The sequence below is a fragment of the Pipistrellus hanaki genome (assembly GCF_964339955.1).
Source record: "Pipistrellus hanaki genome assembly, chromosome: 2".
Classification (NCBI taxonomy): domain Eukaryota; kingdom Metazoa; phylum Chordata; class Mammalia; order Chiroptera; family Vespertilionidae; genus Pipistrellus; species Pipistrellus hanaki.
Window position 1 is genome coordinate 190,069,665 of NC_140504.1, and position 121,896 is coordinate 190,191,560.

The window sequence follows — 121,896 nt, forward strand, 5'->3', positions numbered from 1 at the left end:
AGCTGATCGATGACTCTCTCTCCGTCTCCCTTCCTCTCTGTACAAAAAAATCAATAAAATATATTAAAAAAAGAAAAAGAAAAAAAAAAAAAAGAAAAGAGGCAAGCTCATCTTGCTCAGAGTGAAGATGAGAAGAGACAAAGGAGGAAGAGTGAAAAATCATACTCTTTGAGTGTGAGGAATTGAATACAGCAGGGAAATTTGTGGTCATTAATTTAAAGTGATTCTAGTCACTTAATTCCCAGCCATGTTTGTATATTCTGACTTAAGCATAGAGTAGGAGATTGGCTGGTCTTCACTATGTTAGTCAAGTTTGAAGGGATGGAACAAAAGGGTAATGGGTTTTTGCAAGGAAGTGAGTATAATGATCATTACTAAGCTGGTTAGGAGGGAAGTGAGCACGAGGGGGGAGAGAAAAGTGAAAATCTGGCAGGTCAGGGTTTGCAGGTCTTGATGAGGTTGAAAGAATGCCTGCGTGTGATATTGCAACAAGGAGGCTAACGTTGGATTTGAGATCTTTACAATTGTGCTTCCTGAGATTGTGCAATTATAGGAGAGGGCATCTGAAGACAAGAGAAGGGAAAACTCATTGGTAGGGAAGAAATAAATAAGGGAGAAATCAATAAGATTTCTGACGGATTATGCTTATGGAGGTTGAAATCATAAAGTAAGGTACAGGAGGTGAGATTTTCCCACCTGCCACCACTCCTCTTTGTTCTCAGTTCATGAGAACAAAGAGGAGTGGTGGCAGGTGAGAAAATACGATAGTGAGAATTTGAAGGGGATTGGGTCTTTGAAAGTGGAAGGGAGGAGAAACAATACTAAAACTATTTATGGTGCTTGCCTGCTTGTAGGCAGTCATGTTTAATGTCACATGGCCCTAGGCTCATAGCAATAGTGGACTGGTCAAGGGATGAGCTCTGACCTATGGGCAGCCAATCTGTGGACAGAGCTGTCAACGCTAAGAGTTCATAGAATTCTGTCTTGAGATCTGAATTATGAAACAAAAAGAATTTGCCAGTTGATATAGCCAGTTGATGCAGAGAATAAAAGAGGACAAAGGTCACCTGGATGGACCTTACACAGGCTGGAATGTCGAGGGAATAGGGTTGAAAGCTGAAGATGCCAGACAGGAAGAATGTATCAGATGCATCAAAAGAAGCAGAAAGAAAGGAAGAATGTAGCAGATGCATCAAAAGAAGCAGAAAGAAAGGAAGAATGTAGCAGATGCATCAAAAGCAGCAGAAAGAAAGGAAGAATGTAGCAGATGCATCAAAAGAAGCAGAAATGGGAGTAGCCATGCTGGGTTAGTTCCCAGCCCTCTTATTATGAGGTAACAACTTTCAAAGGTTTTTGAGCAGAGAAGCAACATAATCAAATCTGGGGTTAAGAGTATAGCCTCTTGCCTGGCTTTGAAAGCATTAGCTTTGTGATCTTGGGCAAGTTACTTAACCTTTCTGTACCTCAGTTCCCTCATCTGTACAGTGGGAAGTATAGCACTGCCCTCATAGGGTTGTAGCGAGGATCACACGAGAAAATACACGTAATGCATTTTGAACAAGGCTTCCTTTCAATCTTATTTTCTTCAGTTAAACGGTTCAAGTGTCGCTTCTTTCTCAAACTTTCCCTCATGCCCTTATTTATCCCTTGGCTTCTAGGCGGGACACCCTCTTTTCTTGGTCCTCCTTCTCCGTTGCCTTGCTGGTTCCTCTTTATCTTCTTGATCTCTTCTCTCTACACTCACCTCCTAAATGAGCTCACCTGGTTGTTTTATACTCTTCAGTACTTTAAACTATCATTTATTAGCTGAGAGTTCTCATAAGTTTATCACCAACTCCAACTTCTTCCCCCAACTCCAAGCTTCCATGATTTCTTATTTGGCATTTCCATTTTAACTTCCAGAGGCAATTTCAAACATAGTTTCCCCAAACTGACTCTTATGCTACCCCCCCTCCCCCAAAAATCTGTTTCTCCTATAATCTTCCACAATCAATAAATGGTAAATCCTCCCAATGTTGAACAAGCTAAGGATCTTAGTATCATTCTTGACTCATTTTCATGCCCTCCGCCAATCCATCAGCAAGAACCCAGAATGTGGTCTCTTCCTGCCATCTCCATGTAACTGCCCTGATAAAAGCACCTTTGTCTCTGGCTTGGGTTACCTCTTCGGCTTTCCTTTGTGAGAATTAAATGAGTTATTACCTGTAAAGCGGTCAACAGTGTCTATCACATAGGAAGCCCCATTAAGTGCTTTTCAAATACAGTGGTGCCTCGCATAAAGAACGCCTCGCACAGCGAACGCCGCACATAACGAACTTCATTTCATGATTCATACAACGAACTTCGTTTCACACAACGAAGTCGCCCGAGCTTCCACGACCGCTTTGCCCGAGCTTCCACGATCGCTGCCGATGTATTGCATCCTTCCGCGCAGGCACTGCAGGCAGTCGTTAGTCACTGCGCTTAACTTAAGCACGTATCGCGGCAATCGTTCTTCATTACGAATTAAATCACGCACGTATCACGGCAGTCGTCCTTTTAAGTTAAACTCAATACACTGTATCCGGATTCAGCTGAAGCAAACAGGATCAACGATCTTTACTCCGATACTCTTGTCCGTTATTTCCGGCAGATGTTGGAGAAAAGAGAAAAACAAACGACTTTGGACAGGTTTTTCATGAAACCATCGGCCAAAAAGCAGAAAATGGATGAAGATGTGCAAGATTCGGTAGACTCTACTTAGTCTGTCTTAAAATTAAAAAAATGTGTTTTTTTTTTAAATTATGTTTTTAGATGTATCTAAATAAAAATAATAACAAAAAATTTATCTTTTTTATGTCATCTTAGCATATTTTATGCTACAGAACGAATTATTTTTTTTAACATGTATTGTTATGGGAAAACGCGTTTCACATAACGAACTTTTCGCATAACAAACTTGCTCCTGGAACGAATTAAGTTCGTTGTGTGAGGCACCACTGTAAATAAAACATGCCTTGCACACAGAACTAGCTCTCTCACAGCCCTAGTCCCCCTACAGTCCATTCAGAACACAGCAGCCTCCTGATCCTTTTAAAGCCCAGGGCAGAGTCCCGCTACTGCCCTCTGCACCTCTCTGAGTGGTTCCCACCCTCTCCCCTTGCTCAATCTGGGACAGCCACCTTGTCCCATCGGACTGTCCCCATTGGGTGTTTGCCCTTGCTTGTGGCTCCTTCTGATTAAATATTACTATGTTAGGCCTCCTCTGGCCTCATTTTACTCTGATTTTTTCGCCACGTTTCCAATCACCTGACACTCTTATCTGTTTATAGTAGTTGATTGTCTCCCTTGCAATATTCGAGATCTGCAACAATGACTGTCTTGTTCATTACTTTATCCCTAGAGCCTCCTACTTGTATACAGTAGGCACTCAATACTTACTAAGTGAAAAGAATCCCTTCTCTGAATTCCCCAAAACAGGTCTGAATCATTCTTATGGGACTTCTATCACCAAATTAGTGGCAGGTTGTACTCTACTGAGTCCTCCGGGTTAGCAGAGAGTGCTAGGACATGGTAATAATTCCTGCCATTTATGCAACACTACAATTGACAATCCCCTCATAGGTGACCGGATTTGATTCTCAGAAGAGAGCAAGCTAGGGAGAGTAGGGTTAGCAACCCAGGCCTCCTGCCTTCTAGAACGAGCTCAACGAATATTTATTGGATGAAGAGGGGGAAATGAAAATATCCGAATCATTCTGTGGAGGCAGCCCCACTGGACAAATGGGCTGGTTCTCTGTAGCACGTGTAAAAATACAACACGGAACATTTATTGAGCCCAGTTTTCTAATCATTTTCTGTGTCATCCTCATAGCTACCCTGTAGCTGGTAGCTAAAAGGACATTTTTTATGTCTTGTTCACCTTTTATCTCTAGGTGCCTCAAACAAGGCCTGGTATATAGTAAGTGCTCAAGGCTCTTTCTTGTTATTATTACCTTAAATTCTCACCTGAGGGTATTTTTTCCCATTGATTTCTAGAGGGTGGAGGCAGAGAGAGTGAGAAACATCGACCTGGGAGAGACACGCAGATTGGTTGCCTCCCCCACGTGCCCCTACTGGGGCTGGGGAACCTGCAACCGAGATACATGCCCTTGACCGAGCATCGAATCCCTGACCCTTCGGTCTGACGTTCTAACCATTGAAACAAACTGGCCATGGCCCAAGGCTTTTTAAAGAGATCGGGGCTCAGGTGCAGCGACTTGCTCCAGGTCCCACACGCAGCAGCACCGGCTTTCCATTTCAGGTTCACTCACTACACTCTCTCTGGGCTGGGCTGGGCTGGGCTGGGCAGGGCAGGGCCGGGCCGGCGGATGGCACCAGTTCCGGGTCCGCGGCGGGAGTGAGCGCGTGTCCCGGGTGGGGCGGGGCGGGACTGACCCCTCCCAGCCCCAGCGCCTTCCGCATCCGCGCTCGGGAGGTCCGCGGGCACGGGTCCTCCGAGGCCGCCCGCTCCCGCAGCCCCGGGGCGGACGGTCGGGTCTGGGTGCGGGAACAGTCCTATCCCGGTGCCAGCTCCAGCGCGGACCGGGCCGCCGCGCGGGGCACCCACCGAGCGCGGCCCGCCCACCCCGCGGGCCGCCGCGCCCGGCCCCGCCCGCAGGCCCCGCCCCCCGCAGACCCCGCCCCTCACTTCCCCGCTCGGCGCCCCGCCCCCCCCGCGCCGCTCTCCATACTTGGCGATCGCCGCGGCCCTGCGCGCTCATTGGCCGAGAGCCGGCTGCGTGGGGGCGGGCCCGGGCCCGGCCGGGGCGGGGAAGGAAGGTGGCGGCGGCCCGGCGCAGGGGGGAGGGGGGCGCTGACCCGGATGTTCACTCCTGGGCACCCGGGGAAGTGGAAGCGCCGGGCCCTGCTGCTGGGGGGAGAGCCACAGACGCCGGGACCGGGACCGCCGCCGCCGCCGCCGCCATGGTAAAAGCCCGACGCCGGCCTCCCCCCGCCCGCGGGCCCCCGCCGGAGCTCCCGGCCCCTTCCCCGCGCCGAACCCGGTCCGTGGAGGGTGGGTTCTCCCGGGTGGGGGAGGGGCGGGGTCCCGGACCTCAGGTGGACACACCATCCCCGCCGGCTACGGAGGGGCCGCCGGCCCGGGCGGCTCGGTGGGCAGCGCGACCCTGCCGCCCCTCCCAGTCCCCGCCCTGGGCGTCCCACGCTCCACCTCGGGGTCCAGGCTGGGCTCCCTCCATAGCTCACACCGGACCCTCCTGGACCCCAGGCCAGGCACCCCCTCCGCTGACCCAGGCGTGCACTTCCCTTCTCTCCATGGCCTGGGCTAGTTCCCCATGCCTCCTCCCTGTAGCCTGGGCTAGGCCGTCGTCTCTCCCTCCCGTGGCCCAGGCCAGGCCTCTGTCGCCATCCTCTGTGGCCTGTCCGGACCCCGTCAACTCCTCCAGGGGCCTCAGCCTGTACTTGTTTCCTCTCCTCCAAGCTTCAGCCTGAATCTTCTCCCTCTGGTCATTCGTCTGGACCTCCTCCTCCTCCTCCTCCTCCTCCTTCTCCTCCTCCTCCGCCCATGCCTCCGCTTGGACGTCACCCCACCCCACTCCCCATGATCCCCTTCCCAGGACTTCTCACCAGTCTTGAGAGTTGCCCGCGCCACTCCCGTTCAGTCCTGGGGTTACCCCTCCCTCCAGGGCCCTGCTCCCTGCCCTGCCCCGGCCCAGGTGGTCCCCCCCTTCCCCCTCTATGCCATCTCTGGGAGGCGAGGGGAACTCTCCAGCCCGGAGTGGGGAGGGGGGTGGTCCCGGGGTTGTGCTTACTCAGGTTCGAGGGTTGCCCCTTCTGGGAAGCCGTCTGGGAGGGAGCGGAGGAAGGGCGGGCATCTGTGCCCGGAAGGCAGCGCGGCGCTTTGCGGGCCCTTCCGCGGGCGCGCGGGTGCGGCGCTTGCAGAGGGTCCTGCCGGCGGCCGGGCCTGAGTGAGCGGAGGGTGAGGGTGGGGGAGCCGACGGGACAGGGGTGAACGCACAATCCCCCTTGTGATGAGGCCGCAGCCCTGGGGGGAGCCGACGGGCCCCGAGGGTCGGGGCAGCATACGGCCTGGACACGATGCACGCCAGCAGGCGCAGCCTCCCTTTCCCCCTGAACTGTCAGCTCGTCAGGGTCGGAACTGCTGATTATGGAGGTGTCTTGGATCAGGTGAGCTGGTCTTGTCTCGGAGGGAGAAGCTAGCTCCACTCGTGGTGTTTGTTTTGGTAATGAAGGCGGGCGCTCTCTTGGGCCCTCTGGCTGGCCCTGTGGTTTCACACGGGCTCGCCCATGTGCACCTGCTCTCCTGTGCACTTGTCAGCCTGTGCAGAGCGGGCCCAGCGCCTCGGCTGGAAGGGCCGGAGGGCTTCTGCCTCACATGGCCAAGGAGCTTTGGGAGAGGGCGCCGACAGAGAGCTAGCTCCGTGTCCACCTGCTCCTCCCACCCAGGCTGGGCAGATATTTGCATGTGGACTTTGGGCTCCAAAGGGCTTTGAGGATATTGGTTCCTTGTTTAATTAAGGGATGTTGCTGTTAAACGAGGATGACTAATTCAGACTGTCCAAGTTTTTTTCTTGATGCCTTCCTGTACATTCATTAAAAGCGTGGCCGATGCCACTTTCCATGCCGTTGGACTTCTCTTCATTGGCGGAGAACTGGCTGCAGGGGGTGGTGGCCCAGCCCTGGGCCTGTGTGGAGAAAGGCCCTTCTTAACAGAGTTGGGTGAGGACTTTAAAAGTGGAGTGAGGTTTTGTAAATGTTTCTTAGGACAAAAGCCGGGGAGAGTGGGTGGGGTTGCCAGGTGGGGCTACTCAGAGCTGGGAGGGGCATCTTGCCTTAGCCCTGGGCGCCAGATCCTCCAAATGTGATGGGAAAATGCCCTTACATGACCCGGGAGGCTTCTCCAGAGGTCCGAGTTGGGCCTTGTTTGGACAGTCTGCAAGGACTGTGGGAGCGGTGGAGGGAAAGGGCTCCCATATCTTGGGGGGCTACAAGCTTCACCTATATCAGTTCATTTAGTCCACATAGAGCCCTCTGAGGAACTGCTGTTTCCATTTTACAGGAAAAGAATTGTGCTGAGACTCAGAGGGTTGGATAACGCAATCAAGGTGCTGCTCAGTCAGTGGAAGTACTCTAACGTGGCAGGCTCTAACTTTATCCTTCCCGTTGTCCCAGGCGGCCTCCGTGTGGGAAGATATAAAGAATACTGTTTAGAAAACATAATAATGGGGTGCTCAGAGATGCAGCATTTACATCGTCCTCTGCTCTACCAACTGAGCTATTGAAGGAAGCACAGGAACGTTTATTGACTATGGATTGTGTGCTGGGTCCTTTGCACGGGGACCGCGTTTAATAGTGAAATAGTAGTACGGTGATGCGGGCATAGTTAGCTGGGGCCAGAACGGGAGCTCTTTGAGGGTAGGGATTTTTGGCTGTGTTTTCCTTGGCTCTATCCCTGGCTTGGAGTGCTCTTTTTTGGGGGGGGTGTCTATGTCCATGAACTTAAGTCTCTTGGGGTTCATACTCAGTCTGTCAATGACTTGTTCTTAGTACAGCTCTCAGTTGATAAGTAGTTTCTGACTGCTTATTGTCAAATTTATCCTCTACCCGAATACTCTGACATAAACTGTGTAGACATAATAATGGGGTGGACAGAAGTGGGGGTATGGGGTTGCAGCATAGGTAAATGAATTAAGAACACTGTGGTTTTTAAACGAAGAGCAAATAGCTAGATTTCCGTTATCCATGGAGGAAAATAGCGGTTTGAGAATCTGAAATGCATTGGACTTTGGAGTAAATTCCATGATTTTTATTGGCATCAGTTAAGAATGCATAGGCAAATAGAATTTATATGCATTCTCTTAGCAGGTAGTAATCTTACCACTGTAAGTGCTTTATAGTTTAAAGCATTTTCCCTTACACAGCTCTAGCTTCTAGCTTAGGAATTATCCTAACTTGGAGTTCTGATTCTGGTACTGGTGGTGGGGCTGTCCCCAGGAAGGGGCAGGTGAGGCCCCCTTATGAGTTGGCTCTCTGACTAACAGATGGTTGTGCCTGACAGAAGCTGATAGGTGATGCCTGTCATATTATTACAAAGTGAAACAGTATAGTTAACACTAATGTGTCTTGGCTGGTCTGGGTAGATACATCCCTCATGGATATATACTGCCCTGTTCATTTAAATCATTGGCCTCTGTTTGGTGGAATGTTTGAAAAAGTAGCCAACGATTGATAGTTTGAGATTAAGGAGGTGATAAATCATACATCCAAAAGCAGATATTCTTGTATATAACTTGGAAGTCCTGTATTTCTCTTACGTTCTGTGGGGAAGGGAGGGGACAGATGACTGACAGCACAGAGAAATGGCTGGGGAGGTGCATCGACCATTGAGACGCCCGTTTCCCAGTTGGGGAAATGTTTGCCATTAGGCAAATGCAAGTTAGCAATTGCAGAAGTGTGTTGGGGCTACCTGAAGCTACAGGATGGCATTAACTCACCATATACTTCTCTGTGCTGCTTTATGTGCTGAGGACACAGTGATGAGCAAGACAGGTAGGGTCTGTGCCCTCACAGCTTCCATTCCTGGGGGTGGAGGAGGGCACATTTCATATGCCTGCAGTCTAAGGAGGAAGAGCCTTGTTTAATGTAATTATAAGCACATCTGTGTGAGATATGGCAGGAGACTTAAGAGAAAGTTGGGGATTGCACCAGGCTTCACTCCCAGATCTTTTGGAGCGGTACCTGCCCTCGTCTCTGCCATCACTGGGGAAGTGGATTGCACATCATCTGTTCCTCTGCAGAACAGAAGCTCTCCCATCCACGAAGTCCTACCCTTCTAACCTAGGTAGCTACCATTGACAGAGGGTCTATTGTGACCCAGAAACGTGACTAGGTTATACCTTATCCTCCGTTTTACTTACAAGGAACCTGAAGCTTGAGTGAGAAGTTGAGTGACCAGTGTGAATGGCAGGCTGGGACGCAGATCTGGTTCCACCTGACACCTGTGTGGACGCTCACTGCGTTCCTCAGAAACAATGAGCCCGGGCTGTAGGGGTGCAGGGTTTTGTCCCATTTCTCCTTGCAGCAGATCCCAAGGAAAGTAGGGTGCAGAAGCCCAAAGGATGCAATGGCAAGATCACCTGTATTAGGACCAGCTAGAGCAATGCTATTCCGAACCTGGCCTTTACAGGTTAATGCTTCGGTGTAAGGAGGTGGACATGGCGTTTGTATAACACCAGGTATGTGCCATGCACTGCACTAGGAGCTTTAGCTTAGTGCAGTGGTTGGCAAACTCATTAGTCAACAGAGTGGTAAACCGAGGCTCGTGAGCCGCAGTTTGCCGACCACTGGCCTAGTGTGTTCTCCTGCAACAGCCTGGCCATCAGGGTTCAGCATAATTTAGGAGGGAGGCAGCATAATTTAAGAAGTTAGGACTTAGGAGCCAGACTGACTGCCTTGGGATAATAGTACCTCCTAATAAGGCTTTTGTGAGGATTAAATGAGATAATAATGCATGTCAAGTACTTCAAACAACATCTGGCACATAATTATGTGAGTATTAACTATTATTCTCATCACCATTTTACAGATGCGGTTCAAAGGGGTATGTGGTTAGTCCCTCGGAGGAACTGGGTTTTCTGACTCCCAAGCTAGTCCCCTTTCCTCCACTCCTTACTGCCTACTGAAGGCTTATTTCAAGTTTGCTTGGCTTTGGGCCATGCCTTGAAGGAAGACTTTCCCTAATGGAGCCTGAGGCTCTGCTTCACCACAGAAGTCAAGGCTCCTTGTGCCCTGGACACCACCTGTTGCCCAGCCTGGTGCTAGGTGTCAGGGCTATCCTGTGCCTGGTGGAGCCCCCAGGCTTGGAAGAAGAGGGACAGGACTGGGGACAGCATCTGGGAGCTCTGTGAGAGCAGGGACCTTGTCTGCTTGGTTCTCATTCACTGCCCCCACCTTGCACTGGTCGCCTGTGCTTGGTAAGCGCTTCCTGAGCTCTGAGGGAATGAGTGGTGTGAGCAGAGAGGTGGCTGCGTTTTGTTTGCTGCTTGCTCCTCAGAACGTGGGCCTGGCAGATTTGGGTTGGAGTCCTGTCTCTGCCACTCAGTATGTGACCTAATCTCTCTTTGCCTCAGTTTCTTCTTTTTCAAATTTTTATTATTATTAATTTTTAAATTTTATTTGAGAAAGAGATAAACATTGATTTGTTGTTCTACTTATTTATGCATTCATTGGTCAAGTATGTGCCCTGCCTGGGGATGAACCCAAAATCTTGGTGTATCAGGAAGTGAAGTCGCTCTTAACCAACTGAGCTACCCGGCCAGGGCCTGCATTTCTTGAGGGTAACATTTTATAGGGATGCCAGGCAAAAGAAATGAAATGTGTAATGTACTTAATCTGGTACCACAGTAAGTGGTAGCTGTGATCACTATTTGCCTTATTCTGCTTTCCACAGAGGAAGGGACACAAATAGAAGCCATAATCCCTGTCCTCTAATCCAAAAGGGGAGGCAAGATGCATCGAGAAAGTTAAGTGCAGCAGCAGGAAGGAAGTGGTAATAGGAACAAGGGGCCACCCCTGCCATCTCTGCAGGCTTGACTTGCATTCCACCTCCTCCAGGAAGCCCTGTAGACCAGCGGTTGCCAACCTTTCAGACCTCATAGACCACCAGTTGGCGACCGCTGCTGTAGACCACTCCAGCCCACACTTGTGAAGGCCGGGGAAACCTTGCCCAGGCAGGGAGCATGGCCCTGGGTGCAGTCAGGAAGAGGCCATTCTAGGTAGAGGTCTGGAACCAAAAGCAAGGTCAGGGGTCTGGTCTGCCTTGTGAGATTGGGGACCAGCCATGGAGGCGACAGAGCGAGTTTAGGGACCTCAGTCTGGGAGTGAGTTGTGGAGCGCCGGAGTTGCTAGGCTAAGGGGTTTGCATTTGATCTGAGACAGTGTGGAGCCAGTTACATATTTGACAGGGCAGGTAGAAATTTGAGGAGGCTGGCAGAGAGGCGGTATTTTAGGAAGAGTCATCTGGCTGGGGTTTGCAGGAATGATCCGGGAAGTCAAAGAGGCTTTTGCAAGCATCAGCTGTGCGGCTACAAAGGTCCCGGCCACTGTGCGACTGGATATGGAAAGGAAGGAATGGCTGAGGAAGATAGGGGCAGAATGACACGTTGTGATTTACCACCTCTGGGGCTGAGTGTGACACTTCTGTCCCCAGAGGGCCCATGAAGGCATTCTGATAAGATGGTTTATCATTGACCAGCAACTATTTCTGGTCATTTTAAATCCTAAGATAGTGGTGTCTGCAAAGCCTGATATCCTACCAACGACTGACTGGGGATTTCAGTCTGGATAGCCCAGTGATCCATCTGCCCAGTCATTCTCTATCTGCTGGGGCATCAGATTTCTGCTCATTTTGCACGGCATGAGCGTTGAGCTATGAATCAGGAGGTCATGCTTTGATTCCCGATCAGGGTATATGCCCAGGTTGCGGGCATGATCCCTGGTGGGGGGTATGCTAGAGGCAGCTGATCACTGATTCTCATCATTGATGTTTCTCTCTCTCCCTCTACCATCCTGTCCGAAATCAGTAAAAATATATTTTAAAAAATTTGCACGGCATTAGCCTCTGGGCAAACAGATGTGGAAGCCGCCCAGTCTGCTGAGGGGGACAGCGACCAGAGCTGCAGAGTGGAGGTGCTACCTGGCGGCTGTAACAGACCACTTTTTAATGCCCAAAGCAGTCCTGTGAAGCAGTTCTCACGTCACCCTCAGTCCACAGGCGAGGATACCAGTCCTTCCTGGGTAGTGACTCGCTTGTGCCCTGGACACCAGGCACCTCTGTCTCTGGTATTTTTTCCGTTAGGTCGCCATTCGTGGATGCTCTTGGGCAGTCAAATAGGCCTGTTAGAATGTGAGTCTTAATGCTAAATGGACGAGGCAGATGGAGCAGGTAAATCTGAGAGTGCGACCGACTTGGACATGAGTACAGAACCAGGGTGGTCAAATTCCAACACAAGTGGGCGTGGGGGCCGCTCCATCGCCTTTCCCTTTCCCTGCCCCTCCCGTCCCGATTTCTCTGGAAATCTGTGGGGAGGAGCCTTCACCTACAACTTCCCAGTGATGAACGCCCTGACCAGTAGTCATATTTCTTCCAAGGCAGCAACCCTAGTGGTTCCATCCACTTGTCCTAGAGGGATTATTGCGAGGATTAGGTGAGTTTATGTGCAGAAAGTGTAGACTCTGCCTGGACCTTTGTAATTACAGCAGAGTGTTGGTTGTTATATGATTATTTTATCAATACAGACGGCTGATAGGTGGTGTTTCATTGAACCTCCCAGCCAGCCTGGAAGGCAAGCGATAGCCCCTTGTTCTGCTAAGACCCCCCAAAGAGGTAGAGCCCTTGCCCAAGGATGGCAGTCTAAGGGCTCCCAGCCCAGGGCTTTCCGGCTGGAAAGTTCTCATTGCAGATGACAAGCAGTTGTTACCACTGGCTCAGACCCTGAACTTCTCCAACCCCTGCTTTTACTGCTCTGTGAAGCTTCCTCTTTTAGCACTCAACTCAGCACGACCCTTCTGAGTTTGGATCTGATCTGAAACCATTATATTATTGAACATTATTTGGACTTAACTGTCTCAGAGGTTTCATGAAAAGATTTAGGCAGAGGACTCATTACATTTACCAAGTGAAATGTCTTTAATTAAAACTATTAAGGTCACGAAATGATGCTTTTGTGCTTACCTTCTGGGATATGTGAATAGCGAGCAGTCTCCTGTTGGAATTGAGCATTTCCTGGGGATTCCCAGTGCCCTTTCTCTTCCCATTCGTAGCCATGATTGATAGACCATGATTGGTAGACTGCTCACCTCTGATGCTGCTGCTCAGGCTTCTCCATTATGAGGCTTTGGCCCTGATGGGATGTGTCTGGCTTCGCTTGGACAGGCTTCCAGGATACAATTTTGTGCTGAGAAACTAAAGGAGGAGCTTTTATCCGCCACACACTCCCAGTGAAGTCTGGTTTCAGGCCATTGCGACCACTGAAGGAGCTACTCTTGAATGTTCCCTGCCTCATATCTGACTTTTCTTTGCTTCTCTGCTGAGTATAGCTTACTGGAGACTCCCAGTCAGTGTGGGTCCCTGGGGCTGGATGCAGACCCGCCATCGAGGAACATAGACCCTGACACAGCAGAGGCCAGGGTTGGCCACTTAGGTGCTTTGAGAATTTCTAAGTGCACTGTCCTTTCTTGTGTATTCTCCTCCAGACAGCTCCCATCTTGAAATCTCTGTCAGCCATAGTGGGTGTGGACCCCTGGTGGTCTCTGACTTGTATCAAGTAGAACACTCATGGACCAGAAATTGGAGGTGGCCTGAGGAAGCAGTCTTCATCCCTTACGTTATGAAGTCCCTCCTGGATGCTCTCTTAGTCACAGCAATAGCACCTTCCTTCTGCCAGTGTCTCTGCTGGATACTCAGTCACTGTCTCAAACTCTCTCAACTCCACCCCTCGGAAGCTGTCTCCTCATTGTGGAGTTCAGGAAACCGTGGCTCAGAAAGGCTTAGTGACTTGCCTAAGGGCCCCCAGCTAGTTAGTGGCAGCTAGTTAGTGGATCCAGGTCTATCCCACCCAAAAGCTCATGCTTATTCAGCTCCTCTGTCTTGCCTCTCATACACACAAACTCACCAGGATGCTTATTTTATGGATGAGGAAACTGTGAGAGGTTCACCTGTAGGTCTGTCTGACCGCAGTGGCCGAAGTCTGGGTTTAGGTTAGAAGTTAAAGTTTGTGGGATTTTTTTTTTTTTTTAGTTTGAATTGTTAAATGAAAGCAGCCGGAACTTTCTGAGCTGTGGTCTCTTTTTGGAAAGAAACCTGCTAAATCTTCAAGTGTTAGACACGCCTTAGGCTGCCATCTGTAGGGCGCACCTTTGCTTTCTGGGCAGCACAGTTATTCTTTGTCACATCCTCGTCGTTGTGACAGCCCCTTCTCTAACGCTGTTGGTTGTTGAATGAATGGATGAATGAATGGATGTATGTCTAATAAGCCTTTAATAAATGTAAGGGCTCCTCCTCCATTTAGGTTGAGCCACATGAAATGGCTGTTTTCTATGTCAGAAATTGTTGAATATCAGCAGTTCATGTAGTTAAGCCTAAAGCAGACTAAACACTAGGGCGGGTTGAGTCTGGTGTGAGACTTTCTAGTGGTGTCCAGATCTCCTTTGCACTTAAGCCCTTGGCTTCTCATGAAGTCAGTGTGAGCTCCTTGTCAGTCAGTGTCCCTTCAGGTAGGAAGGACAAACATGGAGGGTGCAGAGCGGGTCTGCCTCCAAGATGAGGTCAGCACATTCTTCATGCGTTCAGCCACTGCTGGCATCGAGACTGTCTGGAGGGGCTGGGGATGGCGGGATCAGGGCTTGGGGGGAACAGTGATCTTAATTGCACTGGCATTCATTGATGACTCTGTACATGACAGACACTGGGCACTTGGCCCGAAGTCACACAACTAGCCATCCTGGGAGCTTTTGAGAGATCCTAGGCAGTTTTGATTCTAGAGTTCAGGGGCATGAAGGGCAGGTTCTGGAGCCAGACTGCCTGGGTTCAGGTCCAAGCCCGTAGTCTTGGGCAGCTTCCTTCACCCTCTGCCTCAGTTTCCTTGTCTCACATTGAAGTGGTGAGAATAAAAGTGTCTGGATTTTATGAGGATTAAATTGAGTTAATACATGCAAATCCAGACACATGGTAACAGTAACTATTATTATTATTAAAAATATATTTTTATTGATTTCAGAGATGAAGAGGGATAGAGAGAGCGATAGAAACATCAATGATGAGAGAGAATCATTGATTGGCTGCCTCCTGCACACTCCACACTGGAGATCGAGATCGAGCCTGCAACTTGGGCATTGTGCCCTGACTGAGAATCTAACTGTGACCTCCTGGTTTGTCGATGCTCAGTCACTGAGCCATGCCAACTGGGCTTTAAAATATTTTAAAATTTATTATTATTTTTAGTAACTATTACATACTGTGATTATTTTTGACATGGACTCTTTTTATTTATTTTTTATTTTTTATTATTTTTTTTTAATATATTTTATTGATTTTTCACAGAGAGGAAGGGAGAGATATAGAGAGATAGAAACGTCGATGAGAGAGAAACATTGACCAGCTGCCTCTTGCACACCCCCTACTGGGGATGTGCCCGCAACTCAGGTACATGCCCTTGACCGGAATCGAACCTGGGACCTTTCAGTCCGCAGACCGACGCTCTACCACTGAGCCAAACCGGTTTCGGCTGGACTCTTTTTTTTAATTAAATTATTATCTGTGTACATATTTTAACATTTCCTCCCCCCCCCCCCCCCCCCCATACATACTGACATGGACTCTTAGCATGCTGTGAGAGCCAAGAGAGACTGCAGGTGTGGAAACGGTTGGAGAGAGTGTGGACCTCGTGTTGATGCTCTGTTCTGAATTGGAGGCGTTGCTTTTCCCACAGCTCAGTGGAAAGCCTTGTTGGTTATGGGCCTTGCAGAGCATGCACCTGCCTCTCTGTGAACAAGTTGTTTCAAATGGCACTGCCAGGTTATAATAAAAGTCACTCTTCTGGAAAATGGCTTAATTTTTTTCTTTCTCTTGGTATGAGTGGCCAACCCTGGAGTGCCAGCTATATTTGGTACCCAGGGCCTTTGAGAGGAGCAGGACCTGGTGCTAATCAGTGACCCTCATCCCAACCCCCGGGCCCCATGTCCTGTGCTTATTATTATTATTATAATTTTTTTTAAAAATCAGTTTTCTCCTTTTTTTGGAGGTGGCAGATAAGTTGTCAGAGGTACTGTACTCTTTGTGACCCACCAGAGACCTGCAAGATTCTGCTGCCTCGGGCATGTGTTTGATTTTAAGGCATGTAGAATGTTTGGGTACATGAAGGAAGCAAGATAAAGAAAATGGTCAAAAAACAAAACAAAAACCAATTGTTGGAAGGTGGCCTGGTATAGGATAGTGGAAGGAGACCCCTGGATATGAATCCACTGGATCTGAATCCCGCTGTATGGCTGCTTCTGTACTGTGTGAGCTTGAACTAGGTACGTCATCTCTCTGAGCCTCTACATCCTAATCAGTAAAGTGGACATAATATTATTCCCTTCACAAGGTAGTTGACAGTATTAAATAAGAATAATGTGAACGAAGTGCTGTAGCTCTAGCCTCATATGTGTGCACTTCATACATGCTCATTATTATCTGTAGGGATTTCATCATTTGTCATGCAAATGAGTACCATCCCACTGGGAAGAAAATTGGATTGAATCTAAAAAAAACAACAAACTTGTAGTAAGGACTACCATAAATATAAGATGTAGGTATAATGATCACTCTAAGGCAGCAGTCGGCCAACCTTTCGGACCTCACGGACCACCGGTTGGCAACTGCGTCTCTAAGGAGAGGCTCTGACGTGCTGGCTTCTAGGGTGGCAGTCCTTGGGCACAATGCTTAGAGGATTTATCATGCCTGCACTGCTTCAGCCCCTGTGTAATGAACACTATAGACACCATCTCATGAATCTTTACCATAGCCCTGATCATGCCCCCATTTGCAGATGTAGAAATGGAGGCCCAAGAGGTTCAGAGGAATCTGGCTCAAGGTCACACAACAAATAAGGGGCAAGAGGAGACCTTTAAATGGGTCCTTCTGATTCCAAAATGTATCCCTTAATACACTCTGGAAGTTGGCCCATGGATGTCGTTTTTATGTATATAGGAAAGTGCTTTATGTTGGTGGTTCAACAAATGTTCTATAGCATTTTTTAAACTTTTGCAGCTCAAAGCAGGCTATTTGTTAAGTGGCTGTCCCCAGTTTTGCTTTGGTAATTTGGAGCACATGTTAAAATGTAAGAATGAGCCGAAACCGGTTTGGCTCAGTGGTAGAGCGTCGGTCTGTGGACTGAAGGGTCCCGGGTTCGATTCCGGTCAAGGGTATGTACCTTGGTTGCGGGCACATCCCCGGTGGGGGGTGTGCAAGAGGCAGCTGGTCGATGTTACTCTTTCATCGATGTTTCTAGCTCTCTATCTCTCTCCCTTCCTCTCTGTAAAAAATCAATAAAATATATTTTTAAAAAAAAATGTAAGAATGAGCTTGCAGCTTCTCATTTAAAAGGGAGCCTCATTTCCCACACAGTAACTTCTAACTGTGCTCAGGGTTTGGAATCACTTTTAGGCTTTGAGTACTGTAGGTTTTTGTTTTGTTTTTTCCCCCTTTTCTGCCCTCCCTCCTCTTCTCTGTATACATCCAGGTGGCCTCTGAAATGAAGAACAGAATATGGGGTTAATAGTTGTCAGTGACCATGCTAGCATTTGAACTTGGGACCAACTTACTCCATGCCCTGGCTGTGTCTTACTTGCAGCGAGGGCCAGAACTAAGCAGAGAGGCCAGAGTTAGCTGCTTACATAGATAGCCAACAGAAAACTAATTAGTCCAGTCCCAAGAGGTGCAGCCGCACACACACAGAGGTTTTTTATCTCGGAGCGCTAGGCTGTGGATGTCACCACCTGCTCACAAATGGGCAGGATCTCCACATCCCAAGTTCATGGCAGCCTGTGCTACCTTTCATCATATTTGGCAATAGTTGAGATTCCTGGGAAATGGGTCCAGTCTTCACATTCCCTTAATCATTTTAATGTCTTCATTCCTTCTTTTAAATAACTTCCTCCAGAGGCATTTATCTGGTAGCTAGAATTCCCTTGTCCTTTGCCTACGATGAAACTGGCTGGATGGGTGTGTTTATTTTTCTCCCCATGTTGATAGACTATGGTTTCTGGGCTTGTTGAATTCCAGATGGAGAGCACACTGAAGCATTGTGGGAGTTTCCCCCAGGATCATGCTTTTATTTTTATAACCATGGTATTTGTTTGGTACATATTGATTGTTGAGGAAGCATTTCCTGAGATAACGGACTAGAACTGGTTGCTATGGTCCCTAAGGAAGGGCCCTCCCATCATATGACTAACGGGCAGAAAATGGACACATAAATAGTGTTGGACCTTTCTGGGATGCACTCCGAGTGCTTTGTGAGGCTTGACTGTTACTCCAGCACCCCTGGAGGCATTGTATTAACAAATAAAATTCTGGGAGTTGAATTCCATTACATGCCTTATTCTCTAAGGAGAGAAAACATTATTTCCAAGCCTCAGGTGATGGTCTGGTTGGAACAAGCACAACCAGATTCCAAACCACCTGAAGCATTCAGTAGGCCCCCAGAGTTAATAAGGAAAGGAAGGCAGTAACATCCCTTTCTATATACTTCCGTTGGCACTTCACATGCATTATCCTGTAGCGTCCCCACTGTCTGCAGGGGATTTGTTCCAAGACTTCTTGTGGCCCGTAGCTGGTTTGGCTCTGTGGATAGAACATTAGTTTGCGGACTAAAGGGTCCCAGGTTTGATTCCGGTCAAGGGCATATGCCCAGGTTGTGGACTCCATCCCCAGTGGGAGGCGTGCAGGAGGTAGCCAATCAACGAGTCTCTCTCATCATTGATGTTTCTATCCCTCTCCCTATCCCTTTCTCTCTGAAATTAACTAAAAAAATAAATATATACATATATAAAAGACTTCCAGTGGATGTATGAAACCAGGATGGTACTCAACCCTATATGTGCTATGTATTTTTCTATACAAACAGGGTGGGGCAAAAGTAGGTTTACAGTTGAGTATGCTAAACAGTTTATTCTTGTATTATTTATTAAATATTTTTCATATGAACTACTGTAAACCTACTTTTGCCCCACCCTATACATACCTTTTCATTTAAAGGAAACTCTTATAGCTTCTCTTTGTCATATCCGAATTGCTAGCATTACTACTCTTCTGCTTTGGGGGTCATTATTAAGTAAAATAAGGGTGACCTGAACACAAGCATTGTGATACCTCGATAGTTGATCTGATAACCAAGATGGCTTCTAAGTGACTAATGGGCGGGTAGCATATACAGGAAATAGTGGATAAAGGGATGATTCACATGCAGGCAGATAGAGCAGATATTGGAGATTTCATCTCACTACTCAGAACAGCAGCCATTTAAAACTTATGAATTGTTTATTTCTGGAATTTTTCACTCAGTATTTTTGGATCACAGTTGACTGCAGGTAACTGAAACCATGGGAAGTAAAACTGTGGGTAAGGGGAGACAACTGTATTTTTAGCAGTTTAGTTCCCATAATTCTTCTAGCATGGGATCTTATGAATTTAGGATCCTGTGACATTACGTAAATTATAAATTATATAAATTTAGAAACATATGTAAATTGCTAATAAGTTGCAGAGCCAGATGCTCTGACTTTAAACCTTATGCCTTTGACCTCTGTTTTGTTGTGGAATTTTTACTGCTTAAGCAGGGCCTGTGGCTTGTTTAGATCCCACCGTGAATCAATCACTAGGCGGGGGGGGGGGGGGGGGGGGGGGGGGTTCTGTGCCTAACACTTTAGAATCTGGACTCCACACTCCGAGGTAGGCCACTGTTTGATCTGCCACATAAACTTAGGCCCGTTTGGAAGCATACCGGTATTTGAACGTGCTTCTCCAGATGCATGAAAAGACCGCACTTTCCAATATGATGCTGTGAAAGAGCTTTCTGGCAATTGGGTTGACCAATCCAGAAAGCTAGTGCTCTGCGGAGGGACAGGTCTGGATTCAAACCCACGCCCCTTTAATCTATAGCTCCTCTTTTGTTATAATGTACATAGGAGACATGAATTACAGTAGCAAATATCCACAGAAAAGGTGGATGTCCTCTTGTAGGTTAAAAAAATGATCTTATATCTGTACACCGGGATGTATTGTAGCCCTTAAAATGTGAAACATGAAGACTATATAGCGATGTGGAAAAGGTTTGTTGAATAAATGGAAAATCAGTTTCAGTTGTCATAAGTAGCAAGCAAAAATTGAAATAAATGTATGTAACTATCGATATAAAAGACTTTCCTCTGTGGGCCACGAGTGTCTGGCTTGTTTCTGTCTCTGGGCCTCAGCTTGCAGCATCTCCCTTCTTGCCTTCCTCCTTTCTGCTGGTGTCTATTCCACTTACCTTCCAGCACCTGACTTCACCAAACCACCTCTGACTGCCACAGCTCTCCACGTCTGTCTGCCCTTCCATCCACCCATTCTTCCAAAAAAAACATTTAATATTGGTATGTGCTCCCATTGGGCTAGGCATAAAGATACTTTCCATATCTACAAGGAGACTGTTCAGGTGGGGACCGTCAGACAGAAGAACCTGTGGAATGGGAGGTAATTGATGGAAGGGTTTGTTTGCTGTTGCATTAAAAAAGGTGTCTGGCTGAGGGGGTTCAAGGCTGGGATCCCAGAGGGCGGTGTTTTGTTGAAGCCAAGATGAGAGGACTCATTTGTCAGGAGGCTGAGGGGTGAGTATAGATATGGCAGGAAGAGAGAAGAGCACATGCCAGAAGTCGGGTAACCAACAGTAATTTAGGGGAACCGACAGTAATTAAAACTCATATGAATCTTTAACTTGGTCATGTGTCCTAGTTATCCCGAGAGCTAAGAGTGCCAAGTGGCTCTCCTGGCTCCTGGAGGGGGTGCCAGCCTGCTGGAACCTCAGAGAAGGTGATGGTGGTGGGTGTGGTGGCAAAGAGGTTCGCTTTCTAGGTCTGGTTTTATCAAAACTGCTTGTTCTTTGTACCATTAAAGGAAGTGAGTGTGTGACTATTCTGGGCTTAGGTGAGTTCACATGAGTATTTTGGCATGAGAAATAAATTGTAAAGGAAATTAGTAATTGTGTAATAAATTGTGTAATTGTCATGTCTTTGGAAAACCACAGGTGCTTACTGAATCTTTTTTTTTTTTTTAATACATTTTTATTTCAGGGAGGAAGACAGAGGGAGAGAGAGATAGAAATATCAATGATGAAAGAGAACCATTGATTGGCTGCCTCCGGCATGCTCCCAACTGGGGATTGAGTCCGCAACCTGGACATGTGCCTTTGACCAGAATTGAACCTGGGACCCTTGAGTCTGCAGGTCGATGCTCTTATCCACTGAGCCAAAACCAGCTAGGCTGCTTACTGAGTCTTAATCGTCCTTCTGTGTAAGTGAAGCTTGGTGAATGGGCCTCTGACCTGTTTTGAAGAATGTTCAGTTTACTGATGGGGGGAAGGGGGAGACAGTGGCACAAGTTATAATGTTTGGTTAGAACATATTTTATTAAAGCCCTTTTTGCTTTTACCTTCTCTGGTCCCCTAGTCTCCTAAATTCCAACACCCCCAATAATATATTGCTTTGAACTTTTTATAAGAATATGCAGATTAGTATAAAAAGGAAAGCTAATGAATTCTTCCTTCTTATGTTCTGGTAGTGCTATTAGCAGACAATAAGGACTTAGAAAACTAAAACTGTTATTTAAGAACAGAAATTAGGCTTCGGTTAAGGATGTCTTCGCTTTTGTTCACTAGAACTTTCTGTGATGATGGAAATGCTCCATCGGTAGCCATTAGCCATGTGTGGCTCTTCAGCACTGGTGTGGCTAGTGGGATCAAGGAACTAAGCATTTAATTTTAGTAAATTTTAGTTAACTTAAATTTAAATAACCACGGGTAGCTAATGGCTACTGTACTGGACAGTGCAGGTCCCGATGGGTGTTGACTCCCATTGAGAAATTGTCTTTAACTTATTCTGGAGCCATAGGGAGTAATATCATTAAGCGGGGCTATTTTAAACAATTTCTATGCAAATTAAGCAAATATGTCATACTAGAGACCTGGTGCACAAAATGTATGCACTGGGGTGCGGGGGGTCCCTCAGCACAGCCTGCACTCTCTCACAATCTGGGACCCTTCAGGGGATGTTGTACTGCCAGTTTAGGCCTGATTCCATGGGAATCCCTGCAAGATCGGGCCTAAACTGGCAGTCAGACATCCCTCTCGCAATCTGGGACTGCTACCCTGTTTCCCCAAAAATAAGACAGTGTCTTATATTAATTTTTGTTCCCAAAGATGCGCTAGGTCTTATTTTCAGGGGATGTCTTATCTTTCTATGCGCAAGGTCTTATTTTTGGAGGATGTCTTATTTTCTGGGAAACACGGTAGCTCCTAACCACTTGCCTGCCTGCCAGCCTGATTGCCCCTAACTGCTCGCCTGCCTGCCTGCCTGCCTGCCTGATTGCCCCTAACTGTTCATCTGCCTGCCTGTTCACCCCTAACTACCTCTGCATGCCTGCCTGATTGCCCCTAACCACTTGCCTGCCTGCATGATCATCCCTAACTGCTAGCCTGCCTGCTTGATCACCCCTAACTGCCTGTCTTGGCTCCTGCTCCCCATGGCTGTCATCTCTGCCTCAGTGCCTCGGCCCCCACCGCCTCAGCTTTGCCCAGAAGGTGGTTTGGAAGGATGTTCAGAATGATGTCCAGGAGGTGGTTCAGCTGTCTGGTCTGATTAGCATATTATGCCTTTATTATTATAGATAGTGTATTATTTATACACTATATTCAGTAGGTGCCCACTAATTTATAAGGCATTATGATAAGTGGATAATCAGAAGTTATTTAATACTAGAGGCCTGATGCACAAAATTCGTGCAAGAGCATGCTTTTGCAGCCCTGGCTGCCTCAGTTGGCCCTCACAAGCCTGGCTTCATCCAGAAGGTGGTCTGGAAGGTGGTCCGGAAGGTCTTCGATGGTCTTTCCACTGTTTGGCTGTTCGGTCAATTTGCATATCACACTTTTATTATTATGGATACTTCCTTGGGCATCAGTTTCTCCATCTTTAATGAGGGTATTGGGCTAAGTGGGATTTTTAAAGTCCTTTCTTGTACAGCCATTTTAGTGATTTTGATTTTTGTCTTTAATAGCAATAGCACTTATTTATTGAATACTCCTGTGTGCCGGGGAGAATATTCAAGGCATTAAGTAAATATGTTAAATCTCGTTTAAATGTAATAATTTAGTCTTCATTTGTTCCAGTGAGACTGTGTCTTCATTTTGTAGATGCGGACATTGAGGCTCAGTGAGGTTGAGTAATTTACTTGTAGTTATGTTGCCAGTTAACTGTAGAGTTCAGGTGCCCACGCAGGGATGCCTCATTCCAGCTCATCTTCAGTTAAATCTTTGTTTATGCAGAGGCTATTTTAAAAATAGATCTATCTTCATAAGCATTTACAACTCTGGTTTTACGTAAAAGTTCAATTATATTTAAAAGAAATAGACTTCACTGTAGTGCTCACCTCAGGAGTCAGTGGCTGTGAGTGGTTAGGAGTGAGGAGAGCAGGTGGCATGGGTGGAGGCCAGCTAATCTGGCAAGCCCATGTCCTCTTCCTCCACCATATCCACGAAAGGTTTGTTTGAACACGCTCCTACTGGGATGCTGTCTGGATGCCCAGGCTCAGCTCAGGCTAGGCAAACCAGCTTCTGCCGGGGCCTCCAGGGAAGGGGTGTGCCGGGGGAGAGAGGCAGAGGCAGAGGCAGAGTGTGGTTCTAAGACATTCTCTTGTTCCCATGTGCCACAAGGTAAGAGACCTATGGCAAGTCCACCAGTTTGGAGCCCAAAAGTTGACTCCACTTGCTCACTGGCTGGCAATCATGTGCAAGTCATTTCCCCTCTCAGAGCCTGTGAGGATCCATTCCCATATCCAGCAATAGTACTTCTGGAGACTCGCCCATAGCTCACTCTGTTCTGGTCCTGGGAGTCCAGCAGTGAATAAGAGAAAGCTCCACTTCATAAAGCCTGCGTTCTGATTGCTGATGAGCTTACTTTTCTTCCCTCCTTGAAATAGAGGTGCCAGTCTCTAACCTACCTCGTGGGCTTATTTTGAAGAGTAAATGAGATACCTGACTAGCACGCAGCTCCTGGCGCCCCTCCCCAGAGATGGTCCCCTCCCCAAGGCCAGTCCTCTGCATTTTGTGGGCCTTTTCCTAGAAACTTTGGCTTCAGTCTGCAGCTGCCCTCTTAGCTGTTCTGAGGGGAGTACCCTCGTTAGCTGCGCAGTAGGACACATAATATGGTGAAGCACCTAGCACAGTGCCCGGCCTGTGCTGGTCTCCCAGTTCAGGGTATTTCTTTCTCCCTCCTTTTTTTGTGTAAAGAAATACTGCCACGTGGAAGCTATGAAGTAGGGGCAGGAAAGCTGAGTGAGGAGTGGTAGGAAGTTTTTAAAAGAAGTAAATCAAAGCAAATATCTTATTCTCTCTTTTTAAAAATACTAAAATTTCATGTTTTTCTGACTACAGAAGTACTACTTATTCTATTTAAACAACATACAAATATATCACTTGGAAAATGAAACCACTCCTTAACTCCGCCCCCAGAAATACTACAGAGTTTGATACATTGTCTATGGATGTATCTATTTATCTATATCTATCTATCTATCTATCTATCTATCTGTATAATGTGTTTAAATGTATATTATTGATTTCAGAGAGGAAGGGAGAGGAAGAGATAGAAACATCAATGATGAGAGAGAATCATTGATCAGCTGCCTCCTGCACGTCCCCTAATGGGCATCTGGCCCACAACCTGGGCATGTGCCCTGATTTCCTGGTTCATAGGTTGACGCTCAACTGCCAACCAGGTGCACATGGTTTCATCTATACTCAGTCTGCATTTTCTCTCCTTCAGATTCGTTTTCTGTGCACAGGAATCAGGGGACTTTGTTAAATAAAATTGCCTTGTCCTGAGGCCAGAAAAGGGAAGCAGACATCCTCTAAGACACTGGCCTGGAAAACGTAGGTCCTGGTTGAACTTGGGAGGAGACCTTTGGGAGTGTCCCAGCAGAGGGAGCGGGGAAATCCAGGAGGGCAGAACTTCTCCCCACCACACGCTCTTACAAAACCCTCCAATGGCTGCTTTGCATCCTGGCTTTCCTGACCCGGTGACAGCTTTCTGCACTTTGAATATTTAACAGAGTGCCATCTCCACATCGGGGAGGAGAGCCTGCCTGTTGTTCTCAGAATTGGGCTTCTGAATAAGGTGGAGCTGACCTTCATTGGCTGTTTTGTTCTATCAGCTGTTTCACATCCTCTTAGAAGGATCTCTACTTTTAGATTACAGAATTATAAAGATTGACATTTAAACTGATTGGCTTGCTTGCCCACATGTTTGTTATGTTTCTTTGTATCAAAGAGTGCAAGGTAGTATAGATTAAGGACAAATGCTCTGAGTGCCTAAAATACTTAAAACTTAATTATAAAACCGTAAAGTTGAACCATATGAAATTGCCATTTTTGTAGGCCAAAATAGTTGATCAAACACTGACAACACCAAGTGCTGAACAGGAGGTGGAGGAAAAGGACTTGCATTCTTTGCTGGTGGGAATGCAAAATGGTATAGCCATTTTGGAAGACAGTTGGCAGTTTCTTTGAAAACTGAACATATTTTACCATGTGATCTGGCAATTGCACTCCTTGGTATCTACCCAAAGGGGCTGAACACTTCCACCCAAAAACCTGCCTACAAGGTTTTATAGCAGCTTTATTCATAATTGCCAAAACTTGAAATCAACCAAGGTGTCCCTTCGTTAAGTGAATGGATAAACAGTGGTACATCCAGACAACGGAATATTGTTCAGCACTAAAAAGAAATACGCTGTCGCCCAGCCAGCATGACTCAGTGGTGGAGCGTTGACCTGTGAATCAGGAGGTCACAGTTCGATTTCTGGTCAGGGCATATGCCTGGGTTGCAGGCTCAATCCCCAATATGGGTCATTCAGGAGGCAGCCGATCAGTAATTCTCTCATCATTGATGTTTCTCTCTCCCTCCCTCCCTCCCTCCCTCCCTCCCTCCCTCTCTGAAATAAAAAAGAAAAGAAATAAGCTGTCAAACCACAAAAAGACATGGAGGAAACTTCATGCATATTACTAGGTGAAATAAGCCAGTCTGCAAAGGCTGCATACTGTGTGAGTCCCTCTGTGTGACATCTGGAAAAGACAACAGGATGGAGACAGCAAAAAGACCAGTGGTTGTCAGAGGTAAGGGGAGAGGGAGGGGTGAATAGGCAGGGCACAGGGAATTTTTAGGGCAGTAAAATTATTCTGTAAGATCCTCTGTGGACACATGTCACTATATACTAGTATACCGTCCAGACCCACGGAATGTAACCAGGAGTGAACCCTAATGTAAACTGTACTTTAAGTGATGATATGTCAGTTCGGGTCATCACTTGTAAGCAAAGTACTGCTCTGATGGGGATGTTGATCATGGAGGAGGCTGTTGGGAGTTAGTGGGAAATCTCTATATCATTCACTCAATTTTGCTGTGAACCTATTGTAAAACTGCTCTAAAAAAGTAAAGTCTATTAAAAATAATTTGTATGACCTAAGACTTCTTCCCATTACTGAGAAGTCTTCTGCCACTTCTTGATGGCTTATCAAAGTTGAATGTTTTTGTCCACATGTGTTTGTTAATTTCACTTACTGTCATTTCTCCCCACCTTTGAGCCACATGTGTGTATGTGTTCTTGTACCAAATTAGGGAATTATCAGTAAGTAGTGTTGTAAGAACAGAGCTCTCCAAGTGTACACGGAGGATTACACAGTACCCTCTGAGCCATTGTTTAGGGAATTAGGGGTGCCTAATTAGTGTGGATCAAGGCAGGAAGCAAGTGCTATGGGCCTTGTCTGCAGTCCCTCGGGCCCGTGGTGATTTCTGTGCCATCTTCTTCCTTCAGCTGTTCCGTGAACTCAGCTGAAATTCGATCACATTACAGTATGGTTAAGGGGCCTAATTAGCCATAAACCTCAGGAAATTCGAAAATTAAAGAGTCCATTAATCCCAAGGCCCCTCCCTTTGTGAATGGCTCTAATTCCCCTTGGTTTGCTTGATTTTCTTGCTGTGCTTTAGTTCCAACAAGACTTGGCTAGAGTGACGGCCTTTTTGCTGGAACTTCCTGCCTTTCTGGGGTTAAATGTACCCTTTAAGCTGCCCCCCCCCCCCCCCCCCACACACACACACACTGATTGAGCTAATCTCTAAGTAATAGCATGGAATGCTGGTCATTATTCCATTTCCTGGATGAAAATTCTCAAGAGGGCTTTAAGGTGAGTATAATGGCCCTTGTTAGTGCCTCTTAAACCATCTTGTGACCCGAGGAACAAAGATGACCTGTGCAATTGCACCTCTCGCTGATGTCGAGTTTCAGACTAAGCACTCCCATTCCTCTCCCTTTAAAATATCAGTGGTCTTGGGTTGCAGTTTTTGTTCCTGTGGTCTGAGCAGTTCTTTTCCTGGGCTGCCCTGTTCCTCCTTCTCAAGGAGACCAGGGGTCAGCCTAGGGAAATACCCAAGGTTCGAGGATGTCGGTACTGGATGGGCTGATGATTAAAGACAGGCTGGACCGTGAGCTAGAGTCCCTTTTTCTGGGTGGTTCTGCATTCCACCTAAGACCATTTATTTATGAATGTTTAGGGAACTCAAGCCTGGGATCTTGGAAAAATCTTACTGTATGCCAGCCTCAGAGTGAAACTGGAGATGTATCTCGTGTGTGTGTGTGTGTGTGTGTGTGTGTGTGTGTGTGTGTTTTCCATATAGAATACCTGATCCTGCCTTGGATTTGCAGCTGACCTTCTTTTGAGAGGTTTTAGGAGTATTCAGAGATTATTTTTGTATTTATTTTTTTTAATGTCTTAGAGTTTTTTCTTCTCTCTTCAACTCATTTCATTTACCATAGCAGCAGATTATTGGTTGCCTTAAGATTAGAAACTTTAAAAAAATGATGAGCCTTGTCTATAAGAACCTATAAGATATAGGAAATTAGTCTTCTCATATATATATATAACTTGCTCAGAGTGTGTGCCGTCTTCATGGCTTGAAAACAAAGAATGTGTTAGCCTTTGTGGTTACCAGCACGAGAACCTGAGATCTGCCAGCCCTTTTGGAAGGATTTAAGATGAGCAGCACATTTGGGCTTTGGGGCTTTTTCTCCAATCCTTAGCTCCTCAGTGACTTTTGTAGAACAGGATGGCAAATCCCCAGGCCCACCGAGGCAAATACGTGACCTGATGAACTGGCCAGGCCAGAGAGACCCAGGGCATGGCAGGGCTGTGGGCGTTCTACCTGTCCTGAACCATCGTGTGTTATAGCATCAGTTAAACCAGGCATGTCGAAGACTGACTGTCCCAAACCATGATGTGGGGGGGTCCGCGAGGGCTTCCTGCTTGTCTGGCCCCCTTCACCTGTTGGGCAGACCCGTTGGGTGGCACAAAGAACCCCCTCAGATTGGCCTCTTTAGTGAATAAAGTTTACTTATCGAGTTAAAAAATCGAAATGGAAATAGACTATCCCCAAGTCTTCGGTGGTCGGAGCCCTTGGGGATCCCGGGCCCCCTGATGAGCAGTTGCTGGTGTTGAATGCTTTTGTAACCACACTCCACTCCAGTTAGCATGTACTCAGCACAGATATGGTCTTTCATATTTCTTAGATGCTCATCTTTGTTTCCTCTTCACGGGGCCCCGGACAGGAGGCGTAAATTGCCTCCATCATTCCTCAGTCGTGGGAGCCCACCTGCTCCTCCTCCGGACCTGGCCCTGGAAATGGCTCGCAGGCCGGGAGCTGTCAGCTCCCAGGCCCTCTGCTTCCCTCTGCTTCCGGGCTGCTTGGTCTGCAGTTTGGCTTCCTCTTTTCAGTAAGGTTCCGTGAATTCATATGTGAACCCACCCACTCAGCCCCTCCTCCTTCCCTTTCCTCAGAGTTTATCTCTCTCTCTCTGGCTTCTGCTGATGTCTGCAGTTTCTTGTCGGAGGAGCTGTAAGCGGTGGTGGCCACTTTAAAAAAAGTCACTGGGAAGAATGGTATTTTCCCCCAGAATGGTTCTGCCTTTGCCTCCAGCCTCTAAGCTCCACTCCTTGAGGGCGTACTTTTAATAGAGGATATTGGGATGAGTTTCTGAAGTGCATCATTGAAGCGTTTGCCGTTGTGGTAAAAAGTGCAAGTTTGCATGCAGTCAGACGGCCTGGCGTTCCCGCGTAGCTGCCGCGAGGCCTTGGACAAATTCCCGCAAATCACGGGGCCTGCTTATCAGCTGGACCATCAGGTGAACTCACCAGGTCGGGGGAAGATTGTGTATAAATGGTAACACACACAAAACATTTAAGTTCCTAGTGATCGGATATAACTTTCTAAAATAAAAGCATCAGGGAACCCCCTCCATATGTCATTTGCTTAACCTCCTGTGGAAAAGAGTTTTTAAAAAATGAGGATGTAGCACTAACTGCTTTGGCTCAGTGGATAGAGCATCTGCCTAGGGACTGAAGGGTCACAGGTTCGATTCCAGTCAAGGGCATGTACCTTGGTTGTGGACACATCCCCAATAGGGGGTGTGCAGGAGGCAGCTGGTCGATGTTTCTAACTCTCTATCCCTCTCTCTTCCTTTCTGTAAAAATATCAATAAAATACATATTTTTTAAATGAAGGTATAGCTATTGTAGGGTGAAACAGGTGAGTGACCTTATTGGACAGAGTATGTACCTATGTGGCCAGTGCTTCTGTCCTCATCCCCCCCTGGGAGTGCGGATGGAAATTGTAAACACACAGAGAGGGGTCGCCAGATTTGCCTGTATTTTTTACAGTTTCTCTCGTCAGGGCTTCCCTGATTCCTTCCTTCATTTCTAAGCTTTTATCCAGCACCTCCTTTGAGAGCCTGACTGACCCTGGGGAAACCAGTGCCACTGAATACGGGGCCTGCTCTCCAGGAGTCCCTGTCTCCGGTGGGAGACAAATCTGTAATCCAGCGAAGCAGCGAGAGGTAGCACACCTCTTGGTCAGCAGTGCGGATGTTGGAGCTGGCTGCCTGCTTTCGAGTCCTCATGTCTTGCCCTTTGTTTCTCACTTTTCTTGTTGTTTAGGACAGTGGTCGGCAAACTCGTTTGTCAACAGAGCCAAATATCAACAGTACAATGATCTTCTGAGAGCCAATATTTTTAAACTTAAACTTCTAATGCCACTTCTTCAAAATAGACTCGCCCAGGCCATAGTATTTTGTGGAAGAGCCACACTCAAAGGGCCAAAGAGCCGCATGTGGCTCGCGAGCCGCAGTTTGCTGACCACGGGTTTAGGGAATGAGTTAATGCAGCTCACGTGCTGCTTTAGCTGTCTGGTTCCCAGGAGGGGCTCGGTAATTGTTTGCTATTAACACTGTAAGAGGCATTGATTCGGCAAATACTCACCCATATGGTGAATGACACGAGTCCCTGCTTTCTTGGGATGAGACAGATCATAAACACAACGGAGCATTTCCAATAGTGAGTGCCGTGAAGAAACAGAGCAGGGTGATGTGCCAGGACCTGAGAGGAGGGGAAGGTCCCAGGGATGTCCCCCCTCCCCCCCCTTCCAGGTGAGAGAGACTGCTGAGAGGGAGCCAGCACGGGGCGATGAGGAGGGGACAGCTGGTGCCGGCTCTCACGTGGAGGGGTAGGAAGAAAGGTGATGAGGCACCGTGCTGGCAGGGCCAGATTACTGATGCCTGTGCACCAGGTTTGTTCTTGTGGCAACAAGAAGCCATAAGGGCTTTCAGCGGGGGAATACTGTGATCTTACTTTAAAAAAAGATTATTCCAACTGCTATGCAGGTCAAGCAAGGATTGTGAGAGGCTAGGGTAGAGGCAGCAGGGAGTGGTTAGGACACCCAGAGAGAGAGGGTGGCGTAGTGGAGTGGACAGAAGTGGGGTGTGTTCACTCCTAGGACTTGTAGGTCCAGCCGGAAGGTGCCGGGGTTTGTCTGTGGTTGAGTGATGCTCACCCTCAGGAATAGCCACCATCAGGCCTCCGATTTAGACGTGCTGACTCCACTTCCAGTGCTCTTCCCACACCTCCGCAGGCCTCACCATCCTTGCTGTTCATGAACGTCCGCCTAGGACCAGGAGCCAGCTTGCTGCCCCTCTTATCGATTTGTTCCATGGATAGTTATTCCCTGACCATGACTTAATCACTGTGCCAGACCCTGATGATACAGAGGTGGCCAAGAAAACATCACTGTTGCTCTCCTGGAGCCTCCGGAGATAAGCTCTGCATAGATGGCCATGGTTCTCAGGGGGAGGTATGCTGCCACAGAGGCTAGAATAGGGGTTCGACATAGGGATGGCCAGGAAGGGCTAGGCTTGAGCTAAGGGAATAGCAGCCCTGGCAGAGGAACAGCAGGTGCAGAAAACCCTGTGGCAAGGAGGTTAGTGAGAAGAAAGGCCCAAACAAGACTGGGACCAAAGATCAGGGTGAGGAGTGAGAATGGAGAAATGGGCAGGACCTTCCTGCTAGGCTCCAATGCGGGTTTTGTCTTCATCCTAGGAGTCTTTGAGGGTGTAAGCAGTTGAGGGGTGATCAGGTTTGAGTCTTGAAAAGCTTGCTCTGACCCAGGTGTGAAGAAGGGAGGGCTGGGGCAGGTGTGGGCCAATCAGAAGACAACTCTGGTAGACCAGGTGGGACAGGCTTGGCAAGGGGAAGGCTGATATTGGGGTTGGAGCAAAATAATAAAATCATGAATTTAAATGCTTCATAGTTGCCCTGCCAGCGAGGTTCGGTGGTTGAGTGTCGACCTATGAACCAGGAGCTCACAGTCCGATTCCCGGTCAGAGCCCAGATTGTGGGCTCAGTCTCCAGTGGGGGGCATGCAGGAGGCAACCGACGCATGGTTCTCATCATTGACATTTTTCTCTCCACTCCCTTCCTTTATGAAATCAATAAAAATATTGTTTAAAAATGTTTCATAGCATCATTACTGGCACATAGTAAATGCTTAGTAAATATTAGCTATTATCTACATGTATTTGATAGGCTTTGGTGGGAGAAAACCCTGAGGTTGGCTTTGGATATGTTGAGGCCTAGGTACTTCTGAGTCATCCAGAGAAGTGGAAGCAATAATAACTAGAGGATTTGTATTCGAACTGTCCTGGGCAGAAGTGTGCTCACCGAATAGTCCCAGCCTGGTCTACACACTGGGGCACTGACTCCGGAGCCTCTGCTCCCTCTTCTGTAAAGTGGGGATGGTATTACCCACCTACCCACTCTCTGAGGAGGCGCTACACACACGTAGGGGTGTTAGTTTTATTTTATCTGTCATTCTGTGTTCCCCTCCTTCTTCCCCCCACGTAGTTGAAATCAAGAAAAGCTTTCCTTGTTTTGCCAGTTACAGGGCTGTGCACTTCCACCCTTACATGCTTCTTGTGTGCCACCTGTGGCAGCGAGTTCTTTTTCTCTCAACCACTGTCTTTCTCTCCTTGTTCCTCTCCTATTTCCGTCCTCTGCCCCCTGCCACTCCCCTTCCTTGTGCCAGGACCCCTGGGAACTCATGCTGACTCTGGGGGTGTTTCTGAGCAATTCTGCTGCTGAGGTTGATGAGTTCTGGCATTATCATGTTGTCAAGGCCTTACATAAAATAGCAACAGCTGGAAATAATGAGATTGACAGTACCAGTCCCTCCGCAGGTGCATACCAGTTTGCCCTGAATGTGGCACTTATCGGGCAATGATAACTTTTGCAAGCTTTCTAACTTAACATTCGTTTCTTGGCACCAGATGAGAGCAGTCCTAGCATGCAGGAATGAGTCATGTACTAGCAGAGATAATTCTTACAAATAATAAACATCCCTTTCTATTATTCCAAAGACAAACATTGGTGGTGGTGTCATTGGGGCTTTTCATGACCCTTTGTGCACTCTGGCCTGGTCTTTTCCAAAACAAATGTGGTGTCTGCATCTTAGATACCTTTCCTCCCCTGCCCCTTTATCCTTCAGAAGTAAAAGATTTTCCAAAACAAGGCTAAATGTCAGCTGACATTGCAAATGTGTAAAAGGATCGTTTTTATGGTCCTTAGCTTCCAAGGATTCTTGTGCAAACTGCTTTTTTTCTGGATTCAGTTTTCTTGTTTGTGAAATGATGGGGTGAACCACAATTAAGTACCCCTCCTCCTGTTTCAAGATGGACCCAGTTGAGGTAGCCTTTGCTTCTAGATTCTAGAAACACTGCTGAAGTGTGTAGAAGTAAAGTGGACATTTTGTACATCAGGTCTACACCCTGAGGGACCATATGATGAACTTGATTAAAAATCTTAAAAAGTAAAAATTCTTCTGATTAACCCTTGCAGGAAGTCTTTTGGGAGGTTGGGGAGGGACTGGAATGCTCATGTTTGGTCTCTTAAAGCGGGGCCCACCTCTGCCCGTGAGTCAGGATGCATTGTCAACGCTTGGTTCTGCTTCGAGGTGGCTCACTGTCGGCCTCTGAGAAGAGCCCCTTTTGGAGCGCTCCAACGTCCAATGTCGCAAATGGACACTTACTCTCCACTGGTCCAGCCCGTGATCCACAGCAGTGCCATCACTTTCCCAGCTGAGCCTCCTGAGGTTGGGCTTTTTGTCCTGTTGGGACAACTTGAAAAAGTCTGCCTTACCACTCTCTCACCTAGAATCAAATATACCAAGATGGCGACCACCGTCTTTTCTCTTGAATTTAGTGTTGGAAAATAGACTGTTCCAATGTATGGCATAAGGGGGAAAGGGAGAACTGAAGCTTGCTCCCAAGACCGTCAGCATCCGTTTGTTATGAAGTTAGTTAGGCTGAGTTAAGGGCGGTTGGGGGATAATTGAACCAGGTGGATCAGGTTTGTAGTGTGAACAAAGACACAGACCTACACTTTTTTTTTTTTTAATATGTTTTATTGATTTTGTACAGAGAGGAAGTGAGAGAGATAGAGAGTTAGAAACATCGATGAGAGAGAGTCATCGATCAGCTGCCTCTTGCACACCCCCTACTGGGGCTATGCCCGCAACTAAGGTACATGCCCTTGACCGGAATCGAACCCGGGTCCCTTCAGTCCCCAAGCCGACGCTCTATCCATTGAGCCAAACCGGTCTCACTGTGAGTCATGCTGTGCTCCCTTCTCCCTGAACCCTGGGGAATCTGAAATAGTTGAAAAGGAAGGCAGTGGTCAGAAAGAGGAAGATGGTGCCAGGAAGCCCCAGGTGGTGGTGGTACGATCTTCACCTGAACTTGGTCTGTGAGTGAGGCCTTGATGAGGAGGCAGTGTGGGCCTGGAACTGGGAAGCTTGGTTTGAATCTCCAGTCAGCCTCTTCAGGCACCGTGGCTCTGGACAGGCTCCTGAACCGCATTTTCTTCCTTTTGCCCACCAGCGAGTTAGAAAGAGGTGGCTCAGTGTGTGCTACATGCCAGGTAGGTGGGCATCAGGAAGTAGCAGCTGTTGTTATGAATAATGTCTGGGGCCCCAGGAAAGGATGTCATTGTTTTGATGTCAGATTTTGTACCAGGAGCTCTACCCCTGCTCTCATTTCACCCTAATACTTCTTTGAGGTTAGGCAGTGTTATTCCCATTTCACAGGTAAGAAACGTGTGGTGGTGGTAGTGGTGGTGGGATTTAAGTAACTTTCATTCTGTCAGGGACTAATTTTTGGGAATCACTAGTTCCAACACTGTCTTTCTCTAAGGACTTGAAAGTGATAATAGTGGTCTCTTTCTGATTTTGTAAATTGTAGAAAATTAGCAAAGTATAAAAAGAAATAATTACATTAATCCCACTACGTAAGACAAAACCTTTGTTATGTTGGAGTATTTCTCTCTGTCCTTTTATGATTATAATTTAATTTATGGCAGATGAATACATAGATACTGTTATGTACATGTTATGTTGCTATGTTATATTACATTGATTATTATATTGTACAGTATTGCATGGTACCTAAAAACATGGCTCTGGGTCCATACTCCAGCTCTATCAGTCACTAACTTTGTGATCTTTGCTAAGGTCCTTAACCCTCTGTGTATCTCAGTCCTCTCAGCTAGCCTGCAGGCACTTTAGACAGATTGAATGAGGTCATATATGTAGAGCACTTAGAGCAGTGTCTGGCACACAGGAAACCTTTGTTGGCATAACTATTTATTTTAATCATAATCACTATTTTCTTTATAAAACTGATTTTAGCTGTTTTGTGACATTACATTGCATAGACATATCATAATTCACATTGACAACCTGCCTATTTATTCATTTTCTTTAATGTACTAGCGAGCAGCTTGGAAAGAAGGTCCAATATGCTGGCATCTTCAGTGTGAGTCTTTGCACAAGATGTAGGAATCCTCGGCCTGTTTCCTCCATTCCAGTGCCAGGCTTTGAGTCACATCTTGTCAGACCATTGCATTTCTTTTTCTTGGCTGTCGTCAGCTTTTCAAGCAGCAAGACCCCACTTTGTTCTTTTACCCCCGGTTCCGGCTTTGGAAAGTGTGCCCTTTAGTCCTGCTCCACGATACAAGTGCACTTTGTGCCTGTCTGCCTGACATCGACTGTGGGGTCAGGAGGTGCTGACCATGGAGCTGCTGGGGCTTGATCTGCAAATGAAAACCACCTGGCAGCGCTCAGGCCAGATGGAAGCCAGATGGGAGAAGTCAGAAGTCAGGAGGGGGCCCTGGGCAGCCTGGAGCAGCGTCCGAGCGTCATGTCATCTCCAGCCCTTACCTGTCATCTCCTCCGGTGTCCAGAGAGTTCCAGGATACAGGGTTTCCCACTCAGCCACGGCCATCCGAAAAGAGGTGACCGCAGAACCTGGAGAGGTGACATGCAAGTCAGATCTAACGGAAGAAGAGGAGCAACAGGTGGCTAAATGACCATCAGAGTGGAAATTTTAACTGTGATGGTGAAGGGAGATGGTAGGGAAAGTATGGAGCAAAGTTAGCGGGATCCACACGGCACATGTTAGGAGAGGATTTTGGATGTGAGCAAGATCAGTGGTTCAATGACAGACACTGAAAACAGCCCTCCCCCCCTCCCCCCAATACCTTAGCTGAGTGACAACTTACTGCAAATTAGGGAGTAAAATTACTGTAGGTAAGAAGTGGCAAAACACTGTCTTTCTTTGGTCCACATGATCCCAGCTGCCACCAGGTTTTGATTAGGCTTCAGAGAGGGCAGAGTTTGGGAGTGTTTACCTCTGGGCTTTGTAGATTAAGAAGTTTGCTGAAGTGAAGTAATGTATTCTTTTCCGTCTCTGAACACTCTTCAACTTGGCAATAAAGGTAGAAAAATATGAATCGAATACCCACTAGAGTGGGAGGGAGAAGGGAGGTCGGTAGCCCATTCAGATTGATTTACAACCAAGAATAAAGCTCTACTTTGGAAAGAAAAAGCCCTCTCGTAGATGGAAAGTACCAGGAGAGAACATCGACATTCTGGGTCTTTACTGTAGCCTTTGGCGCCGCCCCAGCCTTCCATTCCGCACTAGTTGCGCACTGCCCTGCCCGCCTGTAAGCAGCTCTGCCTCCCCATCTTACATTTGATTTGATTCTTTGGAGATTATTTGGTTTCCCATCTCTGTGGACCATGGCCCTGCCCCCTAACACTTATTTGATTGGCTGACAGGTTGACTGTCTGCTAGCCCTCCAAAAAGGTTGCTTTGTGTGCCCAGCACCATCCCCTTCCCCCCAAGTCAGTGCCTGGGAGGCACTCATGCGCCCCATCCACTCCATGGCAAAGGAGTTTGCACAGCTCCCTCTGTGTTATCTGTCTTCACCCTTCCCACATCGAAGAAAGCTTATTAGAATGCAGCTGTGAGCGTCATAATGAGAGAGCTAGCATCGATTCTGTTCTAATTCTTAAACATAAAATAAACTTTCTGCTTCAGCTGTGATTAGTTGCGAATAGCTTAGGTGGCATCAGTTATTAGTGGCGCAGCATTCTGGTTGAGGCCACTAAGCAGGAGCAGAGAGCTTGTGAACGAGTTAGCTGTGCACCCTCCTCCACCAGTTCTCAGCTGAACACTGGCTGGACTGCTCTGACCCTGAAATTGGGGTGCCAACGCAGGGGCATGCTTGTTAAATTGTTCTGCTAGCTACAGAGCATTTAGCTGGACTGCTGCATCCAGGGCTTGAGTGATTTCTTTAGAGTCCTAGAAGGGTATGAACACTTTAAAAGCTTCTGATACAGTTGCCAACTAATTTCTAAGAGAATAGTATCCATCTACACTGTTACAGGCATGCAGGCTGCTTTTCTGTTCTATAGTCATTGTGCTTTTTCTGTAATACCTAATCCATTCCCCTTCTCTTCCCGATGGCTTATTGTCATATGGTTCCTTTTAGCTCTGGCCTATTTCTTTCCACCTTTGAGTCCCACCAGGGCGTAGCATCTTGCCACTGGTGGCTTTAAAGTTTCTGTTGAATGGGAACCTCATTCTAGGTTTTCCTGCCCACAGGGCATCCTGAACTTTGTAAGGTGTTTGGGCACCTGGTCAGTGCTTTGTCTCTACCATTTATCTTTGAGGCAGGCCTGGCCAGTGCTGTCCTGTGTCCTGGGTCCATTGGAATTGCCCCTCCTCCCCCTTACCTGATGAGTCTGTCCATGCCGGCGGCTTGTCGGTGATTCCTGTGGGGCCACTAGCTTCCTCTGGTCCTATCACATGGTCTTGTCATGTGCTCATGAGAAGTAGGAGAGCCCAGGGCTGCCTCCCCCATCCTCTTAGCCGCCCAGCACTGTTAGTGCCTCCAGTCCTGGCACTGTTGTGTTCAGTTGCTGTATGGAGGTATAATTTGCATGTCCTAACATTCCCTGGTTTTAAATGGATGATTCCATTGTGTACATTTTGGAGTAAATTTACAGAGTTGCAGAGCTATCTCCATTGTCCCATCTAACAGCATTTTCCCACCCCTTGCAACCACTACTTTTTTCTTTCTGGACATTTTCTATATATGGAATCATACGTATTGTTTTTTAAAGAAATTATTTGATTCTAAAAGAATGCTTGTTGGAAAACATCTGGGAGAATGGGAGCCAGGTCATTATTAGAAGTTACCTTTGGGGAGTAATTGCCTCTGGGTGGCGGGGTCATAGGGGGACTTTCTGTGTCTGTAACGCTCGCATGTGTTGTAGAAAGCCTGTGTTACATTTATAATCAGAAGAAAAAGGAAAAGGGGAAAGCATGTTTCACTTGTAGAAAATGCAAAAAAAGGTTTCAGGAGGATGAAAAACTAACTTACAATCCTCCTCTCATGGATAAAATCACTTTGACTTTTTGTGTTTTTCTTCTTTTTCTCTTTAGCCCATTTTTAAAATGTAGCTTTCAAACTTTAAATTTTGCATCCTGCTTTTTCTTAACTGAAATCACATAAGATTTGCTTCTCACTTACTTAAAACACCTTTGCCAGCTTTCTGTTAATGACCCTGCAGTGTTCCTCTTATGGTTGTACCGTGGTTTCCTTCCGCTGGGCATCAAGGTTGTTTCTACTTGTTGCTCCTTTCAGTAATACTGAGAGGAATGCTTGTGTAAAAGCTTTGTGTAAGGCTGTTGCAGAATTCTGGGCCAGGGGTTTGCACCTGAAAAACATGTTTTCTTCCAATTTGGAACTGTTTTTGCAAAATTGCTTTCTAGATTTCTTCTCCGAATTTCACCTCCTTCTTGAAAGTGCATACTTTGGCCCTGAGATCAGAGCCAGATTTCCAGGAGATGCTCCTTTGTGTCAGGCTGAGGTGTGAGGTGGGAAGTGGCTGGGAAGTGCGTGAAAAGCCCACCCAGCACCTGCGAAGACCTAAGGAGTTAGGATATAGTTTATTTTAGCAAAATCTCAGGTTTATAATCGAGACAAGTGTAGCCTTGTTCTGTTTTCTGGAAATAATCCCTCCCCCCCCCCTTTTTTTTTTCCTTAAGTATTTTGATTTCAGAGAGGAAAGGAGAGGGATAGATAGGAACGAGAGAGAATCATTGATCAGCTGCCTCCTTTACGCCCCCTAGTGGGGATTGAGCCCTCAATCCCGTCATGTGCCCTTGACCAGCAATTAAATCGTGACTTCCTGGCTCATAGATTGACACTCAAATACTGAACCACACCTGCCAGACTGGAAATAATCCCTTTGTATTCATCCCTGGTTTTCAGTGAAGTTTAGTTTGTGTACGTGATTGACGGTGGGGTAGCATAGGCACCTGTGGGAGCTCGGTCTGGGGTGTTGGAAACACCGTGAGGACAGCTCCAGAGGAGGGACATGCAGACTTCAGGAGAGAGAGGGCACAAAGATGTTTACACATAATGTCCGTTTCCAAGTGGACACTCTTGCCAAAATGTATCAGTGATCAAAAATCTGAAGAGCCCTAGCCAGTTTGGCTCAGTGGATAGAGCGTCAGTTTGCGGACTGAAGGGAGTTCCAGGTTAGATACTAGTCAAGGGCACAGGCCCGAGTTGCGGGCTTGATCCCCAATAGGGGGTGTGCAGGAGGCAGCCATTCCTCTCTGAAATCAATTTTAAAAGATAAATACAAAACACACACACACACACACACACACACACACACACACATATATATATATATATATATATATATGATCAGAGGTTTTTAGCAGAGGGGCCTGTGAACCCACCAAATACCTTATTCCAACTTTAGTGTGTATGTGCATTTCTCTGGGGAGAGGGTCTGTGGCTTTTATGGCTTTATCTCTGGCCTCACAAGGTAGGAACTGGGAACAGCCCCTAGAGCAGTGGTTCTCAACCTTCCTAATGCCTCGACCCTTTAATACAGCTCGTCATGTTGTGGTGACCCCCAGCCATAAAATTATTTTCGTTGCTACTTCATAACTAATTTTGCTACTGTTAATGAATCGTAATGTAAATATCTGTTTTTTCCAATGGTCTTAGGCGACCCTGCGACCCACAGGTTGAGAACCGCTGCTGTAGAACTGTATTAAAGGGTCGAGGCATTAGGAAGGTTGAGTAAGGGGTTTCTCTGGACCGAGTGCAAGTGAGAGAAGGTTGCCTAATGTCCAGTAAAAATTAGATTCATATAGGGCTTGAAGCCTGCAGAAGCCTGGGTTAGAAGGGGCTTAATGTAAAGGAGTATTGATTTAAATTTTTATAAAACTTTATGGAAAATTTCAAATAGATAACATAATGAGTCCCCATCTACCTATCCACACACTTCCCTAGCTTAAATGAGCTTGAGTCAGATCCTCTTGTTTAATTTTAATGAGCAGTCTGGGTCTCTCTGAGATAGAATTCTCCTACACTCTGTACTGAGCTCTAAACAAGTTTGATTGCTGCCGTTTGCTTTTGAGAATTGTTGGTTTAAAAATGCTTTATCCTTTTTTTAATGCTAAAAAGATGATGTCTGTTCATTATCATTGGAAATCACAAACAAAGCTCAGACTGGAGCCCCCGTAATGCCAGCATGTGGAGACGGCTGCTGTGAGGAGTTTGAGGGGCCCCGTGGATTCCTCTCGTTCTCGTGCAGCTGGAGGCTGCCGTTTTCTCCTCCTTGTGTCCTCGGTCCTCCCTCATCAGGCCACCCCTCACCCCGCATCACCAAGGCCTCCGCCACTTTGGAGCTTGGGGAGGGCCTGAGTGGTTCTTTCTTTAGTTCTAGGGTTCTGGGTGTGTTGGTGACACATGGGGCGTGTATTGTGAAAAGGGGTGAACAAGCCCATCACCACCCTCTAATCAGTGGCTTGTTCTTGTAAACATGCTGGGCGCTCAGGGAGGGAAATGAATGTGCTCTGCCTACTCCCTCAGGGCCACTGGGCTTCTCCTTCTGCCATGAAACGCTTCTCTCCCCGGCTGGCTGGGCAACTGAGCTGATCCCAGAGAAAATGCAGTGTTCCTAAGCACACTCCCACACTCACATACTTCCATGGCAAATTCTGAACTCCATGGACTCAGGTGTGCTTGGGTCACCATTGGGCCATGTGTCCCCACCCCTGTGAATGCAGGAGGGGAGAGACCCCAGGCCGTGGTAGGGACACAAGCTGCACAGCCAGGACAAGCAGGGCGAAGTAGCTGGGATTCACCCCTTTAGAGTTTTCTTTCCCGCTTTTTAGTATATTATGTATGTTGTCTAATTGTATTATCTGTTCTTGGAAAGTGTGGTTTGTCATGTGATAGTCTGTTTTAGGATGAACTAGAGTAAATTAGTCGAGTTGGATGCGGTAATACCAATGCAGACTAAGTCCCTGCACTTAGGGGACCTCAGCTTGGCTGTCAACCAGCTTCTCCTCACGTTGCCCATCGTGCGCATACCACACACTCCAGCAGAGCGGCGGCTCCTTGCTTTGGATCCCGTGGTTGCCATCCAGAGAGTTGGCATCAGGCTGGACTGTGAGGAAAGTTGGCTGAGCTGCCAGGATTAGATTTCAGGAGACATGCTTAATCTACATAAGAGAGCAAATAGTTTTTGCATCATCTCTCCAGCATCTATTTCTAACACATATTCATTACACTCTATTAAAGTGTTTCCTGAACGATTATGCCTGGAAGTACTTTCTAAGCAGTTTACTGGACTTGTCACTAATACATGTATGTTTTACTTCAGCCGTTGGCAAAAACTGGTAGCAACTCCCTGCCTGGTTGTGCTCTGCCCTGTCCTGCTTTCCTTTTCCTGGGCAAAGGATGCGATGGCAGCGGAGAAGCTGCCGAAGTACTAGATGTTAGGACCTCGATTCTCCCAAAAACAAACAGAACAACAGGCTCCAAGCACTGACTCTAACAGGAATAAGATCGAAGATGAGTGGTGCATAGTAAGCACCCAGGGAGTCAGTGGCATTGACCACAGGAACACTTACTGGTGAGTGGTCTCAGGACTGAGTCGTAGGTAGGGCACGGGCAGAACTTGGAGTGTTTAGCCAGCAGGTGAGCTGCCTTGTGAGGGAGGACAGGATGGCTTGCTTCCGATGCTTGAAGGGATGTTACAGGGATGTTTGTGGCCAAGAGCTTGCGCATCTTCGGGATGGCTCTAGGGGACAGAAGGCTTGTCGGTGGGTAGAAGTGGAAGGTATAGGGACGAGCATCTCACAGCCAGTGCTGTGTGCCCTGGGACCTGGTGGGTTTTCCTCCTCTGGTACTGACCAAGCAGAGGCTAAAAGGTACAAGGCCTTAGGGAGTTTGTCAGGGGAAGTGGACTCTGAGGTCGCTACATTTCTGTGTTTCTTTAGTCACTCACCCTTCACCGGCTGATGCCATGGTTTCCCATGGATGGACATGTGTGCAGTTGTGCTGTATGGGAAAGAGGTTGCAGTTGTCTAGGATGGCCTCATGACTTCTGTTCCCGTCAGTGTCGAACCGTTAGGTGAACAGGGCAGTTCTGGACTTGACCTCACCTTTCCGCGTGGAGTGTTGGGAACACCTGCCAACAGACTCGCCCTTCCCCGTCTCGCCACTGGGCTAGCCAAAGGCCAGAGCCTTCTCTCCCACAGGCATGCCTTCAGGGTGTGCCACCACCCTCCGCACCTCCTTGAACTTTTGTGGTCTTGTGAGGAACTCGCTGAGTTTTACATCCTGCAGAAGGAATCCTGGCTGGTGAATAAATCTGTTTTCCATCATCAATTGGAAATGGATTCCTACCCCCGCGTCCTTGCTCTGGATTTAATTTTCCTACAAGAATCAGCTAAGCCATTTCCCCCAGGCAGAAGATGTCCCAGCTTTGTCCAGCTGCCCTTACACTGTGGGTTGTAAGGAAAATCAAAAGAGAGTGGCCAACCCTTGCTGATGACCTTGGAGGCTTTTGGAGGCCCGTCTGCCTCTGGTGCCTACATCACCTCTCCCGGCATCTGTTTCTAGCACACATGCATTACACTCTGTGGTCAGGCACATGTCTGTGCTGTTATCTCCTTTGAACAACGCGATGCGTTTCAGTGCTGGAATCCTAGTCCGTAGGCAGCAGGCTTCTCTTACGCAGAGTATCTGTCACTGGTGAAACAGCAAAGGAAGCTGGGAAAGGGAGAACAGATCTGGGTTCCGATTCCAGTCCCACGTGTCAGCTCTGCTGAGTCCTGTAGCCTCAGAGGGCCGTGGGAAGCCCCAGTGGTCATTTTTCAGAGTGCCTTGTGCTGCTCAGCACGGAGACACTTGGGAAAGCCTCCTCTTTCCACTCCGCTTGCTCCGGGTTTCCTGAAGTTACTTCCTAATTGAATTTTCTCATTAAAACCTGCTTTCCAGAGCTGCAGGCCAGCAGTACGCTTCTGAGGCCGCAGGCGACTGGCCAGCTCTCTCTCTCTCTCTCCCCTCTCTAACTTTATTGAGGTATAATCGAAGAACACTAAGCAGCATACATTTAAGGCGGACAACTTGATCGTTTTTGCTTGTTTTATGATAACGTGTAACATCTGCCTCCCTGCGCTCCATTCCTCCTGCATCTCATCTGCACGCCCCGGCTCTCCAGCCTCAGCAGCAGTTCCAGCTGGCAGGGCTGTCACAGTGTTTCCGTAAGCATTCCCACGATCCTTCAAGTGAGGAGCGTGACCTCGGCACCATGTGCCCCGTCCCCTCCCTGACGTAGGCGGAGGTGGGAGGTAAGAACAATACTTGGATGGATGGATTCCCCGTCTGGGGCACTGCCGGAAAGCTGAGCATTCGTAGGCCATCCAAACATTGGCGCTCTCCTGGGATTCAAGGGTCAGGAGGGGAAAGTGAATTGATTTCTACCTTCATGTTAGAGGAACTTGCGTAGCAAAACAGCCTCCTCTGCTTTTCTAAGCTCTCCTGTGGTGCCTCTCATTCGTTTTGGTCATGGAACTTATGAGCTCAGTATAAGGAAATTGGCAAACTAAAGCAAAGATGTTTGCTCTTTGTGTCCTGAAGCTCTCCCGCTGGTGAGTTTTGAGGCTGGCTCTGCTGAGGTCCCTGGTAAACAGCTTACTCCCTCTCCCCGGGCTGGTGGGAATCCGGGGAGAATGCATTGCTGGTTTTGGAATACTAGAAGGGTGTCTTGCAGTGACAGTATCGGGAATAAGTTCACTGCCCATTGTGTTTTGTTCCTGATCACTTTTCCAGCGGTAGAGATTCTCCGTTTCATTTCAAGTCTTTCAGAGGGCGGACAGCTTCTCAGGCTGCCGATTTTTGCATTCTGTATTTAATCATGTGACCAAGAGACAGGGAGGAATTGCTGTTACTCTTTATTTCCTTTACTGGAAATTTGCAGCATTCCACTCAAAAACATCTTTAGGGAAGTGCGTCTCCTTGGGCTCAGTGGCATACTGCATGGCTTTGACTGCAATGTAGGTGAGGAACTTACTGATCTGGGTGATTAGGATAATGACACCCCCACTTTGAGTTGGTTAGCACTGTGTCCTTAGATTTCTCCCTGTTCTGCTCTAGAAGCAAGCTGTGAGGGCCAGAGTGGCATTTCTTATATGCCTGGAAGACCTTACTAACTTACGGTCCCACATTACAGGACTCTGTTTTTTTTTTTTTTTTTTTTTTTAATAATATATTTTATTGATTTTTTTTACAGAATAGAAGGGAGAGGGATAGAGAGCTAGAAACATCGTGAGAGAGAAACATTAATCAGCTGCCTCCTGCACACCCCCTACTGGGGATGTGCCCGCAACCAAGGTATATGCCCTTGACTGGAATCGAACCTGGGACCTTTCAGTCCGCAGGCCGATGCTCTATCCACAGAGCCAAACCTGTTTCAGCTACAGGACTCTGCTTTTAATGAGAATTTATATGCCTGGATGAGAAACAGTTTTATCTACCCTGGAACAGGAAAACATTATTCTGAGAAATCAAGCACTTGTATTTGTAAAGAATTGTCTTATCAACCATCCTTGGCGTTCTGCTTTGTAGAGGTATGTGCTGAAACAGGCCCAGGCCAGACCACGCAGCCTCAGCTAGCCCTCCTTTGATCAGGCAGTCATGCCATCCGGCTCCGCAGGCCCCGAGGACTTCCTGGTGCTCACAGTCGCCGCCATCTGTGGACGCACAAAGTCCAGCACTGTTTTCTAGAGGTTGGCAGAAAGCCAGAGGCCTTTATTTTTAAATTTTAGATTATATCTACCTTTTCCCCCCTCTCTTTCCTCTGTTGACTTAACATGTGAAATTTATGGAGCAATGACTCTGTCCCAGGTATGTGCTAAGGGCTGTGTAAGGATTACCTCCACTTGGTTCTTAAAATAACAGTATGAAGTATGTGCTCTTGTTATCCTCATCTTATAGATTGGGAAATCTGAGGTCAGAAGAGTTCAGTAACTTGTCCAGGCCCATACTGCTAGAAACTGGTAGAGTCAGAATTTGCATGCAGAGAGCCTCTCTCAAACCTGTGTCCTTAACTGGAGTGCCACACCACTCCCTCATCTGCCAGTCAGTTGGGCAAAGTGGATGCTGAGTAACCAGCTCCCCATCTTTTATAGACCAAGAGGTGGCCGTGGTTCTTAGGACGAGAAAGGGAGCAGCGGGCTGGCTGCCAGACAGCACAGGGTAGTGATTAGGCATGTAGGCTGCGGGGTCAGAGAACACATGTAACCTCTCCACACAGCGTGTCACCGTCTTCATGCCTGACAGAATACTAGTACTTACCTCTTAGCATTGTTTTTAAGGTTAAATGAGATATTGGCATATACAGCTCTTAGATCAATGCCTTAATAAGTTTTAGCTATTATTTATATTAATGGAATTTAAGCCCTTAAGTCTGAGTCTGCTGTGGAATAACAGCGCAGTGGAAGTTGCCTTGTTGGGCACGGCCTGGTGTAGGTGGTAGTTTGAGAGGGTGGTAATAGTACTGTTCAGTGTTTGGCTGTAGTTCCTGCTTATCAACAATATATTGTAGCATTGGAACTTGCTGCTTCCCTTTCTGGCATCCTTTTTGCTCACTGAAGGACTGTAAGCCCCCTACTCGCCACAAACTTTCATGAGACGCAGCATTCAGCATTCATGATAGGATGGAAGGAAAGAAGGCTTTGAGCTTCAGAAAAAGTCTTGTTGGCGAGATGTTCACTAACTCTAAGGAAACTTGTCTGTTGATGGAGGAGTGGTGCTATTGCTTGTAAAAAACCACTGTCATGTAGCCCAAAAGAACCACCAAGCAGCAGCCTTGACTGATTTCATTGTCAGCCTCTGGTTCCATAGCTCTTCACTTGCATGCCTTCAGGTAATGTAACAGCGTTAGTGGAGGTGTTTTCATCCCATATAGGAACATCTTGTGCCCCCTGTTACTACTGTGTCAGAGCATGGTGAGCATGCCTATTTTTTTTTTTGAACACTTAATACATTTCAGGAGCTGTGCTAGTTTTTTGTCTTTTACATACATGTACTTTATACTATTGTCCTCAAAACAACACTGCAAGACAGGTGGTATTATTATCATTCCCATTTCTCAGGTGAAGGACTTGTGTAGCACTCCACTGCTAGGAAGTGACAGATGAGGATATAAATCCTTGTCTGCCCTACTTCCAGTGTTTTTGTTTGTTTGTTTTGTTTTGTTTTACCACCCCTAGACTGGCAAGGTAGCCTGTGTGAGGTCGTAGATATATAAGGACCTCATTGCTAGGCATCTCCTTACCTAGTGGGGTTCTGGCACCTGGAAGTGGGGCATCTTTGTGACAGGTCTTTGGTTTGATTTACGAATTTATCACAGATTGTAAAACGTGGCATTGTGCTCTTCTGCCGCCATCATATATTAGAGCTTTGGTGTTATGTTTGGGGGTGCCCGGTGGCCAGTGCTGGTTGCAGGAGTCTGTTGTATCTAATGTGTGCCCATGGTAACTGTGGAGTGTGGTGCCATAATACGCAGCGGCCATTGAGCTGGATGGGGCAAGCAGAGACTGGGGGGTCTTCCCCCTTCGCGGGCATCTGAAATAGGAGCTCAGGACCCAAGAAGAGGAATGGCCTGAATGCTCTGCTTGACGCATAAACATTGTGTTCTTTTTCTTAAGCCTCCCTTTGGAGATAAGTCACAGGCAGCACTGCCCACCTCCTATCAGGGGTCCTCAAACTTTTTAAAGTGGGGGCCAGATCACGGTCCCTCAGAGAGCTGGAGGGCCGGACTATATGAACTACTAATCCCCATTGTAACACCTCGGCTGCGCTCACTGCCCAAAAAACCTGGCGGGCCGGATCAGACTCCTCCCGCGGGCCGTAGTTTGAAGACCCCTGTATGAAATACTTAGATGGATGGAGCCTTTATTTTCCCCTCAAATCCTTTAAATGTTTCTGCTTTCCCACTAAGACTTGCCCATTTGCACTGTTTGCAGGTGGGACCCCCACATTTTTGGAAGCCATGTGCGGGGTGTGATTGGTGTTAACCTGTGGCCAGATGTTACAGATTTCATCCAGATCATCTTATAAATCAGTTTGGGGGAAGGTTTATGTGAATTGGCTTCTGTTAGGACAAAGGGAATTTACTTTTCTTAGCTGTTGTCAGTGAACATGTAGATGATGTTCTTTCCAAACTGTTCATTTATTTTTTTTTAACCTCTTATTCAGAATACAGGGACACTCTGCTTTCATGTTCTTTGACTTTTGAGAAGGACTCCTTGAATTTCTTGTTGTGCCATCCAGGTAGACAAAGACAGCATGTATGGCATGCATTGAACATGTCTCAGAATTGCCCTTAATAATGTGTCTGACTACCAGTTAACAAAGTGGAGGGGTTAGCCACTTGTTACATGAAACCAGCTGGGATCCTGTAGAGGCAGCAGCTGGAGACATCTGTGAAACATTAATGATCAGACCATAGGTAATGGCGCCTTGCGGGTCATCCGAAGGGGTCCGGGAAACGTCTAAAGAAGGCTTCAGTGTTTCTGAGAAATCCACCCGTCACAGTGTTTGCGAGAGTGAGTCTGTAATTTAAGGTGCCAGGAGATGCCAGCATTGGGGAGTGGATAGAGCTGTTGATAATTTGCCCAGCCTGGGGGAAGATGCTCACTGCCCCTTTCTGATGTTGTGAACTAGCAAGTTGTTCTCCAGAAGTCATTTGCAATTAATTTTATTTTAGGTTGGTTGTTTAACACTCTGTAGGGACTGTTTGGTCAAAGGAAGCAGACCTGCGAATTTGTCCTTCAGCGGCCAGGATCTGGGACAAGTCACGTAACTTTTCTGAGCTGTGGTTTTCTTGTTTGTAAGCTGGGGTAATAGTGCCCATCCCATGGAGCTATTTGAGAGACTCTCCCAAAACCCACAGGTTTACGGTATGCCCTTAGCAATGGTTAGTTTCTTAACTTGCCCTTTCAAAATCTGTTTGCATTTTGCACACTTAGTATTTTTAAAAAAATATATTTTATTGATTTTTCTTACAGAGAGGAAGGGAGAGGGATAGAGAGCTAGAAACGTCGATGAGAGAGAAACATCGACCAGCTGCCTCTTGCACATCCCCTACCGGGGATGTGCCTGCAACCAATGTACATGCCCTTGACCGGAATCGAACCTGTGACCTTTCAGTCCGCAGACCGATGCTCTACCGCTGAGCCAAACCGGTTTCGGTGACACTTAGTAGTATTCTTGATAAAAACATTTAATTTGGAAAATAAAATTATATAGATGAGATATAAGTATTCTTTAACATAGTTTAGCTATATTCTTAAATTTTTGACTTATGATTACATAATCAAGAAATTTGTTTTCTGGTCCTGTTTCATTTGCTATTTAGTGATATGATTAGTCTTAGTTATGGATAAGTCCGGGTCTTGGTTTTCTTTATTTTAGAAAGAAGTTGCTCCTGCCCTAGTCAGTTTGGCTCAGTGGCTAGAGTGTTAGCCTGCAGACTGAAGGGTCCTGGGTTTGATTCCAGTCAAGGGCATGTTTCAGGCTTGATCCCTGGCCCTGGTTGGGGCACTGGCAGGAAGCAACCAATCAGTGTCTCTCTCTCTCAGATGTCTCTCTTTCTTTCTCTTTCTCTCTCCCCCTTCTCCCCCCATTCCCCTTTCACTCTCGAAAAAGCAACGGAAAATTTTCCTCTGGTGAGGATTAATAACAACAAAAAGAGAAATGGCTGTTTAGATGATTTCTCAAGTCTGTGATTCTGGAGAGGTAGAGGGAGGCACACCCAAGATAAAGCTCCCTCGCCCAGCTGGCTCCTCATCAGAGCCAAGAGCAGTGCGTGAGAAATCTGGTAGGCAGCATCCGGGGAAATGGATTTGTCAGTTGTCATCTGACCCGGGTGTTTCCTTGCACAGTCATCCCCTCTGCTCTGCGTGGCAGAATCATAAAAAGCAGCAGAAGTTGCTTGTAGGTTGAATGCTGTTAGGGAGCCAGGCTTCAAGGCTTGGGACAGGGGTCAGCACGCTTTCTGAGATATCAGTGAGGTGGACAAGGGTGGAGGATGCAGGAGGAAAGGGTACCTGTCTATAGGGGGAGCAGAAGAGCACCAGATAAGACATGTGCTTCATGCGCCTCCCTTGCTGAGCAGTGACGCTGCCTGGCCCGTTTAGCGTGTGCTCACACAGTTGTGTCTCCCTCATACCCTGATTGCTAACCCCTCGCAAGATGTTTGCTGTTCCACCCAGTTTACCAGGTAAACTTTGATCCCGGAACACAGAGAAACTGCAGAGATCTGTGGGCCATAAACATTGAATTTGCTATCCTTTTTCTAACCCACGCTATAGCAATGAGCTCCACCTCCTCAGCGTGATTCATTTTGGGTCTTTCACTCCCTGGAGGGATGTGTAAGGGAAAAATCAGCTGATGGCTGTTGTAGTACTCTACACAGAGCCTGCATGCAGGCTGCTAAGTTTTGCTCCCAGATAAATACACCAGGAAAAGAGGCGGTTGGAAATTCTCATTGCTGGGTGGGGTGTGGAGGTAGTTTGGGACTCTGGTAGGGCAGTCCCATTTGTCTGGTTTCGATGGCCTCAGCTGGGATGGGAACACCAGTAAATAGGGAGAAGGTGAAAGGGTGGAAATATTTCTTGGTCTAGAGCAGTGTTTCCCAAACTTTTGACATAGGTGTACCCCTTCTATAATTTTCGTAACGCTGAGTACCCCTCGTACTCATGAGAACGTAGACTTAGGCGCAGCTAAGCACGGTGCAGTGCATATCCCCACCAAACTCCGGTGCAACGCGTACCCCCACCAAACTCTTCCCGTACCCCTGGGGGTACGCGTACCACACTTTGGGAAACACTGGTCTAGAGAGATGGGTCAGAGGGCTTCTGGGAGAAAGCTGAACAAGGAGAGAACAGTCCAGAACAGAAACACGAAGGCTAGATGGTGTGTGTGTGAATGTGGAACTTGGTCAGCTCTCACTCCTTTCTGCCCAGAAGGTTCTCTCCCTTCCTCTCCTCTTGGCTGTCGGGGCTCCATTAGTCCCACGCACTCCCCCGTGAACAGGGCAGGGCACTGTGTGGGGTGAGAGTTGTGGAAGTCTGCCCTTCTTTGTTGGTGCTTAATGACTTGGAAACTGAAATAACACCCCGCCTACCTTTCTAGAGACTCCTGGCAGCCTGAATGGAAAACCTGCGTCAAATGAGCAAAATATCAGGGAGGAAAGGGCCCTTGAGCACCCAGCATCATTTATGCGAACAGCCCAGCAGATAAGCATATGCTTTTCACTCAGGGAGAGTCCTGCCCTTTATGGCAGTTGGACTATAGGGACCCCTCTCGGGTCAGACGCTGCCAGACACATTACCTCATTCTCAGTGGCCCAGCAAGGTGGAGTGTTGTTAGGCCTATGTTGTAAAGTTTTAAAAACAGAGCTCCGAGGGATTAAGTGGTGACTTGCTTAGTCCCACCCTGCAGGGTGAGTGGGAGAAGAAGAATTTTTATGATTAGATCACATCTGTGCCATGAGAGTCTTAGACTTTGAGAAAGGGATGAAAGCTGTGCACCCTTAACCTTGAATAAAAGCGCGTGCATGTGCAGGCCCATACTCCCCCGTCCCCCACCCACCAGCCCCCCTAGCCCCCTTCACACACTGTCAGGGTGCTGACAGATGTGGGGCTGTGATGCTGGTCCCCAAGTTATGTTAGGAGCCTGCAATTTATTCCTTCTCACAAAGTCCTTTTAAAAAAAAATTTTTTTTTTCTAATTCAGAATCATAGTAGATTAGAAGCAACCTATTAGATGAGGAGTGTAGCTGACAGCCTGACAGGCAGAAAGGTTTAGGAAGCAGATACAGGGCCATGTCCCAGGATGCATGATCTGGAAAGTCCCTGGGAGGAGTTCCCAGCTCCTCAGCGACAATGGAATAGCTGGCATGTCGCTTGTTCTGAGTGTAGAGTACGTTGGTGTCGTCCTTCTTTCCTGCTGTTACCTTCTACTGTCTTCTTCCGGAGGTCACGAGCCCTGGAAGGCTGGGACAGTTCACCTGTGTCCCCACTGCCTGCCCCGTCACTCACACAGCTGCTCAGTGCCTGAATCACGTGGAAAGATAGCATGAGGTATAGTAGAAACCCCTCAGATATGGGTTCAGGTGTTGATTTTGCCACTGGCTACATAGACCTGACACAGCTTTCTCTGAACCTCGTTATTCATCTGTAAAATGAGGAATGAGGGTTCAAGGTTTGGGTGAACTTGAAAAGTCCATCCAGATCAAAATGTCTTGATCCCGGCAGAATATTTTGTAAAGCAGTGACTTGAAAAGTGAAGACATTTTCATGGTGACCAAAATGGCAATGACTCGGCCACCGCATTGTGTACTGTAAAATGGTTAACTTAATGTTGAGTGGTTTTCACCTCAATTTTTGAAAGATGACATTTGCCCAGCTCTGTAGACTCCAGAGGGTTAAAGGAGACTTGACTTGACAGATGGTCTTACGCTGTGGCTTTGATTCACTGGGTAAAGGGTACTGGGTTTTCCCAGGGGAACAAAAAGTCACCCGAAGGGAATGCTTGCGTTTGTGCTTGGTGAGCCATCGCCCCCTGTGCGGCTGTCATCACTGTGCCCCTCCCAGAAGATGCAGTCAGAGGGCATTCGGTGGCAGGAACACTTCCTTTTTATTAGTACAAACTGCAGTTTTCCAGAGTGACCAACAGATGAATGGTCGTCTGGACTGGCCAGTGAAGCTTGCTCCAAATAGCCCCCAGCACAAATTGTTCCTCAGCCACATGGCAGAAAGCAGATTCAACTTCTAAACAAAGTTGCTTGTTAGGTCACAGATTATACAAGGCAAACCATGCTGAGTTAGACTTCATAAATTCGTGATAAATCAGCCTGGGCTCCAGCGAAGTTTACCTTCGTGTTCTCTGTGAAGTATTTGCTGAGCCTCTGGGGAATGTAAACCAGTAAAATCCCAATGAACTTGACAACGAACTGTAAAGGCCCTGAAGCTTTGGTCGGTTGTTTACGTGTAGACAGATGCTATTAAGTACAGATCTGCCACAATCATTCAAAGCAGGACTTCTGCTCTGAAATCCGAGCAGTCAGAGTTACTGCTTGTCCTGAAAATCACAAGCACTGTTTTTTAAAAAGCACACTCGTGGAGTTTCCTCAGAAAATTAAAATTGGAACTGCCATTTGACTCAGTGATCCCACTTCTAGGAACATATCCTAAGAAACCCAAAACACCAATCGAAAAGAATGTATGCACCCCTGTGTTCGTAGCAGCACAACTTTCGGCGGGGGGACTGCCCCTCCTTATTCTTTGACATCCTAACAAGGACTCGATTTTGTATTTTATTTTTTATTTTTCTTTGCCATATGAGTTTTGACTACACCATCAGTTCCTGAAGACAGCTACTTTGTTATGTTCACCATTCAACATCCAAAACAGTTTTTTGTCACCTAGGAAACACTCAAATAATGACTAATTGAATGAGCAGAGGATTCTGGAGTGAAGTGAAATGGTCCTTCTTTTACTATTTGCCTTTCAACCTGGAAAACACCAGTGAAGGTGGAACTGGTAAAGGTCATTTTCTGGAGCAAGTGTCCAGGATCGGTGAGGATTTTGAAGGAGCCATCCCATGGAGAGCCCTCAGTCACAGGATAACAGGATACAAAACGAATAGGAAGCCACTGATTAGAAGTAACCAGGGCAGGGAATCCCAGGGGAAAATGGACTCATGAAGAAGTCCAAATCAGTGTACTATGAGCTGTGCCTCGTCACTGCACCTTCTGTGTCCCATTCTTGTACACTCCGCACAGCCTTCTGTTTCTTTGCTGTTTTGTGGGTGGTTCCTTGAGGATTGGAACTAGGTTTCCTTCATTGGGCCTCCTTCAGGGCCTGGCCCACAGGGCCTGGCACTCAAGGCATGGTTGTTTAATTGAAACCTAGTTGTAGGCCTTCGGGGGGCTATGGAAGGGCAGGTGGGACGCTATGGGTGCATCTGCACTTACAGTGGTCGACAAACTCATTCATCAATAGCCAAATATCAATAGTACAATGATTGAAATTTCTTTTTAGAGCCAAATTTTTTAAACTTAAACTTCTTCTAACGCCACTTCTTCAAAATAGATTCACCCAGGCCGGGGTATTTTGTGGAAGAGCCACACTCAAGGGGCCAAAGAGCTTCATGTGGCTCGTGAGCTGCGGTTTGCCGACCACGGCTCTAGGATATGGGACCCATCCAGAAGGACTTTTAGCAGCCGTCCAGCCCAAATCCTAAGCCACAGGGTTAAGTCGTACAGACATCAAGCGACAGGGTAGACCTTAGACTCAGCTTATGAATCCCATTTCTGTCTTTGCCTGTTCTGTTTTTATTTTTTAGTTATATTGGGAAAATATTTAGTGAAGTAAAATAGTGAAAATGAAACAGAGTAGAGAGCCTAGAAATAATTTATGACACAGAAGCCAAGAATGCACAGTGGGGAAAGGATGGTCTCATCAACAAGTGGTGTTTGGAAAATTGGACAGCCACATGCAGAAGAATGAAACTGGTCCCCAGTCTTATGCCATACACAAAAATTAACTTAAACTTTTTCCAGCTGATAACCATAAAGGAAAATATCAACATATAAGATTTTAGCATCATGATATGAATACCCTCGAACCCAGCATTTTATGCAAGATCTACATGAACATCAAATTTTGTTTTTCCCCAGTGCCTTTTCCTCTTAAAACTAATCTTTTCACTCTTCTGAACTTTATATTTACCATTCCCTTGCCTTAGCTAATAAGGAAAAAAAAAATCCTTGCTATAGTCTTTTAAAATACACACATACACACAAGTGTGTTTATATCTAAATTCTAGTTCAGTATGTCTTGTTGAACTTTATAAAAGTGGCAGAATCCTAGGTGTTCCCTTGGGACCTGCTTCCTCCTCCCACCATCAGTCTATTTCTGGGGTCACTCGTGTTGATGCATGGAACTTAGATCATCCATGTTTTCCTCATTCTCTTGTGCCATTTCCTGTTTGGACCCCTCATGATTTGGGATGACTCCCACATAAAGAGTTCCAGTTAACGCTAATTTGAACTTTTTACAGGCTGTCATTAAGTTCTCCCATGTTGCTTGCCTTATGGGAAGCTTTTAGTCATTTACTAATTTAATGAAAATTAGATATCCTTAACCTTAGAAATGTGTAGTGAAATATTGCCAATTAAGATTAATTGGGATTAATGCAAAATAGGAGTTAAACCGTTCTGCAGTCGTATTTTCGTGCTTTCAGCTAGGTACAGAGGACTGTGTGGAAGGAAGCCGTTCTGAGCCCTGGCATGTGGGGCGAGGCTGCAGTCAGCATGTTGAGATGGTGGTGTGAACGGGCAGTGTGAACGCGCGCTGTGGACGTTAGGTTAAAGCAGCGTCTTTTCCTGCTGACCTTCTCTGGTCAAGTTACAGCTTTTCTTTTCCTAGGTAATGCACTGCCCACCTCCTAGTTGATCCCTTCTGAATCCCAGTGTGTTCTGGACTTAAGCTTCAGTGTAGCTAGGCTTACTTGTGTCTATATTTCTATTTTAGTTCTCAGGAAGATTGTTAATATCCAAGTTCAGAATATTTCCAAAGACCAGAGGTTTTAGGGGTTGTAAATGGTCTGCGAATTAGAATTGCATGTCCAGTTTTCTGGGGCCTTAACTTTGATTCGAGTCAGGGAGTCTTTAGTCCCCAAAACTGATTGTTTTAAACCATGGTTTCTCAAACTTGACTCTACTGACATATTGGGCCAGGTTGTTGGGGTCTTTCCTGTGCATTGTAGGGTATTTAGAAACATCCCTGGTCCCTACCCATGAGATGCCAGTAGCTTCCCCTCACCCAATGATGACAACCAAAATGGTCTTTAAACATTGCCACCTGTCAGTGAGGGCTTGTGGCAAGGGCAAAATCAGCACCAGTAAGAAACACTAGTTTACACCTTTTAAAAAAGTTTTAGGTTCACAGCAAAATTGAACAGAAGGTACAGAGGCTGCCCATATAAACCCTGTCCTCACACATGTATAGCCTCCCCTGTGGGTTTGGACAAATCTATAATGACACATATCCGCCATTTATAGTGTCACACAGAGTGGTTTCACTGCCCTGAAAACTGACTGCGTTCTGCCTATTTACCCCCCTTCTCCGCCAGCCCTTGGCAACCACTGATCTTTTTTACTGTCTGTTCCAGAATGTTATATGGTTGGAATACCACTTACTGTAGCCTTTTAAGATTGATATATTAATATTTCACTTAGTAATTTACATTTAAGTTTTTTTCATGGCTTGATAGCACATTGCTTTTTTCTTATTTTTGAATTTTACTTTCAATTAGTTTGCATTCAATAGTATTTTGTGTTAATTTCAGGTGTACAGCATAATAGCTACACAATCAAATAGAGTGTTCCCCCTGATATTCCTAGGACCCACCTGACACTATATATAGTTACTGCAATATTATTGACAGTGTGGTAGCTCATTTCTTTTTTGGGTACAGACCAAGGTGTGCTGTTGAATTGTAAGAATCTGTTAGTTTTGTAAGAAACCACCAAACTGTCTTTGAAAGTGGCTGTATCATTTGCATTCCCACCAGCAGGGAATGAGAGTTTCTGTCACTCCACAATCTTGTCAGTATTTGATGTCAGCATTTCTTGTCAGCATTCTGGATTTTGGCTATGCTTACAAATGTTTAATGGTATCTCATTGTTAATTTACATTTCTACGATGACATATGATGTTGAGCTTTATTTCATGTTTATTTGCCTGTATATCTTCTTTGGGAGGGCTTTGGCTCATTAGTTTATACTTCTTATCTAGCCTACTTGAATGATTTACGGTTTTCTATTCTTGCATGGCCAATGGGGCACATAACTATGGGTTTGAACACCTACCTCCAATTTAGAGCAACAAGAAAGGCTTCGGGGTTGGGTTGAGTGAAGTGAATGTTATAAAATATTTTTATTTTAAAACATTTAAGACATGTATTTGCATACATACAGAAACATACTTCTATGAATTAAACACTTCACAGGTATTAACTAAATAATTACAAAAACCCTATGAAGTGTACTAGTATGCTTTCTATTTTATGAATAGAGGCTTGTAGAGACTAACAACTCTGCCTAAGGCTATAAGTTAATGAATGGCAGAATTGAGAATGGAATATGTCTCACTAGTGTCAAATCAGCTGGTCTGTGTTCTCGACCTTAGAAATGGTGTTAAAATGTCTTCCCATGCCAGCGAGCCAGACGCATGTCACTGTGGCCTTGGCTAGCATAGAAGGCATGACACAAGTAGGAAATTCATGGTTGCTACAATGTTTCATTAAGCAAAACAAGTGCTACAAAATTTTTGGGGTGTGTGTGTGTTTCTTTGCAGGTAGCCAGTTTGTTGTGGGTCCCAGAATAAATTGTCACTGATAACCATCTTGAATAGGGGCTAAATCTTACTGACCCCCCTTTTTAAATAGCCTGCTGTATATGCCATATTAGTTACCTGAAAATGAAATTGTCTCCAGTTAACTTAATGTGTTATGTCTTTGGTGAATATAAAACAGATCCTTGTCCCTGAGCCTGTTTAAAGTTAATATATCCGAAGTGTAGATGGTCATAGTAAAAGGTTCTATTTCATTACAGCCAAACATGGCATTTCCAGGATTACTTTGTATATTTTATGAAGATTCCTTAGCTTGATTTAAGGCTTTAAAAAATCCTGAGATCTGCGGAAACCGGTTTGGCTCAGTGGTAGAGCGTTGGTCTGCGGACTGAAAGGTCCCTGGTTCGATTCCGGTCAAGGGCATGTACCTGGATTGCGGGTACATCCCCAGTAGGGGGTGTGCAAGAGCCAGCTGATCAATGATTCTCTCTCATCGATGTTTCTAACTCTCTATTCCTCTCTCTTCCTCTCTGTAAAAAAATCAATAAAATATATTTTTTTAAAAAAAATCCTGAGATCTGCCTGACCAGAACAGAATCAGGATACAGATCAGAGAATGCTTCTGACCGGTAGTGTTGGGGGCTCCACCTGCCTTTTGTGTCCTCCTCAGAGTCTTTACCATTTTACTGGGCCCTCCTTTCTCACCTGATTTCTTCCTGGTCCTCCTGAGGTCTGGCCTTCTGTGTCACAGCCCACTCTGCACTGAATTTCCTTTGCACTTTACCAGTCTTGCCCCCACGTAATTGTCCCTTCTTCCTCACCATTCACTGCATATTTGTGGTGACTGGCACAGGGCGGTGGCTCTCAGTAAATATTTGCATCGTGAAATCAAATGAAGAGCGTTTTGTGAAGCACACGGGGCTGAAAGAAGGTGCTCGGTAAACAAGAGTAATCTTGATCCTCCCAGGCCCCTGCAGCAGCAGTGACGCCGGGTATTGCCTTGTGGTCCACTTGGCCAGCTAGTGTGAGCTCTTGGCTGTCAGTGGTTTGGTTCAGGTCTTTGTCTATTTTGCAAGAGGCTGGCACCATGGAAAATGTACCAAGCTTTAGCGAATGACGGAAGCACTTAGCCTTTGTGTGCATTTTGCTGCTTGTTCTTTGCCTGGCTCTCTTCCTGGCTTAGAGCTCATCAAGGAACCTGGCCTGGTGGTGCTACCTAATGTTACCCGTTTAAATCCAGGTTACAGCAAAGGATAAAGCTTAATCTGCCATTCGGGCATGCCGACTGCAGAACCCATCTGCGTCTCCTGTGGTCTGCTGAGAAGCCAATGACACTGATGTGGGTAGAGCAGGGTCACTTTCTGAACTCTCTGGCCTGCCTCCCACTTCTTTGATTATCCTTTGGACGCCTCCCCTTGAGACAAACACTGCTATCAAAGAGGGACTGGCAGTGTCACTCCAGGACACGGGGCCGAGGGCCCACTGCAGGCCTGCTTGGTCTTAGCATACCCTGAGCAAGCTGAAACTGCAAAAATGTTGTTAAAAGAGGGTTTTTGGTGTTTCTGTTGGCAAAACGACTTAGACACTTTCATTTCTTTTTTCACAGAGTGATCAGCAGCTGGACTGTGCCTTGGACTTAATGAGGCGCCTGCCTCCACAGCAAATTGAGAAAAACCTCAGCGACCTGATCGACCTGGTACGTTCCTTGTTCGTGTGGCTTTACTGGGGGCCGGGGCTCATTACTGGTGGCTTTTGAGTACCTTTTCTCATGCAGAATTAAACCCACAGGAAACCTCTCTCTCCAGCCAGACACCACCATGAGATGCCTCCAGACAGAGAAGATGGGTTTCATATGTTTGTCTTCATTTCAGCACCCTCCCCTGTGTTCATAAAGCCCACGACAGGCGTTCTGAAGTTGATTTCAACCTGTCTCCTCCCCCACTGGCTTGTTTTCAGTTTCTAGAAGCTCACTGTTAGGCAGGGAGCAGAGGACGCCACACATGCAGCGGGCAGTTTGCAGTGGGTGGTGTCAGGCTGTAGAAAGTGGTCTTCCATAGTGGAAGTTCTTGCGCCCAAGCAGCACGAAAATCTACCCCAGGGAATGCTTCGATGGCTTCACTTCTAGTTTGAAACGGCATAAAACACAAAAGCAGTTTTTGAAGCGCGTTCACATCTATTTTTTAACATTTAATTTATTTTTGTTTTTTGAGATTCAAAATCATCGGTCTTAACATGATGCCTCAGATTAACTGGCACCATAATATTTTTTGAAATGCTCAAAAGTATTAAAAAATATCTGAAAAGCAATGGGAAATATTGAAAAAGGTAAAATAAAATAAAATCAGGCCCCTAGAGGCCAACTGAGTTATTGCACCATTTGGCCTGTGAGTGAGTTCCAGCCTTGGAAGCTCAGCCCTGAATCCCAGTCCTCTGTTCTTTTCCCGTGTCCCATGTCTTCTTGAATATAATTATCAGTTGCCAGTCCTGGTTCGTTGGTGAGGTTTGAAAAATTGTTCATATATTGTAATGATATATTTAATTTCATTGCATGAATTCCAGAATAGTTTTACTAGGAAAAAAACGTGAGTTCAGGAGATGCATGTCATTCACCAAACTCTTCACAGTGTTCTGGAAGGTCCAGAGTGAAGCTATTTTATGTTTATAGGGTCACAGACTCCCAGTTTAGAGGCAGCTGTCTGAGACAGAGTGGAGCCTATTGAAGATAGCACATGAACTTGCTATTTTTTGTGTGTAATAATTCAGGAAGTGGGAAGACGGAGGTTTCTTGAGGTAAATGATCCAGACAAGAAAGCCAGCTATTCAGGTGCTTGTGATGGCGGTGAAGAGGAGAATGGAAAATATGATGGGTCCTGGCTGGACAAGTACATTCCTTAGATGAGTATTAAAGAAAGAAGGTTGAATGTGTTGCAGATATATCTTCTATAGGCTCAGAATCGGGGGTCCCAAACCAAGAGCCAGGGAGGTGATATAAAACACTGAAGTGGACTTCGTGTAGACAAGGGGTCTGGCTGGCAGGCTCCATCTGAGAGCAGTGACCCCTCTGCTTCAGGCACGTGGTGCCCTGTGGGAATATGGTGTCTGTTGCTTATTTTCAGATTTTTCTGGAGGAGCCATGCATTTGGAGTTATATGTAATACTAGAGGCCCAGTGCACGAAATTTGTGCACCGGGGGTGGGGGGGTGCCCTTTAGTTCGGCCTGCACCCTTTCACAATCCAGGACCACTAGCTCTTAACTACTCCCCTGCCTGCCTGACTGCCCCTAACCCCTCTGCCTGCCTGCCTGATCACCCCTAACCACTCTCCTGCCTGCTTGATCACTCCTAACCACTAACCTGCCTGTCTGATGCCCCTTACCACTCTTCTGCCTTCCTGATTGCTCCTAACTATTCTCCTGCCTGCCTGACTGCCCTTAACTGTTTGCCTGCCTGATGGCCCCTAATCACTCTGCCTGCCTGATTGCCCTTAACCGCCTCGGCCCCCACCTCTGCGGCTTTATCCAGAAGAATGTCCAGAATGACATCTGGAATGTTGTTTGGCTATCGGGTCTAATTAGCATATTATGCTTTTATTATTATAGAGAGCCTGGTTTTTAAACATTGGTCTGAACATTGGACTGGTTAGATCTGATTTTGTATAGAATTTGGGCATGTGCCTAGGAAATGTGAGTTTGGGGGGTGGGGTCAGAGAAAACACTCTTGGTTGGGAAATAATGAAATATAAAGTTGGAAAGGTAGAAGGTGTCCTTGAAAGTCAGGAGGAGGTTTTTAATTTGATGTGGTGCTAATTGTCACCACCAGCCCCCTTCCCGAGCTTTGTAGCAACCCTTGTGCTGAGCAGTTTACCTGCGTGTCTGTGTTTAATTCTCAACAATCCTAAAAGGCAGTATTACAAGATGTGGTTTAGAAGTGCTGTTGTGTGTCTGCCTTTTTCTCGGTTGGAGGGTTTCGATGAATCATATGTGGAAGAGATGGGCAGAGGTTGAAGGTAAGATCAGATCCCTAATTTGGTCAGCTGCAAAGGCTTCTTTTTCTTTTAAACTCAGCCTGAAAGCGTGCTTAGCAGAGTTTTAGTTTAGTTTGCCAATATAGTTATGATTGTGTTTTAGAATAAACCAAACATAGAATGATTAGCAACATTTTCTCAGTAGACTCGTCTTGGTGTTTAACAGACTCTTTTATTCTTATGGCTACCGAAGGGTTTTACTGCAGCTGTGTGTTTTCTCTGTGATTCCCTCGCCACCCTTCATTTCAGAGAGGTGCACGTTGCTGCCTTTATGGAAATCTGGTCGGCTGGTTCCCTTGCTGCATGTGCCACGTGTACTTGGGCTCCCCAAGGAAATGGCAGCATTGATGGTGAATGAAGGAGCCATCTTTCACCTTTGCTACATACTTGGTGGGAGAGATCAGCCCTGAGGTTGAGTATGCAGGAGGCGGCTTGAACCCAGGTTGAAGTGCCACACTGTGTCTGTCCCTGATACATGATGTTGCATGCAGCATCTCATAGATTACTGTCAGAGTGCACTGCCTTTCCACATTTAACTTCGTGTTCAGTAGAATGGGACTGGAAAGGGGATGGAGGCAGGTGTCGGTTGTGGGAACGAGCTGGATACTTTTATTTATGTTATCATTTCCTTGACTCTCCATAATGTGTATATGACCACTTCATCTTTTTGGGGTGGTTTAGACTCCGAGGAAGAAGCCAGGGTGTGGTGTAGCTAAACAGTACCAGGAGTCCCAATTTCTCCTGCTGGGGTAACCATGCTGGGTACCTTTGGGTCTGATCACTTAACAACAGGTTAAATATGGTGCGTTTTCCTAATGTGTCAGTCTTATTTGGGGAAAACTGTTAAATAATTTAATTCATTAGTAATCTAAAGTATTAAAAAAGATATATTATGGAGAATAATTTAAAATTCACATAATTAAAATGCTCAACTGTTGTGTGGCTCAGTGCTTAAGCCTCGACCTATGAACCAGGAGGTCATGGTTCGATTCCCGGTCAGGGCATATGCCCAGGTTGCTGGCTCCCGAGTGTGGGGCATGCAGAAGGCAGCTGATCAGTGATTTTTTCTCATCATTGATGTTTTTATTTTTTATTTTATTGTATTTTATTGATTTTTACAGAGAGGAAGGGAGAGAGATAAAGAGTTAGAAACATCGATGAGAGAGAAACATCAATCAGCTGCTCCACATCCCCTACTCGGGATGTGCCAACAACCAAGGTACATGCCCTTGACCGAAATCGAACCTGGGATCCTTCAGTCCGCAGGCTGATGCTCTATCCGCTGAGCCAAACCAGTTTCGGCCATCATTGATGTTTTTATCTTTTCCTCTCCCTTCCTCTCTGAAATCAATAAAACTATATATTTTTAAATTTTCACATAATTAAAATAAAAACACCTAGAAACTTGAAAGACATTCCTTTCTCAGAGCCAGACCACTGAGGAGTAGCAGTTCACTTTTGCTGGAGAGGCACCTGTTGTCTGGAGGCCAGCCTTGGGCCCCATCTACCTACTAAGGCCGAACAAGAGGCCATAATAGATTCCCACCATCCAGATGGCCTGGGGAATCGGTATTCTCATTAATTTTTTTAAATATGAAGTATGGTGAATGTTTAAATGGAAATGAAGCATGACTTTTCAGCGAAGTAGGATCTGGTAGAGCACGCCTCATTAAAACTGTATTGACATGCTTCAGAAGCCGCTTTTGATTAATGGTCTGCTTCAAGGTCCATGCTTTGCACTGAGGTCTATAGGAGCATCTGTGCTGGATCCTATGACCAGTCCTAGAACTTACTTTTTTGAATGTTTTTCTTTAACCATTGTTGTTTTTCTTCTATTTTCCTGGGAATGACAGGGGTGTGTGTGTGTGTGTGTGTGTGTTTTAACTGGATTTGCAGAATTCTTATTCTTGTAAGAGTTGGTCCGTGCTGAGTGTATTGCTGTGGCTCTGAGGTTCACTTGCAGTTTTAGTTTCTTCCCAAAGCTGTAATTTCAGAAAACGCACACTGTTATGGGTCCGTCTAGAAGCAATGTATCCGGGCCTTTGTTTCATGTAATCTGGGATCAGTCAGACGCTTTTAAAGCCACTAATGCACCGCTTGGTGCAAATTGCAATCATTCCTCCCATGCTCACCTGCCTAAAATAATGAAGGGGAGGTAGTTGTTTTCAAGAAAATCTCCAGTTTTAAGACTGACAAGAATGTTAGGATTTGCCAGCGTTCCCCATGAAGGGAATGGCCTCTCTCAGATGTCGGAGCCAGAGAACTGGAGGCAAATGTACCCAGTCCGCCAGTGGTCCGATTACAGAGTAGTATTAAAGAGAAATGTGGCGTGTGCTTGGCAGCGAGACTGAGGCAGCCATTTATCATGCCAGATCAGCTTGCTTTCTTCTTTTCTCTTTCCAGCATCAGAACTTTAGCTGCCTTTGGATTATAAAGCTTACTCTGATTGGTGGGAAATGACCTCCTTTTGCAGATGGCCAAAACATCATTTCATTACACATTAATCTCGTTGTACTAGAGGAAAGTCCACCGAAACCCATTGTTAAGCCGTTTCAAAAATACCACAGGTCCATGTGGGCTAAGAATCCTGTGATGTTAAGATGCTCCCCTGGCCAAAACTGGTTTGGCTCAGTGGATAGAGCATTGGCCTGGGAATGAAAGGTCCCAGGTTTGATTCCAGTCAAGGGCATGTACCTTGGTTGTGGGCACATCCCCAGTGGGGGGTGTGCAAGAGGCAGCGGGTCGATGATTCTCATCGATGTTTCTAACTCTCTATCCCTCTCCCTTCATCTCTGTAAGAAATCAATAAAAATATATTAAAAAAAAAAAAATGCTCCCTGGCTTCCTAAACTTTGACCTTCTAAGGCTTTGCTCTACACACTGGCAGCAATAGCCGTGGTATATTTTGAGCCCTGAGCTGAGGAAGGAGTTTGTTTCTGCAAATGGCACCCAGCAGGCCCTCCATCCTTTGCCTTTTTAAGAGCAAACCAAAATAGCCCTAAATCTGTTTAACTAGGCAGAAAGTCTCTACTTGTACTGGTCACTTCGTTTTTTAATTCCTTTCTTTGCTATAGTCACCCAGAAGTCCAGCTCTTGGGTGTCCCCAGACTTGAACCAAGCAAGGGGAAAGACATCAGCATCGGGAAAGCACCCAAGCCATCTGGCCAGACTTGCAGGCTGAAGGTGAAAAGAGACATCCTGACGCTTTGACCAGGGAGGGAGCTGACAACTTGATCAGTTTTCATTTCTGTACATTCCTCTTTTTAGCAGCCAGAGTTGCCCTCCAGAAATAGAAAGGGGCAGCTGGGTCCAGGGCTTGCACTGCAGCCTCAGCAGTACCTTTATTTTGAACGGCTCGCAGAAATTGTCCAGGTAGCAAAGGAGCAGGAGGCCCTGTCAAATCGGAAGGCTGGAGTGCACGGGGTACACTTAGGCATTGGGGCTCAGTGAGCAAATGGGTGGAGACGCAGCTTTCGCTCTTAAGCACCTGCTCTTTGTGAACTCCCACTCATTATAACTGGTGAAATTAAGGCTCATCGTGTATTGAATAGTTCATTAGTATTACTGATTGTCTGATTTCTGCCAAACATTGGTACTCAGATTTCAGACTCTAGTAAATGAACCAGTGATCCCTGGAAATGACTTTTCCTATGACTGCTGTGGGGAATATGGCATCAAACTCAGTTCTGTTCCCAGGTGATGAAGACATGCTGGCCCTTTGGGGGTCTTAAAGGCCAGATGTGACATGGTTTAGGTGTGTTTAAGTGTGAGCAGGCTTGTGTTTTCTTGCCTAGTTTCCCCATTGTCATCACCATTTAAAACAGTCTCAACCAGCATTTTGTCCTCCTCAATTTCAGAGGCAACATCCAAAATGTCTTCTCCTTCCCAAAGGGTTCTTAGCCGAAGTAGGTGAAAAAGTTCATGGATTCATGACATTTACTCAGCACCTCTGAATGAGGTATGTGCTCACCCCAAGAAGAAATGCAGCCTTTATTCCTTGGCTCCCCTTCCACAGGGGAAAAAACAAAATCCGGGATCCTAAAACTTGATCCCTGATAGGATGACTTTGGCTGGATTTTCTCAGCCCCTGGGTCTTCCCGATGACTTTTGGCTACAGAACCGAGTTATTCTATGTTTGACATCTATGTGTCAGACACACCATAGGTGCTGAGGGTGCAAGGTGAAAGGCCTTGCTCCATAGTGTGTGCATTTAGTGGGGAATTCAGGGAAGATTTTTCTAGAAGAAGGAAGACTTGGCCACGGTCATGCCCTCTGTTATCTGTTGAACAGATACCTCGCAGGCACATCTGTCTCTGAGTGAAGGTGTTCTAGGCTCGGTAGTGGTTGTGCCCAGTCAGCACAAGCTTCGCTGTCTCTTCTGACTTGTTTCTGGCCACCTTTCACCTGGCCTCTTACTGCTTCTCAGATTCTTTCCCCAAAGTATTCCTGACCACACAGGGGAGCAAATATATGTTTGGAGTTTTGGGGGCAAATCCAAAGTGGCTGCCTCAAGTGGATAATTTTGTTCAGTCTTTTTAAAAAATTGTGTTCCAATTCATTACATGCTCATATGCAAGACATTTTAATAATAAAAAGAAGGCTTTTTCCACCAAGTCAAGTTGATGCTCCAGGAAGCTGGGCCCTGACCCCCTGGGACATGGCTTTGCCGAGGCTCATGACGCACAGCACTGATGCACATGGCTGGTGCCTGTGGAGCCAAGGCCTGCTCTGTAGCCCTGCCAGGCCAGGAGGGGTCTGTGCTGCACCCCATTTGCTGTACCTAGGGAGGTGCCTGTGGGGTCCTGTTGGAAGTAGGGGAATTTGGCTTCCCTTCTCCCATTTGTCAGAGAGTTTGCTGGGAAGCGTTCTCTCCTAGGCCAGACACTGTCTCTGGAGCAGGAGCAGGGGAACGGATTGAATAATTGGTAATTATGCAACGACCCCTGCAGTCTCTGTTGGACTGGTGTTCCTGAGCTTTCCTACTGGCGACACTTGCTGCAGTCCCCTCTACAAGGAAAAAAGCGTTCCGGCCCAGGGCCTCCAGCAGGATTTTAATGAACTCCATTCCTTGGAAAGTTGTGGTGAGCCTTGTCATGCGAGCCTTTGCTCTCGGAATGGACTGCAGCTGTGGTGACTACAGCCGGAGAGCCAGAAAGCAGCCCCCTGGACCGAAGTGCTGACCTGGCTCTCTGCTGCCCACTCAGGTCTGCCCCCAGAGGGACAGGCCTTTCATGGCCCACCCTGTCGCTGAGGCGAGGACTCTGCCACCTACCTCATTGTGCAGTCTCTGATTTGTGTCAAGGTGGCAGGTGGGCAGACTTCTAAATGCTGTGATTTACTTAGAAAGCGGAAATGGGGCTTCCTGGGAAATGGCCCTCCCCTGACCTGCTCCCGAGGGATAGAGCCAGAAGCTATTCGAAGTTCTCGTGATTCTGGTACCGTAGAATTACACACCCTCGTTTAGTCCGTTAAGAATGAGCTGACTCTCCTTCTGCGCAAGCAGTTCAGAAAATTAAAGCACGAACCCAAATGAATGGAGGAGGCAAGGGCAGGGCGATTTGCTTTGTGGGTGTTGTGTTCCTTGGGGAGCAAAGCCTGTTTCCAGGAGACTGATGAGATGTCCCCTGGTCCTGAACTTTTCTAGAACAGAAAGCTTCCCCTGGGGCAAGAGGGCAGTACCACAGAGCTCTGGACCGAGGGTAGAACAGAGGCCAGAGTGAATGAAGGCGGGCTGCTCAGAAACAGGCCCAGTAATGTCATAACTCAGAATACAGTACAAGTGATGTTCACATTTCACTACGAGAAAATAATTGATTATTGGGTAAAACTGCCAAAACAACTAATAACTTTGAAGGACAATAAGCTAAATATCTATCGCATAACAAGTACCCATACTCCTAGTGGACTAAAGAACTAATAGTAAATGACCATGAAGGAACCAGAGGGAAAACATCAATAATATTGATATCGAGATGGGGAAGGCCTTGGTATGCCATAGAATTTAATGTCAGAAGAACGGCTTTGGCAGATGCAAAGTTAACTTCCAAGTTTAAACAAAATAAACTTCAAAGCAAGGGCAAACTGGAAAGCCATTTGCATTTATGGCAAAGAACGTATCTTCTAAAATCTTTAGAAAACACCTCTGAGGTTGTTAGTGTCATTGTCCCCACTTTAGTTCTGAACTAAAAGAGAAGCAGGGGCTTTGGCAACTTGTCCAAGGTCACCAAGTAGTGGTGGAGCCAAGCTTTGAACTTAAGCATTCTGGCGACAGGTTTCCAACCTCTGTGCTCTTACCTCCATCAATAAAGAAAGGTAGGAACACGCTGCCAACGAAGAGCTGGGTGTGCAGGCTGGTGACTCACAGAGGAGGCAATGCACACAAACCTTTTTTCTTGTCAGGAAAGTGCAGAGTGAAACAAGATAGGATGGTGGGAGCATCCTTCACTGACGCCCCATCTTCCTGCTCAGTGGACGGACTGCATCCTCTCTGGGAAGCAACACACCCTTTTCCTGACTCCTTAGAATTTGTCAGCTCACCTTGATATGGAGTCTCTTGAGGAACAAAGACTGAGCAATTGAGGGACACTCAAACTGCTCTCTAGGAGTTTCGCCATCCATATTGTCACAGTAAAGGTTCTGAGAAGTCCTGCAGTTGAAAGAAAAGAACCTGTTTTCCTTTAACCCAGCCTTTTTCTGAGTTCCTTTCATGGAATCCACTTTGGAAAACATTGGTTCCTGGAAAGGCTCTTAACCTACACGTCAAATGACCTGGATTGTAGACCCTTTTTGGCAGTGGCCTTAAGTGTGATGTTAGCCAGGTTTTAAATGTTCATAACTGGTAAAATGGCATAAAAAGAAATATAGCTTTCCTTATTGTGTTTCCCCCCCAAAAGGAGAACTGCAGGAAACGTGTAGCTCCTTCAGTAGGAGGGAATGGGTGGGTGGGGAGAAGCACTGCGTGCATTAAGCAAACCTTACAGGAAGTCAGGAAACCTGGGCTGGAGCTCTGGGCCTGCCACTCACTTGCCACGTGATCAGCAGGTCTCTCTGGGTCTCTGTAAAGTGAAGGCCAGATGGTCTCAGTATCTGAGTTCTGCCTGGACTGAAACAACGTCACCATGGATACCCTTACGTTGATTTCACTACCTTCAGGATCCCCTTTTGGTGGCAGAAGTGGCATCTGTTTTTCTCTGGTCTTTGACCCTATAACTGCCCCATAGGGTGTATATGCGGCAGGGTTGAGCAGGCTGGGGCCTCTGGCAGGTTACCCCATTTCAGTCTCCAGGACCTGGGCAGAGCAAGGCTGACAGGGTCTTGAATCTCTTCTCTGTCACCTTCCAGCTTTCAGACCTCAGGCAGTCGCTGCACCTCCTAGGGTTCCCTCCGATACATAAGATTGGGATAAGAAAACTATTCCTGGGGCAGTTCCAGGGTTTAGGAGTGTATATAAAGTGCCAGTGTGTACGTGTAAGACAGATGCTTAATAAACGCTAGCTGATGCTTTCATTAATTACCTTTGCAGGCTTTTGCAGGCCTGTTTGTTAACCCCTGGGCTCTGCCTGCCTAGGGGCTGTGCCCTGAGCCCCCAGGCCGTCTTCCTGACTGTGTTTTCACAGGTGGACACAGCCCCAGCCTGGCCTTGCACAGGATGGGGTTTATAACCCAGTGCAGGATTGTAGGGGCTTGGTTTATTTAACCTATAATAGAAGGGGAGATTAGAAGGCTCTCCATTGAGACACTTTCAATGGTCATGAAAACTCTGCCTTCTCTGACTATCAAGGTTGGGCTCCTGAGCAGGAAGCTGTGGGGAATGCCAGTGCCTATTGCTCCGGAGTGAGTAGAGGAGGTCAGAGGCAGACGGTGGTTTCCTGACTAGTAAGGACTTTGGTCATTCCGCAGATATCTAATATCTCGCTCCGTGTTCTGAGCTGGCAGGGGATGGGCTCCCTGGATGGCATGGGTCTCCCCCTGCCCCTTCCTGGTACTCTCTTCTGTGCTTCAGTTCCCCAGATGCATAACTGCTCCCCATTATCCCTCAGTTCTTTGGAAGCCCTGAGGGAAAAGCTAACGTGGCTGGATGGTCAGACAAGGTGGGAGGGGTCCTAAGGTTGATCTCGCCATCTGATTTGTCTGACAAGCCAGCTGACGTGGTAGCCTCACTGGTCATTTGACCTCATTGCTTTGTTTTAGCCACCAAGAGTTGCCACACGGTATCTGTATGTCATCCAGACAGGACACTTGTGAACTCTGAACCCTCAGGATCCCTTTCTGTCGTCCGGGCTCCTGCTTTCTTGTGCTTCACTTTTACTCAGTGTTCAATGACATTTTATCAAGACTGCTAATCTCCTGTTCATGCCTTAAAAACCCACATTTCAGATCTCCCTTCCCCTCCCCACAGGGCCAGCGCAGCCCCCAGGCATCCCTTTCTCCAGCTTGGGAACACCCAAGTCCACGTGTGACAGTGTTTCACAGTCACCCAGGGATGGTCCTCTGTCCCGGGGCATTTTCCCCTCCTGGGCCTCTTCTGAGTCCTCCTCATGGGGGGGCGGCTACTTGGCACTTCACCTACTGCTGCCTGTTCATAGACACGAGGTGCCACCAGCCAGTGGAAGCTTGGGATGGGTAGAAGCAGAGTGCCCATTACTTTGCACATTCCTTGAAAACAGATTGGTTATTGAATGGTCCCCCTCCCGTCCTACACTCACTTTATTTGCCAGGTTGAAGAAGCCTATTTTAGTATGCTTGGAGATCAAGGTTCTAGAAAATTCCTGGTTAGGTGTTCTTAGGGCTCTTAGTCTGAGATTGCTAGCCTGCAATGTCTACATAGGAGCATTAGATGTGATCTTGTTGAGCACCTCAAAATTGACAGGCCCAACTGAACTCACCTCTCACCATCGCCACATCTTAGCTGTGTGACCTGAGCCCCGATTTCCTCATCGAGAAGTATGAGGACATAAATTAACCTTGAGTACTAGAGACTGTAAATGTCTAGCATAGTACCTGGCTTGTAATAACCGTCTGCACAGGGTTCTAAGGTCACATCAGATTTGCACGAGCTTGATATAGCCATTGTGCAAATGAGTAAAATCCTGCTGGCCTCCTTTTTTTTATTTATAACTGTCAGGTGCCAGATACTGTTCTAGACCCTTTACACATTTTGTTTCTTCAAACCGGACACCACAAATCAAGTCTTCTGTCCCCATTTTACAGATGAGACAACTGAGAGAGGTTTACTCAGTTGGTCACAGCCTCACAGCTAAGTAGTAAGTAGCTGAGTCAGGATCATCCCCAGGCCCATCTGACTCAAATGCCTAATCTCCCGCCATGCTGTCTGTGTCTGTGCTCACAGCTTCCCCAGAAGCAGCTTTCTCCTTGCCACTGCAGGCCACCAGCAGACAGCTGATATCGTCTGCATTGATCCGAATGGAGATATTGTTGCGATAATTAGCACCAGCAAGAAGTTGCTCAGTTTCCTAGAATGTAGCTTTTCCCTTTCGGGGCTGAAAGGGTGCCCTGTTCTGGCGTTCCATTGTTAAAGAAGAAATACTGATGGAGATGGAAATGGCCATGGTAATGATCATGTGACCTCCCATGTCTGTAGCTGCCACCACCAAGCAGCCTCACTGTTTCTGTTCTTCTTTTGTTGGGAGGTTGGAGGTACACGCAGAGGCTACCATCTGTTACACGAAGGAGTCAGAGCTTCCAAAGGCGGGGGCTGAGGAGGGATTTGCCCTCCTCTGTTTTGGGGTCATTGATCCCCATCAGGCTGGGCGCTATTTAGTCATTAGTCAGACAGTTTGTGGTTGCCCCTTTGCCACATGTGTTGCTGCCTTCCTGGGCCTGTCACACTCACAATTAAGACTCATTAGAGGCCTGCCAATCACAGCATGCACAGGACCTGCCCATGCTGGGCCTCATACAGGGGCAGTCCAGCCCCACACCCACACCCACACCCATACACCCTGCAAATGATCACAAACCAAATTCTGGGTGCTTAGTGTGCAGGAGAGAGGTGAACAGCGCCTGTGAAACTCCAGAATTTAGGTCCTGCTGGGCCCGTTACCTTTCACATAATTGAAACCTTCTAGTTAAGTCCAGAATCGATGTTACAGATGGTGGTGGTAGGAGTTTTGTCAGATGACAGCTTTGGAATAAGTATTTGACAGCAGTCCACTCAGAGGAGAGACTTGAGCCAAGCACAGAGGAGATTTAATTACCGCTAATCTCCCCTCTGCTCTTTCTGGAGTGTACAGGGCATTAATTACTATTGACTGGAAGCTGAAACAACACTCCTGTTCAGAACAGGCCCTAGAGGAGATTTGCCCCAGGCTGGAAATGATCATCCTTCAGAGTGGATTTTCCCCTTTTTGTGCTGACTGTAAGGTGGGAGAGAGAGGTGTGTCAGGCACGGACAGGGGCTAACCACTACTCCAACGTGTCCACACCTGTGTCATTGACTCTCCAACTTCTAAACACTGTACGAAGCCACGTCTCCAGGTTGTGTCACTCAACAGGGATTGGCTTAAGGCACTTCCTGTTATTGTGTGCCATCATTTTGTCTTCTTGGCACCGAAAGAGCCTCTGGTTTCGAAGCGCCTGTGGAATGAAGTAATGCTCATCCATATCCCTAGACCCCAGATAGTTCCATCGTTGATGCTACGTAGTTATTAGTTCATGATCCCATAAACGGTCTCATCCCCACACTCTGAGAGGAGAGGACTGTTGTGTTACCACAGCAGTTGTGTGATTTTAGAGAGGAAAGGGCTGAGACGTTAACTCAGGAGACCTCAACCCCATGTCCTCAGACCTGGTAGCCCAGTAGGTGTCAGTACCCGGCAAGGGTAGAAATCATTGATGATCTTTAAGATCATCTGAGCTGGGGTAGATGGGCCCTGAGTATCTAGGTGGCCGTGAGTAAGCATCTTAGGTTCTCGGTGAGGATTAAAGAGTGCCGCCTACCTGCATCCAGCCTGCCAGGGGAAGGTACATGCATCCTCATTTTACAGCAGATCAGTGAACATTTGTTGCTAGTACCCCACCCTAGGTTACCGGATTATTCTAACAGCCTCTGGACCTCCCTGTCATAGTCACCCAATCACCATCCCGCTCTGAAGCCAGAGTAACCTTTCCAAAACTAGTCCTGATCATGACCCTCCGTGGCCCTTCATGACTCACTCTGTCATCCGATTGAGCCCTGAGAACTCTTGATCTGGCCCTGTCCATCCTCCTGCCTCCCCAAGGCCCCTCTACTCCAGCCATACTGGCCTGCTGTAGGGTCTGCCAAAGGCCCTGTGCCCTGTCTTGTTGGCTCTTTGTGCATGCTGTCCCCTGTGCTGGGAACAGCTCTCTGCCTCGCCCCCCACCCTGCACCACGTTGTCACCAGCCATGGCACTCGCCTTTACTCTCAGTTAGAATCGCTTAAGTATATGACTCCTTTCTGCCTGTTAAGCTCCCTGAGGGCAGGGATCTTGTGTACTTTGTTCACCTTTGTATCCCCCGTGTGTGGCATATAACGGGCACTCCCGAAGGCATGCTCCAGCCCCTCCTGAATGCTGGAGCCTGAGCTGCAGCACGTAGTCACGGGAGAGAGATACCCAGTAGATGTAATCCTGGTATAACAGCGCTGTGGAAGCACCACACGGGCACCAAGCCCACCCTGGTGGGCAGGTGTCAGGGAAAGCTGAAGCCTGAGACGCCTCCTAATAGGCTGAGAGGAAGGGAGTTCGCTGGGCAGAGATGGAGTAGCAGCGGTGTTTCTGTCCAGATTATAACCTGTGAATTGATGCCTTGTAAGCTCTGGGCATTGGTTCAGGCCCCATGGGTCCCTCGCCAAGAAACAGGTGCTGGGCACACACTCCTGTTCTCTGAGGATCAGCTGCTCGCTGCCGGTCAGACTTTCTAGATGGAAAAGGGAAAGGACAGAGATCAATTGATTATCTGCAATTTTAAGATTAGAGCTGGGAAACGTGCCTTTTTTCTAGATTACCCCGTGTGCCCGCCTGCCTCAGGAAGAGCCCACCGCAGTCCTCTCCTGGAAGCCATGACCTGTTGGCTCTGTGAAGACAGTGCTTTATGAGCTGCCTTTATCTGGCCGAGGGCTTTCCGAATCAGATCCTCCAGGTGCTCCGGCAAGTCCTGGGGCCTCTGTCACAGCTGTGGTCGCTAATAGCGCTGCTCCCAAGGGAATCCAGAGCAAACTCCTGACTTTCCATTGGCCCTGAATCTTAGCTTTTGGGGGAGGAGAGGGCGGCAGGGTCTGTGCCTGATCTTTGTTACCCTTAGAAATAACCTAAAATTGGCAGCTCTTTTCGTAACTGCTTGCTTCCGTTTCTGCCACTTGGGAGTCAAATAGGCAAGCATTCCCTCTGGATGGCGCCGGGGCTGGCACTTTTCTCTTTCAGTGCAGGAACCTGCCCAGGTGCAGGAAGTTCTCTCGGAAACACTTGTGGAAGTGCCGTATAATACACGCAGATGACAGGTAGTCTCTAGGTCTGAGGAAGGGCTGCATTTCCCCCTGCATTTCTGCCTCCAAACACCCTGACAGAAGAGCTTTCCGGCATGCTGTCTGTGAGAAGGAAGACCTCAGCGAGGAGAGAATCCACCCAGTCTTCTCCCAGGTGGTCCTCTTCTGTTGATTTAAGGGATCACCGGGACCGCTGAAAAGGTGGCAATGGACATGACCAGGTGCTTCATCCTTGGTGAGAGCAGCTTTTGGACCTGATGATTACCCACTGGTTTCCACATTCTTTCCATTCTTGAGACCGTGGGGAGATGTGCTGATGCTCCCGGGCTCTGCAAATCTTTCCCCAATTAAAGGGCCTCCCAGTGGTTGCATAGCTCTTCTGCCTCGACTCTCTGCCCTTTTATGTTTGTGTTTAAAATTCCTTCTCTCCAAAATGTTTACCCCTCAGCAAGTCTCCTTGAAAGCCCCCACTTTTGTTTGGGGAAGGTTTTTTTGTTTTTCCTTTTCTGTTTTCCTTTTCTTTTTCTTTTTTTCTGCCTGTGACCAGCAAACTTAAGTCTCTTTGGACGTGTTTGGAAATGCTCTCTGGTCACTTTTTTGTTGCCCTTGGTGTGCGTGTATCTCCGTAATATTGGGAGAGAGCAGTGGGTGCTCCTGGTGTCGGTGCTGTTGCAGTTTCTAGGTGGATGAGGGACTGGAGGGTCATTTCATTTGCGCCCCTCTCTTTCCTGTTAGACTTTGAGCTCCTTGAGGATGAGGCGCTCTGTTTAATCCCTCAGACATTTAGGTGGATTTCATCTGGAGCCACAACTTGGAGCTTTGCTTCCTAATGAGCCAAAGCAGAGAAATAGAAGTGCTTTCCGTACTGAATGACCCAGACAGCCAAAGACACATCAGCTGCTCCTGAGTGGAGCTGACTGCTTCCCCAATAGGAAGAACCTCGGGTTTTTCTTCGTCCATGCCTGGTCATTTTCGCTGGATGACTCAGTGAAATTAAAACAACCTAATGAGACATCCATTCGGTGGAAGGAATTCCATGTAAATGTTGTGGCCTGCCAACCAGGATGATATCTATGCTGAGGAGGAAAAAGCCACTGCTTGTTTGGGGTATACCTTACATAATGTGGTGAATAGCCCTGGCCCCATCCCCATTCTCACACACACACACACACACACACACACAGCACCCACAGCACCACTTGAAAGGAACAGCAGCATCGCTGGAATTTTGGAGGACTGTTGGGCTGTTCCGAGGTTTGTGATCTTGAGAGTTTGGGGAGAGCATGTGGTGGAAAGAGCCACGTCTCTGGTTTGTGACTCGGTGGCTGCCTGGCTCTGAGCCGCTGCTGCTGCCTCACAAGGTCACTGGCCTCCGGGGTGGCGGTCAGGACCCCCGGAGTGCGGTGTACTGGCCTGGAGTCAGCCTGGTCACCAGGAAGCCTCAGAAGTGGTGGTGAGGTTGCTTGTGACCTCAGACTCTCGCTGACTCTAGAAACCTCCTCCTCCGTCTTGGGATCTGAGAAAACCCTCTTGTACTTCAGGGTATTTTGTGGGCTTTCAAAATCTAAAATGCTTCCTGAGTTGCCATCACCCATGTTTGGCCCAGCTTTGTGATTCCTTGTTACGTTTGCCATGCTGTCCCTTTACTGCCCACTGCACACACGTGACCTCCCCGGGTGTCACCTACGCTGTGACACATGGAGAATAGCCAGCGGTCTGTCCTCAGCTGTGAGGGGCTCTCCGAGTTGGTGGCAAAGAGCAGTTCCTACACCCTTCTAGTCAACGTTTTCCTACCAGAATCTTCCCTCTGTGTTTCCATGGTGGTAGCCCACTCCCCGCTGGACGGGAGGCTGACCGTGGCTTACACACGTTTTATAGAGCCTGAAGCTGGGCCTTCACCTGAGCTCCCAGTGATGAAAAGGCGGCCCTTTTCCATTACAGATGGACAAGTGGTTTTTAGGAGAGAGGTTCACACTGACCTACTCATGAAGACCCCCCCCTTTGCCAAGTCCTTCTGTCTGCCACCCTTGAGTTGATGGTTCTTTCAGCTTAAATATTTTGTCTCTGGGTTACTTGCCAGGCAACATGCTCGAGGTGGGCCCCTGCTGAGTGGTTGAAGTCTCCAGCTCTGGCGGCTGTGTGGGTGTCATTGAATCTGGCACCAAGATACTGGGTGGAGATCCCCTCCTACCCATGAAATTACAGCGTCTTAGCCAAAAGACTGTTATAAGTGAGCTGTTCTCATGTAGTCTTACCTTCGTCCCTAAAAGATGTGAGGTGACATAAGAATGCAGCCAATGCAACAATACTTCAGAAGCCTCGCCTGAGAAATCAGGCCAGGGCTGTCCCATCGAGGACCGCGGCTCTGCCCCCGCTCTCAAGGAAAGGCTGTCACTGGGCTTCAGATGGCACCACAAGGAGCGTGAGGACAGGCCCAGCCCGATAGGCCCCAGCAGCGCGGTCGTCCACAACCTCAGGGTGTGAGAGCTTAAGTCCCCCTTCAACTTGGGGAGACACTGAAGAACATTTGGGGAGCTGGCTTTCCACTGGACAGCCATGGGCTTCAACAGATCAGAGCTCAACCTGAGTGACCCTGCTTTTCCACAATTCAATGTGATTCCACTAACACTTAGGAGGCCCCAGCCCATGCAGGCATGCCTTCCCCCACCCTGAGGAAAGACACCCAACTCAGATCTGCACAGAGCTGTAGGAGCTTACACAGGGAATGGCCTCGTTCGGTGGCTTTAGGAACGCGCATGAGAGGCAGACCTTGAAGGACACTGAGGGTCAGTAGGTGGCATTGGGGGAAGGACCATGGCCCTGGTGGAGAAAGTGGCCATGGAGTGGAGAGTCCAGGCTGTTGGGTGAAGGGCAGGGATGAGACCTTTAGACGGCAGTGAGGACCGGGAGCCCAGTCGGTGAGCTTCCCTGCATGCTGCCCTCAGTATGGGGGTGGGGGGATTGCCTGCCCCGGATATGACGGCTTCTAATATCAGCTCTGCCGTTCTCAGCACTGAGTCTAAGATAGTGGAGGTGAGTGTGCTGCCTGTGGCTTCTGAAGTCGCCTGTGTATTGTGCTCTGTCCCTCAGGGACAGTCCTTAATTAAGAGCAGCAGGTGGCTTAGAAAGACCCCGGCGTCTCTCTGCAGACACAGGTGAGGAGCCAGCTCCTGGCCGGAGAACGGTTAATTTAATTAGGCTCCCAGCCCCGGTCCATCCCTCCAAGGAAGCATAAGGTTACACGTGGACAACGGGAGCCTTGTGTGTGCCCGTGGCGGACTCACATACAGTGATTTTAATTTCTCCTTTCAGTTTGTCCTTTTTGTTCTGCCCTTCCTTTAGAAAACCTCTGGCCTCTTACTCCAGGCTGCGAGCTTCCAAAGGGCAGAGCTTTTGAGTCTTGAGTCTGAATGCCTGAAACCTAGGAAGTTTGCCTTTGCTTATTATTTATCTCTGGGGTGGTTTGGGGCCCCTGCCTAAGATAGAGGGGGGGGGGGGGGGCTTATTGTTTCTTGAGAAAGCTCTTTGTTAATGGCATGTGAAAATTGATTTCTAAGTAGAGGAAAACATTTGTTGTTTTGATGTTGGCCCTGTTGGCCAGCTTCCTTGGTGTTAGACCTGCAGTGACTGGAAGCCCAGCGCTCAGCCTGCTGGTGTACGTCAGCTGCGTCAGCTGCCAGGGTCTCGAATCGGAGGTGCGCGGCTCATGAGTATTAATGTTTCTGAAATTGGGAAACTGCTCCTTACACTTCCCGTGCACATTAGTGGTGTTCTCATTAGTGCTACATCTTGCAGTTTACAGTCTTCAAAGGAAGACTACAGTCTGTGCTTAAAGAGTGTCATTCTGAGTCAGCTGATGGCTTAATTAGAATACAGGCTGGGTCTCATATATTATGACACCCCTGACATGTACATTCGTAATGAAGATTGTACATTTTCTCCTGTTAAATAATGGGCTAGGTCGAAACCGGTTTGGCTCAGTGGATGGAGCATCGGCCTGTGGACTAAAAGGTCCCGGGTTCGATTCCGGTCAAGGGCATGTACCTTGGTTGCGGGCACATCCCCAGTGGGGGGTGTGCAAGAGGCTGCTGATAGATGATTCTCTCTCATCGATGTTTCTAACTCTCTATCCCTCTCTCTTCCTCTCTGTAAGAAATCAATAAGATATAAAAATATAAAAAAATTAAATGGGCCAGAACTGGATCTGAAATAGGGCCGCCTGGTGTGAGTTGTTGAGGGTGGAAGCCTGAGAGGCCTTCGGTCCAGCAGGTCCAAGTGCCTGTTTCTCACCAGGCTCTGTGCTGGGTGGTGGGCGCAGGGTCCCTGCCCGCAGCCCCTTCCTGGTGCCAGCTCCTGGTGTCTGCTCTGGCCTGGCACCTGGAGGAGCGGCTTTGGTCCACTCAGACCCGGAGTTCTCCCCCATTGGCGTCTCACCCCTTTCCTCTGAGCCTAACTGAATGGTGGGAACTTTGTTGACCTGGTGACTCCCGGCTTTGGGAGGGCTGGGCCAGGGTTTTGATTTTAGATTCTAGTCCCACTCCACCCTCAGTAGCTCTTGGCCAACCCGGTGCTGGGGCCGTGCACCGGCCTCAGAATGAGGTGCTCAGTGACATCAGCTGGTGTGGCTTTTAGCCTGTGGTGACAAGTCTTGATGCCTCTTGGGCGCACTCCTTGTTTCCTGTCTCTGATGGCCGAACGCACTTTGTGAGAGCAGGGTCGCATGTGTCTGTCTTATCTGCTGTCGATTCCGCTGAATACCTCCCGACGTGGGCACTTGGCATTCATCGAGTGGAATTCATTTCTCTTCGAGGCGGTGTCGTAGCCCCGGTTCTGAGTTTTGGGAAGTTTACACTCAGGAAGTGGCAGGCCAGGGATTTGAACACGTTTGATTTCAAGGCTGGCGTTGTCCAGAATGCCACACTGTAGATTGTTTCTGACACTAGTGTGTGTGTTGCTGAAAACACTATTTTTTTTATTTGAAAATGAAATAAGGCAGAAGTTTGGGGCCTTGGAAAAAAGAAAAGAAACAGACTGTAAGCAGAGACCTCTGCTGGCCACAGGGAGGGAGCTCAGTACCTCGATGCTTTGCTGCCTTTGGGAGTGGGCTGTTGTGATGTGGGGGCAGTGGGACCTGCCAGGACTGCCCAGCCATGATTTCATGCGACCCAGCGAACAGGGTCTGGTTTTGATTCTTATCTCTCTGGTGGCGGGCTCGCAGCCAGCCGGCAGATCAAAAGATGGAATGTGTTCCTCTGGCCATTTTTTAAAAAGCCAAGGTACAAGGGTGCCCTTCTTAAAGACAGGGCGCCGTGGATTAGATTATCCGTGGAGCTGGACTGGTCTGGCTTGTGTGCTTTTTTAAGGGTTCGTCTCAAGTTTCTTTTTCTGGTTGAACAATTTTTTTCAACATTAATAACTAATGGAGAAGGGAAGAGGCAAAGTAGAACCATATGGCGGCACAAACACAAACCTCACTTGTGGCCGGAAACGTCTGATTTGTATCTCTTTTCATGTGATCAGCTGTTGGGTTAGATAGTAGAAAAGTATTCCGTTTTGGAGCAATAGCAAGATGTGATTTTTTTTTTAAACTCAGCTTTACTGTGTCTCACGTGTCCTTTCTTAGACATAGCTAGTAGCTCTGTGACTAGGGGCCAGTTATTTCTCTAAGGTCCTGTTTCCCCTCCTTTAAAATAGGAATGGAAACGGGCCTACCTATAGGACTGTTTTGAGGATTGCAGGAGGGATGGAGGTAGAGTTTATAGTGCCACAGTGCCTGGCATGCACTGCCAGTTGTTGGCTATGACATTCTCCTCATCTTTTCCTCATTGTTACTAAGGTGTCACGGAGGCCGTTGCTAATTGCATCCTAACCTCTTCCTTGCTTCTGAGATTTTTCTCTTTCTGCCCAATCTCACTTTATTTCCCTTTCCCTCTGTCTTTCCTGTGGCCCCCTGGGCACCAGTGAGCCAGTGAGGGTCTCAGTAGGAAGGGCGTGGTGGCTCCTGCTCTCTGGGTAGTTGTGGCTTTGGAGAAATGGATGGGGCCCTGAACCCCACCACCAGACCTGACGGCAGAAACGGGGTCCTGGCCAGTGCACTGTTGTCTATTATTCCATGTCATTTGGAATTAAGTTTAAATCCCCCCAGCAATCTGGATTGGTCTGACACCTTTGGTGTTATCTGAACGTCCCTTACACAGGTTATTAAGCAGTTTGGACAGAAATCATTTGCCCTGGGGCGTTGGCACCAATCTCAGGTCCTCGCTAGAGGCACTCCTTGGCTTCAGAAGCAGCCGAGCCCATGATACACGCACCCCAGCATGAACTCTCGGCTTTGTTTGGATTGTCCTTTCTCTTAAATTGCTGTGCAAACTCGTGATCCGTGAGACTTAATGTGATTTCTCCTGAGCGTTTGACATGACCAGGAGGCGGGGTAGCGTTGGGGATGAGTGTAGGAGTGGGTCATTCAGTGACTGACTAGATTACAGAGGTGAACTGCCTTTGGTCTGGGTTTATAATGAGACCTCGGGTCACCAGACTAATATTTCCTCAGAAGTCTGCAGACGTACTGGAGCATTCGTGTGCGTGTCCCTGAGCTGGTGCTGGAGGACCGTTCTCTGCTCTGTAGTAAATGTTGAATAGTGAGGGCGGAGTAGAATGATAGCTGATGACAATGTTAGAACTTCCGTCCCCAAGGCATTTGGGGTTCAGTTGACATCAGTGTTACTGCAGGAATTCCAAAGAATGTAACATCTTGGTAAAGAAATTAGAGTTTGGGCTGGGCCCTAATGGATGGTAGGATTTGAGAGGAGGGGAGGGGGTGTGTGTGTGTCAGATTTAGCAAGTGAAAATATGTTCCATGTAACATTTGAGACATACACTAAATGTTATTCATCATTTATCTGAAACTAAAATTTAATTGGCCAATCCATTATTTTATCCAACAACCCTAAATAGAAAGGTTTTTTTAGTGGAAGGACTTTTATTTGCAGGTGAGTGTTCAGGGAGCAGTGAGTAGGCAGTGTGGTGGTTTGAGAGGGTTCAGGCAGAAGTGGAGGAGTGAGGTGGAAGGATGGGAGAGATGGGAGGAGAAGGAGTGAGATGGGAGGGTGGGTGAGGTGGGGTGGGATTAAGGGCATCAGGTGCCAGGTCATGGCTAATGCACCCTTGGGCAGCTGCTCTGTGCACAAATCTTTAAGCACACTGTGTAGTCCATACTTTGTATTACACATGATGACAGTAAGATTATTCCTCCAGAGCATTTTATCTCGGAACAAAGAAACAGGACTGATGGAGGGAAAGAGAATACAAAAATATGGTCCACCTTCAGAGTTTATCCAAAAGGTGAGAATTATGTAAAGAATCAGTCAGCCTTATGCCCCAGGTACTTTGCATGGTAGGGCAGATCATATGCCTTTCTTGAGTTCTATGTGTTTTTCTGTGCACTGCCTTTTATTTTATTTTATTTTATTTTATTTTATTTTATTTTATTTTATCTATCTATCTATCTATCTATCTATTTTTAGCAACAGTTCAGATGTATGTTTTTCTGAAGCTGATTAGTACCTGGCCATGAACTTTGACAGATCTTCAAGGGTGGCTGGACTGAGGACCTCAGATAATATCTCAGGGCTCCCCAGTGCTCAGAAGCTCTGGCAGGCATTCTCTGACGCCTTCTACAGCCTAGGACCCTGACCCCACCCCAGCTTCCCTGGCAGAAAGCACGCGCCTTCCTGTAGCCCCTGGAGAAGATTCCTAGGAGAGCTCCTTCCCTGAATAAGCCCAGGCTGTTTAGGCTGTGGCTCTCTGCTGGCCCATGGCTGTGGTGGGGAGACCAGCCTTGCTCAAACTATGTGGAATGAGGAGCTCTGTGACAAGAAAAGGAAAGGCAGGCTGAGCAGTGACAAGAGTGGCTATTGATGACAGCTGGTATCGCAAATCAATTCTTTGCACTGTTACCGTAATCTGTTTTGCCTGTGCTGTGAAGGGCATTGATTACAAAGTGGGAGGATTCTTTCCATCCTTTACACCGATCTGATCTACTTGGACATGTGGCCACCCTGGATCCCATTTTCTAGATCAAGGGCTGCTACTCCTTCCTCTCTCCTCTCCACTCTCCACTCTCTCCTCTCCCACACCACATACACACACACACACACACACACACACACACACACACGGGCAAGAAACATAAAAAAGGGGAGGGGGAGTAGGTAATTCATTGGGTTGTCAATCTTTAAAACAAAAACAAATCTATGGTTTCATAAAATTAAGGACATCTTAAAACAAAGGGTGAGGGGGTTCTTCTGAAAAAGGACTGCACTTAAGAAATCAAATGTCATGAAGAAATTACTGTCATCTAGATTAGTCTTTTCCTGAGTGTTTTCACGGATGCAGGTCTGGTGGAGCTCACCTTCTGTGCTTATTGTGTGGCCTGTCAGCAGCAGAGCACAGGCTGGAGCCCAGGTCTCCTGTTCACAGGTTGGCCTCCAGGTCGTATATTAATAAAATGCCAGGATTTCAATGAAAACTCCAGTTCTTTTTATCGAGAGCATTTGTATGACATCTTGGTTCCTATTTGTGAACCACAAGTGACATTGGTCATTGATGTCATCAAAGTTGAGTTCCTTACAGTAAACTTTTCTTAAAGCCGGTTGGTGTTTGGGAGGCTCCATGTTGTAAATCTTCCCCCTCCCTCCCAAATATGCTGAGCACTTGCTGTGTGCCAAGCACTGCCATAGGCACTGGGGATGGAACCACAAACAAGACTGCAGTCCCTGCCCAGTAAAGTCTGCATTCTAGTGAGGGAGACAGACAGCAAATGGAGAAAAAATGTAATTCAATTTATGTAAGTGCCAGGAAGGAATTTTCAAATAATTTTTATCTGTAGATTAACTTCTTGGATAGGAATGAAGTCTCACCCATTTCATACCAAACCCCCATTATCTTATAAGCTTTCCTGTGTTGGGAAACTTAGCTGCAAGCAGCATGACTGGTTGGAAAGGTGAAGCAGGTGGCTCCAGGCAGAATGGGGTTAAGAAAAACGGGGTTCTCAGGGGCCCATTTTTATCCAGCACCCGAAACAGCGTGGAGAATTCAGGTGTAACCCAGGCCAGTGTGCCCTAAGACTAATGGACAGCAGACAGGATTGAGTACAACAGAGGGAGTAGGGGATAAATATGTTAGCTACTAGTGTGCATGCTTCCCCTTACACTGCACTGATTGCTGGTGCATTAGCTCAGGTCCCCCCAATCACAGTAGGTTGGTTTCTGTTATCCCCACTTTACAGGTGAGGAAATCCAGTCTTAGTAGAGAATAAAAGGACTTACCCAGAAGGCCAGAAGGCCAGTAAGCAGTGGAGTGAGGAAGTCTGACTACAGAGCCGTTTGCTTAGTCTTCAGCGTAATCCAGGATACATTGGGCCAATAGTGTCAGGGCCCCAACCAGTTCAAATGGGTTCTAGACAAAAGCAGGGCCCACTAGATAAGCCAAGACAGCAGCCAACAGAATAAACAGTGACACTCGGAGAGGCAGGCCCATGGGTGCCCAGGGTTGTTTTACGGGGCCAACAACAGGAAACCAGACCAGTTCCAGATCCCAGCTGCTTTGGGTGGAAGCTGTTAAAATCTCCCTTGCCTTGGCCAGGACTTTCTTCCAGGCTTGAGGCCACCCAGAGCTTGGGGGGTTGTGAGGAGGTGAGGTGGGAGGGGGTGTTTGCCACCAGTGTGTGCCTTGTTGTGCACGGTCTTTCCTCTTAGCTGCCAGTAAACCAGTGTTACGGTCAGAAGAGGGGATTTCTGTCTCTACTCCTTGCTTCTTGTGTGGTCATTGGGCACCTTAATGACTCTGAGCCCCCAGTTCTCAAACCTGTAAAATGGGGGTAACACTTAACTTCACAGGATGAGGGGTGAGCTTAAAGCAGACAATATGCCATCTGTAGAGAGCCTAGCCTGTGTGTGACACTTGGAAATGGTAGTGGGGTTGATATGATCAATACCAAAACTAACTTTGAAAATAGCCCCATTTGAGGAAGGGGATCCGTTTTTGTCTGTCACTTTGTTTGGTGGAGGGGGGTACACAGGCGGGTGTTCATGGAGAGGGGATTCTGAAAGTAAGCAGGTTGTGTCCAGGTGTTCGTGGTGTGCGTACCTCTTGGTTGCTAGGTGACATGCTGCTCTGTGGAGAAGAAACCCGCCATTTCACTGAGGCCAGACTTGATGTGAGCCTCTAGTTGTGCCAGACAGGCCTTCCAGGCTGAGTTCCGCAGCACCTGGGCTCAGCAGAGGAGCCTGAGAGGCCCGTGAGGCCGGGCATCGGAGGTGGTGGCGGTCTCTGTCCCCATCGTTCTGGCTGTGGAGAGGGTCCCCAGGAGAACACAGGAACCGCTGTAGCTGCCAGCCCCTCTGCCGAGCCGCTGTTCTGGGTGTCCTGGCCACATGAGTTAACTTTTCCATTCGGAAGGGTTATTGGTGCAGTTGGCAGCCACTTGCCTGGTAAACGATATGGTGGGGCCTCCATAAACCCAGACCCATGAAACGAATAAGTCAGCACATTGAAAATACAGCATGGAAGTGACTCAAGCCTGAAGGAATCCACTTCTGAAAGTGCTGCCATCCCTTCCTGGAATATTTTGGTGGAAATTGATGTTTGGGTTGGGAAGAAGAGGCCAGTGGCCTGATGACTAGTAGGACCATGCGTCACATTCAGCAGCATTTGCCCCAAGATTCATCCCCGCCCCCAAGACCTCGGGCCCCCCTTCTCACTGAGGTGGTCCCAGGCAGGTCAACCTGGTACAGTAAGCCCTCTAGAGCTCCGGGCTGCGGGAGCTGGTGTGGCCCTGTCTTTGCAGCAGGTAAGGTTGACTCTACAAATCAACCTGGTAATGCTTGGCCAGGGGCCTGGAAAGTATTGGAAACTGCACCCAGCATGGGAGCCTGTGGGAGTTCGCCGCCATGGACGGGTTACTCTTCTCCGAGTTCTGTGGATTCCTGTGTATTTAAAATGTTTACCTTCTTCTCGGACTTCAGCTTGTGCTTTGCCCACCGGAGACCAATATGAGCGTATACATACTTAACTGTACCAGACCACCCTGGCGACCAGGTAATTAAAGCACGCAGATTTGGAAGGAAGGCTGTATTGGAAATCACGCTCCACTGTAATTCAAGAACAGGTTTCTTTATAGAGGGACACAGTTGGTGTCAGACACATGTGGAAAAGAAAAGAGCAGGCCCATGATTCTGGCAGGATACCAAGGGCCAGATGTTAAATATGCTGACCGTGATCTGGCTGTAGTTGCCGTTAGCCAGCCTGGATCTGATGTGTTATTTTAACCCCTGTTTCTGCCTTTTCCTTTCTCCCTGCCAGGTTCCCAGTCTATGTGAAGATCTCCTGTCTTCTGTTGACCAGCCACTGAAAATCGCCAGAGACAAAGTGGTGGGAAAGGATTACCTTTTGTGTGACTACAACAGAGACGGGGACTCCTATAGGTGAGCTCCTGCCCTTAGTCATGCCAGGCCTCACCCTGGGCAGTCAGTGCCACATGGCAGCACCTGGACTACTGAACTTGGACAGGCAGCAGCCCACCGACCTTGTTTACATTTGTCCTTCTGTTAGTCCTTCCTCCCTCTCTTCCTCCTTTCTTCTTTGCAGTCAGCCAGCTGTTGTGGAGTGCCTTCAGTCAGGATCGGAGACGCAGCATGAACAAAAGGCCTCTGCCCTGGTGGAGCTCACAGTCTAAGGGGAAGGGATGTGAGCACTTTCATTATAGTTCAGTCCTGCAAAAGTCAGGATACAAGATGTGGACGTGATGGTGTTCCTGAGCACAGGGAGGGCCTGAGTGCTTAAGGGATATTTGATGAAGCTTTGTCAAACAAATACGCAACTCTCCTTTCTCTTTTCCATCACCATGCTGAGGGCAATAAATAACTAAAGTGACATAAGCCCCTATTCTGGTGGATCACTGGTCTAGCACCAAAGATGTATCCAGCAGCCGATTATTGTATGATATGATTCATGCAGTCACTGCCAAGCTTATTCAGGGTTTGAGGATAGCATAGAAGAGACCATGGTTGAGTCCAAGAGGGCTTTCTGAAGGAGGTGATGTTTGAGCTAGGTTTTTCACAGTTTATCTTATTTCTGTTGATTTCAGAGAGGAAGGGAGAGGGTGAGATAGATAGAAACATCAATGATGAGAGAGAATCATTGATTGGCTGCCTCTGCACACCCCACACTGGGGATCGAGCCCACAACGCAGTCAAGTGCCCTTGGCTGGAATTGAACCTGGGACCCTTCAGTCCGCAATCCAATGCTCTATCCACTGAGCCAAACCAGCTTGAGCTGAGATTTTTAAGGATGTCTCAGATCCCTTTTTAGCTTCAAATGGAAGTTAAATAGAAAATGTATTTTGGCCTAATCCAAGCCAGACCAGAGACTAGAGCTGAGAGGGTGAATAGCAGTCTACTTGTAAAAGCTGAGCCAGCAGAGTGTGCACGTGGATGGGATATGAAGGGCAGTTGCAGGGTTTTGGCCTGAGCAATTGGAAGGTGGGGTCACTGTTTATCGAGGTGGAGAAGACTCTGGGAGTTGCTGGTTTGGGGGCATTTTAAGCTCCAGATGCCCTTTAATGAATGTAGAGATGTCCAGTAGACTGTCCATAGCCTCGGCGCCTGCGTGGAGAGGGAGGTACAGGTGGGAGTGGCCAGCACAGAGTGGTGAAGCATCAGTTGTGAAAATAGGCCCAGGTCCAATCCTCGCTGGGAACCTCCTAGGAGAGGGGGGACCAGCCCTTTGAGAGAAAGACACTTGAGGGTCTAAGAACAAGCAGCCTCACCAGGCAGGGTTCAAAGGCTTCCTGGAAGAGGTGAACCTTGAACTGAGTCATGCTTAGTCAAGGTCATTATGTTTCCTTTTTCCACCTGAAAACTCCAGCTTGCTGTGTGAGGCAGCTATTCCCCAGCAGCCTGTGGAAGGCTGGGATCACGGCCACATCCATGCCAAGGCCGGGATACTCGGGGGACTTGGTATCTGCCTCTCCTCCGGGTCATCCTGCCAGCTCCAAACTTCGTTCCTCAGGCACTCCAGAGGAGCCCGGTGTCAGAGCCCAGGACTTCTCTTCCCTTTTCCCTCTTTTTGATATAAAACTTCAAGGCCTTCTGATTTTCCCCACACATTTCCATCCTGTTTGATCGTTTGCTTAAATAAGATCCTTATGGCGTGGCCGTTGCCAGCAGCACTGTTTGAAACCTGTTAGCTGAAACAAAAAGCATTCTCTGAGGGAAATGAAAGGCCTGACTTTTGAAATCTAAGTGTTCCTGTCCATCTGTCTTTTTTCAAATGGCCTCCGTTTAAGCTCTTAAATGTGTTCTGAGTGCCCCTTCCACACAGAATATTCTGGGTAATGTTATGATTTTCCCCCCAGCTACAATTACCCCGGCTCCAGGACTAACAGCTTGAAATGCTGCCGTCTGTGAGCCAGGAGAAATGTGAGTTACAGGCTTCTTGAAAATTCCAGGCTCCCAGTCTGCAAGAAAGATGGGCTCTTGTGTCTAATCAGGTCGCCTTTAAATGAAAGCCAGTTGGGCACGTCTTTCAGGCCCACAAGACGGCGGCCGCTTCACTGGGGAAGCGAAGGGCTGAAGGCCAGAGCCTGAGTGTGCTGAGGAGACTCAGAGAGCACCTGTAGGGGAAGGGGGCTCAGATTCTCGCTCTCAGATGGTTTTCCACACCCACTGGCGAGTGGAACTACTAAGCCTAGTTTTCAAATCGGGAGGTGACTGCACCCTTCAACTGCACTTTGTCTCTGGGTCTGCGGAGAGGCCTCAGCAGGAAATGTAGAAAGTCGCTCCATCTCTGTTGGTTAGCAGGAGCACAGCAGACAGCGAGCCTGGGGGTCATTTCTCCCCCACCCCGCGCTGTACGTCACTAGCCCTTACTGCACAGGACTCGGTGCTAGATGTGGTATGAGGGCAAGCCGCACAGGCTCAATAGTCAACATTCTCTTGCAGTCTGGGGCGAGGGAGGGGTAGACTATGGTAAGAATCGACATCTGTGTGGCAGTGAGGGGACAGGGCGGGGGGGATGATTACCTCTGCTTTGGAGAGTGATATATAAGAATTGATTTATTCTTTGAACAGCACTTTTTAAAAATTAGCATGTGGTTGAGTGCCAGGCACTGTTCTAGGTGCTGATCACATGATGGAGAACAAGACAAAAGATTTGCCCTGTTCAGGTTCTGGAGTTGGCTAGCCAAATTCAAATTAATTCAAATTAAATTAATGAAAATTTCAGTTCCTCAAGTTGCATTGGCCACTTGTACCAGTAGCCACACACACTCATGGCTGCCATCTTGGACAACATAGATGGAGAACATTTCTGTTGCGATGGGAAGTCCTGTTGAGCAGCACTGTTTTGAGGGATGAACCAGAAACGTCTGGCACCCTTGATCAAGAAGGGAGAGGTCTTCCTTGCTTGCTGACGTAGGATGCCTGGTGGGGTGCCAGTTATCAAGAAGAGAGAGATTTGTGCCCAGGATTCAGTAAAACGGTTCAGGAGACTGTGATACATTTTTCCTTAACGTCCATCCCAAATTGAAAGGCTGCTTTGCACCCTCAGTGATGTGAGGTGTGCTGTCAGCAGGAGAGGAGGGAAGGGCAGTGTGGGTTTCTCACAGTGGACGACGTGTCAGGGTGTAAAGGGCTTTGTCCACGTTTCCCATTGTCTCCTTCCCATTCCGCTCACCTTCTTGCTCTCTTTCCTTCTGCAAACCCCCAGCTCTCTGAACTCCACCTGCAGGATTTAATGAGTAGACACCTCCCTTATAACCCCCTCCCAGTACTCTGTGTGATGAAATGCTTTCCTGATGTGGCAAATAACGTTTTTTAAAATGCAGCAAGCCTTTGGCTGACAAAGCAGAGACTGGTTCTCATTTAGCAGTCCTTATGTGTGTATGGCCCTCGGCGTTGAGAAAGCTGCTCTCTGTCCCTGCGGAGAACCTGATGGCTTTCTTATGTGTAATCCGCGTCTCCATGGGCCTAGTCTCTTGCCCACTTCCCTAAAGCAGCTCCTCTTCATCCGTAACTCTGTAAGAAGGTCTTTGGGGTGAAAGTTCCCCCCGAGCTGCAGCAGGTCAGGGAAGAGAGAGAGCATCTCTCTTGGTCAGTACAATGGTGAAAACGGGGACATTAGAAAGGAAGTAAGAAAGAAAGCACAGTGGTTGAACACTCACTCTATAGCAGGCTCTGGCCCAGGCATTTCAGATTGTATTTTCTCTTTTGCTCCTCACAGCAGCCCATGGGGAGCACGTGGTAGCTTCATTTTACAAAGGTATCATGCCAGAAGTACACAGCTGGTGAGAGGTGGACCATGGGCTCATACCCAAGTGGGCTGCTGCTGAGCCCTCTCTGCAGTCCTCAAAAATGCTGCGTTGTCAGGGCCTGGAAAATCTTTGCTGTGAGCAGTGGCTTTTTCTCTGAAATTTTGGACAGCTGGGGCTTGGACTCACGGGTCACAGGTGGTGTCTCCCCAAAATGATACATGTCACCTCCTTCTCCTTCCTTCCTCCAGGTCACCATGGAGTAACAAGTATGACCCTCCCTTGGAAGATGGGGCCATGCCTTCTGCTCGGCTGAGGAAGCTGGAGGTGGAAGCCAACAATGCCTTTGACCAGTATCGAGACCTGTGAGTTCCTTGCTCCCGGTGCCTTGAGCTCTCACGGTTTAATGAGCCCATCACAAATACGAGAGGGGCCAGGCCCATAGATTCCCTGGAACCTGCTGCTTGGCCTGCCTAGCTCTTTAAAATTCTCTGCAACCAGAGCAGATGCTGGCACTAGTTTTCTAGCTGGGTCAGGGAGGAGATGGCTCAGTGGTAGAATGCTGTCATAAGTAGCCTTATCTGTGCATTGCTCATGCCATGGTTCCTGATAGCAGCAGGTGCTGTTGGACAGCACCTAGTGTGAGTAAGACACCGTGCCAGGAATTTCCAACATGTCACAAATCCCCACAAACATGATGGCTGTTTCAGTTCTCACTTTTCAGATGAAGAAATTAAGGCTCAGATAAAGGTGTTTGTCCCAGGCAAGAGGCAGAGCCAGGAATCAAACCCAAGCGTATCTTCAAAGACCCCTCTGTTCTTGTTCATACTGCATGTCTGACCCAGTTCTTACCTGATGCCCGGGGGTCCCAGCTTCCAGACCAGTCACCAGGGCAGGACGAGTTGAGGTCCTTAACACAGTGGAGCTGACATTCTGCTGGCTCCTGAGTTGCTCCTCAGGAAGTGGTTTCGCTGGTTCTGGTTAGATCCCTACCTCTTCTTCCTTCTCCCATCCAGTCCTGCCTCCCACCCACCGCCAACAAGAGTGGCCACTTAATCTACCAGCCTTGCAAGGAAAAGCTCCAGAAAGGTTATTCTCCACAGTATTCTTTTTTAATCAACAGGATCACATTTTCTTATTTTTTTCTTTTCTTTTTTTCACATTTTCGCTTAAGTTCTATATTACATAGCGAAACTGTACAAACTCAGTCACCTAGAGAGGGATTGGCAGGCTTTTCTGTAAAATGCCAGGTAGTAAAAATGTTAAGCTCTGCAGGCTACATAAGTCCCTGCTGCTTTCTCTTTTCATTTTACATTACCTTTTAAAGGTGTAAACATGATCTCCTGAGCGTAAGGTGGGTGGCATTGCACCCTGATCGAGGATATGGACAGGAAAAGAGTGAAACCGAGCCGCCGAGCGCTGAGCCTGAGCTGCCCTGGAGCGGAGCTGCTGGTGTCTCACTTGGCGTGGGAATTCCAGGTCTCCACTCCCAGACGTTGGAATGCTCTTCCAGTTCATAGCAGATGTGATGTCACACATTTAGTGAAGACTCTTTCAGAAGCTGGTTCAGGAGGAAAAGTGGCATCTCAGCCCGATACACAAATAACCCTACCACCTTTCAGCAGATGAATGGCATCGAGGGGCACAGCACAGCCAAATGCCGCACTGTTTTCAGAATGCACTACTGTGCATTTTACCTACTACATTACCTTGATCCTTTTGAGAACATCTGGGCAACATACTCTTGCCCCTTTTTTACAGATGAAGAGACTGAGGCTCCAAGAGGCTAAATGACTCGCAGTAGGCTGCAGGAAGTAGAGGTGAAAAGCTAGGGTTTAAATTCATATTTGTCTGAAGTTTCCACAGATTATTGCTCTTCGCAGTTGCTCTTCAGTATTTGAAGAGCTTTTATACTAGAACTTTCCCCCGTGGTAGAAGAGTTACTACCTGGGACAAACACCTTTATCTGACTAGTTGGCAAGAAGCCAATCCAGTTACTAAGAATTGCCAAGCAGAATCATTTTTATATTATAGTGATGATTTGATAATAAAACAACAGCGATGATAACAGCAGTTGCCAGCCGGTGACTGTGCAAGCACTGTGTTAACTGCCTCATGATCTTCTTCATCTCATTTAACCTCCCAACAGCCTGTGAGAGAGGATTCTCCCTGTTTTACAAATGAGTTGACAGATTTAAGAGTTGAATAACTTGCCCAAGTTCACATAGCCAGTAAGTTGGGGGACTGGTCTAGGAAGCCATCCTTATCCAACTCCAGAGTCCATTTACTCACCTGGCATTTGAGTGCTTGCTATGAGCCAGGTACTTGCTAAGTAGGGGGCCAGAGCTTGTCCACAGCTGGGTCTGACTGTGGGGCCATTAGCCCTGCTTCCTCCTGATGTTCTCCTTAAGAGGATGAGGGAAGTGGACCCAGTGAGCATGCAGAGATTTGGAGCTGAAACGCAGGGCAGTGTCCTGCTGGAGCTATGCCAGCTCTTCCCAGAGGCAGGTGCTCCCTGACCCCACAGGCTTCTCTCCGCCATGAGCATCCTGGGGAAGGCCTTGGATCTGTCCTGGGCTCTGGGCCTTGCTCCCGGGCCTGTTAAGGCTCTGACTTTGCAGGGAATTAGAATTAATTATCAGCACATGGAGTTGGTATGGTCTGGGTGAGGGAGGGGGGCCAGGGATGGATGGACTAGCAGGCTCTCCGGCTCTTAACTCCTCTGGGGATGTGGCACCCGCTCTTGCCTGCGCGCAGCATTTCTCCATATGGAATAAATGTGCCAGCCGTCGGGGGCAGGACTCTTTCCCCAAGGTGGGCAGAGGTGAGTGGGGGCCCAGAGACACGAGCTGTGTGTCCTGCATGATCCCTTGAAGCCATCCATTCCTTGTCGTCCTACTGCTCAGAGCTCTCTACTGCACCCTCAACCCCAACTTCCACCCCCTCCCACATTCATCGGGGTTTTTGTTTGCCATCATTAGTGGCAGAATGGGTCCATGGTAGTAACCTCCCATCCCCTCCAGGAAGATAACTGTCAAGCAACTGTTAGCACTACCCAGACAGTCTGTTTTTGGATTGAAGTAGTCAGTTTGCTGAGGACAGGCATGTTTTGCTGGGGTGAGATCATTGTCTACTCTGAAGTCGTCTTGAATTTCATCACTTCCCTCCCCCCAATCTCTCCCATCCTGTTCCCCAACACCTAGGTTACTCTCGTTCTTCCCTATCAAGCCCCCAGATGGTGTTCCACCTCTCATTCTTGGGCCTGGCTCGGTCTAGGAAATGCCATTAGAACGCAGGCCTGGTCGGTGGAGTAAGGGACACTTGGGTGGCTGGGTCATGAGATCACTTCTTTCTTGGCAGAGGTGACTGCCTTTTCAGGCCCAAGCCTAGGATAGCTCATCAGTTATAAAACCTCATCACTTGGCCAAAGTGATCCATCTTTCCTGAGAGAGACTTAGGCCTGGGGCCCTCGGCATGTGGTAGGCACTTGAAGCTGCCGAAGGAGCATCTCACTTGTGATGTGAGGCACCAGCCGGCTGCCACAAACCCCGAGGTCAGTGCTTTGATTTTTCGGGTTCCCGAGAAGACAGGAACCTTCTCTGCTCCGGCTTTCATGTTGTGTCTCACCGTTGCCTCTGTCAGCCGGGTTCTGCTGAGGCCAGATGTTCTAACCGAAAGGGCTGGCACTGCTTTCTTCCAGAGATGATTGCTCCCATCTGTGCCAGACATCTTGCCCCGTGCTCTGCGATCCTTGGCTCTTGGCTTGCAGCAGATAATACCTTCAAACATGCGGTTGCAATTTATTGGCCTTATAAGTTAATTTTAGTGGGTGTGCAATTGATTGAAATCAAAGCTTAATGAAGGCCAGAGTCCCAGTGGGGGGGGGAGAGGAGTAGGGAGGGAAGGCATATTATGTTCTTGCTTTAGGTCTGAGATAATCTTCAAAAGCTTTAATTAGCTTTTCTAATCAACCCTTCTTGTCTGGAAGAAGTTTACAGAATGAGACAAGGTTGGTCCCCTGTGGCAGTGCCAGAAGCCCACAAGCCTTCCTGGAAGCGGCCTGGGTGCTTAGTAGATGGACCTTCCCTGCCCCCTGCCTCTTCCCCCTTTCCTGGGGCCATGTTAGAATTGTGGTTGTTTCTGCTGCTTCTTTCCATTCTCCGTCCCTATGTCATTGTCATTTGAGCCGCACCGGCCCAGGAAGGGCAGGGCATCCATAGTCATGTGTGAAAACAACTCATCGCCTGGGTTACCTGGGTCCTTGAAAATCCTTGTTCCCAGACCTTGGGCTCTGGGCTCCGAGGGCTGTGCCTTCCTTGGCTGGGAACTCTGGGCCTGGGGAAGCTTAGTGTTTCCGTCCAGATGGGAATTGTAGAAGGCAGCACAAGGTCTTCTGAAGAAATGGAAGTTGCAGAGGTCTGGGAAGCAAGTAACTGACGGTGGGAGGGTGCCCAGGCAGGAGGCGCAGACGCCTCCCTCAGAAGTCTCCGATGCCACACTATCCAGGCCGGAGTGCAGATGGGGAGGATTTGGGCTTTGAAAGAAACGTGGACTTGATTCTCTGTTCTGCTTTTATTCACTGACCGACTTGGGGCAAGTACGTAAACTTTCTGAGCTTTGGTTTCCTTATCTGTTTCAAAGGTACCACTGTCCACCCTAAGGATTGAGGGGGGCATTCGGTGCGGTGCTGTCCCCGAGGCTTCCTGTCCACTCGGTGACCTTCAAGCTGTCAGTATAATAGTTGAGTCTCTCTTGCAGCAGTTATCTTTGTTTTTTGGCGTACTCTTTTTAGTTTATTTTCCCGTTACATTCTTAATGCATCAGGGGTCTGCAGGGCCCCACAGGCACCTAGGACAGCTCTGAATTGCACCCTAAGAAGTTCCTCCATAGGCAGTCTGGAGGCCAGACTGGAGAGGCTGGGAGTGGAAGGACCCTGACTCAGACTTCCCTTACTCTGGCTCCTTAGTCTCAACCACGCTCCTATTCTGGCTGAGTGAGAGCGTAGTTTAAGATTACCTAGTGCTTCCTGAGGCACTGCCAGAAACAACCAGGCCAGTCCCTTCGGCCTCCAGCCTCAGAGCCCCGCTGGGAAGTGGGCGAGAGCACTGAGCGGAGTGAGCATGAGGTAATGGGAGGAGTGATCGGGAACGTGCTGGAGCAGCATGAAACCTGGACCGTTTGGTTTGGCACACTCCCCCTCACTCCCTGGCCCTTCAGCTACATCTCAGTGGCTCACAAGGCATAAACCCTCTCCCCTCGCCCAGAGGGGTAGGCCTCCTCCCAGACGTCAGGGTCTCCAGAGGATCCTGTGACAGGCACTGCTTGATGCCGAGCTTGGCTCCAGGGGCAGTGGGGTAAAGACACAGAGTTGTCTGGCTTTCAGATTGTCGTCAGTGCAATCTGTGTTTGGGTTTTCACATATATTCATTCTATCTGCAGCCACACACACAGAGGGCCTCTGATAGCCCTGCCCTGGCTTGCCATAGCCTTAGGCTCATGTAAAAGTGCTGGGAGCACTTCATGGGGAAACCCGAGTCCTCCTCACTTGGTTACTTGGTGGTTTTAATTGAACAGAGAGATGGGGGAGAGGACCCTGTTAGCTAGGGGGGAGGAGGGAGCCGGCTTCCTGCTCTCCCAGTGTGAGTTTCAGCTCTCCTGACCACCGTCAGGAGCCCATAGAGAGAGATGTAGACAAGCCGGCCTGTGGCCCCTGCCTGGAGGCTGGGGAGGGGGTGTGCACTGCTGGTTGCCTTGGCATGCCCTGACTGATTTTATCAGCTAAAGAAAGCTAAACGGAGAACAGGAGTGTGCAGAAAACAAGTTTGTTTACAAACATGGTCCCCGAGTCAGCATCCGGGATTCTGATCCTCCAGAATTCTTGGGTTCCTATAACTACGTGAACGGTCACGCTTTAGGTTATGCAGTTCCACGTGTTGGGGTGAAGACACCACTTGGAAGCCAGGAACCTCTCCCTCTGGTGGTCAGGCTCCCGCCAGAGACCCTGTGCTCCCTGGCTGTTTCCCAGGCTGCTGCCGGCAGGTCCCTCTTTGGGGAAAGCAGCTTTGTGGCAGCATCCAGATGGGTGGTCTTCCAGAGGCCCAGCCAGCAGGCCCTGGTGCCTCACTGGCCCTCCTTTTCGGAGCTCCCGATGCAAGATAGCCAGTGTCCTGCCCCAGATTGCTAGCCTCTCCTCCTTTGCTTCTCCTCCAGCCTGGGCAGTGTGTACAGTGGCCTGGTTGCATGTGTGTGTTTAACGCACCTAAATTCAACCTCACAGGCTGAACCAGGGCCTTGTGGGGCCAGCCACACCCCAAGTCCAACCCCAACTTCCCACTTCTCAGCTGTGTGACTTGGTGCATTCCTTCCCTCTCTCTGGGCTTCAGCCTCCTTGACTGTACAGGAGTGAGTGCAAAGCCCCTGACCCAGAATGGCAGCTCTGGGACAACAGTGATGGCTCTGACATTCCAGAAGGCCTTGGCCGTGCACATTCTCAGGAGCTGGGCTCAGCGGGACTGGCAGTATTTTCACAGCAGTCCAGAGGCAGAGCTGGTCGCGGTGGTGCTGAGCAGCAAACTGTTTGCTCAGAGCCCACAGCCAGATTGGTGGCCCCTGCAGCGGCACCTTTGTTTTCCAGAGAGGCCTTCGTTATTTCTCTTCAAGTGAAAAAACTGAAGCCCTTGTAAAGAGAGGCCATAAAGAGCTGCAGCCGCGGTCCAGATGTGCACTTCTGAGTGCAACTGGCTTTAAAGTCGCACATGCCTGCGCCCGTTGGTATGTAAGCTCGGAGATTGCTGCACCTGTGTGTCTTGGAAGGCATTTCTGCAGAATACCTGTCCTGTGTCCATGGGCAGACTCCAGGACACGTTCCACAGATCGTGGTGAAAACAGCTGGTCTCAATACACAAACAAGGGTGGATGGCTTTCAGCAGCAGATCTGGACGTGGCCAGCCCGAAGCCAAGTGTTGATCTTTTTCCATCTTGTGCGGAGCCAGCTTCAGCCCCAGGCGGGGTTGGGGTATGGGACTGTGCTCACAGAGCAAGCAGAACCTTGCTTCCCGGACTGTTCAGAACGTGCCGAGTTTAGGAGAAGGAAGAAAATCTGCCTTTCTCAGCCCAGAGAGGACGACCCTCATGAAAATGGACGGCCACCAGCGGTGTGTGCCTGCTCTGTGCCAGGCTTTCCTGTGCTCTTTCTAGAACATCCGTGAGGTGGAGGAGACCCCCCTCGTCCCAGCCCCTCACAGTTGTGGCCGTCAGCCTGCCTCCTGGCGCTGTCTGGGGGCTTTTCAGAAGCGGTACCCATCGGCAGCACCCTCATCCTCATGTTGGGCAGGGGATACGCTTAGCTTCTCGGCAGTGGCCAGTTTGGAGCCAACGGAAAGGAATGTCGGTCTGCACTGCAAGGAAGCAAGCCAGCTTTTAGATGCCTCTCCAAGCAAATTGGAGATTTTCCTTTTTTCCTGGAGTAGAATTGAATTGTTCCCACCTGTGGATACCAAGTGCCTTAGTGTGTTATAGGATGTTAAGGATGATCAGAAAAACAAACTACTGCTAGTAGCTGCTGGCGATTTCGTTTCTTTTTTAGCTGGAAGGAAACAAAAAGGTATTGTCTTGGGGCAGAATCCCAGCTGCTGGCGGAATGGCTCTGCCCTGGGCTTTACCTCCCTGTCTTTGCAATAACATCAGACATCAGGCATGGGATGTTTGAACCAGTGCCCGTATGACCTCCTGGTTATTGTCATGACAATTTATCACAGGTCTCGCTATTTATTACTGTTTATGAGATCTTAGAAGCAAACCGACCACGTATGTGACAGAGGACAGAGATAGGAAGTGAGAATCTTGTGGGATCTTAGGGCTTTGCACATTGGAAGGGCCGTGTTCCTAGTGTGGCACTGGAGAAGAGAGGGATGCATTATTTTCATTGCACCGACATTTGAATTTTTAGTCTCAACTTTGGCATTTTGGCCAAGCCCACCTCATATATATATATTCCACACCCCCCCCCCCCCCACTCCCCGTACCCCCCTCTCTCAGCCATCCTAGCAGGTCCCTTCATCTCCAGCCAGAACTGAGACTGTGGGCACTTCCCGTCTTTTCCCCGATGTGAAAGAAGTGTTCAGACCAGAGTTTCCAGGTTGACCACCAGGTGCCCCCCAAGCCTCTCTCCAGCCACAGTATCTTTCCAGAAAATTTTGGAATTCTGAGGTTCAGAGAGCTGGTCCACACAGATGATTGAAATGGTGAAGACCATGTCTGTGAGGACTGCATAAAACATTTGAATGCAAAGTGATATGCCTGGCCCAGTATACCCAGTTCTTAAAAGTGTAGGGTGTGGGAGACAATTTCGTGACAACACAAAGAAAAACTGTTTCATTAGAGATGAGTGCAAGCTCCGTATGTGTCAGTATGACTGAGCGTGATTGCCGAAAAAGCTGACCGGTCTTGCGTTCCTGCATGGCTGGGCTGCTCGCTTTGAGAGCTGTGCTGGTTCACACTTAGTTGGGCATTTATTTCTGTTCTCACACCCGTGAGGAGGAGGATAACCAAGGTATGGGGGCTTAAAATCATGTCTTACGAGGAATAATATCAGAACAAGAAGGTCAGGAAAAAGAAACCTCGGGGTTTATGTAAGCCATCTTTAGATATTTAGAAGGACTTCATGAGGAAAGGGCATGAAGTCTGGTTTTGTGCGTTTCCTGAAGGCAGTAGGTAGAAGTTCTACTCAGGTCCAGCAAGAACTGTTTGAAATGTTCAAAAGGGAAATGGTTGCTAGGGAATGTAGTGAGTTCCTTGTCACTAGAGTCAGGTAAGCAGAGTTTTGATCCAACTCAATTAGGCTGTTAGGAGTCTGGGCTGTGGTGTGTCTGCTTCACACAGCCCCGATGCAGCCCCCAGATCCAGAACAGTCAGAGCTGGGGAGACCACATCAGCGCCGAATAAATATGCCTGCCTTCCGCTTGGCTTTCTTTACTGAAGCAACTGCAGGGAAAGTCCCTCCCACTCCAGCATCTAGGGGCTCCCCTACAATGCTCTGTGCCCTGGCTGAGTTTGGGGTGACTACCTGTGCACTGCAGGTGTCACTGTGCTGCTGGAGGTCCAAGCCTCCTAGCCCTGTCCTGTGACGGCGGCCCAGCCCATGGAGGCTGAGACCACGGCTGAGGGAGCCCAGGAAGGCCTGCTCCCTCCCAGCAGGTCTGTCCTGGCTTCGGCTCTTTTGTGGAAGGTCACAGCTGGTGACTCATTAGCTGTAGGGGAACCTCTGTATTAGAAGCACAAATCCGGCTCTTCTCCCAGGAGATGATTTGAAAAGCGGCACTCACAGCCAACTTCAAAGTCCGTTCCAGCCCATCTTTCCTGTTCCATTTACAGCCCAATGTTGGCCAGGACTGAACTGGCTAATTCAGAGCCACAGCTCCGATTCCCGAAACAAGTTTCCACCGAGGTCTCTTCGCATTCCTCAGCTTCAAACACTCCATAAAGCTTTGGGAACCGAAATATTTTATTTTTTCTTTTGTGAAGTAGGTCATTTTGAGTGTGAAGTACTATGTTTTCCCCTTTTTTCCTTTGCCCCAGAAGTCTTGTGGTTGAAGAGTTATGGGCGTAGAATCTGTATTTGTGACTGTGCCATTATTCAAGTGGAAGAGTGATTTCAGGGAGAAAGGACATAGAACTCTGAGCATTACTGACATGTTGGGCTTTTAGTTGGTCCAAGTTCAGGGATCTGGCTGACGACAGAAAATAAACTCAACCAGATGCTTAATTGTGCTGATAAGTCGTCAGCTTCACCTGAGGGTCTTGCCTTTTGCTCCTGGCTCATCCGGCACACAGGTGTCCCCTTGTCACTGATCTGCCTGTTGTCAGTGACATAGAACCAACCCAGGGTGGCCCCATCTCCTTAGTCCCGACTATGGAATTCCCTGCAGTTCCATTTGCCTTGAGAAATGTCAGTGTTTACTGGGAAAGCCGAAAAAGCCCCCCAGATTGTGTGTAGAACAGTGTCACTCGGTTGAAATTCTCTTTCTGCCAGACCCCAGCCCAGTTTTACTCCATTTGCTCCTGGAGTGACCTGTCATCTCCCCACTCCTGACGTTCCTGGAGCTTTCGTGGTGTAAGACTTTACAAGGCGGCTTCTCCACAGTGTCCCCGAAGACCGTCTCTGTGTTGTCCAGCTATTGGCCACTCACCCTCTTCACCGCACGTGGGGATTCAGGCCTGAGAAAAGCCTGTGCTTTCCTATTTGGGCCTCTACTTTTTAAAGACGTTCTCAGAGACCTCACTGCAGGAGGAGGGCCTTCCCTCCTGAGCCCGAATCAGCCGTCCTGTTGCCTCCTGCGGTCCTGGGGAGCCGGGAGGAGCCAGGGCAGGGCCTGGTTAATTCCTCTGTAGCTGCTCTCCTCGCTGGGGCACATGTGATCATTCATTCACGTTGACGTGCAAGGCCCAAGAGCGAGTGCTGGCGATGGTAGAGCCACCTTATTGAAATAGCATGTTAGCATTTAAACAATATTAATACTATTTGACTCATTAAATATACAAAGGCCAGTTAAAGTGCTTCCATGTGTGTGCTGTTAGTTCTGGCGGGCAACTCCTCAGATGGCTTTATGTGGTTTCAGACAACATTTTAGCACATTCTTAAAATACCCACAAAAGCCTTTATGTAAAAACTCGTAAATGTGAGCCACATAAAAATTATTTTTTTTCCTGTTTCATGTCATGATGATCAAAGTACGGCAGGTAAAAATAAATTCTCAAAAACTTGTTGAGGTCCCTCTTTAATTAATGCTTCACGTGCAGAGCAGAGCCATAACATGTAACGGGGGGCTGACTGTGTGCCCCGCAGTCGCCTCACCACTGACTGCACAGAGGTCCTGACAGCACTTGTCGGAGATGCAGGTCTTTCTGGGCGGCTCTGAACCGGCCCTTCCTTCCCCCAGCCCCTGCTCTCGCTGTCCTGGAACCTCGGGTTGAGACTTGCCGCTCGCAGCTGCTCACATCCCCGGAGTTCCCTTTTGGTGGGTGTAATGCAAGTCCGTTCTTGAATTGTTGTGGTGTCAGGGCCATAACTGTGGGTTTTGGCACGTCCGCCCCGACGGGGAACGCCCGATGGGAGAGGGGCAGGCACAGTGAGCTCCAAGCGTCATTTCTGTATTAAAAGTCAAATGGACTGTAAATTAGGATTCTACCCAATGGAATACGATCCCAGCTCTTAAAAACAATTACGGAGATCATGTGGCTCCATGGAGAAGCACCGAGGGTTCCATGCCAAGTGAGGAGAACCCAGCTCAGTGCAGTCCCACTGCCGGGCTTTTATGGTTACATAAAAATTACGCATCTGGACAAAGACTGGAAGAGAATTGGGGAAAATCAGATTTATGGGATAAGTTGATATATGGTACTGTGGGCTAATTTTTAAATTTCCTTTTTTTATAATGTCGCAATAAATTTTTTTACTTTGGGGAAACAGCCACATGGAGGTGAGAGTTGAGATTGCATTTTTGCCTCCTTTGTGTCCAGCACTTTGAAATGTTGGGCCTGGTCAGCATGGAGCTGAGCAAGCCAAGAAGAAGCTGCCCAGCGTGGGAGCTGGGCCATGGGAGGGACGCTGGACTGGAAACAGCCAGTTCCACCTTATAAAACATTCACGCCGCTGTTTTATTTTGCTAGAAGAAAACAAATCTGAAGGATGAGAGTGAGTGGGGTCAACTGTAGGCCACCTGGCGCATTTGGATTGGTCGCCAGGTGGTGTCGCCAGGGCTATCAAGCCGCCACGATCGCCCCTGGTTCCCTCAGGCCTGCCTGCCCCGCTCTCCCCGGCCTCCCAGCACTCAGGGCGGGAGCCTTGGACAAGAACAACACCAGTCTCTGGTGCAGAGGATGGGGCTGTGAGCTGTGAGGGGGCGGAAGGATGGAAATGCCCACTGGGCTTCGAGCCTTCGTGCCAGGATGGCCAACGGAAAGAAGGAATTATCGGCCTGTCATTTTTGCCAGCACAGGAAGAGCCACAGTTTTTCAAGTTGTTGGTTTTTCCTTTTGATGTGGGGCTGCTCTCCCTACCAGCAGACTGAAAGGGAAAACGGGGTGGGAGAACCCATCCATCTGTCACCAATAGGACAGCGCTCACAGGTCTGTGCTGGGCTGCTCCTCTCCTTCGGTGGAGTTGGAGTGCCTCCTAGTGAACTCGGAGCCAAGGGAGCCACCAAAATCCAGGAGAACAAGCCAGAAAGGCTCCCGGAGGCCCTGCTGCGAGCTCACCTGAGCATGTCGGCTCACTAAGACGTGACAGAGACATCTCCACAAGTCCCTGTGCGTGCAGCTCTCTGCAGGGCTGGTCCTAGACCAGAGCCCTTGTCTGCTTCCCCTCCCTCCGTCCTAGGGAGGGAGGGTTGTGTGTGAGTGTTTGGTTTGAAAGAGAATTGGAACAAGAGAATCAACCTTCCTGAGTGAGGTCCCTGAGGTTATTTGGGATGGTACTGAGCTCTGGGCCCCCATAGGTGTGTCTGTCTGTCTGTTCCCCCCATAGTACTACACTTCTCCTTTTCTGGAGCCAAGCCCCTTCCTGCCCTCCATTGTTTGACTGACATGTAGCCTGGGGCTGGCATCTCCGGAGCCCTGGCAGGCCTGCCCTCACCTGCCTCCGTGAGGTGCTGGGAGTGGCAGAGTTGTGAATGTCATTTGACAGCTTAATCACAGTGGATGGTGGGATGGAGCAGTGGGGACAGGATGTGGTGGTGGTGGCAGCAGCGGGCAGGCGGGGCCCAGTCTGCCTGAGCCCAGTCTGCCTGAGGAATCCTGGCGGGGAGGACCCTTGGGCGCAGTCAGTGGGAGAGGTTACACTGAGCCACCGCCCCTACAGCTCAGGCTGGAGGCTGTCTTCTGCGAGGTGGGGCTACTCCCTTGGTCTCAGTGTTCCCGATCACACTCTGCTGTATGTCACGTACTGACCTCTGCACAAAAGTACAAAGAATTTGCCTATTTCTTCACCCTCATCCTCTAAGTATTAACATTCACAGACGTGTTTACTCTTAGTACTTGTTTTTGTTATTAAAATTAATAGTAATTGTTTTTATGTCTCAGCAGTCCTAAGGCCCAGTCCATACAGTTGGTGCCTGGTAGCCCTAATAAGTAGTTTTTGGGATGTGGGCATGAACGGAGCTGGTAACTAGAGGGGTTAGGGCTGGGACCCACGCCTGTCTGATCCGGGCCCACACTCACTGCAGCCACACTGCCTGCTCGCGGTGCACATCTGAGGTCTGCTCACGTCTGAGGTTGCAGTCCCAGGATGTGCCTGCCACCCCATTGAAAGGGGGTTAACGCGTCAGAGAGGCCACAGACTTTCTGGTAAAGAACGTGCTAGCCACCAGCTGAGACTCAGCAGAATCTGGGGTGCTGCACATCAGCAGTGATCCATCCACCCGTGCTTTCTGAACTCCTCGGTCTGTACTCACAGCAGCCTGGCTCCGTCCCGGCACTGACTGCGGTCTAGCCTGGTTTCCTTTTCTCCACTGGCCTTTTCTTTCCCTAGTGCATTTGATCTTAATTAGGAAGTTTTCCATATTGGCTCAGGCCTGAGGAGGGAGCTCCATCCCATGCTTACCCCTTCAGTCCTGGTTAACGAGCTGCAGCAAGTTGTTCTTTCTGTGACCCCTAAAGGATACTTCAATCCCATCCCCGACCATTGGTTGTTCAAGACATGTACACAAATCAACCCTAGACCCGTTGCAGCGAGGGTCCTTAATTCCAGATAGACACAGTGAACCTTTCTGGATGGCACCCCTGGGACTTGGGCTGGTGGCTGTAATTTGTCATTTGACAAGCTGGCATCTAATGGGCACATGGGCCTGTTTCCTGCAGGTATTTTGAAGGCGGCGTCTCATCTGTCTACCTCTGGGATCTGGATCATGGCTTTGCTGGAGTGATCCTCATAAAGAAGGCTGGAGACGGATCAAAGAAGATCAAAGGCTGCTGGGATTCCATCCACGTGGTGGAAGTGCAGGTACAGCTCCCCGGCAGCTGGCGGCCCAGGGCCTTGCAGACAGATGCCACGCCCAGCAGCGCAGCCCGTACTCTAGCAGATGCTTCTTGGAGAGGGGAACTGTAATACCTAAAGCTGTTAATTCCTAAAAGTGCCCGAAGCCATTTGGATAAAGATAAGTCAAGATTGCAGTAGTCATTGATGGTAAAGATCCCAGAAGAGCTGAATATACCCATGCAGATTCGGTCTTTTAAAAGCCACTTGGGATTGGGAAAGATAGTGTGGTACTGACCTCTGCACAAAAGTACAAAGAATTTGCCTATTTCTTCACAATGTCTTAGAAAGGGGCATGTTAGGATGACCACAGACTCCTCAGCCAGGGTTGTGTGCAAGGTTCTGATCTCTGTCTTGTCCCCCAGGAGAAGTCCAGTGGCCGTACCGCCCATTACAAGCTGACCTCTACGGTGATGCTGTGGCTGCAAACCAACAAATCTGGCTCTGGCACCATGAACCTTGGAGGCAGCCTTACCAGACAGGTAGAGTTGCCCTGGCCACAGGTGCCAGCTCAGAGCTGACTGTACATGAGGATGGGTGAGAAGTTGTCCCCACAGAGGTCCTAGGCCAGCCCCTGCCTGACATGATCTCCCTGTACGCCTTCAGTGATTCCGTCACAGGAGGTGTTCTCTTCGGGTCAGGGTGTTTCCATTCAAGTGTTCCTGTGATGTTTAGGACACACCTACCTGCCGATAACATTTTTGAATGGGTTCATTTCTTAGTTGTGATTTAGGTCATGTATTAGACTCTTGGTGGCAAGTGACAGAAGGAAAACTCTGACTTAAGCAAAAAATGGAAACGAGTCAACTCACATAACTGAGCATTCAGGTTTCATTCCAGCACTGCTGGGTCTAGGACGCAAATGATGTTGCCAAGACTACATCCCTGCATGTGGTGGCTCGGCAGAATAGGTCTGCATACCCCAGATGTGTCTCTCTGGCCCGGTCATGATTGCTGGTCCATCCAGAATCATTTCCAGAATCATGGCCAGACTTGGGTTGCTTGAGTATCCTTGGTATTGTAGATGGGAAAGGAGTGTTGGATTTCCTAGAATACATGGCGGGGGGCATGGATGTGGGCAGGCAGCAGACATCGGACACTGGTGGGAATGTGCTTTCTGCAGAGAGAACCAAGGGACACTATTGTGTAGATGGCATAGGCAGTCTGGGAATTACAGCAGAGAGTCAACCCAGATAGCTGGCAACAGGCTGCTGGGGACAGTAATCAGGGTCCCCCAAAAGGAGAGAAATGGCTGAAATAAAAGCCTAAAAGGATCCAAAAGAGTGAGTGCTGCTGTAAGCTCTGAGTGGGTTTATTGGACTCCCCATTGGTAGTGATCACACACACACAATCTTATAAAAGAGTAATATGTAAATTGACTACCTCTGCTACACCCACACGCTACACCCACCAGCCAATCAGGAGCAAGTATGCAAATTAACCCAACTAAGATGGCTGCAGCCACAGAGCAAGCAGAAGGCTTGGGTTTCTTCGGCAATGGAGGAAGCCAAGCTTCCTGCACACCTTGGCCAGCCCTGGCCTCCACTCAAGGCTACAAAGTTTCAATTATAGAAGATAAATAAATCCCAGATACCAGGGACTCCATTTGGGTCACCGAGGGGTGGGGGGGCCTTGGCCTGCCTGAAAACCACCATAGACCCCTCGCCCAGGCCACCCCACGCTTTAAGGGAACCCCCACCCTGATTCTGGACACCCTTCAGGGCAAACTAGCCGATCCCCACCTTTGTACAAGGCCTCTATCCTATCTAATAAAAGAGTGATATGCAAATTGACCATCACTCCAACACACAAGATGGCTGTTCCCATGTGGTCAAAGATGGCTGTCCCCATATGGACACAAGATGGCCACCACAAGATGGCCAGCAGGGGAGGGCAGTTGGGAGGGATCAGGCCAGCAGGGGAAGGCAGTTGGAGTAATCAGGCCTGCAAGGGAGCACAGTTAGGGGTGACCAGGACAGCAGAGGAGGGAAGTTGGGGGCGACTGGGCCTGCAGGGAAGGGCACTTGCAGGGGACCTAGGCCTGCAAGGGAGAGCAGTTTTTTTTTTTTGTTTGTTTGTTTTTTTTTGGGGGGGGGGGGAACCAGGCCTTCAGGGGAGTGGTTAGGGGGTGATCAGGCTGGCAGCAGCAGTTGTTAGGGGCAATCAGGCAGGCAGGTGAGCAGTTGGGAGCCAGCAGTTCTGGATTGTGAGAGGGATAGTTGACTGCCTGTTTAGGCCTGGTCCTATCAGGATTGGGCCTAAACTGGCAATCAGATATCCCTCGAGGGGTCCCAGATTGGAGAGGGTGCAGATTGGGCTGAGAGACGCACACCTCTGCATGAATTTTGTGCACCGGGCCTCTAGTGTGTGTGTGTGTGTGTGTGTGTGTGTGTGTGTGTGTGTGTGTATATATATAAATTTCTTTCAATAAGATAATTATACTTTAGTAGCCATCAATAGAAAACATATATGCCAGAAAGGATACTTTTAGTAACTCTTTAAGTGAATTTGTATTTTAGTCTCAAAAGCATCTTCATGTGTTTGAAAAATCAAGTGCAAGGCAAATGTGTTGTCAGCCAGCCTGCCTGGGATGCTTATTGGAGCCTCCATGCCAAACCTCCGCTGCCTCTGTTGTGTCACAGGGCCTGAAGCCACAAGGGGTCTTGGGGGTCCCCTGCTCTGCCTCTGGGCAGGGTTGTCGGCGTGCCATCTCAGAACCAAGGCTGGTGCTCCCTGGGGCAGAGCCCATCCTTTTGCAGGGAAATGGGCCCCTGTCTTCCAGGAACCGTTGGCTGGGGAGGGGTGGCCGAACCCCCAGGCAGCCAGCTCTACCACAGCCTGCCTGTCCCACACCCTGCCACCTGGGCAATGGTGGAAAATGCTAAATTTGTATCCGGAGACTGTTTCCTGCATCACTTACCGCTCTGAACTGTTTATAATTCCACCCGGTTTACAGTGACCTGGACAAATATTTAATCCTCAGTCTTCCTAATAGCTTAAATCAGAGCTGTCAGCCCATGGCCAGGGCCTGGTTCCGGCTTGCCGTGAGCAGTGCCTCCTGCCAAGCCAAACACAAGCCTGATGAGTGGCTGTCCTCAGCACACCGGTCCGGGCCGCGGCCTTGTTTGGATTGCCTGTGCTCTTGGGCTTTAATGAGGAAATTCATGCTTCTGTCATCATCCTAACGGCCGGTCACATAACTCATCTGAGGTGCATTAAAGCTGGGGCTGGTTTCCAATGTAAGTAACTCGAAAAGGAGGGGCAGGGAAGCAGCGAGAGAGACGAGAATAAGTTAATGATGCGCAGCTTCTGAGCAAACGGGAAATGCGGGCTGCGGGTTAGCCATGTGTCCCAGATGGGCCTTGGAGAAATGGCGTGGTTGCCTTGGATGGGAGATGAAGGGGTTCCAGTGATGAGGAGGGAACATGCACAGTTATGCAAGGGCTGCCTCCTTGGTTAAGACTGTAAGCAAGGTAATTACCATTTTCATTTCACAGGTGAGGAGACTGAGGTTCAAGCTGTTAAGTGATTTTCCCATGTGGTGGTTTATCTAGTAGGAGGCAGTCAGGATTGAACCCAGTTTTGTCCGCCTAGAAAAAAAAAAAATAGGCTACTTTCTACCACACTACCTTTTTTGCTCCTAATCTGTCCACTGTGCTTGGCCTTCGGTTGATTGCTAAGTGAAGGTTTGCACAGAAATGGGTTGAGCAGTCTGCTCAGTGTAGACAGGACACTACTTTGTGGGTGCCCGTGGCATTCTGTTGGCAGCCCCAGAAACGGACACCGAGAGTGGGGCCAGAGCTGAGGGGTCCCGTGCAGGGCTCCGAGCTCCCTGGGAGTGTGCTCAGCCCTGTGGGTGCCTCCTCCATTGGAGTCTCCGTAGGAAGTAAGTTGAGCAAATGAGACACAGTCATCACCAGGGGTAGTGAGAAGGGTTTTTAAATTTTTAGGTGAGGAGTGATCTATGTTTTCCAAAGATGGTTCTGCTGGCTGACACGGGTGGTTGTCCAGGAGAGATGACCAGGGCCTGGATGGGGTCAGCTTCAGGGGGGCTGGAGAGGACAAGCCTGTGGCCAGGAGTCAATGAAGGAAGTGGTGTCAGCCTCAAGGTGAGAAATAGAGGGCAAAGGCAGGGGGAGTAGAGAAAGAAGGAGGGCAGGTCGGGAGAGCATGGAGTAGAGTGTTGGAGGCACGGTGCTCCCAGGATGTGGGCCATGGGGATCAGATGGGGAGTCTTCCTCACGCCAGTCCCTCCATTAAGCCCTCTGTGCAGTTTCCCAGGCCTCGGCTTTTCCTCCGGAAACGAGGCCTCATTGCAGCCACACACTCACTCTCATCCCGTGTGAATCAGGAAAGACACCCACCCCTGAGACGGAGGGGCCACTGAGCAGCAGTGCAGGGCACCTGAGCTTCGGTAGCAACACAGCCTGAGTCTCCCTCCTCTGGGCATGGCGCCCAGCACCCCCTCGCTTTCCAGTTCCCATGCCCCGTCTTGAGAAGGGCTGTGGCATAGACTCAGTGCGGCTCTCTTCAGCATCCCCCGCTCCCTCGGGCATTGCAGGCCTTGCCCAGTCCTTGCTTTCTCAGTTCAGATGCCTTATGGGAGTGCAGTGAATGAGACGGAAAGTGCTCTCACCAACTTGCTTTCTTTAAATTGTTGGTCAATTTAACAATAATATGTACTTAGGCCTAACTGGTTTGGCTCAGTGGATAGAGTGTCGGCCTGCGGACTGAAGGGGTCCCAGGTTTGATTCCAGGCAAGGGCATGTACCTTAGTTGCGGGCACATCCCCAATAGGTAGTGTGCAGGAGGCAGCTGATTTCTCTCTCATCAATGTTTCTCTCATCCTCTCTCTCTTCCTCTCTGTAAAAAACCAATAAAACATATTTTAAAAAAATAACATGTACTTGAGCTGCATTTCACACCTGGTCATGCCATATCCCAGCAGGCTCAGACCAAGTGCACCTCAGGCCGAGCTCCCTCCATACTTCGTCTCCCCAACTCTGCTCCCCCCCACCCCCAACAAAAGATGTCTTTTAGGGATGTCAGCTGGAAAGCGAGGCAGATAAAGTGTTTGGCAAATCCCTGCAGCTGTGGCAGGAAATTGAGCAGCAGTCCTTGGGGAAGCTCATCACAGCCAGGTGGTGCCATCCTGCCAGGCGAGGAGGGCAGGAGGTGCCCTCTGGCAGACTGCCACCTAGGCCCCACTGGGAAGTCTTGCTCACCTGGTACTGACTTGCTGAAAAGGAAGTTGTACTAAGAGGTCACTTGGCGTGACAGGCAAGACCATAAATCTCTGGAAAGATGCAACGTTTCCGATCTCGGACAGTCCCTGCAGATGTTCGTTTGATATTTTTTTCAGATTCTAAATATTTAGGAAGGAAGGTGGAATGTTTTGCTGAGTGGGGAGGTTAGGCCAGTCGTTTGCAAGCTGAGCTCTTCCTACTCAGCAGTAGGCACCCCGTGATGTATCTTCAGGCAGTAAAACTCCAGCAGAGGCACCTGCCCGAGTGTCATGCAGGGACACCCCTTGGCTCAGGCTTGGCAGTTAGGCAAGGCGCTGCCTCAGCAGGGGAAGAGGTTTGTGGCCTTCCTTCCGGGTGTAGGGGACGGGGCGGGGGGGGGGGTGGGGGCAGGCCAGGCGAGGGTGCTTCAGGGGCGTTTGCTGCCTGCGGGAGGCACAGCTAGCTGCAGCCCATGCACTCTCTGTCTAGGAGAGGCACAGGGCTCAGGTGGAGCTGCATCAGCAGTGTGATCTCCAGGACTGGTTTGGTGCTGGTTGGATGACCTTGGGTGGGTGACCTAGCGCCTGGTTGAGAAGGAAGCTGGCATGAGACTGTGAAGGCTGACAGGAGAGGAAGGGACCAGAGAACCCAGGGGTTTGGGGGCAAGAGGCAGAGGAGGCCAGGATGGACACTGGAATACAGAGCTCTGGATTGTGACTTGCTTTGATTTTTCTTGTACAGAACGTGGATGAGTTAAGCAAGCCTTGCGTTCTCATGGAAGAAACAGGTTTCAGAATCACCCAGATCTTGGTTCAGATCCAGCCGTGTGGCCGGGCCAGACCACTTCCCTTCTCTGAAAGTCAGCATTTTCACCACAGAGCTAATAATGCCTGTTTGGGAGGTTGTTTTAGATTAGAAATACAAAACCATTTTGACACATGGTTTATGGTCAGGGAATAATAGCTACTATTGCTACTACCACACAGCTTGCAAACAGAGACATCGCCATCATCCAGAACAGACAGTGTTAGGCTCAATTAAAATTGTCCGGAACCAGGCAGACTGATCCTTCCTTGAGAGGCTGGCCACTGTCTTCTGGTTGACAACATGTTCAGTGCTGGCCTGCAGCCCACTCTTACCCGGCACAGCTCAGGAACCAGAGCGACACCACTGGCTACGGCCTCGGAGCCAGGACCAGGCAGGCCTGGGAATGAAGCTGCCATTCTGCCAGGCACCGTTCTGGGCATGGTACATGTATTAGCTCATTCAGTGTGCACCCTAGACAGGCCACGGCCCTCACCCCTTGGGCCTCTGGATGAGCTGTGGACCTGGTGGGGCTGGCTTTCTTCAGGGCCTCCCCCTCCAGGTTGTACTCACTGAAAATTGCCATAGGGCAGCAGAGACGCACAGCCTGCTTTCCAGGCAAGCCTGTGTCCTTCCGTGTCCAAGCCACGGAGAGGAGAGGGCCTTCCTAGGGCGAGAGGCTGGCCTCTGACTTCAGACTCGGTTGGAATCGCCTCTCGGAACATCTGTGCGACCACAGCACATAAAAATGTTTTCTTCTGGCAGCCACTTTCCTAAGGATGTAATAATATATGCATCACACAAATAGTTCTATTTTCGGTGGGTCAGCATTGCCAGAAAGCCGATCCTGACCAGGTGTTGAGGGAGTCGGCAGGGCTGTGAGCAAGGGGGTTGTGGGAACATGTCTGTGTGCCAAGGCCTCTGCCCACCCCCACCACCTTCTTCTGTCTGGTTCCTGCCGGGCCTTTTCCTTGGGCTCAATTCCTGGCCACAACTTGGGAGTCAGTCTGCTCCTGGGGGGACAGGGCCTGCTCATCTTCCTTTCCCTCCCAAGCCTCCCACCTGCTGTACCTTTGGGAGTCCAATGGCTACTTCCCTCTCCAGGAGGTTTGATTGGTCACATGGCTTTACTGACGCTGATGGCCCATAGCCCTTGGCCAGCAGTCCTCGCCTCACTTTGTACTCTTGGTGCTCCTTACATGGGACTCTCCATGAGGAGCCTGCCCTCTGTGTGGAGCTGGGGGGGGGGGGGCGGGGGAGACGCTAATTTGTGAAAGGAGGGAATCCATTCGGGCCACACCCTCTCTGAGCAGCCCTTGGAACCATTTCCATGTCAGGGAGAGGACACACAGTCCCAGGGTGTTGGCATCCAAAAACCCATTTTAAAAGTGGGTAGACCGGGAGGGGGAGGGGGGGGCAATGTTAAAATATGTACACAGATAATAATTTAATAAAAAAACGTAAAAGAAAAAAAAAAGTGGGTAGACCAAATGAAAAGTAGACAGAGCTCTGTCCCTGCTCCGGCGTGTGCTGCTGGCTCCCATTCAGGGCATCACAGGGTCTGGCTGAGGGCAGATGATGTTCCTGCAGACACTGAGGCTCTGCCAGATGGGGAATTTATTAAACCAGCGATGGTGGGAGTAGCTAACACTTTTAAGTTCATGGGCTCTCTCTCTCACTTCTGTTTTGTGAGGATCGAGATGCCCCAAGATCATTGGCCAGAGAGCCTGAGACAGTTCCGAGCCCCGTGCTATAGGGAACAGAGGCCAGTTGTTCTAGCACTCCCTTCCTCTTTTCCAATTGACCAGTTCTCACCAAAACAGTCTTGCCAGAAAGGCATCTTTGCTCTGCAAAGATTGTCTCCTATCTTCCGAAGAGCCTTGCAAGGCCATGGGTTCTAGACTGGGACTACCCTTCTTATAGCATCTTTGACAAGACACCCCGTTTCTCCCCAGCACTCCAGTGACCCGTGAGCAGGTGCTGCCATCTGTGACAGACAGCCCTGTCATCCCATGATGTTCCCTCTCTGCACCTGGCAGTGACTTTGATTGGATCTGCCCCCCCTGTCCATTGCTAGGATCTTCCAAGTTCTTCCTGGCTTGAAATATCCCCAATTCTTTCTCATTTCTTGGCTTCAAGGTATTTAAACCTTTTAAGCAGGTAAACTCCAACTTGTACATGGCGCTCTCTCTCTCTCTCTCTCTCTCTCTCTCTCTCTCTCTCTCTCTCTCTCATATCCTTTTCATTGATTTCAGAGAAGAAGGAAGAGGGAGAAAGAGAAACATCAGTGAAGAGAGAGAATCAATGATTTGCTGCCTCCTGCACACCCTCTACTGGGGATCAAGCCCATAACACAGTCATGTGCCCCTGACTGGAATTGAACCCAGGACCCCTCAGTCTGCAGGCCTGTGCTCTATCCACTGAGCAGAACTGGCCAGGGCTACATGGCTCTCTTAACCAGTTAACTGCCACGTGTCCAAAACGGAAACCATTCCCACACACCACAATATTTTGAATTTAATTCAAAGGTCTGCCGCTTGCATCTCTAGACGCTTATGGTGTACAAAGGGTTAAAGCCCAGCAGATGTGGCTGGGCCAGGCCAGAGCTAAGGGACCTTTGCCTTCCTGAGCGAGTCACAGCAGCCGCTCTGACCTGTGCACCAGTGATAGTTTCACTTAGGAGCGTAAAGCTGCACGGCCACTGTCGCAGCGGCCACATCACAGTCTTGTCAAGCTTGAAATAACCCCAAAATCCACGAGTCCCTTCGCAGGACAACCCCACTTTGTAGTCAGTGAGATTAATGTTTGAGCCGAAGTATCTGGTTGGCCTTCATCCAGGTACATGTGATCAGCCTACTGAGGCAGGAAGAACAAAGTCGTCGGAATCTGGGCAGATCTCGACATCTTTAAGCCTCAATATCCTTGGGTTTAAAATGGGTTTTTGTGAAGACTAACTGGAAAAGGTGGCTGCCACCAGGGAGCTGCTGTGTTCAGGAACTGACCCACGTTTTTGGGTCCTAAAGTGGCCCTTTGATCATCTGACCCCTGGTGCCATTGATAGGCTGTGCCTTCTTTAAGTCTTGGACAAACAGGTTGGCCCAGGGCCAGGTGGAATCATCCCTGGGAACATGATGTCTGCCCCGTTGGCAGAAGCTCCATCTGAGCGGCCATCGTCTAGTCCCACCTCGACCTCGGCCGCAGATACTCAATGGGAACCTGCCTCAGTCTTATTAGAGGACTTCTCTGTTCTTCCAGCCCAGCCTCCCAGCTGTGCAGGCAATCTGAGGTCCCCAGGGATCGTAGCGCTTCCCTGCTGGGTCCTAGAGATAGCTGATTTTAGGTGTGCCATCGTCTGATCTTTAACAGTCTCATCAGAAAAGGTCTGGGTCATTGTCAAACCAGTGTTTCCTTCCCAGCTCTAATCTTCCTTCCTTCATGAGAGGGGTTGGCCTCTGCCCCCTCCAGTATCCTGGCACCTTTAAGTGCACTCTGACGCTCAGAGTGGGGTGGGCTGGCCTGGGAGAAAAGGAGACGAGGTGAGAAGCCGCAGAGGCTGCCAACCTCTGAGCACGTCCACCACCCCGAGGTCTGCCCTGCTCTTCTGGTTCTGAAATAGTGAGCCTCTTTGCTTTTTTGCTGATCTGAGTTCATTTTGAGCTCTAGCCTTCCTGATACTGTTCTCATGTTTTCCCTGTGTCTTGGTTACCTGTCTCAGCTTCCATGTTTCATATCAGCTGTGGTAGTGGTAGCTGTGTGTTCTTATTTTCATTGTAGTAACGGTGAGCGTTGGTGTGCTTGCAGTCTGCTAGGCACCCTAAGCACTGCGTAAAGAATTTATAATCTTTCGAGGGAAATAAGCCTTTAAACATGGAAGAAATGCGCAGTTCCTGAGTGTGCTCGCATCAAGAATCCTCCATTCCTTTTCCCCGCCCGGCCTCCTTTCCTTCTGTGGCTGAGACTGGAGACCCTATCGCTGGGTCCCACCTCCTCCAAAACTCCATCCGCGTTGTCCTTAGATAGACCCTAGGAACTTGGGTCCAGAGTCTCTTGCTCACATTCCCCATATCACTCAGCTTCCCAGAGCAGAAAGAAAGGGTTGGACCGGGCTCTGCCCTTGCGACTTCTGTGACATTGGGCAGGTCACTTATTGCTCAGAGCCTAAGCTCTTCCCTCTGTGACTGCCATCACAGGAGCGTCGGGGGCGCAGCAGCAGCGCGGTGGTTGGGCGCCCCGGCCTGGGGACGGGAAGCCTGTGCTTTGCCTGTGCCTGAGCGCACCTTCTCTGGGCCCCGATAAGCCAGTGCCTGGTGGGGTGTAACCCTTGCCCTCCCTGCTGGGGGCTTGATGGGGTGACTGTGTCTTCAAGGGCGGATCACAACTCTCCCTAGGAATGTGGACGCTGGGCTTTTGCTGGCTGGGCCGTTTGTGACATGAAACTTAGCTCACCTCGTGCTTGGGTCCCCACTGGGGAGGCGGCCTCGCACCACCTTCAGCGGCTCCAGAGCTGCCAGCAGGAATAACAAGTTCTTTGCAAACAGTGGAGGGCCATGCTGTGGAGGGGCTGAGGTGGCCATTCTCAGAGAGCACCTGGCTCTCTCTAACGTGGAGGAATGTCTTGTCTTTTGCAGATGGAGAAAGATGAAACTGTGAGCGACTCCTCGCCACACATAGCCAACATTGGGCGCCTGGTAGAGGTGAGTGGGCCTTCTGGGCTCCGGCTCGCTTCCACAGCATCTGCCGTTTGCCCCTGGAGCCTGTTTGCCGGCTTGCTGGCCTTCGGCCTTGCTTCTTTCTTCCCGTTCCATAGCAGCCAATACTGCGCTTCTCATGATTTGCCCAGGCCTTGAGTTTTCTGAGCCTGTGATCTAGGTGCAAGCAGGGCACAGCTCCTAGGGCATTCCTCCCTCAAAACATTCCCGGGAGGGTCTGCTCAGGAAGCCTTAAGCCTGCCCCCCAGTGAGCGGAGACCTGACAAGGAAGCAGGTCTCTGGGTCCCGGTGGGGACCAGAGGGACTTCAGTTGCCACTGGCTTCCCTTCACCACGCTGTTGGGAGGAGGGGGTGGTGGTGTGGTTTACTCCCAGTAATGGCCAGTGTTGGCCACCAGTACCTGGATATTGGCTTCCTGTGTGCCTGTGAACGGGAAAGGGCACAGAGCACAAGTGATAAGTGGGGGTCTTGGCTGCTAGGGCTCGCTCACCAGGCATCTGTGCAGTCGTGCGCCTCCCCCCTGTGGTCACAGCGGGGACTGCAGTGGTGAGCTGGTGGGAGGGTGGGGACCTCAGGACTCCCAGCTGTTTGCTGACTGACCTCCCTCCCCAGGACATGGAAAATAAAATCAGAAGTACGCTGAATGAGATCTACTTTGGAAAAACAAAGGACATCGTCAACGGGCTGAGGTAATGTACCCAAAAGTACAAGCTTTGGAAACCAAAAAGATAGAGTTTTGAATCCTAGGTTTGCTGCTTAACAGTTATATGCCCTTGAGCCTCAGCTTCCTCGTTTGTAAACTGGAGTAAAGTATCCACCTTCTAGGACTGATGTGCAGACTTTGAACAGGAAAGCACCGTGTACCTGTTTGCATTCTCAATGCATGCTGGCTCCTGCCGCCACACTTGTCACGTGGGGGACGTTCCCCTTAGCAGCCACCGATGCCCGCACCCCTGAAGTCGGCCTCCTCTCGTCCCCCTGGGGTCAGCTCATCTAAAGAATGCCCAGCCCTTTGGCTCTGGGTCTGAGGGGACCTCCAAACCAGACTCTAAGAGACATGGCAGGGTGCCCGCCGGGCTGCCAGGCCTCTGGTTGGCTGGGTTTCCGGGCAGCAGAAAGGGCCCCTTCACCTGCTGCTTTCTGGAGAGGACCCCGGCCCCTCTGACGTCCTCTGCAGGGCTCCTTGGCTGTGGCCAGGGTCCAGAGCGGCCCTCCACCCATCCCAGGCCCTCTGTTCTGCAGTGTCCAGTGCCAGCCAAGTGAAGGCTGGCAGGCTCTCTGGGTCCCCGAGGTCCGTGGTGGCAGAGCAGGAGGCCAGAGCCGGTGGGCAGTGGAGGCCATGGTGTCAGGAGGCCAGTATCGGAGCATGCTCTGCAGAGCTGTGCGACCGTGACGAGCCACTCCTCTCGGAGACCCTCCCAGTCAGAGCGACGGGGCTGGGGGGAGGAGAGGCGTCTGCTCTGCAGCCAGCACGGCACTGAGTCCGAGGGCTCCCGCTGCTCCTTGGCTGGCAGCCTGCTAATCCCCGTTCCGGGTGCCGCTCTCGCCTCTGGGCCAGGAGAGGCGGAAGCAGCTCGGGGGGCTGCCCTGGCTTGTGAATTCACCGAGCGGAAAGGATTTCTGGTTTTCTGCTCGTACAGTTTCGCAATAGTGAGGATTCCCCTTGGGACCCTCATCGCCCCCACTTCCATCCCGCCTGTGGGGAACGCGGTCTGGCCCCTGTTGGGTTTCATCCCCCCTCTCCTCTCAGGCAACATTGCTTTCCTGTAGCTGCTGAGCCCCCCGGCCACCGCCAGCCCAGCGCTCTGCTCTGTGACCTCCACACCCCAGCCCAGAGCAGCGTGGCCTTGGTGACGGGCCCCTTTCTTCCGCCTCTGTGTCCCCTGTACCTCCCTCCTCTCTCCACTGCCCCCGCTCACGTGCTCCTGGGCCCGTGCTGTCCTCGCTCCTGCGTTCACCTCTGAATACTCTCTGTAGATCTGTTGACGTTATCCCTGACAACCCCAAGTTTCAGCAGTTGCAGAGGGAGCTTTCCCAGGTGCTGACCCAGCGGCAGATCCACATCCAGCCTGATAACTAGGCCGATCCAGGTACCCTGCCTGAGAGGGCGAGCTCCCTCCACTAAACAGGACTCACCAACCCGCCGACCTGAGTGAGGTTCGGCTGCCGCGCATCACTCAAACCACCACTAACCCCGTGTCCGCTCACGGCCCGCCACCTTAATCCAATTAACATGTAGATTCAGTCACGTAACATGGACCCGTATCGTGTGTGCGGTGTGTGTGTGGCCCTTGGGGCGGGGGTTGGTGTGGGCAGGCGGTTTGGCTTTGGCTCCTGGAGAAGTCCAGTCCAGCAGAAGTCTCAGGTCTGCGTGGCTTCCGTGGCCGCAGGGCCAGGGGCCGTGTCCTGCCTTCTGTTCGCCCACGTGCAGCCCAGTCACCCCGATTTCCCACCAAGGATCCTTGGGGCTAGCTGATGGGAAAGGGGGTTATGGCTGTGAGTGTGAGGACAGAGTGCAGAGTGGGGGCTGTGGTCCGCCTGACTGGCCCGATGCACCCAGACTGGTTCTGCTGGAGCTGCCTGGACCAGCGTCACCTCCCACCCCTAACGAGCTGCAGCTGCCCTCTGACACGCCCCGCGCTGACGGGGAGGAAAACAGCCTTGCTTGTTGATAATGGCCGAGAACCGTGACTTGAGCTTGTGAGAAATGGGAAAGCAGCTTCCCCGAAGAGGATGAGGGACACTGGTTTTCACATCACATGTTTGAAAACCCAGCCAGGCAGGGCGAAGTGCCTGGCCTAGGGGCTCAGCCCCAGGCTGGGGACCGGACCCTAAAGCCCAACCCAGAAGTGGCTCCGTGGGGTCTCCGTGGTGGGTGGAGTGGGGCACTTACATAACCAGGCGGAACCACTCTCATCTGTGGGACTGGAGCTCATTGGTCTGGGCTGTGCGCCCCAGCTCCAGGCCCAAGGCATCTGTCAGCCTCCTGCCTCATGCTGGGACCATCCTGTTCCCACCACATGGTGAGAAACCCCTTTTTAAGGTGTCTCATGATAGTGTACTCCTCCCACCCCACCCCCTCCGCTTTTAGGGTTATCTGGGCCCCTGGCCTTGGCACCCAGTGGCTGCCCACTGAAGCCTCTCCAGCATGGAAGCCCTCTGCAGCTGGGCAGCCTGGCACCCACCGTCTGTCCGGACAGGTCCTCCTTCCCACACTGAGTTAGTGCTCCCTCTGGGCGTTGGTTTGAGTTGCTTGGCGATAACCTTCCCAGCTCTGTCCCCTGAATGAACGGCCTGTTCTTTATCCTCCAGCTGCCCCAAGCCTAACCCGCCGCTCACTGACTCTAACTCTGGTTCTAACGGCAACTCCCTCCTCTGTGGGGTGGGTGCTGGTGTGCTCGGCGGCTCTTCCCCGAAGAGCCGGCAGCCGCATGCTGGGACCGTCTGCAGAGCCGGGCCGTCCTCCCAGGCCAAGGACCATGTGAGCGCCCGCTTCGCCCGCCCATCCTCCCGCTGGTCACGCTAACCTCCGTGGGAGCCTCTCTGGAAGCCCCTGGCGGACTGGCTACATTGGAGCCCGAGGGCCACGTGGCTGGTGGCTGACCCTCCTGTGTCAGCGCAGAGCCAGGGCGTCCAGACGATCAGAAATGCGTATTTCAGCAGCATCAACCCAAAGTCGGCGTTTCTCACGGGCGTTTTTCAGTTGTATGCCGATGCTTTAAAACCTTGCCTATTGCGTTGCACCCTCACATTCTGAGGGTCCTGCCGGGATCTTCCAGGATTGGGTAGCCAGCATTCACCGCGGGTGCTGTTCTCCTGGCCCCACTTCATCGCACTGCACCCGTTTCCGGCATTTGGGGCATTTCGATCCTTTCTCCCGCTCCTCCCGTGGAGCGTTCCTGAGAGGCAGCCTCACCTTTCTCTGCTGCTTGAGAACTGTTCGAAGGGCATCAGTAAAACTATTAACAAGTTCTCAGTTAACCAGAACGGTGGGTGAGGCTGACAGTGATCATTCGAGCGTTGCCAGGGGCATTTTCGGAGCCTCCGTTTCCTTACCTGTAAATCGGAAATAACACTGCCTCCTGGACGCTGTGAGCGTTAGAAGTGTGTGACAGCGCTTTGTGGGTCGTACAGCCTCCGTGAGCCTACTTGCTAGCTCTGTCGAGCAGTGTGCCTGCTGTGCGTGGATGCACTCGTTTCCCACAAACCAGGCCCTGACAGCAGGGACCCCGGGCCTTAGCTCAGTTTCCTGCTGCCTCTCAAAATCCAGGGAGAGGGCTTTTCTTGGCCAAGTTAAAGCTGATGGAGCCTCAGCAAAAGCCTGAGAGTACTCGTCCTTTGAGTTCTGCCCTGGCCGCGAACCCAGTGTGCACAGATGTCCAGGGCTGGTTCTTAAACCCTCACTAAGGGGGTGGTGCCCTGTACCCTGCACTCATGGGGCAGCATTGAGCCTCCTGCGGGGCCGGGTGCCATGAGGGGGAAGCTTTGTAACGAGGTCCTCCGGGTCCAGAGGAGTGGACCAGGGTCCTGGAGCTGTGGCTGAGTCCCCCAGCCCGGTGCAGAGCTGAGCATCTGTCCAGGTGGATGGGCCTGGGCCTCCGAGGGGCCGGCGCGGTGCTGAGGGTGTGGCCTCGGGCTCTGCTCCCTCCACATTTCGCTGGCGCTGCTCTCACTAGAGGGGCCCAGTGCAGCCCAGTGACCAGCCCCTCACCACCCCTCTTCCTACGAAGCCTGCTAATAGCAATTCTTTTCCTCCCTCGCAGGTCTGTGCAGACTTTTGCAGACAAATCAAAACAAGAAGCTCTTAAGAACGACCTGGTGGAGGCTTTGAAGAGAAAGCAGCAATGTTAAACCTCTGCTTCACGCTAACCGGACATGCCATGCACTCGTTAGATTCCTTTCTTAGAAAACTCGTTCTCTGCTCCCTTCCCTGTCCCTTTCCTCCCCGGCAGGTCACACAACACCTGCGTCACCGACCTGCACAGCACCATCACGCCCTGAGAATAAAGTCGCTACCACCCTCTCCGTCTCCACGGCCTGCTTCCCACCACGTTTTGCTATCAGAACTCGGTATTTCCATAGAGACCATGTGTGTTTTGTTTGCCCAGGCTCCACCCCCCATTTATAGGCATAAAATACACTGTCTGTCTGCCTCCCCTTCCCTCCCACCTTTTTGTTACATTGGTGTAAAAAATGTAAAACAAAAAAATTTTATGAAATAACTGTGGTGTGTGAAAGAAGAAAAACTGGAAATCTGATTCCACGTGTGTTTGGGAGTTGCTTGGGGTTGGGATGGGGAGAGGGGACAGCCCTGGGGGGAAGGAGAGGCGGCCCTCAGCGCTGTCCCGCACGCCTGGCCCCTGGCCCCAGAGACCACGTTACGGGGCTCGGGGGGCCTGCGACCGTCTGCTCTTCTGGCCAGGTGCTTTTCTGTCAATTTTTATGGAATGCAAAAGGAGTTTTTTGTTTTATTTTGTTTTTGTTTTTTTTTGTAAAGCTTAAAAAAAAAAAATCTACATCTTATACTTGAGCTTCCATACTTAAAAAAAAAAAAAGGTAAAAAAAGAACAAAAAAATAAATAAAAAGAAACTGGGACGCAGCACTGGCCTCGCGTTGTTTCTCACCTTTCTCACTTTGCCAGCATGTGTGGCCTTCGTCCCGAGGGCGCCCCCAGGTGGGGGGAGTGGCAGGCTCAGCAGGGCGTGGGGTGGACTTTTCTGGAGCGAGGAGAAATGGACCCCCCCCCCCCCCCCCAAGCACTTCTCGACCCCTGCCTCCCGGAGTCCCCAGCCCCACCTGCCCCGCAGCCCTGGGCCTACTTGAAGTCACACCAGCCATGAAGCTGGAAGTGGGGGCTTTCCTCTCTGCTCCCCACTTTGCTTTCATCTTAGCAAACACCTTCTCTGAGGGTCACTGTCCTCATTCACAGCCTTTGGAAGGAGCTGAGGGAAGGCACCCAAGGCCTCATGGCTGCAGAGGCCATGGGGCCGCAGTAGGGCCCAGGCCCCGGCTGTCTCCTCTGGTTTGAGGTGCCTCTGACCCGCTCTGCTTGTTCTGACAGGAAGGTTCAGAGGGGACATCTTCATTGAGAGAGAAATAGAAACAGGAGAAGCCTTCGCACTCGGTTCCTCCAAGTGCCAGGTGCAGAGGACAAGCTGGAGAGAAGCAGGCCCTGGCCATGCAGCCCCGCAGCTGGGCACCCTCGGGGCGGGGCCCAGAGGCACTGCCTGAGGGTCTGGGTGATGGCCACAGAGTGCCTGACACAGAGTGGTGAATAAATGATTTCCCTTTTGATAGGTGTTCAATCATGTGGCCAAAAATAACACTTGAAACCCAGAAATTGTGACTGTCCTGTATGGCAGGCCTGATCTTACTCTGCCTTCCAGAATCTTCCACAGGGGGGGGGCATCACTGCTCTTGTTTTGATGCTAAGACAGGCTGGTGAGAGGGAACAGTGGGCTGTGACAGCAGGTTTCTTAGGTGAAGGAAAAGCAAAAGGAGTGTTAAGTGGCCTGGCTCAGGGCCACCTCCCAGCCACTCCTTTCTCTGTACAGAGGCGAGCACGGGGCTGCAGGGCCCCTCATGCATGCAAAGGCGCCCTGGGTGGTTGACTAGCCCTCGGGGTCTACAAGCTGCAGGTGGCAGAGTTGGGGCTTGGCAGCATTAGGGCAGCCCCTCCACCCCCACGGGCTCACTAGATGCTTCCCGCAGCTGCCTTCTGGTGCCCGATAACAGGAGGCAGGAGCCAGCCTTCTGGTCTGGGCTGCATGAACCCTGGCTCCTGGGGCGGTGGTCTCCATCCAAGTGTGAGGGCTCAGGTGGGTAACCCCGGCATTCCCCGTCTCCCAAGTCCCGCTTGGAACCTGCCTCCTTGCTGTCATCTTGACAGGTGGGCTTCTGGGGCCGCAGGTTCCAAGATTGCCTGTCCATTCCCATCACTGACCAAGCGGCTGCTGTGTGGCAGGCCCGGGAGACCCTCCTCTGACAGGGTGGGCAGGCATTGCGGACTTGGCCTCCAGGTCCTTCTCTTTGGTGCCGCCCCGTCCATGGAGCCTGGTGCCCTGCAGTCATGGCCTCTCCTCCCCCTGGCATGACCCACGCTAAGCCAATTAAGATGTTCTCTCCGGAGAGACTGATGCTTAAGTTGGAACAGTTTCATCCCAGCTTGGAAGGTTTCCTGCTCCGGAGCCCCTGGAGCAGCCTGGGCACTGTCCTCGGTGATGGTTCACCTGGCCCTTCCCTCCTGGGAGCCCACAGTCGGCCTGTCGCTCGCTGAGGGCACCGCTGCTGCTGGGGAGCAGTGGACACTCGAGGGGCTGGAGGAGAGGGAACCCGTGGGAGCACCTACTTGGGGCGGCTCGCTGGGCCTGGAAACCCTCATTACAAGCCAGCGGCAGGTCAGTCTCCTCCACTTAGCAGTAAGCAAGGGGCCAAGAGAGGATCTTTGGCTAGCAAGCGTTTGTTTGTAAGCCTGTATAGCAAATTCTTAATAAGTATGTCTCGTTCCAAATACTGGAAGTAAATGTTAATAAATTATATACTCAGGAATTTAACGTTAAAAATCTCATATAAGCAAAATCAATGGACGAAAAACTCGGGGGGGGGGGGAGGGAGGGCATGTATGGGAATTGGGGCGGGCAATGGAAAGATATGTACACATATAATACCTTAATAAAAAAAAATCTCTTTATAATTATTTTCTCGGTATAACTAAAATTTGTAAAACATTCAGTATGAAAACCAAGGTTACTTAACACCTTGCATGTTACTTCACCCAGAACATCTGCTTCCTACAAACACTTGGAGGACTTAGTTACTGATTTTGCAATTCACTTGGGGGCCCTATAGTCATTCAACAGGTACTTTTTTTAAAAAAAAATAACTAGTTGGTGCTATTTTTTTGTTTCATTATAATTTGTATCATTTCTCAGATTGTTCAAGTAGCCTTTTAAACGACAACACAGACTATAGACAGACATTTTTAAAAATATTTTTTTTATTGATTTCAGAGAGGGAGATAGAAACATCAGTGATGAGACTCGTTGATTGGCTGCCTCTTTCACTACCCCACCCCCAAAAAGGGGATCGAGCCCGCAACCCAGGCATGTGCCTGACCAGGACTCGAGCTGTGACCTGGTTTGAATGCTGATGTTCAACCACTGAGCAATGCCGGTAGGGTGAGACTATAAACATTTTATATATATAACCTCATAATTTAAAGAAATCAAGTCTCTGAAATATATTTAAATATGGTATAACATTTTAAGGTTTTATTTTCTATTCTTAGATATTTCCTATATCTTTAAAACTATTACTACATAGACATACTCATCCCTGTTGCTACTTTGTGAAACTTTTCAACTTGGAGTTAAGTGCTCAGTAAATGTTCTGAGGAATGAACTAGATATATCTATCTATCTATCTTTTTGGTCTAGTGCAGATATTCAGCCAGTGTGCTGCAAGAATTTCTAAAACATGCAATACCTGTTTCGTTGGGCACTGACCTCTTTTCCCTTACTAGGGGTGTCGAACTCAATCAGAGAAGGGGCCAAAATCTAAAATCCAGCCTAAATCGCGGGCCGAATGGTTTACTGAACAGTCATAAACTGACAATGTCATAAACTGACAGCGGAGTGCAGTGATGACAGCACGGTGCGGGCCACATTGCAAGGCCTGGCGGGCTGGATTTGGCCCGCGGGCCTTGTGTTTGACACATGTGCCTTAGACTATTGAATAAAAACATGGTAACAGCCAGCACAATAGCCATCTGGTGTGAAGGAATCAAAATTTACCTATTCTTATTGTCAGATCGGCAAAAAATTACATTTTTCAGTGTGCTGCAGAATTTTAGTCATTAGTTTGTGTGCCATGAGGGGTGAAAGGTTGAAAATAGCTGCTCTAGTGAATGAAATCCTTGACTCCTCTCACCTGACCAGTTCCTCACGCACAGTAGGCCTCCAGGTGACTGTGTAATGACTACATTGGGTAGGAATGTTGTAAGACAGTAATACGTTCTCATTGCC

At 48.9% G+C, this 121,896-nt stretch overlaps 1 protein-coding gene across 2 annotated transcripts; it reads left to right on the plus strand.

The window, feature by feature from the left end:
* Positions 1 to 4,783: 4,783 nt before the first annotated feature.
* CAPZB (capping actin protein of muscle Z-line subunit beta) lies at positions 4,784 to 118,472 on the plus strand. 2 transcript variants are annotated; one of them, XM_084875258.1, is made up of 10 exons: positions 4,795 to 4,947; positions 57,918 to 58,007; positions 84,160 to 84,281; positions 88,357 to 88,470; positions 101,960 to 102,101; positions 102,500 to 102,616; positions 112,792 to 112,857; positions 113,485 to 113,561; positions 114,850 to 114,962; positions 117,636 to 118,472. In XM_084875258.1, exons 1-9 carry the CDS (start codon positions 4,945 to 4,947, stop codon positions 114,950 to 114,952), a joined length of 834 nt encoding a protein of 277 aa, XP_084731384.1. In that variant the 5' UTR covers positions 4,795 to 4,944; the 3' UTR covers positions 114,953 to 114,962; positions 117,636 to 118,472. The 2 variants fall into 2 exon arrangements, with proteins under 2 accessions (XP_084731385.1, XP_084731384.1); XM_084875259.1 differs by lacking the exon at positions 114,850 to 114,962 and having other exon boundaries at positions 4,784 to 4,947.
* Positions 118,473 to 121,896: the final 3,424 nt, after the last annotated feature.

Bases quoted from the DNA above. Each gene is read 5' to 3' on its own strand.
- CAPZB (XM_084875258.1), top strand. The intron at 84,282-88,356 runs GTGAGCTCCTGC...TCCTTCCTCCAG, and splicing joins AGAGACGGGGACTCCTATAG to GTCACCATGGAGTAACAAGT. The intron at 88,471-101,959 runs GTGAGTTCCTTG...TGTTTCCTGCAG, and splicing joins TTTGACCAGTATCGAGACCT to GTATTTTGAAGGCGGCGTCT.